Source organism: Natator depressus, chromosome 10 (assembly GCF_965152275.1).
Source record: "Natator depressus isolate rNatDep1 chromosome 10, rNatDep2.hap1, whole genome shotgun sequence".
Taxonomy (NCBI): domain Eukaryota; kingdom Metazoa; phylum Chordata; order Testudines; family Cheloniidae; genus Natator; species Natator depressus.
Genome location: NC_134243.1, coordinates 46126758 through 46269046, shown reverse-complemented (window position 1 = coordinate 46269046; position 142289 = coordinate 46126758). Strand labels below are relative to the sequence as shown.

The window sequence follows — 142289 nt, the reverse complement described above, 5'->3', positions numbered from 1 at the left end:
TGGCTGGGAGACGTGTCTGCAGGACACTGGGAGAAGGAGACCCAGGCACCCCGAACAGACGTCCCAACCCCACATGCATTTCCCTCTGCGCGAGGTGCTCCCGATCGGCCACCCCCAGCGCCTGCAGCCCTTACAACCAGAGCCTCTTGTAACCATCGGCCAGGCCACACACAAGCATTCTTGTGCGCAGAGCCCCAGGAAATACACACACACACACGCTGCTGAGACCGACCCAGCCCCAATAGGTGTGAGCACCAGGAAGTGCAGAAACGGAGTCACCAAAGCACGTGCAGATCTCCCGGCTTCAGCTTTCACTACTGACCCTGCCCTTACACAAGACACCGCCCCTCACTTCGCCCCCCAGGACTTCCTCTGCCCTGTGTTCCACACACTGCCCACTATACCCAGCGTGAGCTGGTCTGCGACAGCCATTTGATGCAGACACTATCACCACTATATCAGCTCCTCTGGATTTAAGCCCTCATTAATTGCTCTGGCTAACTGGCCTGAGCGCCCTCTACTGGTGAATGAGAGTATAATCCACCTGCACGCTACCCCCATATACCCAAAGGAACACAGCTAGGTGCAAGTCCCATACGAGAGTGGACTTGTATTTGGCAGCTATGAGTTAAGCAAGCCTAGGATGAGGCCACTGGACTGGTGACCCATGAAATGGGAGGTAGCAGGCATGAGGGGCAGCATCACAGGGGCATTTTCCCCCACACACTTGGAACATTAGGGGGATAAGGGCTCAAAAATCCCACATGCCTTCTCTCTTCTGGCTGGTGGGAAGCCTTTATAGCTGCAAAAAAACCTTCCAAATGTGACCCGATGCTGCATTTGTCTTCCTTAGTCTGCAGACAGATAGCTCCAGTGCCTCTGTAGATGCTCATAGCTCTCCGAAGCAGCCACAGAACAAAGTTAACAAGATTCTGGTCAGTTTCTCTGCTGTTACTCAGAGCCCTAGCAGTGAAACTGACAGAAACCAGGTCAATTTCCCTCTGCTGCTGGGAAAGCCATGAACCCAGGTACTGATGCTGTTGCATCTTTTTGCTGGCTCTCTCTCTGGTACAGCAGCTTTAGCCCTCTGGTTTGCAGGTCTCCAGTAAGTTTTTCAAGCCCTGTGTTAGGCAGCACTCAAATCATCAGTCCAGCCTTGCTCCAGATCCACCGTCCTGCTGCCCATGGCCACCAAAATGCAGCACAGGATCTGAGTGGCAATCGGTAAGACAGGTCTTGTTCCTAGTTCTGCCCCTTCCTCTGGATACTCACGGCATCAGACTGAGTTTGGTTCCGGCTTTCACTCCTTCCCTTTTCTGAACGTAGTTGGCAGGGATGATCCCCTCACGGCCCACCTTGTTTTTGGCTTTGTACCAGTTGGGATCCTGGGAAGGGAAAGCAGAAGGGAGCAGAGCCCCCCGTGTGTCTATGCCACCCACAATACTATCCCCTTCTCTCCCACTGAGCAATGCACTGCCATAGAGACACTTACATCTACACAGTGCCTTTTATCTTGGGGAATCCTAAAGACATTATGCATGCAGCCACCTCTGAGCTGTCACATGGCAGTTGTTTAACAGCTCACAGTAACACTACACAACAGTTTAGCTCGGGCACTGAAGACGACAAGAGTCCATTTACATTTGCAGAACGTAATCCCCGGGGCTGGAATCCGATCAAGGCAACAGGGTTAACAAGCCTGTCCTTTTGCAAAACAGAAAGAAAAAAAATGCTCTGGCACCTCGAATGAGCTGCAGTGTTTAGTGCGTCAGCTTTTCACCCCATCTGTAGCAAGGCACTGCTAATAGCCCAGCATCTCTTTGCACTCCAAGGCCCTGGCTTCCCACTGATGCAGGAAGAGATGTGCCTCCGCTCCGACTGAATGCCTGCGTCACTGCCTGCAGGACCTCTGGTTTTCCCGGAGGTCCCCCACCCAAGCACTCACCCAGCCCAACCCTGTTTAGCCGATGAGACAAGACCAGAGAAGGCCTGGGCCTACACAACAAACCAACCCACGCTGCCTGCTCACTACGTGCTCTAGCTCATGGCCAGACTGCCATCCCGCCACCCTGTAGCTCTGAGCTTGGGAACACTTGAAATGCGACAGCGGCACGGCTGCACTTCAGCGTACACGCAGCCTACACCGACGGGAGGGGGACGAAAGCCACCTCCCTGAGAGGCAGCAGCGAGGCCAGTGGAAGAGTTCGTCCCTCGACATAGCGCTGTCTGCACTGGGGGTTAGGTCGGCTTCACTACGTCGTTTGGGGCACGGATTTTTCAGAGTGACGTCGCTGGGTCGACCTAACTTTTTAGCGTAGATCGGACATCTGCCTGCAAGGGACATGCTGGCCATGCCATAGCTCCACCGTATGACTATAGAGGCCCAGCTCGGGGGCAGCAGACACTGGTCAGCCCCACCTTCCCTCATGAAAAAGGCCCCATCAGATTTATCACCTGACTGCCATTAACTGCAGACCAACCCCCTGGTCTCCAGGTGTCACTGCTCAGACCCTGCCCATGGTAGGTCTAAATGAGACACCCCGGCCATCTCTTGGGCATCTTATGGGTCGCAGCATTGTCCATGCACACAGAGTCACTCCTGGCAGAGTCTCACTTTAAACCCACGTGACTGCCTCCCTGGGACCCGCCTGAGCAACTTACATTTTGGAGAGGTTTAAATAACGATCACATTAATTACAAAGGCAGCCGGGTTTCCTGTCTCTTCTGCTCCCCTGGGGAGAGAATCCAGGCAGGGCTCCTGCATAATGAGCATACCCCAGTGGGTACTGGCGGCATCGCATCTCTCTGCAGTGGGCCCCCCTCTGACCCCAAAGCCAGCAAGGGGGTCTCCCTGTTTTTCAATCTGTAGATCACTTTCTGATCAAATTAAATCACCCTCCTTCCCCCACCTCCTACTATTTGGGTTCCCAAAACTTTCTGTCCAGCAACCCACACCCCTCTTCTGGGTGTCTGATGGCAGGGTGGCTATTCCACCCCTCCTTCCTGGACCGCAAGCCGAGAACCAGCGCTGTGAGGGCACTCCAAAATGGGATGCAGAGATGCAATCCCTCCAGCTGCCTTAGGGGTTGCCCCAGGGAGGGCAGGGAATTGCCAGCACCCCTGAAGCGAAGGGCGGGGTGGGTTACCTTGGTGACGGCAACGATGGTGAGCACGTCCCCTTTACTGAACGGAAGGTCCTGCTCGGCGGTGCCTTGGAAGTTATACTTGGCGATACATTCCGTACCGGACGGCCAAACGGCCTGCAAGAGGGACAGAAAAACAGGGCCTCAGATGCTGACTGTACTCGGCTCCCGCCACCAGAAGGAGCCAAACCTCAGATTCCACCCCCGGGGGTGGAAAGTCACACATGTGGGATCCCATGTGCCCAGTGAGTGTGCAAGAAATGCTAGCGGAGGGATGGGGGTTATGGGCTGGGTATACGTGCTGGTTAATACATGCAGCCACCCTTAGCTGTGGGCTGACCCTGGCCCCATCGTTTGGCTTGAGAACTCCCAAGGGCCCTCGGCTACTGGCCAGGAGGTTTCATTAGCAAAGCCTTTCAGAGCCAGGGGAGGTGCCATGGCTGAGCGGCCTCTGGTCTCCAGAGCCTCATGTGGAACTCAGGGCTTCTGCCCCATGGAGGGCACAAAAGGAAGGGGGAAAAGTCCTGATTTAACCCTTCGGCTCCTGAGGCTGGGAGGACAGAATACACCATGCTAGTGCCCTTGGGGGTGTGCAGGCATATTGGTGCCAAGCGATTTACACTGGGTTCCAGAAACCAGTGAGCGCTGCAGAAAGGAGTGGCCTGCACCTGACCCCCAGACATGGGCCCCGCCAGCCAAAACAGGGCTCCAGCCTTTGCCTGTCTCTCCTCCCACCCCACACAGGCCTCAAGCAACTCTGGCCTTTCCCTGTCCCCAACCCCCACCAAAGCACTGGTGGCTCTGGCTGTTACCTGCATTCCTGACATTGTCTCAGGCGGGTCTGGGGATCAAATCTCACAGGAGGGACACGTCACTTGGCATGAGATCTAGAGAAGTGAATGAGAGAGGATGTGCTGAGAACGAGCTATGTCACGCACCTAGCCCCATGGGCAGCTCCAGAGGCCCCCGCCCACCCCAGGAATATCCATCTTATTCTTCAACACACAAAGCAGGGCTTGAAAAATGTTGCCAGACACCTACTACCCTGAGGCAAGGCGGGAGCGGCATCCCCAGGGAGGTTGCAGAGCAACACCCTGGTGGAGAAGGCCAGTCCCCACCCTCCGGCTGTGGGGAAGGTGGTGTCTACACTCCCTGCATGGGGAGCTCCTTGTTTGGATCAGTCTCTGCCCAGTGGGTGCCTGATGAATTCAAAGGCCTGACCCTCCGGCTCCTGGGTTATTAGAAGGAAGGATCTTGTACTCTCTCCCTTCCCCCAGCCATCTCACACCCATAGCCCTGACTGCTGTACGCACAGAAGCTTTCTGCTGTCCTACCCTGACACTGCCTCCTGCACGCTCTGTGGGGATAGCTATTCTGCCCTTGTTTCATGAGTCCTTCCCCTAGAGACAGCTCTAGGGCCTGTCTCTGCACCTATGAGCTGCAGCAGAGTGAACCTGACACAATTCTTCCAGGCTTCCCCCAGGGATGGGACAGCAGTCCTGAAACTGACCAGGCACGTCAATTACATGCTTCTGCCTCTTGCTGGAAGGGCAGGGCTGCATCAGGACAGATTCTGACCCTGGCAAAGATCAAGAAGGGCTGGTTAAGTTCGTTAGGAACGGTGGCTTAGCTCTGCCTCCCTCTTTTCCACACATGCCAGGAAAGCACCTTGCTCACCGCCAGGGAGCAGGTGAACGGATTTCCCAAACAGCCTCTCCCACTGCGGTGACACTGGGGGGGGAAGCAAGGGCAGAAGCCGTAGCTTCATGCAGGCGGCTGAAGTCTCGGAAGCCAGCCGCTAGCATCAAGCCCTCCCCTCACCCAGTCTCCGTGCTGTCGGTGGCAGGAGATGCGATGCTGTGAGTACCCCAGGGCACCAATGTAATTTGACAGAACAAACAGGAAGCGGTTGGGGTAGGCGGATGAGGCTGCTGAGCGCCATTCAGAAATGCAGAGGCCCACTCTGCACCCAAGCAAGCTGCGACTGCTGGGAAGAAGCCTCCCTTGTGTGCTAGCTGTGACACAAACCGGGTTCTTTGGCGCACAAGCTGCCTGGTGGAGGTTTCTCCCCACTCTTTGGGATGCTGCGGGGGGACAGACAGGGTGGGGATCATGCACGTTTCACTGCCCCTCCCCCCGATCTAGGTCTCAGCCAGGCCAGGGAGGGGAGGGGAGGGGAGGGGAAGGGCGCGTGTCTGTGGGAATTAGCCCTGTCCCCTGGCTCAGCCTTTCAGACCATTGCTGGCCTGATGGAGCTCTGGGAAGGGGCATGGCATGGCCTGTCTCAGCCCAGCTCTGCTGCAGCAACTCTGTCTGGTGGGGGGAGGATCCAAACCTGAGTGAGGATTTTGGTTTCATCCACTTTCAGCTGCTGCAGGTCTGGGGGAAAAGGGACGTGGTTTCAGTCCCTGACCTCCCTGGCTATCCATTGGGGGGTGGGGCCAAGATCAGCATAGGCAGTAGAGGGTCTCAGCTCAGCTTAACCCACTTCCCACTCAGCTCTTGGGCCAATGAGATGAACAACTGTCCCCATCTGGCGGGGAGGAAGGAATACGGCCTCCACCTGCTCCCCACAATAGTGCTCCAGTAGGTCACTGTGCCAGAGCCTCGATACAGCAATGATGGGCACGTTAAGAGTGGCAATGGATGCCAGGTATGTTGGCAGGGCAGAGCCCAAGATGGCAGGAGCTGACCTATAAAACAGGATAGTGTTCTCCAACTTTCCATGGGGGTGGGGGGTGTAAAGGAAGGAGATGGGAGAAAACAGTTTAATTTGAGGGTAGATATTGTATCTGAGTTTGGCTGGCTACAGATCCACTTCACTGGTTAGACTGGAAGCCCATGAACTCGGACTAAGGGCTGAAAGATTCCTCCCCCCGACCCCCCAGAGAGATTCCTCCCCCAAAGCTGGGCAAAACTAACTGATCCAAGTGTACCCAGCTCCCGCACTAGGAGCGGGCTACAGAGCACACTTTAAGGCAGGTCAGGAAGGGGAAGGACCCCCCCCCCCCCCCACAAGGGGACACCACTTACACACTCATAAGAGATCAGAAAGTAGCAAAACACATTTTTAACCAATCCAGATACATCAATTAAATTCCAAAGCATCCAAACAGTCTATGAACTGCCATCTCCAGCTGACAGGTTCCTAGTCACTGAACCATAGATATGAAGGCTAAAGGGATTACTGAGATCCTCACTTTTCTGCACGGCACAGGCCAGAGAACCTCGCCTAGCAATTTCTGCACCAAGCCCATAACTTCAGCACTTCTGGAGGAGCCAACAACCCAATTCACAGCCCTCCCCTCTATGGATGGCGGTGATCAGCATTCCCAGTTTGTGCATGGAGGGGATGTCTGCATTGTACCCACGGCACTCAAGCCCCTGCTTGACCATCCCACTCTGCATTTACAGTTGCTGGACCCAGGTCTCACAGCCATGCTAATGCGTCCGTATTGCACTACACTGACCTTCTGACTCGCATCTGCAGCTTGACCTGCCTCCACATGGCAAAATGACAGGGCTTGGGCAGGACTTGAGCTTGCCCCCCCCCCCCCCCCCCGGCGGGTCCTAGGACCCACGTGCTGAGTGCTTGCAGACCCGAGTCAGAAAGATGTGTGTGTGGACAGTGGGAAGGGGGTTTGGGCTCAAACCAGAGTCTCGGGGCGTGGCTACGCTGGAAACTTCAAAGCGCCGTTGCGGGAACGCTCCCGCGGCAGCGCTTTGAAGTGCGAGTGTGGTCGCCCGCGAGCGCTGGGAGACAGCTCTCCCAGCGCTCCTGGTACTCCACCCTCCACAAGCCAGCAATCACACCCCTGAGCCAGCAAGTTAGAGCGCTACAAAATGTAAGTGCAGACAAGCCCTCAGCCTTGGTTTACAATGCAGTGTAGACAATCCCTTAAAGTAACAAGGTCACTCCTATGGGAAAACCACGCTGGGGGAACTTTTTAGTGACGTTGCCCGCAGTGGTGCACCTTGGGAGGTATTTTTGCAGGTAGCTGGGTGTAAACAGCAGTTCGTTCTACTGTTTCGAGTGCAGCACAGCACACACAGCCCCATCTCCTGCTTCCTGGCAGCAACGGATCCCTGGATTCCCCCAGAGTAGTGGTTCTCAACCCGTGGCCCGCTTGCGGCCCAATCAGCACACAGCTGCGGCCCACGTGACATCCTCAGGGCCATACAGGTAGCATTGTTATGCAGCCCACAGTGGTAAATAGATTGAGAACCACTGCCCCAGAGGATACACCCCCCCCCCCTTACAATTACCAAGTGTAGCCAATCCTCTGTGCTACAACTGATGCTGCTGATTAGCAACAACCAGCCACCATGTGGGCTTGGATCCTTCAGAAGCTAAAGGCTGGCTCTTCCTTCCCAGGGAGGAGGGATAAAGCTGGCTGTGTGTCCCCCCTTCTCCCTGTTCCTGGCTCGGGGAAAGTTATTACAGCAGGGAAGGGCAATCCCCACCTCAGTTATGTCCAAGGAGTTGGGGTTGTTGGCGCAGTATCTAAGCCCCAGTACAAGTCTTCCTGCTGTTTGCCAATTCCATCACTTCTTGGGTGTGTGGGTGGCTGAGTGATGACCAGTTATGTAGCATTAAAGCATCATCCAGGCATCAAATCATCCTGCGAGGCAAGGAGGTATCAGCCCCACTGTTCACCAGGGGGAACTGAGGCACAGAGCGGGAGCCCTGCTCGAGTCAGTGGCAGAGTCGGGATCAGAACTCGGAAGCTCCCAGTTCCTTACCCAATCCACGAGGTCACAAAACCCCCTGGCCCACATCACACGCCAATCAACGGAGCTGGACTCCAAGCACAGCCCCTCATGCACTGTCAGCAGCGCCAACCAGGAAACTGCTCGCACGCACACGCACCACACACACTAATGCTATCCACTAGCTAAAGGCTCAGCTGACACAGGTACCTGTGCGGGCAAGAGGCATAGGCAGCTACTGAAAGGTGTGTAACTGGAGACCAGACAGGAGAACATTTCTCGGCAGGCCCTGCTCCAGAACGGCAGGAGGTTGGTTGAGAATCATCAGACTGGGACAGGGAGGGCTTCCATTAGAATGAAGGAAACTGAGGGCATAGGCAGCCTTGGGGGGCTGAGAGCCACCTTCGGTTCATGGGGGCTTTGTTGCCAGCCTGTTCTGTTTTTCCTCAGCATTTGCAGAGGATGTGCTGTTCTAAGCAATCACTCCCCCAGTTCACCAATTCACAGAGCCACAGATGGCACCTGTTAGGCGACCCCCTTCCATTCCATTGCCAATTGTTCACACTGCAGCTGTACCTAGGGACTCCCTGATTGAGATCAGCGCCCCACGGTGCCAGGCACCGTATGGACACACAGGAAGAGACACATAGAAAGGGGAAGTGGCCTGCACACACCCGTCAGTGGCAGAGCCCTGGTCTCCCAAGCAACAGACCAGTGCCTCATCCACGGGATCAGTGCAAGATAGAACCCAGGAGTCCTAACTCCCAAATCCCATCTCCCACCCCACTGGTGCTCTAACCACTAGATCCCACTTCCCTCATGGAGCCAGGAACAGAACCCAGGACCATGCTGCCTTCACGAAATATCAGGTAGGTTTCCTGGGCTCCCTTTTTCACCATGCCTGCCTACCAGGGATGTACATCTATACTAATATCTCTGTCCTGTATGTCCCAAACTCCCCCGTCCTGCCCAACTGACGGATGCTGTAAGCCAGCCTGGGTGGGGTTGCCATTTGGCTTAAAAAAAATAAAGGAGACATTTGCTTTGGAAACGCAGTGCCTGCTTCTGGACGCTCCCCCGACATACACTTTGTTTTATGATGCCCCGAATGGTGTTCCTGTTTACAGATCAGCCCCTTTGGGGAGCACTGAGGCTCGGCAAAAGCATCAGTGATCCCGGTGAAAGCCAGAGAGAGGAATACTGTAAGTTGCTGCACCCTTGGTGACAAGTGCGATTCCATAAGCTTTGCAGAGCAACATCTCTACAGAGGTGCAGCTGGAGTCCACTACCAGCCAGCAAAGGATGGGAAAAGGAAAGAAGAGAAGACTTGAAACACCCTATTGTTCTGGTCAGATGCTCATTCATTCCAACACCAAGTGGAAAAGAGAGGGGAATGATGGTCCAGTGGTTAGAACACTAGCCTAGGAGACCTAGGTTCAAGTCAGTGCTCTGCCACAGACTTCTTGGGTGACCTTGGGAAAATCGCTTAGTCTCTATCCGTCAGTTCCCCATCTGCTCAATGGCCCACAGGGATGTTGCGAAAACAAACATGTTAAAGATCAGGATGGGCTCAGATAAGCATTAAAACAAAGAGCGTAGCAGGGCTTTCGATTCAATGCCTTGGGCTCCAGTCACCCAGGCCAGTTCTCCATCCCAAGAGGAAGCACAAGTCTGGTTGAATTCAGTTTCACCAGTCCAGGCCTTCACACTCACCACAGTTTGTCTGATATCTAAGCAAGAGTAGGACAGGGCACTTCTCATACCTTAACCGGGGATCTTCACCTAAGAAAAGTCTGGCTAATGAATATTTCATTTATTAAAGCTTTTCTAAAACCCCAGAGATCACATTTCTTTTTAACTCACGACCAGCCACTGGAAAAGTTCACTGTCCTCAAACCACATGTGCTGATTCCAACACTATTTTTAGTCCTAACAGGTCACCATTGTTAAATGTATCTATCTGTACGTTGCTAGCAGCTTGATTAACAGATCTAGATGCGATGGTGCGAGGTACTGTACAAACTTATCACAAGAGACAGTCCCTGCCCAAAGAGCTCACAGTGCAAACAGACATCACAGACACACGGCTGGAGAAAAGCACTATCCTCGTTTTCCAGATGGGGCTCTGAAGCACAGAGAGAGGACGATTCTGAGGGCTGAAAACCTGGGCATTATCTTAATTTATTAAAGCTTTATTACATGCTGACGAGTGACTGTGATAATGCCCTTTTGTGATTCAAGGGTTGTTTTCTCTCTAACCGCACAGCTCGGTTCCTTCTAAGTGCCAGCCCCACACAGTTAACTTGGGTCAGGCTGGCATCTTCCATGCTCACGCGTCGCCAAGGATCCAGATTCTACAACTGGCATTTAGTGAACAATGTTGCAGCCGATGCAACAGAATCCAGAATTCTGCAACAGAAGAGAATTCTGGAGCCAGCATAGAACCCAGCTCCCTCTCCCACTGCTGTGTCCGCTCTATGCTTGGCACAAACATCATTCGTCACTCAAGTCAGCAGAGGGTGATTCTGAGTTCACCCAGAAAGCAGATCTGGAGAGTGACAAATAAAGGGAGACAATTCTACTGTTAAAATCACGTCCTTCTGGCTGCCATCTTGCTTCGCCAACTCACACTTCAAGGCTGGCATCATTTTGGCAGCTAGTATCTTGTGACCACTTGAGCTGGAGATTGGAATTTAATACCATTTGAAAGCTATGAATCCCAGCTGCTTTCAGATGACATAAAATACCAATTTCTAGTGCTACTTGTTCCCTAGATAACAGTTCCCAAATTCAAGCTGGAATTAAACTGGTGGAGAGATAACAGACAAGAAGATAACCCAGGGTTTGTCTACATTACCCGCAGGATCGAGGGGCAGTGATCAAGCCAGCAGGGCTCGATTTATCGCATCTAGTCTAGACGCGATAAATCGACCGCCGAACGCTCTCCCGTGGACTGTGGTACTCCACGGGAGTGGGAGGCGCAGGCGGAGTCGACGGGGGAGCGTCAGCTGAAGACGCCGCGGTGAGTAGATCTAAGTACGTCAACTTCAGCTACATTATTGACGTAGCTGAAGTTGCGTAACTTAGATCAATTCCCGCCCCCCCCCCGCAGCGTAGACCAGGCCCCAGAGACCATTTAAGATCTCGTGTCTTACAGTATTACAAGGGCTGTACCACTGAAAAGATATGAATCCCAGATCTTCAATGCTGTATGTCATTTGTTTCCAGCACGGGAGGGTGGGAGGATTCACAAGGTATCAGAGCTTGAACTGTCACTGGTCCCTCAGAAGTAGCAGTGCTATTTGAAACCAGTCCAGGACTTTTCATAACAAGTCCCAGAACTCCGAGCCCCACCACTGTAATCCCGGCTAGAACTGATAAGTAGAAATCTTTTCGTTATTAACACGACACAAACCAAACCAAAATAAAAACAGGAGTTTACTCAGTTCCTACAATGTCTGCAAAGATGGAGATCATCCCTCCTTCCTCCCATCCTTTGTCTTGTCTATTTAGATTGCAAGCTCATCAAGGCAAGGACTGTCTCTTACTAGGTGTCTGTACAGCACCCAGCCTAGGTAGGGCACCGATCTCATTCCAGCCTTGAGGTGCTACAGTGCTAATAAGTTATCATCATCAACCCAAACCCTGCAGCACACAGCTAGTCCACAGAACCGGGAAGCGTGAAACTGACCAGCTGGATGTCGGTACTTGGAATGACTCAAGGGCAAAGACTAAAGGAGCTAAGTGATGAACTGCTCAGTAAATGTTTTAAACCCTTCCGTTTAAGCCATCTCCGGTGTTGCCGGGGCCAGAGCACATTAGGGTTTTTAAATACGATTTTACACCTGGCAGCGACACTTTACGAACATTTCTGAGCCTTTTACTTTCCGTTCAGATGCCGCCAACGGCTCTGCTTTAACCTTTAATGACTCAGGCTAATGCTGAGGGGCCAGATCCACAGCTGCTGCAAATGGGGAGCTACGGTGATGTACACACGCTGAGAATACAGCCCGCGGTGTTTAACACTCTGGGGGCTAAGCCACTTCCAGTTTGGGGGCAGCCGCTGGAGGACGCTGAACTGGGGCGGAAGGACTGACAGAGCCCCATCTGCCCATGCTCTTGGCGTGACTGCTTCCATCTGGCCATGGACTAGCAGGGTGGGAAGTGGCTTCTACGGGGAGCAGCACCCAGAGCACAGAGGAAGCAGCCTCTGCTGGCAGCAGAGCAGAGACAGACAAGGAAGACAAGCATAATGTAGGTGGTGGAGTGAGGCAGTGGGCTTCAGCCTCTGCAGGCAAGCGTGTTTAACAGAGGTGTCAAAGGGGAAGCAGACTCACAGATGGCGTGGAAGCAGGGCAGCGGGGTTTGTAAAGATCACAGGGGAAGGCAACCCAAATACACACAGTTCAAGGGTTCATGCTACAGCCTGCTGAAGTGAAAGCTGGCAGGGGGCCTCTGGCAGCATGGGGACATGGATCTCTTCTGGCCATGGGAGCTGGGGCCTGCAGAAAGGTCTCTTGGCAGAGAGCAGGGGCGTGTTTTCCCATCACTTGGTGGGGGTGGAAAAGCGCACACACGAGCCTGCGTGCTCCCACGCCAGCATCACTGCGGCGGACACAGGCAGTTCAAGCAGCATGCGGGAGGCCAGTGTTTCAACAAGCTCAGGGGGTTGGATCCGTTTCTCCTCCTCCTCCATTTGTTGCAAAGAAGGCGGCAACGAGGCAGAGAATAATGCCGCCCGCTCTTGCGGAGCGCTCGTGCCTCCGTAGATCGCAGAGCGCCTCACAGACGAGGTCAGCGTCATTTGGCACATGGGGGCATGGGGCGCTGAAGCGACTTGCCTGAGGTCGCCCAGCAGGCCAGTGGCAGAGCCAGAAACAGAACCCAGGTCTCCCGAGTCCCAGTCCAGCTCTCTCCTCACCAGGCCACACTGCCTGTACTGCTCACTCAACAGAGGGCTTGAACCCAGCAGCCTGAGAGTGAGTCTCATGCTCGACTGACAGAGCCAGTCAGGTGGAAAGTGAAATAGGCCAACAAAGCCCAGGCAGAAGTCTCTTCCGAGTTCTACCCACATAGTCTTACTCCACCCTCACGTGCAAGGGGTGCTCTGTTCCAGCTGGGGGAACCCCCGGCACTCTATCTGTTGGCACATTTCCCTTCCCTCCCCGAGAGTGGCACGTTATTGGTATTTCCCTCCCTCACAGCTTCAGCTGGAGCATGAAGGTTGCCTGAGAGTTTCCATTATAACCCCCCTTTCTCAGTCACTCTTAACTAACCCAAATTCTAATCTTTTGGGCTGAAATTTTCCAGGCCTGGTCTCTGACTGAGGGGGAATGGTCTTGAGAAATTTGAGTCAAAACCTATCTGGCTTTTGTGAGATCTAGGCATAGGTGACAACTCCAAGAGTCGTCCAGAAAAAAATTAGCGGGTGCTTAGCATCATCTGCAGCCAGCTCCCGCCTTGCCTCCCGCCTGCGGCCCTGCTGATCAACTCCTCCCCCTCCCTCCCAGCGCCTCCTGCACACCACAGAACAGCTGTCAGCGGTGTGCAGGAGGTGCTGGGAGGGAGAGGAAAGAGCAGGGACGGGGTGCACTCAGGGGAGGGAAGAGGCAGGGAGGGGGTGGTGGGGGTGGGAAGAGGCGGGGCAGGGGTGGGGGCTTGGATGAAGGGGGGAGTGGGGGCAGGGCCTGCGGTGAAGGAAGTTGGCACCTATGGATCTAGATGAGCTGGGCTGGGGATGGTGGGAGACACTAGTTTTCCCACAATAAAGAAATGATCATCAGCTTTATAGGGCAGAGACTGTTTTTTTGTTCTGTGATGTACAGCGCCTAGCACAACAGGGGTCTGGGTCCATGTCTGGGGCTCCTGGGTGCTGCAGGAACACAAATAATAAATTCTAATAAACGATGGCAGCTCTGTCTATCCAGCCCTACGCATATGCTCAGGGAGCGACTGCTGTAACCGACGTGGCTCAAGGCTTTGTGGCCCTGACTCTCCACTCCTTGGATCCGCAGCGGATGCCCTCATGGCAGGAGAGCTCCGTCACAGTGGGGGGGCTCTATCCTGGGAAGCAGCAACTACGATTTGGGGGTCGTGGTGGATAATCGGCTGAAATGAGCTCCCAGTGCGACACTATGACCAAAAGGGCAACTGCAATCCTGGGATGTGTAAACAGAGAATCTCGGGAAGCAATAGGGAGGTTATTTTACCTCTTGTAAACTTGTAAACTGTGGTGTGACCGCTGCTGGGATACTCTGTCCGGGTCTGGTGCCCACAATTCAAGAAGTGATAAATTGGAGAGGGGGTCAGAGAAGAGCCATGGGAACGATGAAAGGATTAGAAAACCTGCCTCACAGTGATAGACTCAAGGAGCTCAATCGGTTTAGCTTAACAAAGAGGTTAAGGGGTGACTTCGTTACAGTCTAAGTATCTACATGGGGAACTAATATTTAAACAAAGGGCTCTTCCATCTAGCAGAGAAAGGTCTAACACGACCCCATGGCTGGAAGCTGAAGCTAGACAAATTCAGACTAGAAATAAGGTGTATGTTTTTAACAGTGAGAGTCATTAACCATTGGAACAACTTGCCAAGGGTCACGGTGGATTTTCCATCACTGACCATTTTTAAATCAAGACTGGCTGTTCTGCTAAAACCCTGCTCTCGGGATTATTGTGGGGCAGGTCTCTGGCCTGTGCTGTACAGGTCAGAGTAGATGGTTCCTTCTGGCCTTGGAATCCGTGACTATGAATCTTGCTGTGTCTCAGCTAACCAGCACCCTCCTCCCTCTTCAAACCTCCTTATCCTGGAGTGAGCGGGGCTCCACTGTTGTGAGAGGCCAGTGCAGGATTTCAGTGTAATTGGAAAGGGCTCCCCAGGGCACGGCAGTTAGTGCTGAAGTGCAGGGGAGAGATGTTAATGACAGCAGCATATGGGCCGTTAGAACAAAGGGAGGCAACCACGCCACTCCCTGGGGAAGGGCTCAGTGAGGGGAGAGGTAACGCACCACCCCCATGGAGAGGGGCTGAGGCAGGATCTGGACCCCTTTCCATGGCTACTGGGGACTAGAGCTAGGATCTCCCTTTGCCCTGGGGCTGCAGCAAGCCACTTGTAAACAGGCAGCTGGGGGTGGGGTGGGGCTGGACAGGGGATTGGAAACTCATGCCCCCAGTCCAGCCACATTAACGTTACCCTCCCATCACTATGTAGCACACCCCACTGCCTGCAGCATGGGAGAACCCTCCCTCACAATCAGCTCAGTCCAGTCCCAAACCCACACAGGCCTGGCAGGTCCCCTCACATGTCAGGGCAGACACTCACCCCCAGCAGACCAGAGCTCACGCTGCCCGGCTGGAGGGAGCCATCAGCTGCTGCATGGGGAAAATGAGAGACTACCCCCTGCTGGTAGCAGCCAGAACTACAGCCTCCATCTTACACCTTGATTCCACCATTGTCCACTCAGCACAATGGGGAGAAACAGCCACCGCCTTCCAAAAAGAACAGGAGGACTTGTGGCACCTTACAGACTAACAAATTTATTTGAGCATAAGCTTTCGTGAGCTACAGCTCACTTCATCGGATGCATTCAGTGGAAAATACAGTGGGGAGATTTATATACACAGAGAACATGAAACAATGGGTGTTACCATACACACTGTAACCAGAGTGATCACTTAAGATGAGCTAATACCAGCGGGGGGGAGGGGGGGAAACCTTTTGTAGTGATAATCAAGGTGGGCCCTTTCCAGCAGTTGACAAGAACGTCTGAGGAACAGTTCGGGGCTGGGGGGGGGGGGGGGGAATAAACATGGGGAAATAGTTTTACTTTGTGTAATGACCCATCCATTCCCAGTTTCTATTCAAGCCTAAGTTAATTGTATCCAGTTTGCAAATTAATTCCAATTCAGCAGTCTCTCCTTGGAGTCTGTTTTTGAAGTTTTTTTGTTGAAGAATTGCCACTTTTAGGTCTCTAATCGAGTGACCAGAGAGATTGAAGTGTTCTCCGACTGGTTTTTGAATGTTCTAATTCTTGACGTCTGATTTGTGTCCATTTATTCTTTTACATAGAGACTGTCCAGTTAGACCAATGTACATGGCAGAGGGGCATTGCTGGCACATGATGGCATATATCACATTGGTAGATGTGCAGGTGAACGAGCCTCTGATACTGTGGCTGATGTGATTAGGCCCTATGATGGTGTCCCCTGAATAGATAGGTGGACACAGTTGGCACCTCCTTCCACTATCCTGCCTGAACCAAGGCAACTCAAGAACTAAACCTGGAAACAGAACCTGCCACCGATCAGGGCAGCTTCGGTGGTTCCCCCCGCTCCCAGCTATTAACCCTAGCCTATCTAGCCCCGAGCCATGCTAGAGAGATCGCGCCCTGCTGGCACCTGGAATTCTTTGAGCTCTGCGATCACTTTGTCCAATGGTATCGTTCTCCACCCACTGCCTCTCCACTGTCACAGACTGGTGTACGGGCGCGTGTGCATGGAGAAGCAGCAGGTTTCAGAGTAGCAGCCATGTTAGTCTGTATTCACAAAAAGAAAAGGAGTATTTGTGGCACCTTAGAGACTAACAAATTTATTTGAGCATAAGCTTTCGTGAGCTACAGCTCAATTCATCGCTACGGAAGAGAAGAAAGGACAGACCAGAGCGGAAAGGGTTTTCCCTCGCAAGCCCCAAGAGCAAGGATGGCCCAGCAACTTGGCCTGGGGCGAGTGCGCTGGCCAGGTGACCATCAGAAACCACAGCAATGGGCTGAGATTATACTGGGGTGTGTACGTGGGTGGGGGAAGAATGGGGATCTCTCAGAGAGATTCCTTCACACAGAACTCTGGGAAACTCAGCAGGTGCGGGAACAGCCACGCAAACCGATTGGTTCCTGTAAGGATCCTTGTCCCAGCCCCTTACACTCTGACTCCATGCCCTGGGAAGCCCACCTGCCCCCTCAGCCTCCCAGACACCCCTATACGGACCCTTCCACGGCAAAGCCCAGCACACAGCAGAATCCCGAGACTCCAGTTTGCTGGGTGTCAACTGTGCAGGGGTTGAAACCAAACAAGTTGGGGGGCCAGCCGGCTCGGGATCCCTTCTCCCACCCCCAGAGATCTGTGCACATGAGAGATGCTACAGGCCTCACACCCTTAGAGCTCCAGGGTAAATGGCCCTCGGACCCAACCTTACCTAGAAACGCACCCTGTAGCCTGGCTGGGGGAGGCCAAGGGGACGGTGACGTCAGCTATGCTCTGGCAAGCCTGAGGCCAGCTCCTGCCAAATACAGCTGGAGAAAAATCCGCTCCTCGTAATAGAAGAAACAGCTGCAGAAACTGGAGGGGGGTGGGAGGGGGGTGGGCTGATCCATCAGGGGAGGAGGCCACTCCCTATAACCCCTCCCCCCAAAGCCTACTGGGGAGAGGAGGGTGAATCCATAAAGCATAACTCCCTTAGGCAAGAATTTTCCAGTCTCCTGAGCCCCCCACCACACTGACTGCCACCACTGCACCAAAGAGATGCCCCATAGATTCAATAACCAAAGCTCACAACACCCCAGGAAGGGGGTGGGCTTCACAGATCAATGCCATTACTCCCACCCCCATCTTCCAGACAGGGAAACTGAGTCACGCCTTGCCAGACTGACATCCTCTGCGTGACCAGTCGCACAACTGGAAATAGAATCCAGGTGCCCCAACTCCTAGCTCCCAAATGCAAAGCAATACCATGGGCCAGTCCCCTTTATGATGCCTAGAGGCAGCCTCACGGGGGTCCCCCCAGCTCCGCTGCTTCATTTTTAACCTCAGACTACCTAGTCCTGGTGGCCCTCCTCTCTTGGTCCTGGGGGACCCCGGCGGCAAGCACAGAGCCACCAGTAGTTTGAAATCCCCTAGATCACTGGGGGATCTCCTGAGACGGGGACAGGGAGAGCTACTGGCCCCCCATCACTGCCGCATCTGAGCGCCTCAGATCTTTGACGCGTTTCCCCTCACACAGCCCTGGGAGGCAGGGCACTTCTAGTCCCCCCCATCGTACAGATGGGGAGCTGAACCGCAGGGAGCCAGTACGCTGGCTCACCTTGAACTCCCACACTGGCTGCTGGGGCAACTTCCCCTTCCCTCCTCTGCTTGGGCATATCCCATGGCGCCTGCCCTCCTTCTGCATCTCTGAACCCAGAAGGTAGATCAAGCTTACCCTGCCGCTGGCTGAAAGCCACCTGACCAGAAGGCACAACAGACTTGCCAGCTGCTTCTTCCCATCCCACCCACGACACCTGTCCCTCTGCCCCCAGTGGCTATACTTAGTGTCTCTGCAGCACGTGTGCTGCTCATCGAGGGGAGGTCCCCGGCACAGCGGAGCTAGAACCTGCTATAAATAAGCATGGTGCTAGCAGGCATCTGCTTCATCCCCCAGACAGCTGGGAGGAGAGCTCCCCACTGCGGCAGGTGCATCGGCCCAGGGGCTGGACGCCAGGTGCTACTGACAATCAAACAGCAGAGCAATTGGCATCTCGAGCGCGTGGAGCCACCGAGCTTCCCGAGTGAAACGGTACGCACATGGAAATGCGGCTTCGTGCCTGGGAGACGAGGTGACTGCGGTTCGCAATGCCATGGACAGCAACAGATGGGGCACCACCTTAGGCTAAATCAGCTCCTGGGCTGGACACCGGCTTGCTGTATTCGACTGCACTGAGCCAATGCACAGCTAAGGAAGAGGGGCCGCTGGGCCAGGAGATTAAAAAGTCTATGCTACCCAGCATGCACCAGACAGGGACTCCTCACCATGTGGGATTTCTCCCTAAGCCAGAGTGAGCGGGCAGCCCTTCAGGGGGTCCTGATTCTGCATGGCGGCATCGGCTGAGAGAGGCCCCGCACTGGGATAAGTCCCCTGCTGCGTGGGACTCGTAACAATCCTCGCTTTGTTCTTGCCGTCTTGACCCCCTGGAGATGCATGATGTCATTGGCCAAAGCATCAAATGAGCCTTTCTCGCCCAGGCCCATATGCTCAGGGCGGGCGAAGCGTGGGTGCCGAGCAGCAGACTATTGATTTAACACAGCCAAGGGCCCTGGAGCAGGGAGGAACGGAAGACAGACCCTCTCTGAAATCTCATTCCCAGGCTACAAAGGGCACAGAAATTAAGAGTTTTAAGGATCTACTTTAATATGAATCCTGCTAATTAACGACATACGCACACACCCCTCTTGCCGTTTCATATTTTTGAAGCACTTAGAGGCAGTGCCTTTGAAATTCTTGGCTCCAGGATTCACGCCAACTCCCACAGCTGGCCACAGCATGCCAGGAACTTTGCCACAAAGAAGGGCAGCAGGCAGGCGGCCTGCCTGGCTTGAGGGCTGGGCCTAATTTGCAAGTGCAAACAGAGGAGTTTTAAGCAAAAAAAACCAAAACCCTCAACATTTGCTTGTGCTCCTATCTTCCTGGAGAGAAGACCAGGGATCAGCCTTTAGAACCAGGTGCAAAACACTCTGGGGCATTCTCACAGCCACGGCTAGGAACAGCAACAAGCAGGACTGAAGGCAGAGGAGAAGGTGGAGAGACAGTGTGGACCAGTGATTAGGGCACTGGACCGTGCGTCAGGGGTGGTGGGTTCTAAACCCAGCTCTGGCTTGCTGGTGAGTCACTCCTTTCTGAATGCATCCGATGAAGTGAGCTGTAGCTCACGAAAGCTTATGCTCAAATAAATTGGTTAGTCTCTACGGTGCCACAAGTACTCCTTTTCTTTTTACTCCTTTCTGTGCGTCTCCTGCCCCCTCACCCTTTGTCTGGGGACACTGACACACAATACGCTGCAGCTGCATTGCTGTAGCATTTCAGCATAGACACTACCTATGCCAAAGGAAGGGGTTCTCCCATCATCATAGGTAATCCAGCTCCCTGAGAGGTGGTAATTAGGTCTCTATAGCTCGGGGTGCAGATTTTTCACACCCCCGAGATGTGTAGCTATGCTGAGGTAAATTCCTAGTGTAGACTAGCCCTCGGCCTTGTCTAGATTGTAAACTTTTTGGGCCGGGGATTCTCTCTCATTATATACATTGCCTAACATGATGGGGCCCTGACCTCAGATGGGGCTCCTGGAATACACCTAACAACGGGGTTGTGGCAGGAGAAAGGAACAGGGGAAGGAGAGGGACGAATATCGAAAACCCCTCGGTGGCAGCGGGGCTGGAGGAATATTAGACCGCTGGCCTTTCTGGGTTTTGAACTCTGCCACACTTAGATACCCTAGTGAGGGGGCAACCTACAAACCCGGCAAGAGAGTGTGTGTGTCCCCCTGGGCCTTGCCTGCACTAAATACAGCTCTGAAAGCCTAGACAAAACCTGGTCTTTAGACAAACACCTGTCAGGGCTGGTCTAGGTCCACTCAGTCCTGCCTCAGTGCAGGGGGCTGGACTAGATGACCTCTGGAGGTCCCTCCCAGCTGTACATTCCTATGAGTCAGAGTCTGTGGTCATCAGCTTCAGTGCACCCATCCAGCAAAGCACCTCTGGATGGCCACTAGCCACGGTTCGCCTCCAGGGGGCAACAAACCCATCACCATAAAGGAGATGTCACTATCCAGAGAAAGGCGGTGAGGAGAAGGACCCACCTGGGCCCAGAGAAAGAGAACCAGCAGCACCCAGGGAGCAGCCAGATGGAAGCCAGCTACTGAGCACTACTATCAGAGGGGAAGAGGAAGCTTCCAGACAAATAAGGCAGAGGGGCACTCACTGTAGCCTCAGGCGTCACTTCCCCTCGGTGAGTCAGTTTCCCCCATCTATAAAACAGAGACGACTCTGCAAGCTGCTTTGAGACCTAGGGTGAAGAGTGCTATGCGGGTGCCATGCAGAGCTATATTCCGAACTGGACCCCCAGCTTTACGGTACCCCCATTGCATCAATCATCCCAACAGGTGTCTTGTTACAGGCTAGAACAACTCTGTGCAGTGCCAAGACCACTCAAAACCTGGCTCCTTTCCCTAGTGCGTTACATGCACACAGCATACCTCGCAGGTTGTGATCCTGGAACACACATGCCCAAGGGGCAGGACTGAGACAGGTGCTTTAACAGCACTTTGCCCTCCTGCCCCCCTTCATCAGCAGCTCTCCAAACACTGTCACAGATACTCACTACGGGTTTTTGCGCTTGGGAATATCGACCAGCTCTAGGAGAAGAACTGTCTGTGAGCAGAGAAATTATTCCAGAATAGTGTGTCTACCCAGGAAGTTAGTTCTCTACAGCTAGAAAGTTAATGACACTGACCTTTCACATGCCAGACTAGAGGATCATAATGGTCTCTTCTGGCCTTAATCCATGGATAGTTATTCTAGTACATGTAAATCAGTCAGTTTCCCTCTGTAGACAAGCCCTAGTTCTCACAGCAGCCTGGGGACGTGGGTAGATAGCCTCAGTTTCCCTGTTTGTAAAATGAAGGGTGCTAAGAGATTTGCCCATGGTCACACAGCGAGTGGGTATCAAAGCTGGAAATAGAATCCAGGAGTCCTGGCTCCTCTGTCTCTGCATTAGCCGGACAACACCCCCTTCTCCGTCGTTTGGCTTGAATTAAATGGAGTTTTTTGAATAAAAGAGCTGAGAATTTAAAGATGGTTTTTATTGGGAACTAAAGTGGAGACGGATGGGGAAACATGGATTCAGACAGCCCTGCCTGGGTGTCACATGCTCACGTGGCTCAAGGTGCCCACACCAGACTGACATGGAGAGCAGAGAGGTGTCAGGCTCTTGGGCAGCGTAGGGAATGGGGTGTGGAATTACCCCGGGGTTAAATACAAGCTAATGCCCTCTTCCTGGATTCTGGTGACCTCAGTGGGGCAAAGCTCAGGTCACACATCTTTCCATGGAATGGCAGGATAACCCCAGGCTACAGAGGGGACAGGACACGACAACCCCAACTGCCCCAGAAATGCAGACACCCCCGTTCCCTTCATGCCACCTGCTGCGGGACACTCCCCGCCCCCCGATTGCTCTGGCAGCCAGCGAGGTGGGGAACAAAGGGCAGCGGCTGCACAAAAATAGAAAAGTCTTTATTAATTTATAGGGCAGATTTAGGGCAGTTTGAAGCCTCCATGCAGCAGCTCCTCCTCACGGCCCTGACAACAGCTGGTCTTGAGGACTAAAAATACTAGGGAAAGGGGAACTGAGACAAGAGTTGTGTGTTGGGGGTCGGGGGGGCTGCACCGCAGGGAGGAAGAGCCTGGAGCCAAGATGCAGGCGTGTTACATAAGAGCCCGGTGCCCAGCAGAGACACTGCTTCATTGCTCGCCCTGCTCCCATGCAAGCACCCCGCAGGGCCAAGACGGGGCCCCCTCATGGCAAGGCACCCCGGAGCCAGCTGCACCCAGACACAGTTTCTTCCTGCTCTGGCACCCCGCCGCACCGAGATGCAAACCCATCCCGCACACCACCTCCCACGCTGCGTCACAGCACGGCACCCAGGAACTGGCAGTGCCAAGAGGCGGCTCCGTCACCCCGGCAACCGCAGCACGCGGACCCGGCGGCATCATCTGTGCGGCAGCTCAGCGCGCTCCCCAGGACTGCAGCCTTCCGATCCGGCCGCACCGCCTGCTAGGAACATAGGAGCAAGCACAGCGCGGAGACGCCAGCCCGGCGCAGGAGCAGCATGGGAGGGAGAGGCCTGGAGGTGGTGGCCAGGCTCCAGCAGGGAGAGATGGAGCAGCAAGAAGTGTGGCGGGGGGCACGCTCTCCCTCCCTTCCCAGTGCCTCCTCTGCGGCAGGCGGCCCAGGCTGGCCCGGCCCATCAGACGCTGCTCAGGTGAAACAACCCCTCCCCATTCCAGTGGCTGTTCTAAGGCTGTGGGCATGTCTCGGAGCCGGCCTGGGGGAAGGGCTGTGTACACAACTCCGGACTGAGAACCAGGCGCCACAAGGCTTCCCAAGGGGGACCAGATTCTCAATGGTGGGTCGATCCCCAGGAAACGCTCCTGCCCTCCTAGTACCAGTTTGGAGCCTGCAATTTACTGCCATAACACTCAAGAGCTGGTGCAGCATCAAAGCACTTAAATTAACCAGCCTTTCCCCAACTTTGCAGTGCCCCTATGTGTGTGTGTGTGTGGGGGGGGGGGGCAAAGTGTAATTATCCCCACTCTACAGGCATGGAAACCAACACACAGAGGGAGAAGCGAAACCTCCTCAAGGCCCCAGGATCCTCGCACCCAATGCTGTTCTCTCACCATTGTTCAACACTGCCCTTCTGGTGAACAGCCATTTTGGCCATTTCCAATGTGCCTCCTGCCTTGGTCTCCAAGTGCCGAACGCAGGCAGCGTGGTCCGCCCACACCCCACGAGCTGGAAGGCTCCAGCCCAGCTGCCGCCGCCAGACTCTGGGCGCATTTTGTGCTGACGGGACCATTTTCACCCAGCGCTCTCCTCTGGAGATACAAATCGCGCCCGCCAGCCCTTAGCTGCTCACAGAGTCCGCGTTCAGAGCCGGGGCAAGGAGCCAGGCAGCAGCTTCACACCCACTCCCCCAGCCAAGCTCTCATCCCAGCCACACGTCTCTGCCACGGTTTAATGCATCAGCCAGCAGCTCTGCCCCTCCCCCACTCCACGGCTATCCTGGGCAGCCTGGTGTGCTAACCTGGGCTCGTTTAGCCCCAAGGTTGGATTTTTTTCTGGGGGTGGGAGGGAGGTAGAAAGGGGGGAGAGGAAATGGGAGAGGCTGAAATTTCTGCAGCTGAGCAGTGAAGTTCTCAAGCTCCTCACCTCCCCAGAGCAGGGCAGGCTCTTCTCAGACACCAGTTCCCAGCGGATCTCTCCCCCCCTAAGGCCTGGAACCCCCAAGAGACAGCAGGTTTGGGAGTCTGGAGAGGGAGGGCAGGGGGGCGTCAATGTGGGGGCACAACCCTGGTCTTGGCATGTGGAGGAGTCACCGCTCACAGCCCTTCGCACAGGTGAGACAATTTCCCTCCATCCCAAGCCCTCTATGCATTTCTCCTCTCCCCAGCAGTGAGGAGCAGGCTCAAAGCTACATGCTACCGACCCACAGCAACTGATGCTACCTGAGGCAAGCTTTCCCTGCCGTGCGATGGAGGAAGCAGGGAGCTCAGAGTCTGGGGGAGAGCAAGCAGGTTTCTGAAGGGAAACAGAGCACAGGGAAGGCGGCAAAGACCTCTTAGTGGTGGGTGTCCAAAAGAAATCCAGGAACAGAAGCAGCAGCAGATGTGAAGAGGAAAGAGATCACCTGGAGGAAGGAAGGTCACAGTTGCTGGGTGGGATGGGAAGGTCTAATGCTGAGGCCCAATGAAGCTTGTCAGACAAAATGGCAGAGTCAAGCATGATGTGACAGCCTGACTGGGGGAATGTGGGGGAGCCATTAATCACAGCTGGGAGGGATCACGACCTGACCCGAAGAGGAGGAGAAATTGCGCTTAACTAGCCAGGGAGAGGCAGGCAGAGGATGCGCAGTTCACAGGCACCTCCAGCTGGAGTCTCATGGATCTGGAGAGCCCATGACACGAGCGGCCAAAGGGCTCCTGAGCCAAAAGGCCCATGGAACACATGCCCCAAAGCAAGGAAAGAGCACAGCAGGAAACCCGACTGCTTCCTGGAGGGAGAATGGCAAGGGACGCGATGGGGACTGGGGGGGATTTATCAGAGAAGATTAAAAGAGCTGAACGTCTTAGCTGCATGCTGCAGCTAAGTGTGTGTGTGTGTGGGGGGGGGAATCATTTAGTGGGCTACGTTGGGTGTTACTTAGGTGCAATGGGATGGAATTTGTTGACTCTTGGGGCGGGGACGACTTGCTAGCTGCTGTGATGTGGAAGCCCCATTGCTTGGGACTTCAAGCCCAGAACATACCCGGAGGGGGACGATCCCACACTGGCCCAGAGACATGGTCTGGCTGATCTGATGTCTCTTCTCTATAGGAAAGTCATGAGGATTTCAGCCCCCTTTCCCCATGCAGGCACAGTATAGCTGCTGCTAATCCTCTGGGAGATTTCCCAAGCATTGCTCGGAAGGCTTTGCTTCTACCCTCCTTCCTTTCCAGTCTCTCGGTATGGGCCAATATCAGCACAGAGAGACCAACAGGACCATTAACCCACCGCTAACCTCCTCCTGAGGCTGGGGTCATTGCGAGGGATCTGCTGCATCTGGAAGGCAAGCAGGCAGCTCTGGGGACTCGCTGGAGCCACCAGCTGCTAGGTGTAGAAGCAGATAGACAAAGGAGCCATTTGCCCCTCCCGCTGGCTGGTGGCTAGGCAGTTACGCTACAACCAGGCAAAGGATGGGACAGTGGGAAACGCCCAAGGATGACGGAGCAGGTCTCGGTCCCTTTCCAGACTGATCTGCGTGGTTGGGGACAGGATTGGAAGAAAGGAAGATCTCATACAAGATAGAAAGAGAACATAAAAATACTTCATTGAGCAACGAGTGCCTGGGAAACCAGACACCGCCTGGGAGGGGCCATACCTCAGCCAGATCAGGAGACCCATTGCGCTCGGTGCTGTACAGACATACAGGAAGAAATACCCTTGCTTCAAAGAATTTGCAAGCTAAGGCCCCCCATCCTACAATCAGGTCCAGGCCTCGCACCCGGGCAGAGCTCCAGTGAACTCAATGGGGCTCTGCAGAGGGCTCACCTCGGGGATCTGTGCACAGGTGCATGGCCTACGCTTGTCAATATAATGTATAAACCCCGAGGCCATGTTTACACAAAAAGGTGCATTAGTTAACCTGCGTTAAAACCTCACCATAGATGGGCAAGTTGTAGTTTTAACACATTAGCTAGTCAAGGAAAACCTTAGGCTCCCCTCTAGCACTGGCCGCTAACTGCTAACAAGTGCTAAAATACAGATCGTCCTGTCTACACTGCTAGCAAACACATGTTAAAAAATCCACCATTTTTCCTAATGCAGACAAGCCCTAAGACTTGAAGAACCCGGAGGCTGCGAGTTTGGCAGGAATCTCTGTCACTTAATGAGTCTAGAGGAAATTCCCTCTGCACTTCAGCAAGTGGGAGAAGACAGAGACTCAGAAGAGGTTGTTTTTAGTGTGTATTTAAATCTCTCTCCCCGCCCACAAAAAATAAAAATAAAAAAAAAAGAGAGCCACTGTCAGAGACAATCTGTGCCTGCCAATGGGGAGGTGGGGGGCAGAGAGAGGGCAGCCGGCTTCAGCAGTGTTACGGAGCATGCTCAATCTGTGTGAGCATGCTCAGTCCAAGCCAAGCAGCAAATTGGTGTGTGGGGGGGAGAACACGTGACCCTGCATGCCCCCCTCCCCATGCATCACCTCTGGCCACTGGCACCGTATAAATGGGAAATATTGCTTTTCTTTGCAGCCTGTGGACAGGATTTTTCAACTTGAATTCACGGACTAAAAGCCCTTTGTTAACAAAGGGGTAAAGTTGCCCTATCACAGCATCCAGCTCAAACTTCAGAAAACAAGGAAAGGAAGAGTTACGCTACACGCCCACACAACCTTACCTCTGCCCCACTGGAGCTGGCAGTGCCACTGGGAATTATTTGCATGCACTGCAGCTGCGACGGCTACGTTAGGTGTAGCTAGACTGCGTGACGGAGGAATTAGCTGGAGCAGCTTGGAAGAGCTGTGGCAGTGATCTGAAGGGCTGTGCCCCTCTAGGGGCAGGTGAAAACCCCTCTCCCTGACACCTGTGTGCGTGATCATGGAGATGCACCTGTACCTTGAGAAATGCAGAGGGCCTCTTTTCAGCACTGTGCTCTGGAGTAGGTTGAAGGCTGCAGAGTGCAGTGGTTTGAGGAAGTCACTGCAGGCTTGGTAACTTAACAGGGTGCTAACTGAGTGACAGCTGTAGATAAACAGGGAGCACAAATGGTCTACCTTTTCCTATGTATTGAAAGCAAGCAGTGACAGAAGAGCAGTGAATGTGACACTCAGAGCGTCCTGCCATTAGGGTACTACCAGCCAGTTAGTAATATAAATGATTGCCAGTTACTATCTTTGTACACAGACATATCGGTCCCAAGATACTAGAGAGACAAAGTGGGGGAGGCAGTATCTTTTATTGGGCCAACTTCTGTGGGTGGACGTGACAAGCTTTCGAGCCACACAGACCTACTGTTCTGGGAGAGAGCAACAGGGTGTGGAAATCTGCGGAATCAGACAGAAGTGAATTTCTGCCCTTCCGGCTCACTGGTGCCGTTTACATTAACGATAGCTGAACTCATCTCGTACTCCTAACGTCAATCATTTTCCTGAAGTTTCGTCTACGTCTTCCACCTGTTTAACTTTCAGTTAGTTTAAAACCAGATTTTAGTTAAACCAGCCCCCAAACTCTATTGTAAACACTTAACTTTAACTGGACTTGTGCCGCGTTACATCAATAAGGAATCCATTTAACCTAAATCGATATATGCCAGGTTTAAATCAGAGTGTCCCCAAAGGTCTTGCACTGGTTTAAAATTAACTGGTTTAAAACCTTGCCTTTAATTAAACTGGTGCAACTATAGGCAGGGTCTTACTTGCCTCTATACTTCAAACACGGGTGTAAAGGAAATTAACTGCCCCAAAACTGCAGTCGACTCAGATCTACACACTACTTTGGAAATATGCAGATTGCAGCCAGCTGTTCTCCAAAAAATGCTATTTAAGGAGTTAAAAAAAATAACCCACAGAAAATCTAAATATAAGTCACTGGAGTTTCTCTATTTAAGTGTATCCCTGCAGCTATAGCAACCCAAACATTACAACACTATGAGATGCAGGAAGGAAAATTGACCAGTCTAGCGTCCCCACCCAAGCAGCAGCATGAATGCAAAAACCACCACATTATCACCAGTGCAAACACTAAGGGCTCGTCTATGGTCTGGTCTACACCTAAAACTTAGGCTGATCTAGCTACATCGCTCAGGGCTGTGAAAAATTTAAAGCCCTGTGCAACCTAGTTACGTCGACCTAACCCCCGTGTCTGTAGACGCAGCTAGGTTGATGGAGGAATTCTTCCGTTGACCGAGCTATCACTCACTTCTTCGATAGCTGGATTAACTGCATTGATGGAGAAACCCTTCCGTCGATGGAGGAGCTGTGCTGCTGTATTACAGACAAGCCCTCAACTTAAAATGTTTCACGACAACAGCAATGTCAGTAAAGGGTATGGGGTTTTGCCAACAGAGCAATGCCAGTAAAAGCCCCACTGTAGAGACAGTTATACTGGGATCAAAGCACTTTTGCTGATCTAGTTTATTTCACTCACCGAACTGGTAAAAGCTACACTAGCAAAAGCACCGATATGCTGCTACAACTGCAATGTTTAAAACTTATCACCAATTTATAAAAACACCACCACCACCACACCCGAGTCAACAAAGCTATGCTGGCAAAACCCCCAGAGCAGACGCAGCTACGCCAACAGAAGAGCGTTTGTGGCATAGTTAATGTCATTTGGAGAGGTGGGGTTAGAAACTCCCGCGGCATATGCTGCGTCTATCCCAGGGGCCATACTGGCACAGGCTGCAGGGCAGACCTGGCCTGCGTCTACACTGGGAAGGTTTGCCCCGTATAGTTATACGTGCAGAACTCAAGTGTAGACAAGGCCTTTGAGTCAGAGTCTGAGGACAGAAGGGAACAGCAGACGGATTCTATCTCACCTGTCTATCACAGGCCACCAACACCAGACCCAGCACCTGCACACAAAACCCAACAACAGAAACTAGACCAACAGGAGACTAGACCAGGGGTCAGCAACCTATGGCACATGTGCCAAAGACGGCACGCGAGCCGATTTTTAATGGCACGCTGCTGCGTGCCGGGTCCCAGCCACCGGCCCCGCTCAGCCCGCTGCCAAACCCAGGCTGGGCAGTCGGCTGAGCGGGGCCAGCGGCCGGGACCCCGGCAGGCAGCAGCGTGCCATTAAAAATCCTGCCCTCCCCGGCCCGCTCTTCTCCGCCCCCCTCACTGTGGGGGCAGTGTGAAGAAGCTTGGTCCTGCCGGCTGCTGCTGCAGGGCAGGCAAGCTCCCCCTCCCCCGCCTCTTCCCCCAGCATGCTGGGTTCCTGCCCCTCCTCCTCTCCATCCCTGCTGCGGAGCCCCAGCACACTCACTGCTCCAGGGTGGAGGCGGAGAAGAGGGGTGGAATCAGGGCATATCCCCTCCAGCCCCCTGCCGTGAGCCACTCTGGGCAGGGGGCTGGGAGCACCCCCATGACCCTAGCCCACACCCCCAGTCCTCTGCCCTGACCCCTACATGCCCCAGCCCTGACCCCTGCACCCTCCACACACACTCCCAGACCTCTGCCCTGACCCCTACACCCCCCTTCACACACCCCCAGCCCTGTGCCCTGACCCCTGCACTCTCCTCACAGACCTCCAGACCTGTGCCCTGATCCCTGCACCCCCCACAGCACCCCCCACACATACCCAGCCCCCACACATCCCATGCCCTGACTCCTGCACCCCCTCACATGCCCCCAGCCCTCTGCCCTGACTCCTGCACCCCCCACATATACCCAGCCCCCCACACCCCATGCCCTGACTCCTGCACCCCCCACATTCCCACCCCCACCCTGAGCACCAAACGGGAGCTCCTGCACACACACCCCACATTCCCACCTGCACCCCTCGCACCAAATGGGAGCTGCCCAGGTAAGCACTCCACACCCAAACCTCCTGCCCCAACCCTGAGCCCCCCTCCCTCACTCTAGCTCCTGGCCAGACCCTACACCACAACCCCCAGCCTGCCCCTTCACCCCCAGCCCTGTGCTCAGTGCACTCGCACCCTCAGCTCAGTGCAAAGAGAGAGAGAGGGGAAGAGAATGGGCTAGAACCAGGGAGAAGGTAGGTACCCGCTCTATGTGGGCAAGGCCAGGATCCCAGACCAGCAGCGGGCTAAGCGAGGCCGGCAGCCAGGACCCTGGCTGGCAGGAGCCAGCGGATGGAACCCCAGACTGGCAGTGGGCTGAGTGGCAGCGGGCTGAGATGCTCAGCGCACTGCAGGTCTGGGGTCTCGGCTGCCGGCCCCGCTCAGCCTGCTGCCGGCCTAGGTGAACGGAACCCCAGGCTGGCAGCGGGCTGGCGGCGTAAGATCAGCATTTTAATTTAAATGAAGCTTCTTAAACATTTTGAAAACCTTGTTTACTTTACATACGACAATAGTTTAGTTATATAATATAGAGACTTATAGCGAGAGACCTTCTAAAAAACGTTAAAATGCATTACTGGCACGCGAAACCTTGAATTAAAGTGAATAAATGAAGACTTGGCACACCACTTCTGAAAGGTTGCTGACCCCTGGACTAGACTATTATGTACCACAGGCAGAGGGTAGGAGGGATCCGGGTACACCAGTCCCCGCAATGGCAATGATTATGTTAGAGACACTCAGATAATTCTGGCAAGTGACTAGCACACACATGCTGCAGAAAAAGGCAAAAATCCCCCTGTCACTGCCATTCTGGCCCCCGGAGGGGGAAGGGGGGGGGGAGATTCTCCAGTTTTAATCACTGCAGACATCAGGAGCACTTGAAAATAGGAATTACCCCACAGGGTCCCTAGAACTACCCCTGGGGCCTGCCCGCAGCAAGAGGGTCACACAGTTCGACTTCCCTCTTATTATTTGCACTGCAGCAGCACCTACCAGCCCCAGCCATGGATCGGGATCGCATGGCACTAGGCACTGTCCAAATACAGAACAAAAAGTCCCTACGCCAAAGAGTTTACAATCTCTGAGGTTTTGTTCTTTCCATTACCAGTGCTTAAATGTTGCTGCCATTTAAATGCTCCCCCATCAGGTGTAGGCATTAACACCCGTAGTAGGAGCTGTATGCCCTCGACAACTGCAGGGGTTGGGCACTCAGCACCTTGCAGGATAAGGCCCTGCAGTGAGTGAAGAAAGAAGAACACAGAGCATGCACGTCTTTTGCTGCTCATGTTTGGAGACAGTCTTCTACACGGCCATCTCACCAAGCAACGGTTACAACAGCCAGCTTTAGGGGAGACCAGCTCTTCGGCTAACAGATCCACAAACATTTGGGTGGCATTTACAGAAAGATTCATTCTGTCAGAAGCAGGGAAAAAAAAAAATGCAAAACATTTGGAATTTCTCCCCTCCCCATATCCAGGACATTCCAACCACCAGGCTCCTCGGCAGGTTTTCAGAATAGCTGCGCAGTGTTTGATTGCATAGCATCTTCTCTACTGCGCTCATTCAGCTCCCATAAGCCCTTGCATCTGCAGTATCTGAGATCATGGCATGGAGCAGGCCAAGAACTGTCACTATTAAACGGGCCAGTCCCATGACTTTTAAACTGTGCTCATGGACAGCAAGGTGATGGTGTAAAACCAGCATCTTTACTGAACAGGTCTGCTCCTTGTCCGTATTCAAGGTTACATCCAGTTACTGCTGTGCCCAGAGTAATTTTTAACAGCAAGCTGGACTGTCGACAAGCTTCTGTCTGCAGCATCTTTCTAACTAGAGACAGTGCACAAGCTATAAAGATCACAACTTGAATTTGCAAGTTAAAAAAAAAAGTTTGTCTAACTGCAAGCCCTGCAAACTCAACCTGAGACCTCAAACTGAGCAAGCTTAATCTAAAATCACGTAGGCACGATCACTGCGGAAGCCCACGGTGCCTTTTGCACAGAGCAGAACGGCTCTTTGAATGCAAACATCTACGTTGAGTTTACAAATCTGACCACACAGGCATCAGGAAATGAAAAGTTAAGTCTCCCATAACAGCACTAACCTCACCCACGCTGCAAGTACTAAATATATTCAGGGTGTCCTGTTTGCAAGGGTTTCCCCCGGAATTTTAGGCTAATTATGGCTCATTTTTATGAGTTAAAAAAAGCTGTTAATCAACAATTTTTTTAAAAGTTGGTTTCTTTAAAAGATTCCAAATCTGTCACTCAGCCCCCTCTGAAGACATGAATTCCCCGAGATGATCTCCTGGTGAAGGTGATTACAGGAGCATTACTATGGCTTGGTCTACACTACGGGGTTAGGCTGATGTAAGGCATCTTACATTGACTTAATTATGTCAAAAGAAAAGGAGGACTTGTGGCACCTTAGAGACTAACCAACTTATTTGAGCATAAGCTTTCGTGAGCTACAGCGCACTTCATCGGATAATTATGTCAGCGTCTACACCAGAATGCTGCTTCTGCCAAAGTAAATGGCCTGCTACGCTGACATAACAACTCCGCCTGCACTTATGTCGGTGTAGTAAGGGCGATGCTGTGGTTGTGTAGAGTCTGTGTTACTTACATGGCTGTCATTCTTGTCAGTTTCACAGCTGCCTCTGGCTCAGAGCAGCAGGTGGGGCTCACAGCTGGAGCTGTGAAACTGACAGGAATGTTAATTTCACTACTGGTAGGCTACCTGATGGGGAAATGTAGCTGGGGCTGGGCTCACAGCTATCCCTCCCAGCTGTCAGCTAGGCACTGGGCTCACCCCCACCCCGGGATCAGAGCCCAAGCTCAAGAACTTACACAGAATAGAATCAGGTCACGAGTGTGTCGGAGTCTCCTCAAACACAAAATAAAAGGCTAGCCAAACCACCAAGCCACCAGCCCCACCACAAAAAAACAAAACCAAAAAACAACAATTTGTCCACACAGCAAAAAGATTGGAGATGTTGGGTATTTGACAAAAACCTTCTCTTATTTTTTTGGCTGCGGGCGGGGAGGTATCCCTGTTTTACCATCAGAGTGAAAATCCTGGCTTGGGCTTTTCAAAAGCAATCAGCAATTTTTGGGTGCGCCGCTTCGGACACCTTGAAGAGGCCCGATTTTCAGGAAGCACTGAGCAGCTGTGGTCTGAAGTTCAAATTAGAAACCAGGCACAGAGTTTGGAAAGGGAGAGTGATTAACCAGCGGAACTGACTCCCAAGGAAAGTGGTGGATTCTTTCTCTCTTGATGCCTTCAGATCAAGACTGAATGCCTTTCCACCAGATAGGCTTCAGCCAAACACAAGGTATTAGGTTCAATAGGGGGTGAAATTCGATAGCATGTTTTAGGCCAGATGAGGTGATCTAATGGTCCCTTCTGGCCTAGTAATCTATGAAATTATAAATCTATGAAAATCAGGCTCTCAAAATCACTGGTCACAGTGGGGACAATCTCGACCTCTGCACCCATTAAAGCAATACCCTTAAGATGAGAGTTTCAAAAGCGCTTGGCGCTGTGGGTTAACGGTGGGTTTACCACAGACTTCAACGGGAGCACAGTCTGGCCAGGCTCGAGCACCTCTGAGAATCTAGTAATCTAACATTCACAGAGCACACATGGCTACAAGAACGTTCACTTTTGTACAGGTGCTCGAGTGTGGAAGCGTAATTCATCACAGACTATGCTTTGGGCATTTAATTTCCTTGTATTTTGTTGCAACTGAAAGGACAAGCAGAAAAAACCCTGTGATAACTGCAGGAACCCGATGCTGTGGGATTGTGTCTCACCCATCACTGCAGCTTTCAAAGCACTCTGCTCCTTAGAAAGGCGCACAAACCCTCACTGTGACTCACATCAAAAACAGGGAAGCAGAATACAAATCTAAAAGCTTAACTATTGCCAAAACTTTGCTATACCCACTCCACATTCAGGTTTAGACCTAGGCACGCAAACATCACTAGCCTTTCATGGCAGTGGTTTTTAAACTTTTTTCTGGAGACCCAGCTGAAGAAAATTGTTGATGCCCATGACTCAACGGAGCTGGGGATGAGGGGTTCAGGGTAAGGGAGGGGGCTCAGTGCTGGGGAAGAGAGTTGGGGTGCAGGGGTGAGGGCTGCAAGGTGGGGCCAGGAATGAGTGGTTCAGGGTGTGGGAGGGGGCTCTGGGCTAGGTCAGGGGTGTGGGAGGGGGTCAGGGCTCTGGGCTGGGGATGAGTGGTTTGGGGTGCAGGAGCGGGCTCTAGGTTTCGGGGGGGCTGAGGACTGGGCTGTGGGAGGGGGGGTCAGGGCTCTGGGCTGGGGGAGCGGGCTCTGCGGTGGGGCCAGGGATGAGGGGGTCGGGGTGCAGGAAGGGGCTCTGGGTTTGGGGGAGCTCAGGGCTGGGGGATGGGATAAGGGCATGGGGTTGGGGCGTGGGCTTACCTCCGGCGGCTCCCAGTCAGCAGCACAGCGGGAGTGCTAAGGCAGGCTTCCCACCTGTCCTGGCACCACGGACCGCGCTGTGCCCCGGAAGCAGCCAGCAGGTGCGGCTCCTAGGCGGAGGCGCGCAAGTGGCTCCGCACAGCTCTTGCCCGCAGGCACCACCCCCACCCCAGCTCCCATTGGCTGGGAACCGGCCAATGGGAGTGTGGAGCTGGTGCTCAGGGTGGGGGCAGTGCCTACGAGCTGGACCTGCTGTTGGCTGCTTCCGGGTAGGGATTACTAGTTTTACTACTAGTTTTTACTGGCCAGCTGCCAGGATCCCTGAGTGCTGAGCAAGGCAACCCAGTGCCTTCCATTCCGCGACTCAGTACTGGGTTGCGACCCAAACTTTGAGAGCCACTGTCTTAGGGTATGTCTACATTGCAATTAGACACCCACGGCTGGCCCGGGCCAGCTGACTCTGGCTAAGGGGCTAGGGCTAAGGGGCTGTTTAATTGCAGTGTAGCCATTTCAGCTCAGTCTGCAGCCCAAGCTCTGGGACCTTCCCATCCGAGCCTGAACTTCTGCACTGCAATTAAACAGCCCTTAGCCCAAGCCCCAGTAGCCTGAGTCAGTCGTCACACGCCAGTCACAGGTTTAATTGCAGGTTTAAAGACCCTTTGTAGGATATGCCAAGGGACTGTATTTCCCTTCCTTGCCCCACTCCTGCCGCTTTGAAGGCTGTAGCAGATGAGTGCACTGAAAACAGCTAGGATAGCTGGAAGTAACACAATCTGCCCAGATCCCCCGAGATTCTGAGTGCTTTCAACTTTTGGATCTAATCTAATTTACTCCACTATTTTCTGACATCCCTTCCCCCCAAAGCAGACTCTCTTCTCATCCCACTCACTGTGATCCACAAAGCAGCAGCTGTTTATAGCTACTGCTAGGAAAAGGATAACCTATGCAGGATGGGGGGGGGGGGTGGAAATGGACACAGAGGGCAGAGTAGTTGGATTACCAGCTTGATTAAAATTGAGACTAGCAACCCTGCAGCCCTTCTGCCCAAGCTGTGAGCTAAGCAGGATCAGAGACCAAAATGCTGCTGGAAGTGCTACTGATGATTTGTAGATATGGTCCTGCTTTCTGAATAAGCACAGAAGCCAGAACACTAGGGGGGTGCTGTGCTGTGGGAGGTAATATCTTCTGAAGACTTAAATCTGCACTTCCTTTTGACTGTTAAGATCCCAGAGCACTTTGTAGAAGAGTTCATCCATTTTGCCTGCTTAAAATTCCCATTACTGAGGAAGAGGAGGAGGAAGTAAAAATGTTTTCAACAGAAACCCCCAGTGCTGCATGCTTTTGTTGGTGCAAAACGACAGCTGCATGACAGTGGCAGGTGATGTCGTACAGGGTCTTCAGATCGATCCTCTGGAATGAAAGTTATTACTGACAGCAAGTGAGACCTCCTCCCAGCCCATCCTGATTCCCATCAGGTCTCTCTGCTCTAGTCTCAACGCAGGTTTGGGGGGGGGGGGGCCTACAGATGGAGCAGGCTCAGAATGATCCAATGGCCATCTTCTGTTGTGCGTGGGGGGGGGGGGGGGGTGGAGAAGAGAAACCCTGGAAGAAGCTGCTGCCAGCGGATCAGGGCTCAGCTAATTTGGGTGAACAGGGGGCATTAACTTGATCTGTGCTTTCTTAATAACGGGACCCTAAAAGATAACAGAGGGATTTGGTGCGGGCAGGACAAAGAATGCAGTTAAAACACCTGCACAAATTCAAGGCAAGTAGCCTTAACCAACATCATCTTGTGACTAAGGCACTGGACTAGGTGTTGGGAGATCTGGCTTTGTTTCCTGCTCTGTCACATCCCTAGGCAAGTCACTTAGCCCTGGTCTACACTAGGAGTTGAGGTCGAATTTAGCAGTGTTAAATCGATTTAACCCTGCACCCGTCCACACGACAAAGCCCTTTTTTTCGACTTAAAGGGCTCTTAAAATCGATTTCCTTACTCCACCCCCGACAAAGGGATTAGCGCTGAAATCGGTCTTCCCGGGTCAAATCTGGGGTACCGTGGACGCAATTAGACGGTATCGGCCTCTGGGAGCTATCCCAGAGTGCTCCATTGTGATCGTTCTGGACAGCACTCTCAACTCAGATGCACTGGCCAGGTAGACAGGAAAAGGCCCGCGAACTTTTGAATTTCATTTCCTGTTTGGCCAGCGTGTCACGCTGCAGATGAGTGCAGAGCTCATCAGCAGAGGTGACCATGATGGAGTCCCAGAATCGCAAAAGAGCTCCAGGATGGACCGAATGGGAGGTACGGGATCTGATCGCTGTATGGGGAGAGGAATCCGTGCTATCAGAACTCCGTTCCAGTTTTCAAAATGCCAAAACATTTGTCAAAATCTCCCAGGAAGGACTGAGGCCATAACAGGGACCCAAAGCAGTGCCGCGTGAAACTTAAGGAGCTGAGGCAAGCCTACCAGAAAACCAGAGAGGCAAACGGCCGCTCCGGGTCAGAGCCCAAAACATGCCGCTTCTATGATGAGCTGCATGCCATTTTAGGGGGTTCAGCCACCACTAACCCAACCATGTTGTTTGACTCCTTCAATGGAGATGGAGGCAACACGGAAGCAGGTTTTGGGGACAAGGAAGATGATGATGATGAGGTTGTAGATAGCTCACAGCAAGCAAGCAGAGAAACCAGTTTTCCCAACAGCCAGGAACTGTTTCTCACCCTGGACCTAGAGCCAGTACCCCCGGAACCCACCCAAGGCTGCCTCCCGGACCCGCCAGGCAGAGAAGGGACCTCTGGTGAGTGTACCTTTTTAAATAGAATACACGGTTTAAAAGCAAGCGTGTTTAATGATTAATTTGTCCTGGCATTCGCGGCCAGTACAGCTACTGGAAAAGTCTGTTAATGTGTCTGGAGATGGAGTGGAAATCCTCCAGGGACCTCTCCATAAAGCTCTCCTGGATGTACTCCCAAAGCCTTTGCAAAAGGTTTCTGGGGAGGGCAGCCTTATTCCGTCCACCATGGTAGGACACTTTGCCACGCCAGACCAGTAGCACGTAGTCGGGAATCATTGCAGAACAAAGCATTGCCGTGTATGTTTGCTGGCATTCAAACAACATCCGTTCTTTATCTCTCTGTGTTATCCTCAGGAAAGTGATATCATTCATGGTCACCTGGTTGAAACAGGGTGCTTTTCTTAAGGGGACATTCCTGCTGGGCTGTTTGCCTGTGGCTGAACAGAAATGTTCCCTGCTGTTAGCCACAGGGAGGGGGAAGGGGCTAGCCACGGGGTGGCAGGAGGCAGAATGCGACCTTGTAACGAAAGCACATGTGCTATGTATGTAATGTTAACAGCAAGGTTTACCGTGAAAGAATGTACCCATTGTTCTATAAAATGTGGCTTTTTAAATACCACTGTCCCTTTTTTTTTCTCCACCAGCTATATGTGTTTCAAGGATCACAGGATCTTCTCCTTCCCAGAGGCTAGCGAAGATTAGAAGGCGAAAAAAAACGCACTCGCGATGAAATGTTCTCTGAGCTCATGCTGTCCTCCCACACTGACAGAGCACAGACGAATGCGTGGAGGCAGACAATGTCAGAGTGCAGGAAAGCACAAAATGACCGGGAGGAGAGGTGGTGGGCTGAAGAGAGTAAGTGGCGGGCTGAAGAGAGGACTGAAGCTGAAAGGTGGCGGCAGCATGATGAGAGGAGACAGGATTCAATGCTGTGGCTGTTGGAGGATCAAATTAATATGCTCCAGTGTATGGCTGAGCTGCAGGAAAGGCAGCAGGAGCACAGACCGCCGCTACAGCCCCTGTGTAACCAACCGCCCTCCTCCCCAAGTTCCATAGCCTCCGGCCACCAGCCACTCCACCCCAGAGGATTGCCCAAGCAACAGAAGGCTGGCATTCAATAAGTTTTAAACTTTTAAAGTGCTGTGTGGCCTTGTCCTTCCCTCCTCCACCACCCCTCCTGGTGCTTCCCTCCACCACCCCTCCTGGGCTACCTTGGCAGTTATCCCCTTATTTGTGTGATGAATTAATAAAGAATGCATGAACGTGAAGCAACAATGACTTTATTGCCTCTGCAAGCGGTGATCGAAGGGAGGAGGGGAGGGTGGTTAGCTTACAGGAAAGTAGAGTGAACCCGGGGGGGGGGGGGTTTTCAATCAAGGAGAAACAAACAGAACTTTCACACTGTAGCCTAGCCAGTCATGAATCTGGTTTTCAAAGCTTCTCTGATGTGCACCGCACCCTCCTGTGCTCTTCTAATCACCCTGGTGTCTGGCTGCACGTAACCAGCAGCCAGGCGATTTGCCTCAACCTCCCACCCCGCCATAAACATCTCCCCCTTACTCTCATAGATATTGTGGAGCGCACAGCAAGCAGTAATAACAGTGGGAATACTGGTTTCGCTGAGGTCTAACCGAGTCAGTAAACTGCGTCAGCGCGCTTTTAAACATCCAAATGCACATTCTACCACCATTCTGCACTTGCTCAGCCTGTAGTTGAACAGCTCCTGACTACTGTCCAGGCTGCCTGTGTATGGCTTCATGAGCTATGGCATTAAGGGGTAGGCTGGGTCCACAAGGATAATTATAAGCATTTCAACATCCCCAACAGTTATTTTCTGGTCTGGGAATAAAGTCCCTTCCTGCAGCTTTTGAAACAGACCAGAGTTCCTGAAGATGCGAGCATCATGTACCTTTCCCGGCCATCCCACGTTGATGATGGTGAAATGTCCCTTGTGATCCACCAGTGCTTGCAGCACTATTGAAAAGTACCCCTTGCGGTTTATGTACTCGCCGGGTTGGTGCTCCAGTGCCAAGATAGGGATATGGGTTCCGTCTATGGCCCCACCACAGTTAGGGAATCCCATTGCAGCAAAGCCATTCACTATGACCTGCCCATTTCCCAGGGTCACTACCCTTGATATCAGCAGATCTTTGACTGCGTTGGCTACTTGCATCACAGCAGCCCCAACAGTAGATTTGCTCCAAATTGATTCCCGACTGACCGGTAGCTGTCTGGCGTTGCAAGCTTCCACAGGGCTATTGCTACTCGCTTCTCAACTGTGAGGGCTGCTCTCATCTTGGTATTCTTGGGCCTCAGGGCAGGAGAAAGCAAGTCACAAAGTTCCATGAAAGTGCCCTTACGCTTGCGAAAGTTTCGCAGCCACTGGGAATTGTCCCAGACCTGCAACACTATGCGATCCCACCAGTCTGTGCTGGTTTCCCGGGCCCAGAATCGGCGTTCCACCACATGAACCTGCCCCATTAGCACCATGATGCCCACGTTGCCAGGGCCCGTGCTTTGAGAGAAATCTGTGTCCATGTCCTCATCACTCTCGTCACCGTGCTGATGTCGCCTACTCGCCCCATTTCACTTTGCCAGGTTCTGGTGATGCATATACTGCTGGATAATGCGCACGGTGTTTAATGTGCTCCTAATTGCCAAAGTGATCTGAGCGGGCTCCATGCTTGCCATGGTATGGCGTCTGCACAGAAAAAAGGCGCGGAACGATTGTCCACCATTGCTCTGACGGAGGGAGGGGCAACTGATGACATGGCTCACAGGGAATTAAAATCAACAAAGGGGGTGGCTTTACATCAAGGAGAAACAAAAACAACTGTCACACAGAATGGCCCCCTCAAGGATTGAACTCAAAACCCTGGGTTTAGCAGGCCAATGCTCAACCCACTGAGCTATCCCTCCCCCTGGTATTTCAGGCAGGACTGAATCACCATTAAACTTTTAAAGGTGCTCCGACAGACCTCAGCGAAACGATTGTCGGCCATTGATTTCACAGAGGGAGGGAGGGAGGGAGTAAATGAATACAAAACAAATCTGGTGTATTTCTTGTTTTGATCCACTCCATCTACCTTTTACATCTTTGGCTGGCAGCAGACGGTGCAATAGGACTGCTAGCCATCCTCATCTCCTGCCTGCTCGCCAGAAGACGGTGCAATAGGACTGCTGGCAGGGATAAAGAGAATGACCTGGTCGAGTCACTCCTATTTTAGTCCCTGCGCCCATGTCTGCCCAGGTGCTCCTGACCGACCTTACCGAGGCGGCCAGGAGTACCTCGGACACGATGACGATGGCTATCAGGCCTATAGCACCATCTGCTGCCACAAGGCAATGGGTTGCTGCTGCTGTGTAGCAATGCAGTACCGCGTCTGCCAGCACTCAGGAGACGTACGGTGACAGTGAGCTGAGCGGGCTCCATGCTTGCCGTGGTATGGCGTCTGAACAGGAAACTCAGGAAAAAAGGCGCGAAACGATTGTCTGCCGTTGCTTTTATGGAGGGAGAGAGGGAGGGCCTGACGACATGTACCCAGAACCATCCGTGACAATGTTTTTGCCCCATTAGGCATTGGGATCTCAACCCAGAATTCCAATGGGCAGCGGAGACTGCGGGAACTGTGGGATAGCTACCCACAGTGCAACACTCCGGAAGTCGATGCTAGCCTCGGTATTGTGGAAGCACTCCGCCGAGTTAATGCACTTAATGCACTTAGAGCATTTTGTGTGGGGACACACAGAATCGACTAAATAAAAACGATTTCTAAAAAACTGACTTCTATAAATTCGACCTAATTTTGTAGTGTAGACATACCCTTACTTTCTCTCTGCACCACTCCCTTTCTCCCACCCTTTGTCTGTCTTGTCTATTCAGACCGTAAGCTCACTGGGGCAAGGACGTGCTGCAGGTCTGGACAGCACCCTGTACAATGAGGCCCTGACCTCAGCTGGAGCTTTCAGGCATTACCCTACCTACTGCAGATAAACAACAGGGTGGAAAAAATTTAACTCACTTGATTTATTTATTTTTAAATCATTGATCTGAGTCAGGTCGAGGCCTTGTAAAACCAGTTTGAAAATCTGTGTCACCGCAATTATTTTACTGCAAATTTATAATGAACTCACTGATAAATGCTTTATTTTTATATTTTTTTACCACCACTACTGTTAGGGTATCTTAACTGAATTTTACAAAAGCAGCTTAGGTGGCATGTGGACCTTCGGCTGGGGGAGCCTAGCCATCAGCCCCTTCCCTTCCGTCCGAAGTCCCACCCCCTTCTGTACCCGCCCCCCACTTCACACCCCCCCCAGAGCCCAGAGCTCCCCCAACCGCAGCCACTGGCTCCCGCCCCAGGCTAGTGCCCCAGCCCTGGAGCACCCCCAGCCCCTGAGCGCCAGGAGGGCAGACAGCGCAGTTCGAACCAGGGCCATCCCCAGGGAAACTGGACTCACTGGAGCCGCGCCAAGCAGGGGGGAGGGGAACCTGGGGGTGGAGTGTGGGCGGGGCCACACCTGGCTGTTTGGGGAGACATAGCCTCCCCCAGCCTACGATACCCGCCACCCATGAAAAGCAATATAATTATGTTACTGACATGACCCCCACTACCATAGTAAGTGAACACCTCTCAACCTAACGTATTTATCCTCACACACCCCTGGTCAGCAGGCCAGTGCTATTGCCCCCCATTATACAGATGTGGGAAACTGAGGCACGGGCAGATTGAGGGTATGTCTATATTGCAAGTGAAGGTGTGGACTGCAGCCAGGTAGGCACATCTGTGCTAGCTTTCATCTAGCTAGCACCAGTGACAACAGTAGTGACAATGTGGCAGCCTGGGCTAGAAATCATAGCACATACCCCTTGTCCCCAGTGGGTTTGTGCTCTGAGCATGCTCACTTGTGCTACAAGCATACCTTCACTTGCAGTGTAGACATATCCTAAGGGATTCAGGCCCAATTTCTTAACAAGGGAGGATGATTAACCACTGCAACAGACTACTCAGGGAAGGTGGATTCTCCAGCTCTAGAGGTCTCCAAATCCAGACTGGATGCTTTACTGGAAGAGACAGTTTAGCCAAACACAAGTTACTGGGCTCAGTTCAGGGGTATCAGGGTGAATTCTCTGGCCTGTGTGTTATACAGAGGTCAGAGTAGATCTAATGGTCCCTCTGGCCTTAATCTCTATGAATCTGAGTCACTCAGTTTGTGGGGTAGCAGGGAATAGAACCTGGGTCTTCCCAACAAAATCTTGACAGTAAAGGCCCTGATCCTGTGAACACTTCAGCCTTTAGTCATGTGAATTATCCCACTGATTTCAAAGGGAATACGCGGGTGCTTAAAATAAAGCATGTGTATAAACACTGGAAGCATTAGGGGCTAAAACTGTATTTGTATTAACAGCCTCTCACAGCAACATAAAATCTTTGTCATTTTCAAAACAAAATTGAGCTATTTAGACTTTCCGTTGGCACAGTTCCTGGGAACTTTTTTATACACACAGGCTGAAATTTCAAAACCAAGAGCCTGAAGTTAGGATGTTATGCTCATATTTAGGTTACCTATGTGCTTATGAAAATGCCACCTTATGTAGCGTGTAGGAACAAGAGGCCCATTGACTTCAGACCGCAAACCCTACTGGAGGAGCACAGTGCAATCAGAGCATTTCACCTTTCGCGGCTTGGGGAAATTCAGTGTCTCAGAAGATGATCTTGGTTACAAATATAGCACGGGATATTTGCTTCTCCATTTTGTGCTTGCATTTATGTAGTTCTCACACTAAGGTGGCTAATGAGGCTCTTTTTCAGCACAGTTGAGCATGTAAAGTGTGAAACTTCATAGTAGAAAGAAAAACCTATGTGAAATCAAAAATCCCCACCCGTGGTTAGGAAACTAATTAAAGAATCAAATACAAAACATCCCCTGCAGCCATTTAAGACTATAAAATGGGAAGAAAGCAAAGGCCTAGCAAGATATACATTTCAAAAAATCTGATTAAAAAAAAATCAAATCACATTTTTTTCAAGAAATCACTTTAAAAAAATTTAAATATCATCAATTATTTGTACCCACCCTGATCAACAGCAGCACCACCTTACCGCAGAGTGGGGACTGTCACTTTTAGAGCTAGGTAAATACCAGCTAATATACTGGTGCATGATCAAGTCTCTCTCACCGTTGCCACAAGAACTCTAAACCTGGCTTCTTATTCACACCACAAGTTACTCCTTTGCTTGGGCTACGAGTGTCGCTAGCTTGCTCCCCCCTAAAGGCTGAGGTGTTTGTAGAGGTGTTACAAAAAGGGTTCAGCAGCTTTTTTTTATTTTAAACTACTAATTTACATCAGTTGTGCTTGCATTCCCCTTTGCATTTGCTTTCCATTATCATGGCTGGGACTGAGTTTTACAAGCACAAATCCTTGAAGAAAGTGAATTTTAAGCTCACCTGCTCGGAGGCAACTGTAAAAATCACATTCTGTCCAGCATTTACATCAGAAGCCTGATTATAAGAATTACGCGGCCAGTGACTGATCAAGAACTATACAGCTCAAATAGCAAGCCAGAGAATCAACGAAATTCATTACACATTTGGAATCTTTTCTAATACCAGTGAGAAAAATCATGACCTGCTCATTGATATTCTGTGAACGGAATAGGTGGCAAAACTGAATAAGCTCCTCATTATGAATTATTTGCTCGATTCAAGCTATTTTAACACATCATAACTCTCCTCACATGTGCCCCTCACAGTGCCGGCTCCCAAAGCGCTTTACACTTGGGATCACCTCATCCATAGTGAAATGCAGCCACCTCAGAAGGAATTACGGATGCTGTTTATAAGGACACACTAGCACCGAGTGAACAGTTCAAGAGAAGGGGGGAATACAGTGTCCAACAAAATGGGGAATTTTAGCAGGCAGAGTTTAATTACCCATTTTCTTACAGAAGTGCCATAGGAACTCTTAGGGTATGTCTACATTGCAAAAACAAATAAACCCCCATGCTCTGAGTGTCCCTAGCCTCTGCTGCCAGAAGCTGGGTGTGGACGACAGGGGATGGATCATCAGATGATAGCCTGTTCTGTTCATTCCCTCTGAAGCACCTGGCATTGGCCACTGTCGGAAGACAGGCTACTGGGCTAGATGGACCTTTGGTCTAACCCAGTATGGCCGTTCTTCTGTTCTAACCCCAGGGCAGTGAGATTCAGAATCCAGGTCTACAGACTCAGGCTTAGGGGCTCATTGCAGCAATGTAGACATTTCGGCTCAAACGGGAGCTCGACCTCTGAGACCCGCCCCCGCTTCCTGGGATTCAGAGCCCAAGCGGGAACATCTACCCTGCTATTTTTAGCCCTGGGGCAGGGACCCAAGCCTGGAGACCTAGGATCTGAGCAAGACTTGCTGCACTGGGGATTTTGGGAGGTTTTTCTGCAGTGAAGACAGCCTTGATGGGCAGAACGTGGCTTTTCTGGCTCATCTCTAAGATGGTGCCTCTAGCTGCACATCACCCCCTGACAAAAATGCTAGGGAACTGCTTCTATACGGACAAAGAAAAGAGAGCCACCCGACTGACTGACTGCAGCAGCTCTGTTTTCCACCAATGTCTCCCCTGCAAGCAGCCCCCATAAATGATCCCATTTAGCTTAAAAGCACTGATGTGATCACAACTTGGCTGCAGGCAGATGCACCTTCCGCTGTGTCTCCAGCAGTTCTCTTTTCTTTTCTCTTCCAATTTTTATAACTGTTCTTCTTTCCTCCCTGCATTTATTTTCAGGATGCACTGTGGCTCTTATCATTACTTAGCAATTTCATTTTCAACCCTGCGGCTCAGAATTTCAGGAGGGCAAAAGAGGGAAACAGAAATTTAACCCTAAGATCAGAAAAGGTCGCAGCTCTGGGAGGGGTTAAATTGAAAGATCAGCCAACCATCAGCACCCTCTAAGAAAACTGAAGCCTCCCCAAGACACTGGAGCACAGACAGAATTCATAGAATAAAGGATCAGAGAGGGAAAGAGAATCCAGTTCAGTTCCACCACCGCTCTACAAGGTATATGTCCCAGACAGACCTGCAACCATGGTTCTGAATTCCCCTGCTGCTAATGCGGCAGTGCCACTTGCAAGCAACATGGCACCCACTCTCCGCACCGAATCCCCATGCGGTACTGCCGGTAAAACCCCCCAGTAAAATTAGACGTAACCCATTCTGCACTGAAGCTGTGAGAGCCACTTCCCCAAATGTAGAAATTGCAGTAAAAAAGCCATGACTGGCTCAACCGCTCCTGTCTAGTGCGGTTGTGTCAGCTTTGGATTAAATTTCCCCCATATATCTGGCCCTACTATTCTTGGGCCTGCCTCAGTGGGAGAGTCCAGAGCCGTGGATTCCGTCTGTGCTCATGTTGGAAACTCCTCTCCACTGAAACACAGCTCTGCTGGATTCAAAGGAGGGGAACTCAACCTACAAGGCACTGCTGCAGAAGGAAGCAAAAATATAGCCAGGGCATGAAGAGGAAGTTATTGACCTTTTATCTTGCTGTGCCAAGGCTCAGCGCCCAGTTGCCTTCTCTCACCCACCCTGGGAGAACATGACAGGTATTTCGATCCCAGAGGGAACAGTCCTGTCATAAATCTGTTGCATCCTGGCATTGGGGAGCAATTCACTCTATAGCAAAGCAAACGAATTATCTGCCAGGCAGCTCAGCAGCCTAAAAAGGTTCCTTAAAACTCATTGGAAGTGGATTCCCTGCTAGCGAAAGGTTGACAGCCCTGGAGGGCAAGTCCCAAGAACAGGTGCAGCATGGAGATTGGCAGAGCAAGCATCCCCCCCAAACCATTCCCTGCCTATATCCCTCACAGTCCTGACCTGTAGAGGGGAGCTCGGTCTCCATAGCCCATTCAAGTTCTTGGCCTGTATGAGACAGCTAGGCAGGAGGCCAGTTGTGACCTGGACACCATAGCTGGCTTTGATAGAGAGACAAGACACATCTCTTGCACATGGGTGGCAATCAGGTTTAGAGTGGGAAGCTAGCGCCATCCTTAACATGGAGAGATGATCCATCTCCATGACAAAGGGGATTCTATTTAGAGGCTGAAGGACAGTGGTTAGCACCTGTGATTGTCCCTAGCTCCTTTGCTGTCTGCTCTCACCAGATGGAGCCTAGGCAGTCGTGGAGCCAATAGGAACTGGACTTCAACTCACCAAGTATCCCCACAGCCTCTCTAGCGGATCGGAACTGCCAGCTGGTAATCGATGCTGGCAGGACTGCCAAACGGTATTCTCTGTACTGCACGATGGGCCCAATCCAAGGCCCAGTTAACAGAAAGCCCCCCAGTGATTTCAATGGGCATTGGATAAGGCCCTCTGAGAGCAGAAGGAAACGTGGGACTCCCATCAACACGGTTGAACTGAACAGAACTAGCTGCTCTTCCAGACTTGAAGCATCCCCCAGGGGCACCCAAATTCAACCCAACTTGCTTTGGGAGCTAAATCCCTCAGCACTGCACCCCAGCACCTTCCCCTCTTTAGGGCCCGCTCACCCATGTGGGAGAACCCAATAGGATCACCAGGTAGCAGACCGGGGCATTTTTCCTGGCAGCAATTTGAAACTGACAGGACTCAAGGAACCCTTGTCAGTTTCACACCCTCACTCCCCTTCTCCCCCAACCCCACCCCAGCAGCTCCCCTAGAAGAGCAAGAAGGCAGAAGAGCACAGACCCAATCGCACAGTACAGTCATTTGGACATAAAGAAGAGAGAGAGACACAGGGAAGTTGAGGATGGGGGGAGAGAGGATGAGCAAAAACAGCTACTGGTGATAGAACTGGTAGCTGGAGGGAAAACGCCCTTCAAAAATACAACCACCAGCAATTATTTTGGAGTCTCTATGCCCCCATTAGGAAAGGGGATCTGTCAGACCAAAGGGGAAGGGGGAAAAAAAAACAACAACCCAAAGAACAAAACCAACAGACACTGTCAAGATGAAAAAAAGGCAGCAGGCAGCATGAGCTAATGCACAGAGCACTGGACTGGAACTCAGGACACCTGGCTCTTATGCCTGGCTCTGCAACTGATTTGCTGTTTGGACACTGGGCAAGTCACTTCCCCTCTCTGTGTCTGTTTCCTCACCCGTCCTTTGTTTTGTCTATATAGGGTGCACGATCACTGGGAAAGGGACTGTTTCTCACTGTGCATCTGTACAGCAACGGGCACAATAGAGGCCCAACCACTACTGTAGTATGAATATAATAAACCATTTAAAAAACTAACCCTTCCTTTTAATTCTGCACCACAACCCAAGATTATTAAGATGGAATATTCAAGGAGGATTTGATTTAAATCAGTAGTCAGGAAGACTCGATTTAATCATGGATTTCTACATAAAAGTGCATTCTTGTTGGTTGTTTTAACCTTTATACATATTCTTCACAACTCAGAGATCGATGTAGGTTTCATTTTTAGAAGATACACACTACACATTTTTAAAGTGATTTATTTTGAAAACTTTTCAGATTAGTTTTACAGCTATATCAGAAAAGGAATGATTGTTTGGTTATTTCATTTACCAAAGGTAATTGAAGCAGATATTTATGAACTCATTGGGAGGTAAACTATCTTCAATTCAACAGGTTAATCATTAATATTTGGAGGATTTTCTTGCCATGCTATATTAGGAGGAGATCACCACCAGACAGACGTTTAAATTGTTTTATTTAACTAAAACAACAATGTTCTGTATTCTGGATTTTTTTTCTTCAACAGCAAACACAGAATATTTTAACAAAACAAGCATATGAATTTTTTAATTCAGTTAAACATTTAAGTTTTTTAAAATCAGATTTGTTTTTGTTAAAATTGTTTTTAACTAAAATAGGTAAAAATATATTTTTTTAAAAACAAAAATTAAATTGACTAAGTCAGCCAGGTCAACATGAGAAACTTAAAATATTGGCTTCTGCAGCCAACTCTGTCGTCTTCACCTTCGTTTTCCTGTTTTTTCATAATCTGGAAAAGAAAAACAAGCTTTCCTGCTTTTTCAGGTCCCAAACGATTTCTCAATTTGGAATGAATTAGTCCAAAGGAAGAAAATATTCTTTCTACACTGGCAGAAGAAGCTACTGCTGTTAAAAGTGAGATTGTCACTTCAACAGTCTCTGAATTCAAGCGCTTAAGTGACTTCCACCAGTTCACTGGTGTGACTTTCTTTAAAACATCATCAGCAAACATATATTTTGTGAATGGTTCTTATTCCCAAACTGGGTCTCTTTTATGGCCTGCTGCCATTATAGATTTTCCCTTCTAGTGAGAAAATGGTATGGTAGATCTCAAATCAATGAAGGCTACACTCAGAAAGACCTCAAGACTTCTGAAATATGCTGCTCAAACAGTTTCACTTTTGTTTCTACGACCTGTCACTCCCTTCTCACATTCATCTCCAGACTTCTTCTCCTTGTCCAGATCTATTCCACCCCCAACAATCTTCTAGCCATTGAACTTTTTGAAACTTTGCACTTTTAGAGAGAGGTAAGGGACTGACTCTGTGTACACGAATTTTCAGAGGGACAACAGGGTTGAGGTCTGTTTTTTCTCACCTCTCTATATTATTTATTTATTTATTTAAAAAACATTTTTGCTGTTAACCAGCATGTTATCTCTGGAGACCCAAATCCACAGTTTGAGAACTGCAAAACTAAGCATCTCTGATGGTATCTTCTAGGCTGAGCACTGCGTCCCATTGGGTAGATAGAAAGAGTAACCTAAATAATCTACACAGAAGCCCCTGGAACCCCATAAGATTGGGTCCCTAATCCATGAACTATTGGAACTAATTTACAAAACTTTTCTTAAACATTACATGAATATATGGTCTCATACTACAGAATTAGAATTTATAATCCCTATTCCATAATGAGATATCTTTGAGCTATAATGTATCTATCTTTAGATTGTTTTTTTTCCTCAAAAAGCATTTTATCAAAAAAATCCAATTTAAATAAAAAAATCAATTTTTTTAAATCATTGATTTTTATCCACTCTGGGAATATTTCAGCTTTAACTTTTCACCTTTGGTGTTATTTGTTTACTGCTTGCGGTGGCTTGGAGACAGAGTAGGGCCGTGCCTATTTCACTGCCGGGTTCTCACACATTGGCTCAACACTGTCTACTCAAATCTGGCCCAAAGCTTTGATCTTTGTCCTCTGCAGAGTTTGCACCGCAAACAGTGCCGAGCTGAGAACCTGACTATAAACAAGGGTGAAACTGATGGCACTGATTGGCTTTCTCAAGGTTGCCCGCTGTCCCTTTCCATTCCTTAGTTTCCCCACCTGTAAAATAATGATACTGACCTCCTTTGCAAAGTGCTTTGAAAGTGGCTGATTAAAAGTGCTGTATCAGAGCAAGGCATTATTATGTGTTGTCCAACCATTGGGAAATGCAAACAAACTGCACAGAGTGCAACACTCACCGAGTTCTAAAAGTGTTGGCCGTTTTAATAGTCTCAAGAGCCTTCAATAACACAGGAAATATGGTTATTTCTATTATTTTTATTAATATTTGGAGAGGCATGAAGACTTCCTGCCAGGGTAGATTTTACTACTCTCCTCTCCCCCACTTTAAACCAAACCGTTCTAAAGCCTAAACTCAGTAGACAGTGCTCTGTAACGTCTTGGGTCCCGATTCTCTTCCCACTTACACCGGTATAAAGCAGAAACGGCACCACTGAAGTCAGTGAATTGCACGGGTGTAACAGAGGAGGACGAGGCCCATGGTGTAAGACCAGCACACCGCTGACACCAGGACGCTCCATAGACCAGTCACACCAGCTGCATCAGGAATTTATTGTGCATGTCCCAGGCCATCCTTTGCCCTCCCCTACACCTTATCAAGGTTCTTATACCACACCCACGACTGGGATCTGCACATCTCCACCTTCAATTTTGTCTCAAACATTAGCAGCAGCTTTGCTTACATTTCCAGACTTTTCAGAGTTCTCACTGCACAGTCACGATTTAGAATTATGTGACATTCATGCAGACAACACAAGCCTCCTTTGGATCGGTAAAGGTGGCTTTAAGCCACCTTTCTGCCACCTCGATTCTGGGCTGCTGTGCGGGCCCAGCTAGCCCCAGCCTCCCCATAGTTGCCTATGGATTGCATTTCAGCCCAGAGTCCCCAGAGCACTTAGTACAATGGGACATCCCCTATGCTGGGGCGGCAGAGAGCTGCTTACATCAGGTCTACGCTGCTCCAATGCTAAGGGAATTCTGCCCTGGCATGCCCTTATATGTCACTGCAGCAGCATGCCAAGGTTGGGGCATGGCCCCAAATCAGCCCCGCCATACACACATCTGGACAACTTGGAGATCACATTGGGGGGTTCGGAGAAGTAGAGGGAAGAGTTGACTGAATTTAGATCACAGCCCGAGACAGTCATTTGTAACCCAGGTGTTTCTAGATCCTTGGCTAGTCCTAGGTGCCCAGGTAGCAGCTGCGGCCAAGAGCACATTTCCCACTTGCATCAAGGTGCAACCTCTTCTCTCCAATGCAGGGACCTTGCCACCATGACCTACGTCTACGCCACCTCAAGATTCGATTGCCGCTAGGTACGCTACATGGGCCTGCATGCTGAGGCCACCCTAACTCTGTGGCAAGCGCACGGTGCCACTGCAGCCCTCTCGAGAGAGGCTGCATGTCAGGACCACATTACCGCAGCGCTCCGGGAGCCGCACTGCCTGCCACCGGACGTCCATGTGGAACTCAAGGCAGTGGCACTAAGCTATAAACCTCCGAACAATTTGGCACCTGTGAGATTTCCTCTCTCCACATGCCATGCGGCAGAGTGCAACAGACTGAGCCGGAGCACCAAGCTGGCAGGACATTCCAAGAGTGGATCCTCAATCCACCCCATCCCCCAAGCCTAGTGCTGCCCTTTCTCCAGCATACGCAGCCTCTTCCCCACCTCCCCAGTTCTGAGCTACTTGCCCCAGCACCAAGGGATCTCCCTCGGGTGGCAGTCGGCTAGGTAGGCATTACAATCGCAGCCTCGCCAGGCTTACACCTCGAGAATGGTGTGGCTGGTAGAATTTATGGGGCCTCCCGAGCAAGCGGGCTGCCCCGGTGAAACGCCATCAGCGGCTCCTTAACGCATCGCCCTGTCGCCGGGTGAAGGAATAGAGCCAAGGCTGTAAGGCCAGGAGCGTTTGGTCTCCATTCAGTGCTGAGTCTCTGCAGCATGGGGCCCAGCCAGCAGCTCAACAAGCGTCAATTATTTATGAATTTTAAAGGTGAGAAAGGGAGAGGAAGAGAGAGAGTGTGTGTGTGTGTGTGCGCGCGTGCGTGTGCCGGGGTGGGGGAGGGGACCCACAAGACCAGAGCAGAAGCAGAGAAGCATCTTTCCTTACATAACAGAAGAGGAGCAAAGAATCAGTGAAACGGTGGCTGGGGCTTTGCTTACAGACACCCTCGCCCGCCCGCCCAGCCCCTTCTCGCTTATCCTCTCATCTCATCTCATGCGGTTCTTCCAGCCAGATGGGGGAGGGGACCCAAAAGGTGAAGAGGAGCACAGTGCCTGCTGCAAGGGGAAATCCTGCAACAGCAGCCAAGGCTGCAGCAGAGGAGACAGCAATCGCGTTCTCCTCAGTACATCAGCTTGTGCGCTTGGCAGTTGGAGGCTATCAATTCCAAGCCCCACCGCAAGGACAGTGAGCATGGAGGAAGGGGGAGTGGGGGGGGGGGGGAAGGAGAACGGCGCATTCAGATTTCAAACCCAATTAGCAACTTCGCTGCACACAGAAGGGAATTTGCTCCAACCAGAAACGGCGCAGCCTTTACCGAATCCACGGCCCCCTGTTTGTAGAGACCTCCATTCAAGCTGATCCCCTGATTCCAGCGGAGGACAAAGTGCCAGCTTCTTCCGTGTCAAGATGGATGGGGAAAGGTGGCATTGCTTCTCGCAGAACTCTGTCCAATCACTGAAATTACAGCTAGATGAATCCTGGGGAATTATCTACAATCTACCCCCTTTGGCTGAAACAGGGTTATACCCTACAATCTTTTGTCCAGCAATCTGTGCTACCTTAAAAGAGAGTCTACTTCTAAGTGTCCCATTTAACAGGAGCTTCCTCCCAGCTCCACTGGGAGACTATTCCACAGCCAGATACAAGGCTTGGAACAGTCAGTAGAGATCTGTTAGCCAAAAAACCCACAGGCCAGTGAAGAACATGAAGGGCAGCACTGCCAAGAAGTCCTAGGGTGATAAATCCAGTCCTCCAGCACCATCAGTCACTCCCAACTGCTCAGAAGGGGGAAAGTGCTGGGATTCTTATTCAGGTGCGGTCCATGGACCCTGTTCAGCAGTGGATAAAACAGGAGAGGGCGCCAAGGAGAAGGGAGTGATGCTTACCCAAGCCAGGGGGAGAGAACAGCGGATGCTTTGAACAGAGGAGGCGGAGCTATGCTCTCTCCCATTTACTTAACCCATTACACAGGAACCCATCTATTGTATCGGCCTCTGGCTAATGGGAGTCAGATACATTTGATGTTCCCCCTGCCCAGGGCTCCTGGAATTAAGGAGCTCTCTCTCCCCCTTAGGCTACAGCCTCCTGGCACTTTGAATGGAGGGTTATCTGCTGCTCTATCCCTTGGCTGCTGCGAGGGGAGTGGTTCGCTCCTCTACTCATCTTCCAGTACCCAATTCTGAGTCCTCCCCCTTCACAAATCGCTCCCGCGCCTGCCTCTGCTGCTGCACACAGGCTTTCCCCATGAATCAGCAACGTGAAATTGACCTGACTGTCGACTGTGGCTTTCACCACCTCTCACAAGGCCCTGAATAGCAAGGGGTAAAACTGACCAGAGTCTTGTCCATTTCAGACTGCCACTGGGCAAAGCTAGGTGCAGCAGCAGATGCACGAGAGCTGTCTTCCTGAGTCTACAGACAGACAACATCGTATTGTCTCACATTTGGAAGATCCTTCCTAAGAGAAAGAAACTTTTTTCTTTGAATGAACTTTTAAATTGCCGTAGGAAGTGATGGCTAGCCCCCTCTCCCCCCACATCTAGATAATGCATCCTACTTATCATGGACCATTGAGTTTGTCCACCCTGGAATCAACAGACTTCAGCATCAGAAACTCTTCCTAACAGTCAACCTAAATTTCCCCTTTCTTAAAGAGAGACTTAACTCTTAATAAAAATAAAAACCAACCAAGGAATCACATCCGCTCTGAAAGATTTTTATCTACCTCTGTTACAGAAACCACCTACAATTACCATAACTGAAAGATCAGAGTGAAAAATATGTTTTCCCTTGATCTCGTCAATGGATTGGCTGTGTGCACTTAACAGCACTTTGGGTATATAGCCAGTTTCAATGCTTCTCTCCTATTTAATCAGCTTGGGAGGGCCTTTCACAAACCAACTAGTGTGAGAAGAAACATTTTAAAAAATGTTATTGTAAAACCACAAAAATCTGCACTCAGGGACAGGTGGAGGACCTGAAACATCTGAAACTTGGTTTTAGGTCCTCCTTGTACTGTTCGGATGTTTGCACCAGCGTAACATGACCAGTGTGGATGCCCCTACACCTTAATCTAGAAGCACACTGGAATAAATTGCACCTGCATAGCCACATTTTTCACTCTGTCTCTACATTAGGGCTTAGCACCAGTTTAACCCCACAAACCCAGGGCATAATGCCCTAAGCTACCCTCCATGTACCACTCCAATTCCTCCACCTCGGATATTTGTAGGTGGTCGTCATGTCCCCCGTTCTTTAGGACTGGTTTACACACAGTTTGCGTGCTAGTTTAACAACATGGATTAACCCCTAGTGTGCGCACTCTTAAGTCAGTTTCAAAGCTGAAGTGTCATTGGTTTAGCGTAAATTCATTATTTAGTTAAGTGAAAGCACAAATGGTAGGACACAGACCAACCCTGAGGTTTAGAACTTAAAAAAAAAACAAACACAAAGCTACAAAAGCCAGGACACAGAACTGAAACTGCACCTTTAACTCACCCTGGGAATTGCAGCTCATACATGATCTCTAGCTCTGCCAAACACTATCCCAATCCGCAATACAACAGAGGCAGATCGCAGCAGGAGTGGCTCTGTTTTATACAGTTAGCTAACCCATCAAGTTCCAAACAGGTTTTTTGTTTAATTTTCCTTTATTTCCAGCTTAACGCTTAACAGTAACCAGGACTCCTGTGTGCTAGGCCAGCAAGTCAACCTCCCAAAGCGGGAGCACGGTATGCCTGACAGTTGACACAGGTTAGAAAAGCATCCACCATCTCCCACCGTTTAAACTACATTTTTCCAGCGAAGCTTCCTACCATCAGCGAACTGCCCAAGAGTCAGTAACTGTAGAAGCGCTAGTATAGACAAGGCATCCGCTGGAGTTTTACCCACCTACACCTGCTCTGACTAGTTCTAGGCAAAATGCTCCTGTAATTAGACAATGGTGGCCAGTTGCAGCCAGGTCTCTGCTAGTGCTCCCAGCACTGCTATAGGTTGGGGGAGCTGAACCAGTGGGAAACTTCTGAGGGAAAGGCCAGAATAGACACGGCCTCCGACCATACACAAACCATTCTTGTGCAATGATTGCACAGGGAAGCACGCCCCATGAAATGAATAGGATTCATACGCAGACTCCAATTCAGCCCTGGGGTAAGCGGGTGCCGCTCTGTCCAAGTCAGACACTGAATTAGCAGCCACCGAAGGCCTCTATTCATCTGCAGAATGGGCAGCAATGCAAGCTTCCCCTGTGCAACCCCACCAACATGCCTTCCAGCTGCTTCTTTAGGGGTGTGATCCGGCTCCGTGGCCCATTTGATCTTTCACTGTTTAGGGTCCATCTATTCTGCAATATAAGCCCCTGCTCACATTCAGGATCAAGCTCAAACCCCCCTTCTGTCTACAGGCATTTCTGTCTGATTCAGGTCTGGGTCCCAGGACCTTGAAGGGGTGGAGGGTTTGAGCTTGAGTCCTGGGGCAGCTTGGGTTCATACTCGATCATTTTGCAGTGTGGACGCAGCTCAAGCCCAGCCCCCGCACCCCAGACTCAGGTCCTGAGAACCCGCCAACACTATGCCACAATCCCATGGGACAGTGTCCTTTGTCCTTTCTATCCCAAGACTGGCCAATCAACATCCAGGAAAGAGAAGCAACATCCTCCCCCCGCCGTTCAAGTACGGCTGCTCGGTGTTTAACCCAACAAAGGGGGCAGCAGCGAGCGATTTTGCACCTGCCCCTCGGAATTGGACTCACGCCATCTAGTCCTTTCTCTCTCTTTCAGCTGCTCAACAATTTTACAGATCAAGGGTCTTCTTTTTTAAATTCAGGGAAAAGAACAGCCAATGGCAAAACTGATCTTAATTATATTCAATTAGTTCCTTCAGCATCCTATCCCGTTACACACTTGAGAGCTATGAACACTTGCAGAAAGGTTCTATAGCACTCAAAGGCTTTGAACAGGTGGGCCACAGATGTACTATACAACCACAGGAGGCCTGTGGTTGTGATCCTGCAATCGGAGCTGCATGGACACACACATGCATCTGAGCGGGGTCCTGCTGACTTCTGTAGGATCCCCGATTCCTGTCCTGAGTGGGGTCTGCACAGGTGGAAGGATCCACTCACGTGGATCCAACTGCAGGACTGGGACCATCGCAAGATGCCTAAGAGACAACAAAGAGATTATTGAATCAAAACAAGTAACCCTGCACTGGGGTCAAAAATCCATATACCAAAGCTCCATCCCAATATAATTTGAATGAGCCAAGACATAAGCCTTCCACAAACAGAGTTAATGATGGAAAAATGTGACAAGAGGAACATGCCGAATCTAAACACTGGTTCCACTGAGTCTGGTATCCTGCCTGCAGCATACAACATGCTTCTGGGGAGCCCCTCTTGAGGAACACAGCTACAAGTGCAACTGTGTATATGTGTGGAGCAAGGAAAAATTCCTTCCTGACCCCTGAAGTAACCAGTTTATGCCCTGGAGCATGAGATTTGATTCCTGTTCTATTACCAGGCAGAACTCCCAATGATAAATGGCCAGACAACTATCCAGACTGGTTTGAATCCCAACCACGCCATTTGGCTTTTTGATCTCCCACTGACAGCCTCGAATTCCATTGGCCGACTTCACTGTGCGAGGAAACAGTTCCTTTTATGTATTCTCAATTCACTTGGCCATCACTCTCAGCGCCCCTTGTACCCATTTTGTAATGTGATATTAAAGTTTTCACCGGCCCCTTCATAACCTTAAATACCTTAATCAAGTCTGCCCTCCACTCACCACCAATGCAAGTTAAATAACACTAGATATTTGAAGAAATCTCATCATACCTCGAGTCCCATGAAACCTATGCTCAGAGCATCAACAAAGGCAGCACTGCTGTGCTCGCCCATCAGGGTGACATACAATAATGGCTGTTAGGGGATTGCTCTGCGATGGGAGAGAGTAATAACACAGACCCGCTGCTTGTCCTCCAGACAGACCGCTCAGTTTGCAACAATATGACTCGCTTATTGTTCTGGGGGCAGAGAGGGGGGCGAAAAAAACCCCAAACTCTCCGCATTCAATACCTTTGTTGGTTTCCACCATGTGGCTCTGAAAGGCTAAGACTGGCGAGCGCTGTAGCACTGCTGTCTACAAGGAAATGGACATTAGGTGACAGCAGCAGCCTACCATTCATACTGAGTCAACATGTATTTCAACAGAGCCAGGAGTTCTAGGGCCCTTAATCCTTGGACTTAGAGAAACCTCAGTGAATGGAATCAAACCAGCCTAGGGGTCCCGGATCCCCATCCACAGCCCTGAGCACATGAATCTTGGGTTAGAATGAGCTCTGCATATGCAACCCCATTCTCTGGGCTCCCAGGCTCACCATAGGAAGGAAGAAACGGTCAGTGTGGGGAGGAGAGAGTCCCCATTGTCTCAGCTGCTGTCATCTCGGGCACTGCCAGAATGGCTGTGAGAACCGAGCGCGCGATTGTCGCCCTGAGCAGCTACAGACAGGGATGGGCGGCCGTGGAAGGGTCAAGGTTTTATCCAGCGAATCTCTCCCTTCCCACCCGTGCAGTTAGAAGCCTCCTAGGGCTGCAGAGGAAACTTGCAGTTTGACCCTCCATTTGTTTGGGAGGGAGGAGTAAACTGGTAATCCAACCATTCAAATCCACTTCAGCCACAAGCTGCCAGCCACAACAGATTTCCAAACCCAATGTACTGGGGTAACAAATGGATACATCTTATTCATGCGGAAAGCACCTATGCAAACACACCTTGGTCTGATTATGGGAAGAAAGGAGATTTTATTTTGGGAAGGAGGGGAAGAGATCACAGGCCTAGTCCAAATGGGAGAGTGACTGAAGCCCTCCAAAGATACACATTCAATCTGAAAAGTCATTTCTCTCCCTACCTCCCCATTCCGCAATGGGTGACAAACTGGGTCTAGGTGCCACAGCGGGTACTGCCCCAGGCAGATCACTCCAGGGGGCATGGCCAGGAAATCGTCCATCTGGCCTGCACAGGGGTTACAGGCCTCCTGCAAAGTCCCTGATGGCTCACTATATGGCTGGGCTGGAGTCAGACGACAGGACTACAATCACATCTGAGCATGGGGTGCACCCTGAGTGACAAGAGCTCCCAGGATTATTCAGACCCACCAGAGGAATGGAAGCTGGGGGAAACTATGATCCTGGGGTACATCCACCTCGGTGCAGCCTGGGGGACTGTGGAACAGCGAGGGGGAGGGTGCAGCCTCGGTCCCTGTAGTAACCACTCCCATCCCTTCCCAAAGTGTGAGAGTGGTGGGGGTCTCGGGTACTCACCTCTCTGCAGGCTCCGAGCTGCCTCCGGCTCCGCTTCCCCGTCGGGGAGCCGGCTTCTCAGCGTGGGGCTCAGCCAGCTGCCGGATATTCCATGCGGCGGGGGTGTTCCCCGGGCGCTGCTGGGCCGGGGACGGAGGTGAGGGGAAGCGGGAGAGGTACAAAGGGGTGGGGTCGGGGTGGGTGTTCGGATAGCAGTGGGGCCGGGGGAAAGAGGGATCGGGGAGAGGGGGTGGGGAAGAGAAAACAATGTAGCAGCGGCCGACAGGAGGATTCCAATTTCGAACGCTGCCGGCTTCCTTGGAACGCGTCGAGCGTTCGATCCCGGAACGCCGCAGCTCTGGGGATTCGGAGAGCGCCGGGAGCAGCGCAGAGGGGCACGGGAAGGAGGCGGTTCAGCCCCCTACCGGCCTGGAGGGAGCGGGGAGGCCCTGCGCGATCCCGGGGGAGGGAGGCGGTGCGGTCGGTGCGGGGCTCGCTCTCTCCCCCACCCCGCTCCCTCTCGGACTCAGTTGGACGGGAGCTCGCAGGGCCTGGTGAAAGGAAACGGAGCCCGGTCCCGGATTCGTCCGCCTCGAGCACCGCGCCTGCGCCGCCGGGGCTCGCCCAGCTCCTCGGCGAGGCGTGGGCAAGGACGGTGCGCCGCCTGCTGGGCATCCCGGCGCATTGATTCGGGGTGGTGTTAGGGAGGAAGGGGACTTACACATGGGACCGGGACCGGGACCGGGCGGGAGGGAGAGGCGGGAGATAACTGAGTTAGCAAATAGGAGAGGGCAACAGGTTTGAGACTCCTAACTGGTGGTGGATGGAGTGGTCATGTTTGTCCTGCAGGCTGCGAAAAACTTGCTGAGTGGCCTGATGCTTGTGCGGGGCATGGTGACATGATGCTAAGTCACGTTTGCACTGGGCTTACACGACCCCACATTGACTCTGGATGCATTTAATATTTCCCCAGGTACATCCAAATTCATCTCGGAGGGTCCAAACGTGCCCGTCGCTGTGGTATCTAGGCACCTTATACACACGTTTTAAACCACATTGGGTCCATCTGAAAGGACTGTATTCTTTGTGGGTGATGCTGCTTCTTGAAGTGTGGTGTTCTCCTTTTGTCTCCACGTGGGAGATCAGCTATTCTACAGCCGTTGTCAGCGACAGGCGGCTTGCCCAGAGGGCGTGTCCTAATGGTGGCTCACACTGATCTTTGGTGGTTGGGAATGCCACAGTCCGACTCCAAGGCCTTCATTCTGGACTCCTTCAACTGCAGCACCTCTGCTGACCACAGCTGTCACAGGGGAACAGCAAGAGACAGGCTCCCCATAACTTTTTTAGGGCTTTGAAGATTAATACCACGTCCTAGAGGCCAATACGGGGAACTGGCGAGGGAGCCAATACGGAGTTCGGAGCGCTGGTGTGATGTGCTTTCCTCAATCTAGTGCAGTCCTGCAAAGCCGACCATGGTTGCTGGATTTACTGATGCTTCTGCCCAGCCTGGATGGTGACAAAGACATGGATCAGAGTGGCTAGGTCTGAGACTGGGAGGAAGAAATGCAGTCTTTTAGCTAACCGAAGGTGGAAACAGGCATTTCTGGCTACACCTGCTATTTGAGCGTCAAGGATTCTTTTTTATTATTATTATTATTATTTTATTTTATTATTATTTATTATTACTGTAGCCACTGGAATGGGAGCCGCATTGTGCTAAGCTCTCTCCAAAAATAGCAAAACAGAGTCCAAGCTCCAAAGAGCTTAATAAACAGACCAGGGAGGGAAGGGGAGGGTACTAGTAATCTATGAGTACCTTAGCTACCAGGTGTTTGTACCACAATGGGGCCCTGTTCTTGACTGGGGACTCTAGGTGCTACTGCAAATACAAATAATAATAGGATATTATTGTGCACCACCTTGGCAATCAGGTCAGTCAGAGAGTAAATACCTACCTCCACATTAGATGTCATAGCTGCTTCTATTTCCTCAAAGAACTTCTCCCTTTCTACCAGTATCATTTCTGTTTTCCCTACACTGAGCCTGAGCCAGCTCCACTTCTCACCCACAAACTTCCCTCACTCAGGCAGTGTGATGTCTGAGAAACATCACTGTCCGCAGCTGATGCACATGCTACAGGGCTGGATGTCATCCGTGTATGGTTGGCAGAGGAGCCTACTGGCATTTCCATAACACCTTTCACCTTCAAAGCACTGTACTAGCATGGACTCATGCGTGATCCCTGGGGTTGCCACATCATGTCGTGATATAGTGTCTCAATGCATTGCACCATCCCATAATACATTTCAGGGCACTTTAAAAGGTTTCTAAGCCCAACTTGAAGGTCATGGGACTGCCACCTCAAAATCAGGAGAATCTCCTCAACATCAGGACAGTCCAACAGACAACCTTGGCTCTCAACCCCAGAGACCCTCCATAAGAAGCCACAAAATCCAAAGAGCTACATACACATTTAATCCAATTTCCCAGAGAGTCATTTGATTCTGAAAAGCGCAAAGCCTGAAGCCGTCCCATCTTGTGCTGCATGCTCTCATAAGCAACGTAGGATCAGGCCAGGTCAGCATTTGGGATGTGAAACTCCCAATAAAAAGCCAAGATGCTGCACACAGTGGTGCTGGCAATTCAGTCATGGGGAACCCATCCCTTTGATTCAGTACTGAACAAAAGCCCCAGCCTGGTGCTAACGGGCATTGTGCTTTGAGAGGCTTCATGTTTTGATGAGATATAAAACTGAGCTTTGGACCCCATGTAATCAGTAAGGTCCCACAGAGCCCTTTGTAAAATTAGACCTGTTATCCCGTTTGTCCTGGCCAAGCTGCACCTCAGATAAGTACATTGTGACACCCTAAATCATCTACAGAGTCAATGCAGGAAAGTAAACGGATTTGTCGCTTCTTGTCCTAAATTGCAACATACTGTTGCTGTGTGCTATGGAACATGAAATAACATGTGCATTGTTGGCAGATTGGTTTTTAAATTGCTTTGGACACATGCTGGGTTAAAGGCATTGTATATGTATAAAATGATTATTATGTACAGAATTGTTGTACTGATGTGATCAGAAATAAACATGGTGTGGCTGCAACCTGGGAATTTAGATGAAATGGTTAAAGAAAATAACCTAGATTTGTCATAAGGTCAGGTTAAAAATGATGAACCGAGCACTGGAATAAATTGCCTAGGGAGATTGTGACCAGATTTTAAGAGCAGTTTAGACAAACACCTGTTGGGGATGGTCTAGATCAGGGGTTCTGAGCCCCCCTCCCCCAGCGTGCTATAAAAACTCCATGGCCCACCTGTGCCACAACAATTGTTCCGCATAGTCAGTAGATTAAAAGCCAGGGCTGGGGTTAGTGGGTAGCAAGCAGGGCAACTGCCCAAGCACAAGGCCACAGGGGTCCCCGGCCCCCGCAAAGCAAAGATGCTCAGGCTTTGGCTTCAGCCCCACATGGCAGGGGTTGGGCTTGGGCTTTCTGCCCTGAACCCCAGCAACTCTAACACCAGCCCTGCTCTCTGGTTTATTTTGGTGGACCCCTGAAACCTCCTCACGGACCCCCTTGAGGCCTCGGATCCCTGCTTGAGAACCAATGGTCTACTCTAGATAATACTTAGTCCTGCCATGAGTGCAGGGGACTGGACTAGATGACCTCTCGAGGTCCCTTCCAGTCCTACAATTCTATGATTTACACTGAGGACCCTTTACACTCTGCTTTTGATTTGTGTTTGTACAGCGCAAGCACTGTGGAGTCCTGGACCAAGACTAGGGCTCCTACGTGCTACCACAATAGTAATAATAATACTGGCAGAATAAAGAATCTAAAGTGGAAGTAAATTACAGTTCAGTGAGAATCTGGCCCAATTAGCCCAGTCCTGGGCTCGGATATGAACACACGGTCTTCCAAGGGAGTGACACACGTTTGTCTCGGGTATATCAGAAGACAGGATTGGGGCCGCAGCGCCTCAAAGCAGTACAAGAACTCGCTGTTTGGGGTCTTACCATAGACCACTTGCTGGAAGGTCCACGAAGAGCTGGCTAGTCACATGATGCTGGCTTCACCTCTTTGTTTCCAGCTGCTGTGTTGCATTACCAGGAGCACTTGTACATTAACTACCTTCTTAATGTTACATGTTCATCGCTGTAGTGGCCACCATGTGTTATGTAACCATGAGTAGGAAAGGAAGTGGTCTGTGCAACTGGGAAGGGGGTGGGGGAAGGGGGGGTTCGTCCGATTGGGGATGAGCAGGTGTGTGATCTGTGTGCTAGTGAATGGGAAGGGAGGTGTTCGGTTCGGGGCAACACTATGAAACAATTTGAGGGCTTCTCCTTTCTGCCTGACGCAGAAATTATTGGGTGAGGTTCCCTGGCCTGCGTTATGCAGTTCAGGCTAGATTATTGTAATGGTCCCTTCTGGCCTCAGAGTCTCTGAGCTATACAACTGTCTGGAAACAAATTGTTTCCGGTCTTCCCCGCATCAACTCAGACCCACTCAACAGAACTAGCATTTCAGCTAATCCACGCTGGCGTCATTGGGGCTTCTTGCTCCTTGGGCAAGCAGGGGAGGAGGGAGAGGTGCTGCAAAGTCCAAGGGCTGGGGAAGGGAACACCTCCTGCCACTCACTAGTGACCTCCCCTGGCCAATGAAGACGTTCCATTAATGGGCTCTGAGGAAGTTCTATCTGATCCATCACATATAGGAGGATGGAGGCGATGATGACTTGTTTTGTGGGGCTGTTTGACAGTGAGAGGTTCTGATGGCTCCAGACAGGAGGTGGAGACCCTCATCCTGTAGCAGTTAGTTTCTAGCTATTATTATTACAGTATTTATTATTAATTATTATTATTATTATTAATTATTATTATATCTCTAGTGTGCATTACAGTAGCTCCTGGAGACCCCAATTAGGATCAAATCACTGTGCTAGGTGCCCTACCAACATACAATCATACAATCCCTGCTGCAAAGAGTGGTCAGTATAAATAGAGACAAGGTACAACAGGGTGGTGTAGAATGCAAGGGACGACAACAAAGGTAACTAAGAGGAACCATTGTTGGTTGCATATGCTATAAGCTAAGGGCCAAATTGTAAAGCCCTGATTCATCCTGCTGAGCAGTTGCTCTCTCAAGCAGGCCCACTGAAGTCAGAGGATTACTCACATTAGTAAGTGCTCGCCAGTGTGAGTACAGACTCCACAAGCTGGAACTAAGCGTTTAACTAGAAGCTTCATTGGTTTGGTTCTTTTAAATAAGCGAACAAGGGATATTGATGAGTCACGAACAATCCAATCCAAGGCCTGCGCCGGCTCCCATTAAAGACAATGGGAGTCAGATCAGGCCTTGATTGAATAGGCAAACACATTCCAGACTTCCTGGATGTGGCATAATTAGGACATATTGAGGCACCAGTCAGTTGACTCTGTTTCCCAAGATGTATTATCAGGGAGTGGCGAAGGGCAACAGAAATATCAGCAACCTGCTGCTCATCCTGCAACCGGCAACAGCACACAGCAGCCAAAAGAAGAAGTAAAACCAGTACATGAGTCTATATATATACTTACACATGCATGCGCATACATGGGCGGAATTGTGATTCGGTGATTGGGTGATCAGTCAGTCAGGCTTTCGTCAGTGCTAGAGCAAAGAGAAGCTGAAATAACTCCAGCGGAAATGAAAACTACAAGCTTCTGGTTTTTACTCTGTAACCATTGTCTTCCTCTGTGGTAGGTGTTCACGCCCTTCACAGAAGGAAACAGCCAGAAATGCTGTCTCCGCTGTCACTGAACAAAATGTTTATGAATTGTCCACTCCCTGACACTCCCCCAAAGGCCCCGTTCTCCATTTGAACGACCCCTGCATTGTGTGGGTTGTGACAATGTGATTTGGAGGCAGATGACAAAGCAAAAGCGCACCGAGATCATTTAATAGACGAGACAATGGGACTTCCACACCTCCAGCGGGGACAAAGTCTTACACAGGACAGGCACTGTAGAACAGCAGGTGCAGTTAAGCATTACAGGGATTGAAAATGGCACTGATCCGAGGTTTAGGGATTGTTGTATTAAATCCTGGACCATAGCTCAACAGCAGTCTTGGTCCAAGGCAGGGCTGGATAAAGACATAAGCTCTATAACCTGGTGTCTAGGGCACCAGCTCCTGGAATCATGTGATAGTCAGAATTTTAGCTTTCATTCCAAATAAGAGGACGTGTCTAGCCATCATGGTTTTGAAGAAAAGCTCAAAAACACCTGAGTGTCACTGATGCAGCAGTATCTGCCTGAGTATTCAGATAGCCTCAAACAATAGCTCTGAGAAGGGTGAGCTGTCCTGTGCATCTCAGTAGGCTGTTACCTCCCATATTAACTGCTGGGGGCCCCACCAACAGCCCCGCCCATCAGAGGACTCTGTGGCAGGAGCTGAGGAGTGCAGCAGGTCCAATCGTCTAAGCAGAGAGAGCCCAATTGCTAGGATAAGTACTGGGTCTTTCCTACTCCATCCCCTCTCACCTGGCCGCTACCACACCTGCCTCACTGGGTGGAGAGGGGACTCTTGATTCTTCCCAGGGCAGAGGGTCCCTGCTGCCAACCTTCCACCTCCCAGACTCCTGAGATTTGAAAGAGAAAGCAAAACAGGAGACACTACTGACAAGGATCTTCAGCTTTCTCCTTTCCTCCCTGGGCCTCTCCAGGACCCAGTGCTTCTCCCCTCCCATTTGACCTGTACACACCATGAACTGGGACAGGAACAATGTGGTGGAACTGACAAGGGTCCAGCTGGATCTTCTCCCCACCCCGCAGCTTCCCTTAAGGAGCCAGGCCAGTCCCGGTTCCATCTCAGGAACAAAAAGAGAGCAAGAGAAGAAACCTGTTAGGTGAAAAGCACAAAGGAAACAACCAGGCAACAAGATATTCAGTCGTCAAAAGCAGTGCAGTCAAAAGCACACCAGCGTCTTCCCTCCCTGAGCTAGCATATGTCACAGACTACCAGCCCAGAGTTGACCTGGCAGTGGCTGCAGGACAGGACAGTCACCCCCACATCACAACATTTGCAACATGAGGGTGAGGGCATAGCACAGCATGATCCCCACCCTCCTGCAGCCTTCATGCCTCCTCATGCAGGGTGGATCCATTCAAAGCCGGTGACGGAACAAGCCCAAAACATGGACAGGTGCAAATAGACATTATGGCCCCCAGGCGTTATAGAGGCCAATAGGGTGGGAACATGGGCTAGATGTAACTCCCCATAGGGCCTGCCACATTTGCAGGGAATGTGATGGCCGGCCTGGATGCTCTGGTTCCTTTGCAGCTTGTGCTTGATCAGTCCTAGCGGGGCAACTGGGAACAGTGCCATTCTAGAGACCAGATGAGACAGGAAAGGCCATTTGCATTCCAAGTTTTGTTGCTGATCACTTTCAAATGGAACCACAATGGCCCAGGGAAGATAAACTGAGAAAGTGGGGGCAAGAATCTGTAACTGACGTCGCATTCTGTGGCATGATTGAAGTTTCATGGTCCAGATTCTGAGCTGTCAATTATTATTATCATTACGATTTATTATTTGTATTGTGGTAGAACCTCAGAGCCCCAGTCACAGACCAGTACCCCATTGTGCCAGGCAGTGTACAGAACAAACAGACAGTCCCTGGCCCAAAGAACTTACAACCTAAGTATAAGACAAGCAACAGATGGAGACAGGCAGACAGAAGGGGGAGTACAAGGAAACAATGAGACAGTATGATAGGCAGTAGTCTCAGCACATCAGCAGCTTAAACACTGTCAAGTTTCTTGTAGGCACTGGCGTTATGGCAAAGGAGGGATTTGGAGGAAGACAATGCATGACGGGCAGCAGGAGAGAAAGTGATAGAGATGGAGGGGCTAGGGGAGGGATGCCAAGAGAGGGGAGACACACACAAAGTGGCAAGCTAGGGAAATGATCCTTGCAGCAGCATGCTGACTGCTTTTGTCAAGGCCAGAGAACAGGATGTTGCAGGAACTGAGACATGCGATGGTAAGCACCTGGACGGGAGTTTTAGCTGTACTTATGGGAAGACCACAAGGTCGTATCTTAGAGATGCTATGCAGAAAAAATCGACAAGATGCAGGCACCTCCTGGTTGTGAGGATTGAGAGAAAGGGCCAAGTTGAGGATGACACCCAGCTTAAGGAGGTAAGTGGCAGGCAGGGTGGTGATGTTGTCTACATTAGTGATCGAGAAAGAAGGAAGAGGGGAGAAGTTGGGGGGAAAGATTCGGAGCTCTGTTTTGGTTGTGTTTGAGCTAAGCTGATGGCTCAACCTCCATGAAAAGTCAGAGAGACAGGTTGAGATTTTTGTTGGGACCGAAGAAGGCAGGTCTGGAGTAAAGAAGTAGATCTGGGAGTTGTCAGCATGGATATGATAGCTGAATGTGTGTTTGCAGATGAGATTACAAGGTGTCGAGATGCCCAGTGGCTGCTCTAATTTACACTAACTTTGACTGACCCTTTATGGATTATTTCACCTGCCCAGGATGGCTGAAATTTTGAGCCCTGCATACCCACACCCTGCCCTAGCAAGATCCACCCTCCTTCCTTCCCTTGGGCAGAACCTCATCGTGCCCCTACACCGGAGAACAGCATAGAACCCTTATATTGTCTATATGCTGACTTGAGAAATGCCCTGCACTGGGGGGGGGGGGTGAAATTCCACAATGGCAGTTATAGGTTTAAAAAGAAGCAGGAATCCTGAAAAGGAACTGGGCAAGAACCATGCTGCAAACACAAATATTTTGCAGCTCATGAGGCCTGGAAACATTTTTTGCAGGCTCAGTAAAAATACTTGCAGGATGTCCGTTGTTCTGAGCACTGGGTTTGGACAAGCAATCAGAAATCAATTCCTTTACCTCCAGCTCTGTCAACAATGTACAATGAAAAGAACCATCTGGATCATTTTAGACTTAAGAACTCATTCACCCACATGCACCAGTCATCACCTGACCAGCTAAAGGCTGGACTTTCCAGGGTGTCTCTAGCTGGTTATTACATGATTGATAAAGACCTTTGGATAGCTAATGGGTGCTTAGAAATCAGCTCTTCCTCAGAAGGAAATGGGACAGCAGTGCCACCTGAAGTTAAGTTGAGAATTGCAGTCTCTAAGGTGCCACAAGTCCTCCTTTTCTTTTTGCGGATACAGACTAACACCGCTGCTACTCTGAAACCTGATCTCTGCTCTGGTATCCTGCCTCCAAGGCTGCATTACATCCCAGAAAGAAGGGACAGTGGCTGTGTGTGACAGCCAGCCTGCTGTGCCAGGCCGCTCTCTGATCACTCTCTGGTACGGAACACTCTCCAAAAACCCGTGGTGGGGAGGAGGGGCGGGAACATAAGCAGGAGAATTCTGCTGGAGCGGTTTGAGCTAGGGAGTGGAAAGCAGGGATCCCAGGAGTTAGGGGTCGGGGGGAACAGCACTGATCAGGGTATCACATGAACTATCCTCTCTCTTTCTTTTAGAACTGTGGCTCTGATTAAGAGGTTGGTAAAACCAGAACCTCAAATCCCAGCCCGCTTCAAACTTCAGGGATGCAGGATTCACATGCCAGGATCCAAATCTGTCCCTACAGTTTTGGCTCCAAATCCAGAAAGGCCCTATTTTCCCTGTGAAGAGGGTGGGATTTTCAAAGGGGCCTAGCACTGGCCGAACTCTGCCAACCGTCTCTGGGGGTTTCACCGTTGACACAGCAGAAGCAGAGTTTGAAAAAACAGGGTTATTGATCTTCAGGAGAGCCCAACGGGAGTGAAGTGAGAGGCTCCCACCCACGCTTCTCATGGCTCTGTGAAGCTGCTCTCCTGGTCCCTGCCCCGGTTTAAATTTCACATGCCTACCTCAGAGTTGCCTAGAGCTGACGAGACCCAGCTTTAGCCCACAGACATGCAGCGGTTTGATGGAGCTACTACACCAGTTTACACCAGCTCAGATCTGGCCCCAGACAGCATTCCTGCCACCTGTGCTGCATCCAGTGCTGAAACTGAACCCCCCCCCACACACACACCGCTCAGCCATCTGTTCCCCCCACCCTCCTTCACACCTCACATGCCCCTGTCTGACATATGAACCTGGCACAGGCTTTGAGGTTTGTTTTTTAAGACCTGCATTGATTCCAAGATTCAAAGTCCCAGGGCTCCTGGGCACCCAATCCTGCTTTGACTGACAGCCATTGACTGCAACTGGAGCAGGGTTTAGGGTTTACAAACAGCGCTTTCCCTCAGCACGGACACAAGGTCCCCAGAGTCCTGGGTTACCTGCCTTAGCTATCTCATTCTTGGGGGCTGCGGCTGCATGGGGTCACAAAGACGTATTGGGGGGCATGATCTCCTCCCATGCTTTATGGCTGGATGGGATAAGGAATTTTATGGAAGGGAAGTCTTGTAACTTTTTTCTGATGTCATCTGAGTGCATGGTATAGAAACAGTTGAGAACCACTGATTCATAACCATCTCTTACTGGCATTTATCCTATGTCCAAATTTCTCTAATCTGGGAAAGCATCCCGAGGCTCCTGGCTTAGATTTCTCACTCATGAGATGAGTTTCATTTGTCTCAATCTAAAGACTCCAATGGTGTTCCTTTGGTGGAGTGATATCTTTCATCCTACAAAATCCTTGGGGATGAATGAACTGGCTTGTGACTAGGGACGGAGGAGGTCCTTTTGCCTAATTTCAAAGCCAAGCAGATACCATGGGCATGTAGGTTTGATTTGATCACAAACTTTATCAGGCTCACATCCTACTTAGGCTAGACAATGAGAAAAAGCGAAGGGAGGAAAAAACAGAGCCAAGAGTGGGCAGAGTGAGAAGCAAATATGGGGAAGGGGGTGGGGTGGGGGTGGAAGGTGCAGAGCAAGGGCAAGAGAAAAATACCAATGACTCAACCAATGCAGCCCCTCTGTTGCAGGCATCACTCCTATGCATTGGGTGGCAGAATGTGTCCTAAATAGACAGCACAGGTTACTCCTTAGCTAGCAAAACAAGTTAGTTGGGTTTTTAAATGGAATCACCCTTTAAAGATCCCTGGGTTTAAGTTACAGGGGAAGGGTTCATGAACTCAACACAGCTATGCCAAAGCCAGCAGCGCAGGTCAACAAGCACTTCCTCCGATGCCAAGAGCTTTCCCGTTGCTCTTTGTAAGGTTTATGACCTTGAAATAGCTTCAGGTGTAAACTCCACTTATGTCACAATCAGCCTCCAGAAGGGGAGAGACTAGGGCCAGCGTCTGATATACTGGTGTAACTGGCATCAGAAGCTGGCCCATAAAAGCTCAGGGGTCAGATCCTCAATTGGTGTAAATTGGCATCACACCATTGAAGTTTATGGAGTGAAGCTGAGTTACACCTGCTGTCAATCTGGCCTGTGGATCGAAGATCGTTCAGTCGATCTCCCTTCCAGCACAGGATTCTTCTCAATGTTTTGTTCAGACCTATTTTAAATTCCTCCAGAGAGGAAACTTCCCCCACTTCTTTTAGGAGACTGATGCTTAGAGGTGACGGTGGGGTGGCAGCTGGCAAGGCATTCTCCATGAGGGCCCCAGGGGCTCTGGAATTCCCTCCCGTCCCTAGTCCAAAATAGCCCAGACTGGCCAAGGGCAGGGCCCATTTGATTCAGCTGGCCTTTGCAGAGAGACAGGGGATGGAGGCTGGGCCACGGAGGTGTTGGTTTTTGATTGCGTGCCCCTGGCTGGTGGAAGGAGTGAGCTGATGTTTGCCATCCTGGTCTCCTAGTTTCAAATGATGGGCAAGGTGCTCCAAGCTGAGCTTGGGAGTTTTGTACACCCCCCCCCACCCCCCGCATGCCCAGACGGGTGGAATTCCACCAACTCCAGGGGAGTGTGGCCTGATTTACACCCCTGGGAAAGGAGAACCAGGCTCTTCATAGTCCATTCCTCTCCATAGCGCCATGTCCAATGCCTGTGCTGGGTAAATAAACAGGGCCTGACTCCCAGTTCCCCAAAGACCCCTTTACACTGCTCTGGCAAGAGGCCCTAAAGGGGGTGAAAAGGTGCTACCCTTCCTCCCTCAGTGCTCTTCTCTACTCCCACTCTACTGGCTTTGGCCCCGTGTTAACTGTACATGCCCTGTTGGGGCCCATAACCTCTGGGCAGTTCCCTGTTTAGCTGCCCATCACCGGTCTCCCGCACGGGGAGAGGGTTAGGTTGTAGCAAGATCCAGGCACGACTTCGGAGAGCTCCTGGAGATTAAACAAGATCTGGGCTGGGCTGGCAGAAGAAGGATGCTCCAGGGAGAGCTGGCGGCCCTGGGCAAGAAGCTGCGGGCGCTGGGCAGGTCTTGGTGGGAAGGGACGCAGCCTTTGGCACCAGGAGAGGGGGCTCTCGGCCAGGACACAAAAGGCGAGGGCGAAGCGGCGAGCGGAGGGAAGGGGCAGGGATCTGGGGAGGGGCTGAACTCTGTCTTCGGGCCAGGGAGCCTCGCTGCAGGGCGGCGGAGTCAGAGGGGTAGATCGAGGAGGAGAGAGCGGAGCTGCGGGCACCCTGCGCAGGGACGGGGAGCCGCGTCTGGGCGCCGGGCTGCCGGGCAGGGGAGCCCGGCCCGGGGGAGCAGCGGGGGAGGCCGAGCTGTCCCAGAGCCGCCAGCCCCTTGCGGGGTCCCGCATGGCCCGGCTCTGAGGGGCTGCGCTCGGGAGGAGCCCGGACGGGACGGGAGTCCAGGGCGATGCTGCGCCTGCTGGAAGCCGAGCTGCTCTTCGCTTCCCTGCTCTCCGGACCCTTCCCGCCGCTCTCCGGGGATCAGAAGAGGTGAGATGCGGGGCGCTTGGGGGCTGCGGGGCGAGGGCCGCGCGCAGAGGCAAGCCCTGGGCTCCCGCCGGGGAGGAGGGCGCCCAGGAGGAGATCGGGGGCGCAGTGCGGGAGCCGCCCGCCCCACGGCAGCCGAGCCTGCTCCCTGCTCCGCCTGGCGACCGCCCCCGCAGGTCTGCGCTCGGGCCCGGCGTGGGAAGCTCGAACGGCTCCTTCCCGTAAGCAGCGCGACGGGCCGGGCGCCGCACTCTGCCACTAGCCGGCACCCCAGCCTTTCCCCTCCGCCGGCTCCCGGCGCCCAGCAGCCCGCCCTTGGCGAGCCCCGCGGGACTCTGCCTGCACAGGTCTCTGACGCCTGGCGCTTGCCACTTGTCCTCAGAGCCACTGAGCTCCTGGAGCTGAGCCAGCACCTGCTATTCCAGTCCCGGAGGCCCCCCCCCAGCTCTGCCAGTGCCCCCATCCTCACCTGCAGCCCCCCCCGCTATTCCAGTCCCGGAGCGCCCCCCCCCCAGCTCTGCCAATGCCCCCATCCTCACCTGCAGCCCCCCCCCCCGCTATTCCAGTCCCGGAGCGCTCCCCCCAGCTCTGCCAATGCCCCCATCCTCACCTGCAGCCCCCCACCCCTCTATTCCAGTCCCGGAGCGCCCCCCCCCACAGCTCTGCCAGTGCCCCCATCCTCACCTGCAGCCCCCCCCCGCTATTCCAGTCCCGGAGCGCGCCCCCCCATCTCTGCCAGTGCCCCCATCCTCATCTGCAGCCCCCCCCCCCGCTATTCCAGTCCCGGAGCGCCCCCCCAGCTCTGCCAGTGCCCCCATCCTCACCTGCAGCCCCCTCGCACTATTCCAGTCCTGGGCTCCCCCCAGTTCTGCCAGTGCCCCCATCCTCACCTGCATCCCCCCCCCGCTAGTCCAGTTCCAGACTCCCCCCCAGTTCTGCCAGTGCCCCCATCCCCACCTGCAGCCCCCCCCCCGCTATTCCAGTCCCACCTCCCCAGCTCTGCCAGTGCCCCCATCCTCACCTGCAACCCCTCTGCTATTCCAGGCCTGGGCCATATTGCAGCTCTTTCACTGTAGGTCAATCCTTTGTGTGTTTTTGTTTAAAGGTGCATTTCGTGCTGGGCTGACAATAGCCCTGTAGATGACAGTCCTCTGTGGATTTGTCTGCAGGGCAGGCACAGCATGGGTCCTGGCAGCAAGAGCTTCCCCACCTCTTGGGTGAGGAAAGAAGAAGGAGTTCAATCTCCATGGTGCATTCAACCCCTAGCCTCTCTTCTGGGAGGGCCACCAAGGGCTTGCCAATTAGCGTTAATTGCATTTGGCAGTTGTGCCCAAGGAACTGGACCCATTTCACACAAGCCACCGAGCAGCCCTCAGCTGGTAAATGACTTTCAGCGCTCGCAACCTGGGCCAGCGCTGAACTAATGATCTGGCAGTGAAGGGATCCATTCCCTGTTACTAATCCCCAGACCCCCTCTGCAGCTCAGTCTGGCCTGACAGCATGAGAGTGCAGCACGGACTGAAAATCGTGCCAAGGTGTGTGGTTGCTCTGTAATGTGGACAAATGGGGGACTGGAATAAACTGAGCTCAGTGTGGCCCCATTGTGTTAAGGGCTGTACAGACATGTCTGAAGACAGCCCTTGCCCCAAAGAGTTTATAATCAAAACCTACTGCAGCCTCCAGTGTCTGGATTACCACATGTCTTTGCCCATCCGGTGGAGGAAGAATCCCGGGGCCATGTGGTTCTTGTCCCCCTGAAGGCATGCTTGGAACAGGCTTCGCACACAGACACCTTTACTTACCCCTTCAGCATTTGTAACTGAGGTCAGGGAGCTGAGTTCCAGCCTGGTTTAAGAAGGACTAACTCTATTGACCCCACTGACACTGCAGCTGCTTCCATCAGGTCTGAATCTGACCCCGTGGGAATTCTGAGGGAGGAGGACTTCAGGTTTGGGCTTTGATTCTCTTCTCACTTACAGGGGGGTAAATCAGGCATAACTCCCTTACAGTCAGTGGGACTACACCAGTGTCAACCTGGGGATAAGAGTCAGGCCCCAGATCAGGCCCTTCTGTTTTGTTAACATGTTCGGTGCTGCAGAACGAGAGAGAGAGAGAAAGATCTGACTCACCTTCAAGACAGACAGACAGCCTGTCTGAGCAGAATGATTTATAGCTAAGGACATAAGCACCAAAGTATTTTCTAAGGGCCAGATCCTCCGCTGGCGTAAATGGGCACGCTCGCTCTGTTGACGTCAGTGGAACTATGCCAATGTTCAGCAGCTGAGGCGCCGACCTTAAATCCCCTCCCGCACGTTTTGTGGAGCCTCCAAGTAAATTGTTTTTCCTGGTGTTGCACAATGGACTAACTGGAAGCAACGACACATCACCTTATGCCTGTCAAAAAAAAATCTGCAAAAGATGTTTCAGATACGCCAGTTGTGTTGATGGGGCCAGTGCTGCCAAAGCTCCTACCCACAGCCGCAGGACAGCTTCCTCTCCTCCCCCTGACACAGGAGCACTCCGCCTTACCCAGCTCCCAAACCACCACACGGCATGAGTCTGTGTGGTTTTCCAGGCCATTAGACCGCCCCCCCCCCCCCCAGGGTTGTTACTGCTGCAGCTGGCTCAGATGTTACCAAGGAGTCCAGCCAAAGAGTCTACCAGTTGCCTGGGAGGGGGAATTTAGTGACTTTCATAATAGAAGGACGAAATGGGTTGGATGGAGTTTAGAGAGCGTTTCCGGGAGGTCCCTGTGCGCTGCGGAGGAAGTATCATCGCAATGGAGTGACGCCAGGGATGACTCTGGGCCAGTGCAGCATTGCCAACTCTCGCAATATTGGATGGTTTGTTTAAAGCCCTGCTTCCCCAAGTCATGTGATCAGGTGAGAATCTCAGCTTTCTTTTTTAAAAAAGTAAGCTTGTAGCCCAGAAAAGTTTGGAAACGTGACTTGAGGGCACCCCCAGGCTGAGAAACCAGAAGGCAGATATAAAGAGCCCCACTTTTATTACTTCAAAAAATACACTTATGACATTTAAGCCTCTCATGAATTTTGGGGGACTGACTCCTGCTTGTTTAATATTTGGGCCTGGCAACACCACCAGTGTATCTGCTACACACACAGCTGCACACACTCACAAAGACACACACACTCACACTCAGATTGTACAGCCTCCTGCTCTCTCTCACACACACACACACACACACACACACACAGCCACCTTGAAACTCATGAGCGCTCAAAGTCTTTCCCGACCTGCTCTTAGACACAATCCATACACAGGGGAATCAAAACTCCCCCATGCCCTGGGGGTTAGGTTTCTTTAACAAAAAAACTGACAAGATAACATAAAGAACAACTACCACTTCACTTCCCCGGAGCAGCAGCCAGTTGCTGCTCCAGGCTTAGTGCTGGCGGCCCATAGCAATAATTCACTTTCATTGTTTACTAGCCAGTGTAGCAACATCTCCATGGTCTGGTGATCACTAGCTATAACAAGCATGATGTTAGCTAGAGCTCGCTTACTATCAAAGGCAGGCATGTGGCTAGATCACCAGACAAAGCAGGTATGATACTACCTAGGGCTAGAAGATCACTAAGCACTGAAGGGGTGCCATTAGCTAGGGCTAGAAGGCTCTAGCTAAGGCTAGAAGGTTCTGGCTTGAGCGCTAGAATGTAACTTCCCAGCCCGAGCATGTTGCTAGCAGATCATGGCTATGGGTAAAGGTAAGATTATGTCACGGAGGTCACAGATTCCGTGACTTTCAGAGACTCCATGACATTTTCCCCCAGCCCTGGGGTGGAGGGCCAGAGCTGTCAGCTAGCAGGGGCTCTGGAGTTCTGAGCTGCTGTGGGCAGTGGGGGGACCCCAGAGCTCCCAGCCCCTGCAGGCCCCACAGCCCCCGCAGCTCCGAGCTGCCATGGGGGGACCCCGGAGCTCCGAACCACCGTGGGTGGTGGGGGGACACTGGAACTCCCAGCCTCTGTGGGGACTCCAGCAACTCCCAAGCTTCCTGGGTGGCAGGTGCTGGACCACCCACACGCTTCTACAGTGGGGCTTGGGCTCCCATCCCCCCACCACTTGGGCTTCAGTCCTTCCACCGTCAGCCCCATTTTGTCATAGTTATTTTTAGTAAAAATGACAGGGACAGGTCACACGCTTCCATGAATTTTTGTTTATTGCTCATGACCTGTCCCTGACTTTTGCTAAAAATAACCTTGACAAAACCTTAACCTTAACTATGGGCTAAAAGCAAGGTAAAGGCAGGCATGCCACTGGCTAGGAGCCCTGGCCAAGAGCAGCATATTGTTATAAACTGGGTGAAACCTAATCATGGGTTGGGTTAAAAGCTCATTGAGGTTGGTAGGTATGAACTCATCTTTCTGTTAACATAACTGTAAACATAAATGCCACCTAAGACAAAAGGTGTGTGTGAAGCCATCCAGGCGCTTCTGGGCTGAGTATTGTTTGGGGTAGGTTTGTATGGGTGTGCAAGAGAACACACTGAAACTGAGGACAGAGCCAAGAACAGAGAGGGAAAAAACAAGAAAGCCTAGGGCCTGGTCTGCACTACAGAGATGGGTCACCATAAGGCAGCTTACGTCAACTTAACGCTGCAAGTGTCTACAACATTTCTCCCGCCGATGTAAGATGCCCAGTACACCCACCTAATCGCTCCACCTCCGCGAGAGGCATAGCGCTTAAGTCGACGCAGTCAGGGCGACGCAGTGTCCGTGTACACACTGCACGGCTCACATCGCCTGTTGCTGCCTTTTGCCTCATGTGGGGCTGAGAGCTCAGGCTGTCAAAGGCAGCAACAGGCGATGTGAGCATAGAGTTGACAGCCCGAGCCGCCCTGCCACCAGGGCTGACAGCCGGATTCCCGCCAAGCCGGGGCTGGCAGCTCAGTGGCAGGGCTCCAGCTGTCAGCCCAGCAGGGGGAGCTCCAGCTGTCAGCCCCGGCGGGGGTCTCCGGGCAGTCAGTGCCCCGCAATGCCCCACACTGTCAGTTAAATCGGTGGAAGCGCTCCTGGTGGGGACATGCACCACCAACAGAGGGGGCATAGTGTGGACATAAATCACGGCAGTAATTACTGTGGTGGCTGTACATTGACCTAACTTAGGTCGACCTCTCTTTGTAGTGTAGACAAGACCTCAGTGTGGCCTCTGAGTATAGTTTGACCCTGGAAAAAGCTGGAGATTTGAGAGAAATGCATCAAAGAAAATACCAGGCTCCATCAAGTCCTACTTCCCACAGGAACATCCCCAGGGCATGAAAATTTGACTCGCTTCTCAGGTCACAAGTATCCAAGGGCACTTGCCTGTGATGTGGTCTGTTTGGAGGGACGGTTAATTCTGACAAATACAACCTTAAGGCCCTCATGTCACTCCAGACCCGAGACCAGTAAGCAAAAACCACCAGACCATGTCTACTGGTCTGACACGTGCCTATGACACTCAGGTGGGATGGGCTGAGATGGCTTTAGGAACCAAGGCAGTCCTGCAATCTGATCTGGAAGGAACAAACTAGACTTAAACTCTTCCTTCATCTTTCCTGCAGCAAATCTTGTCCCGAGAATAAAATCCTGACCATGGAATACTCCTGCACAGGAGCAGGTGGGACGCCAGCCACATGCTTACGGTAAGTCATGTGCCTATTTGGAAGCTCAGGGTGGGAAAGAGGAGGCATGTGTAGCACCCCTAGGATTTTGAAATTGGGGGGCATCTAGAAGACTTTGTCTTTCCTATAATGAGGATAAACAAACAGGTCACAGCTCTCAGGATAGATTTACTGTGTCTAACGGTTAAATCCGGAGAAGCAGGAGCCAGGATGCCTGGGTTCTATTTCTGGTTCTTCCACTCTCGTACCAAGGGCAAGTCCCTTCTGCTCTCTATGCCTCAGTTCCCATAGCTGTACAATGGGGATAATAACTACACCACAGGGGGTCTGATCCTGCATTGCTTGCACAATCACAACGCCCAGGAGGAGCCCCAGCTGGTGTAAATCAGCGATGCTCCAAGGACTCCGGTAGAGCTATGCAGGGAGTCCAGCCCAACGACCGTGGAGAGTGTGAATGTGTGAGGAATGCAGGAGCGGGCCTGAGGGTGTTCCGGGGCTTAATGAGTTAATATTTGTAAAGTGCTTTGAGACTCACAAATAAAAGACCCCCTAAACACTCACAGTATTAGTGCTATTACCCAGAGCTTCTCCAGTGAAATCCTCCCGGAACTCTTCCACAGGCAGGGCTTTGTGCACTGAGGTGCCGTGTGTGATCTATAGCTCTACTGAGATCACGAATCCTGTACCAGAAAAAGGAGGTCTGAAGTATCCAAACCCAAACCATGTGTCTCTCCGAGGCAGCCCAGCTGAGCACCAGATGTGGCCAGCTTCCCTCAGACCGGCATCATCTTCAGTCGAAAACGGTCTGAGGAGAGCGGGGCTTGGCAGGCTTCAGTCATTGCAAAGGCATTTTTTAAATGCACACTCCAGCATTTTTTGTGCATCGCCAAGGGAATTCTTGAGCCTTTGGAGACTGGAGAAATAGAGCAGCGTGGAGTTTTGGGAGAGAGCTGAATAGACCCAGCCACTCGCTGAAAGAGAGATCGCAGACGCACATGGCAACTCTGTGCCCGTTGCGGTGAACCCTTGGGTCTCTCTTTGGCTATGTCCACACTTATGGTGGCGTGTCGAGTACCATCGTGCCGCAGTGAAAGGCGGGCTGCATCCCCACTTGTCACTGCAGCGTGTGACTACGCATCGCAGTGAAAGGCTCTGGCAGGGGTGGGAGGCAGCGGGACACTGCACTGCTAAACACAGCAGTGTAGACGGGAGTCGCTGCTTGGGTGTGCAGAGAGCCATGTAGGGTATGTACCCTGGGGGATTCAGGCGTGTAGGGCGCTCAATCTGCCTAAGCTAGGGGTGGGCAAACTTTCTGGCCCGAGGGCCGCATCGGGGTTCTGAAATTGTATGGAGGGCCAGGTAGGGAAGGCTGTGCCTCCCCAAACAGCCTGGACCCCGCCCCTCCCACTTCCCGCCCCCTGACTGCCCCCCTCAGAACCCCGGACCCATCCAACTCCCCCTGCTGCTTGTCCCCTGACTGCCCCCTCCCGGGACCCCCTGCCCCTAACTGCCCCCCCCAGGACCCCACCCCCTAACCAATCCCCCCTGCTCCCTGTCCCCGACTGCCCTGACCCCTGTCCACACCCTTTCCCCCTGACAGGCCCCCCCGGGACTCCCACGCCTATCCAACCCCCCCCCCGTTCCCCATCCCCTGACCGCCTCCCCCAGAACCTCCCCCACCTCCAACTGCCCCCTGCTCCCTGTCCCCTGACTGCCCCCTGGACCTCCTGCCCCTTATCCAACAATCCTGCTCCCCGCCCCCTTACCATGCCACTCAGAGCAGCAGGACTGGCAGCTGCACCAGCCGGCCGGAGCCAGCCATGCCACCGCACTGCCCAGCAGGAGCTCGCAGCCCCGCCGCGCAGAGCGCTGGTGACACAGCGAGCTGAGGCTGCGGGGGAGGGAGGACAGCAGTGGAGGGGCCAGGGGCTAGCCTCCCTGGCCGGGAGCTCAAGGGCCGGGCAGGACGATCCCGTGGGCCAGATGTGGCCCGTGGGCTGTAGTTTGCTGACCTCTGGCCTAAGCCGTGCCACACCATCTACACGCTATATACACCCATGCTAGCTGGGTGTGCAGTGTCTGTACTCTACACACCGCCGTAGACGTACCTTTTGATCCAGCAGATTTGTAGTCACGTAGCCCCTGCAATACGCTAGGTGCTATCCACACACACACACATAGAGACAGTATATTTTCAAAGGCATCTGAGTGGTTTAGGAGCCTAAGTCCCATTTCAAAAGTGACAGTGCCAGATTTTAAAAGGTATTTAGGTGCCTAACTCCCACGGAAATCAATGAAGTTAGGAGCTTAAATACCCTTGAGGATCTGGGCTTCAGTACTCTGAGTCTTACTGAAAGTCAGCCACGCTCTGGGCTTGTCTACACTTATACGCTGCAGTAGTGCCTCAGTATAGACGCAATCTACACTGACGGGAAGGATACTGCCACCAGCATAGGTAATCCACCTCCCCGTGGTTGCCAGGTCGATGGAAGAATTCGTCCATTGACCTAGTGCTGCCTACACACGAGGTTAGGTCGTCTTAACTACGCTGCTGTGGATTTTTCATTAGTTCGACCTAATTTTCTGGTGTAGACCAGGCCTTAGGCTCTTAAATCACGTGTGTAAAAGGGCCTTGGCCGCTCAGTCACGCAGGGCTGATCTGCACCGGGAACTGACATCAGCACAGCTACATCTCTCAGGGGTGTAAAAAGCCGCAACGCCGAGTGATGTAGTTAAGCTGATGTAACCAAGAATTCTTCCATTGACCTAGCTACTGCCTCTCGGGGGGGTGTGAATTAACTACAGCAGAGGTTCTCAAACTGTGGGTCAGGACCCCAAAGTGGGTCACGATCCCATTTTAATGGGGTCACCAGGGCTGGTGTTTAGACTTGCTGGGGCCCAGGGCCAAAGCCCAAGCCCTGCCACTTGGGGCCAAAGCCCGAGCCACACTGCCCGGGGCTGAAGCCCAAAGGCTTCATCCCTGGGGAGTAGGGCTTCGGTTTTGGCTTCAGCCCTTGGCAGCAGAGTTCAGGTTACAGGCCCCCCGCCTGGGGCCAAAGCCCTTGGGCTTGGGCATTGGCCCCCTCTCTCAGGGTGGCTGGGCTCCGGTGGGCTCAGGCTTCAGTCCCCCTTCCTGGGGTCATGTCGTCATTTCTGTCGTCAGAAGGGGCTCGCGGTGCAATGAAGTTTGAGAATCCCTGAACTACAGTGACAGGAGAACCCCTCCCCTCGCTGCAGTGAGTGTCAACACTGAAACATTACAGCGGTGCAGTGGCAGCCATGAAGATGTTACCCCTTGCTTTAGTTAAACTGCAAGTTATTGGGCTCAGTGCAGGAATCACTAGGTCAATTTCTATACTCTGTGCTGTGTAGGTCAGAGAACATATCCAAACAGTCCCTTCCGGCCTTACAAAAAATTGTATAAATCCATATCCGAGGCTGCGTTAGGGAAGGGGATAGCAGATACAGTCAAAATAGGTAGATTTCAGATCAATAAATGAAACCAATAACTACCATCCCCAAGTAGCCCTGTGCCAAAATCGGTAATATTATCCAGAGGAAGAAGCAGCATGTTTGGGACACCCCACAATGGTGGGTGGGGCAAAGGAGAGGGGGAGGAGTCAAAGAGGACCCCAAGGCCTGAGTGTTGGGGGCTGGGGGTGTGATCAGTAAGGACAGGGGGAGCGGGGAAGGTTAGGGAGGGAAGCTGGGGAGATCAGTTTCAGTCTCAGCGAGAGGGCGAGATGCGGATTGGCTGGAGAGAGGCAGGTCAGGAGAGGGGAGGTAGAGTTCTGAGTCACTGACATAAAGATAGTGGCTGAAGCCATGTCAGTGGATGAGATCCCCCAGAGGCAAGGGGTCAAGAGAGAAGAGGAGGACAGACCCTTGCCGGACACCCAGGCTGAGGGAGGAGAAGAGCCACTGAAGGAAGGGGAGGTAAGAGGAGAGTGGGGTGAGGAGAGAAGCACAAACAGTGAGTGATTATGTGGAGAGGTTCGGATGCCTGTTGTAACTAACTAGCCCCCTGGCAGGAGGAGAGGCTGAGAAGTTACTATTGCAAAGCACAAGGGTGTGCAAACTCCCCCGCCCGCGGAGCTGGAGTGGGGTAGAGTTGCCTTTCCCAAGCCAGTGTTCTGATCTGGGAGGGCAGCCCCCGGACCGGACCGGACCGTGTCTTGCTACCTGCTCTGTTGGGCAGACCCTCAAGGCTTCTGCACGCTGTCACCAGGGCTGGAGCGGAAATTGGAAGCACACGGGCTGGCTGAACCTTTGCCCAAGCTGCCTGCTGAGTCAGCGATGATTACAGGACTGGCTGGGAGCAGGGCCAAATACCTTGCAGTGCCCTGCCCAGCTGAGCTTCCCCTGAACTCTTTCATTACTGCAGCAGCTGGGCTCCAGCATTTTAATTAGTGAAACTGTGCAGAGAAGCAGAGGGGGAGCGAGGGTGGGGGGGTTATTCCATCGGGCATTTGCTGCTCCTCTCAGCATGGGCTTCCTAGCCACAGGCAGGTCTGGGCTTGGCTGGGGTTCCCCCCGAACGCTAACTCGGGGGAAGCTGAATCAGCACTGTCTATGCCCCCCCAGCTGACATGCATCACATATTCTCGCAGTCCCCTCTTCAGCTCCAGCTTGACTGGCCTCAGCAGCCGCAATGCTGCAATCTGGAAGAGCTGCTGGGCCAGGTCCTTGGGACCAGCCCTGCAGTACCTGGTGTAGCTGGGAGCGAGCGGCTGGAGAGGGATCTTTCTGCCAGTCCAGTCCCAACTCAGGACAGCCTCACGGCTGGTTCAAGGTGAGCTCATGCAGTGACTGCATTGCACACAGCAGCTCAGGCCTTTGTCCTTCTACCTCAGCCACACCCCGGTGCTGCGGTGGGCAGGAGGGGTAGCACAGAGCTGGCTATACTGGCTCTTGCCCACACAGAGGTTTCCCCTGTGCCAGGAAAATCTCCAGTAATTGGCGAAACAGGCCTGGAGGCTGCTTTGTGCCACCAGACTGGTGCCAAGCTGGCTCAGTGGGGACCAAGATCTGGTCTTCCGCTAGGGCCTGATCCTGAGAAGAGCTAAGCATCCACATCTCCCATTGCCATGTCCCCAGGTCAGACCTTTTCTTCTGAGCCTCCCCACTTTGCGCCACCAGTAGCTCCCAGCCCTGCCTTAGAGAGACTATTCCTCTCCTTGAGCCAGAGGGCACTTCAGCCTCCTCGTTCAAACAAGCGTTGACTGTCGCCAGCTCTGAGTGATGGGAGGCCTTGGTCCAGAGGGTTTATCCAGGAGTCTCTTCACAGCTGGATTGCGCATGTAGCTGAGAAGGGCGTCCGGCGAAGGGTGAGCTCTGCCTGACGCTATACCCAAAAGTAAGGCTTTGAGCATCCTCCCCTTCAGTCCTGGGAAAAAGTGGGGCGGGGATTGGAATCCTGCCCAAATGCAGCCGACGTGCACTACCTACAGATGCACGAGAGTTTCCATAGTCATGGTGGTCTCTGTGCCCAGCTGGAGTGACTTCTTCGCTCCTCCTGGCGCTGAGTCAGCTGACCCCAGCCCAGATCTCAGTACATCACCCAAAGGAGGAGGAGGAGGAGTAGGGAGATTGTGGCAGAGGGCAACTTACCTAGGCACCGTGCAGCCTCAGCATCAGTACAGTCTTAATGAGATTGGACCTTGCCGTGCGATTACAGAATGGGTGGAGGAGGGGGATGCAATGGATCTACCCTCCCTAGTTTGGTATGACATTGTGTGATGATATCCTAGGCAAGACTGTCCCAGACGAAAGCTTCCAGAGCCAACACTGAGGTAGTCACAGCGTGAGCTCCTTGTGATGCTTCCGTCCCAGAGGACAATGTCTGAAAATGAGCCATCCCAATTCTAGGCGGAAAGTACAGCTCCAGGGAGGGGGAAGTACCGAATGACTGAGTCCAAAGGCAGAAAGTTATGGTTGGCTGGTGATCTGGGCTGGCTTGCACTGGAAAATTAGCTTGGTCCAGTGTCATCACTCAGGGGTGGGAAAAACCCTAAGGGCTTGGCTACACTTGCGAGTTAGAGCACATTAAAGCAGCCCCAGGTGCCCTGGCTCACTACCTGTCCACACTGGCAAGGCACGTAGAGCGCTCTGATTCCACGGCTAGAGCGCTCCTGGTACTCCACCTCGGCAAGTGGAATAACGTTTGATGAGCCTTGGCTGCAATGCCCGGGCGTCAGTGTGAATGACGTGTTGCATTACTGCACACTGATCAGCCTCCGGAAATGTCCCATAATCCCTTAAGTCAAGTGGACACTCTTCTAATTGTTTTGTAATCGCTGCACGAATGTGGAAATGCCCTTTCAAAGCTCCATTTCTGACAGCCAGCTGCTTATCTGCTCCGAGACAAAGCAACCATTACTGTGGCATGCTGTGTGTGAGAGAGAGAGGCGGGGGAGGAAGGGGGGTCTGCTGCTGTCTGAACTTACAAGACAGCATGCTGACATGCTCTCAGCCCCCCAAAACCCACTCTCTCTCCCCCCACATACACACAACACACTCCCTGTCACACTCCACCCTACCCCCCCATTTGAAAAGCAAGTTGCAGTCACTTGCATGCTGGGATAGCTGCCCATAATGCACTGCTCCCAATGCCGCTGCAAGTGCTGCAACTGTGCCAGTGTGCTTGCAGCTATCAGTGTGGCCAGACTGCAGCGCTTTCCCTACTGCGCTCTCCGAAGGCTGGTTTAAGAGCTCTACATCTGTAAGTGTAGCTATGCCCTAAGTCCCCGCGTAGACAGCACTAGGTTGACGGAAGAATTCTTCTTCCATCAGCCTAGCTACTGCCTCTCAGGGTGCGTCTACACTGAACTGCTACAGTGGGAAGTGGGAACTGCTGCAGCTGTAGCGTTTCAAGTGTAGATACGCTCTAGGTGTGGAGCAATGGGTGGGCTCTGGCATGCATTCGTGTCGGGTGCTGTTTCATTTAGCCTTCCAATGACCAACCTGGAGTGGGCAACTCGCTCTATTTGCAGCTGATTCTGAACAGGGGGTGGGGGGTAAACAGTGAAGGCCAAATTCCGTTCTCAGTGTGGACCCATGGTACTGGGGGTGGAGAAGAAAGGAGCTGGGAAGGCTGCTTAGAGCCCAGTTTTATGGGCCTCTCTGCCTGGTAGCGCACAGATGGGATCTGGAGAGAGGTCTGCTCCAGTCCTCTCTCCCCCGCCAGCCCGGAGGGGGCGCCATGGCTGCAGGACCCGACCTTGAGGGAAGGCTCCGTGTTCCCCTCGCTCTGGGAGCTGGGCAGTAGGTTTACACTGGAGCCTTCTCAGTGATGTCAATCAGGTTGCCCTCCAGGGTGACAACAGAATTCTTTTGCTTGGCAGAGAATGCAGAAGAATGATCCTGTGGTTAAGGTGCTAGATTTGGACTGAGGGTTCCTAGCTCAGCCACAAGACTCTCTGTGTGACTCTGGTTCCATTACTTAGCCTCACTGTGCCTCAGTTTCCCCAGATGTAAAGTGAGGATAATCATGCTGCCCTATCTTTGAAGTGTACTGTGAGGCTAATGGCGCAAACTTTCAGGAGGAGCCTAGAGTCTTTGGGGATGAGGGCTGTATCCTAGACAGACAGACAGGCCGATCAGGAGCTCACACCTTGCTATCTGGCTAAATGAGACCATGCTGTAATAGGGGGATTGGGTTTAGAGAGCGGAAAGGCTGTGGAAGGCCAGGGCGTATCAGCAGATAAATGCTGAGTGAAGTGCCCCTCTCTGGCCTGCACAGCTGCTCTCAGGAACTTGGCCTCTGTGTGGACAGCAGAACGCTGGAGTCCAGGTCTGCCGAGAGGAGGATCTTTGGGCAGGAACTGGGAAGAGCGACTGGGAGGGGCTAGGCCAGCGAGGCGAGATGCTCAGGGCCCAGGCTGTGGAGGCAAGAAGGGTTAAAGCCGTGCGTAGGCACTGGTGCCAGACCTCAAGGTGCATTGTGAGGCTGGGGGATGGGGGGACTGGAAGGTCATTTTAATTAAAGTGTCTCCACAGAGGGTTTGAGAAAACAAACCACAGGCTCCTCCCTGCCCCCGACTCTGCGGGAACCCGGCTTTTGCTTTTAATTGAATTACGCCGCAGACATCTCCCCTCTGCTGGGCTGGACCCTGCCTGGAGTGACACACCACGGCTCGGCAGCAGCAGCCCAGGCAGGGCAAGGACCCAGCCCAGCAGGAGACACAGAGAACTTAAAGCCAGAGCAGGGAGCAGTGCAGGGGGTTGGCATTGGGCAGTGGATCATTTCACCTACAGGTTGCTGGCACTAATCCAGACCAGGCTGATAGTGATAGCAGTGGGACCAGTCCAGGGTTCTTTGCTCGGGGTCCCCAGCCAAGGTTCATTTTGACCCTCTCACCTGCACCCTGGTTTTCATTCTGTGTCCCCCGGGAATTCGTTGATTTCTGTGATCTGTGGCCGTGTCCTTCCCCTAGTGGGCTCTGCACATCTGCCCAGAATTCAGATCGGCTGGCAACGCCACCACCAGCATAACCCTCACCCGGACAGAGCCTGCGCAGCTCAGCAGCTAGGGTGGTGTCTCTGGCACGGGTGCGGGATCGCTGCCTCCCCAGAGATGGGCATGGCCATTTCCGGCCCCTCTCCGCATTCGGCTACGTGGGCACATGAACCCGACCGTGTCGCAGACCCAGCTCCCGATGGGCTGCTGGGGGAGCCTCAGCCCTACGAGGCTCTCGCCTGCCCCATGGTACACCGGGGGAGGGAGAGCAGGGTGCCAAGGGGATGGGTGTATCAGAACAGGACCTCCTGCCTCTTCAACACAGCACAGGCTAAATCTCAGCAGCGTTTGCCGACCATCTCCCACCACAGACTCGGCCCTGAAGCTGCAACCCCTGCCCCGCCGGCTCCTTTGCCGAGATCTTTGCCGCTGACCCACCAACCAGCCGTCAGGGCGCTGGGCGGGGAGTCTTGGGTTCTGGTCCAGGCCCTGCCACTGGTCTGCCGGGTGACCTCGGTGAGTCACTTCCCCTCGCTGCAGCTCTTTCTTTTCCCCGCCTTTGTCAGTCTCGTTTATTTTGACTGGCAGCTCTTTGAGGCAGTGATCTCTCTGTCCAGCACCTCTCGGCACCACTGCAAGAGCAATCACAATGGTGCCCGCGCCGATGCGTTCTCTCCTGAATGGCATCTCATAGACTTTGAGATTTTAAGGCCAGAAGGGACCATCAGGATCATCTAGTCTGACCTCCCACCACGTCCCAGGCCACAGAGCCTCACCCACCCGCTCCTGAAGTAGGCCCCTAACCTCTGGCTGAGTGACTGAAGTCCTCAACTCATGATTTAAAGACTTCAAGTTAGAGAATCCACCATCTCCTCCATGCTACTGGTTGAGTGCGGCCGCTTCTGGGGTTCTACGAGGCTTCTCCCTTCCAGTGAACCTTTCCCCTGCAGGTCCCCAGTGCTCGCAGCTGTCTCAGATTTCATCAGCCCCCTTTGTCCCACCGTGCTTCATGCTATTGCCATGTGTAATGGCCCAGCGGAGGCAGAGGCCAGGAACGTCTCTAACAGCCCCCCACCCCACCCCTTGAGGGTTCAAGTGGCTTTACAAAACATATTTCAGCAAGATCCCTTTGCTTTCCCTGTAACAGTCCATGTCACTGCTGCAGCTCTGCGGCCCGGATGGTTTGCATGGAGCTTATGCCCTCATCAAACTCATCTCCGCCTGCCACTGCGCCCCAGGCCTGCAGCTAGATTAGCTTCCCTGTGTCCCTGAGATGAACTGCAGCTCTCACCCCTTTGCACTGACTGTCACTGGGGGCAGGGAAGACTGGGTTTGCAAGATGTTTGCAGCAGGAGTTGCACTAGGCACCTTCTGAGGACAGCAGCCAGGCCGCTGGTACATTGGTGACTTGGTCCCATGATTAGCCGATTGCAGTATCAGCAGGTTTGTTTGGAGTTTTTTGGGGGTAGGGCACAGGATCCAGTGCTAACTGGTTCCAGAGCCAGCAATTTAACTGGGCACCTTGCTAGTCTAACTGGTTTCTGCGCCAGCTGGTGGAGCTAGGCAAGGATCATCCCATGCTTCTGTTCAGCATTTTTAAAGTGCCCATCACCCTTGAATGGAGGCACATAGGGCCAAATTCATCCTGGCACTGGAGGGGCGCTCAGCACACAGACCAGGAGGGGTTGGGGGGGGGAAGGTGCTAAGGTGCCTCCCCTATACTGAAGTTGCTAGGGGGTCAGTTTGGCTCTGGCCCAAGTCAGACCAGCCCCAAAACCTGCCCTCACTTGTGTCTGGCCTCTAAGGACCATTGCAACAGCTGGGAATAGCCCAGTGCACAGGAATACGCTGGCCATGACCCCTCTCTCCTCCACCATGCCCTGGTACCAGAGACTCTTGTGGGGGTATGGCCTAGACCCCCCATGATATGGACTCTGCCGAGATTCCACCTATATAGGTGGAATTCCCCAGAGCAACAGATCCAACTGGTTTAAGGGCCCTGTCACAGGGTGGGCTGGACTCTTATCCCCCCTGCATGGGGATTCAATTGACTTTATTAACCAGATTCTCCCACCCTTGTTCTGTTCCCAGGGATGCATCTCCCCCTTCCCGTCTGGAGCGCTAAGCTGACATTGGCTGGTGTTCTCTGCTCTGCTTCCCTGCTCTCTCCCTAGAGGGCCGGGATCGCTCTGTCTCATCTCTGAGCCCCGGCTCCCCAGCAGTTCCCAGGCAGCAGCAGCTGCCTCTGTGCCAGTCTGTTCCCATGAGGTCACCGCTGCCCTGCTTCTAGCATCAGACAGATGAAACTTACATACCCCTGGGCTCACTCTCTCTCTCATTAGAAGCATCCACCCGCCGTGCAGATGTGGGATGATGGATGTACTTCCCACCCCCCCTGCCACTGAGTGCCCATTCCCTTTCACCCAGCCCACGGTGAAATAGACATCAGGAGAGAAATTGCACTGGGGGTGATGCTACTGCCTGTACCAGCAGCAAGGGAAACCGCCAAGCTGGGATTTTTTTAGCCTGCACATCAGCCCAGATGAATAAGGCCTACCAAAGTGGGTGGTGCAGAGGAAAGCAAAGCCCTGGAATTGTGTGTGGCAGGGGAAGGGGGGTATGGAGTGAAGATCTAAGATACTCCAGGACAAACCTTTGCTAGACTGAGCAGTGGTGGACTAAATAAGTGGGAGGGTTGCAATTGTTGTTGTTAGTCTCCAGCATCAAGGCCCCCCTCTCTCAGAGCCAGGTAGCCTAAATCTGACCTAACTCCCACTGGCTTTACAGCAGTGTGGTGCTATTGACTTCCCTGGAACCGAGCTTACATGCAGACGAGTGGGAGCAGAACGCAGCCCAGAGTTTGGCTGGCTGCAGACTCAGGCAGGCAGCACCACACCCCAAAAGGTTGTCTCTGCAAGCAGAGGGGCAGGAAACTTTGTTTTAAACTAAAGCTTAAATAATGGAGAGAAGGAGCCAAGTGAGAAGGTGGCTGACTGTCCTCCCTCCTCTAAAGCGGTAAATGGGGGGTATGGAGTGGGCAGCGGAGGGATGGGGGATCTAGGCTCTCAGCCCACATATCCTGGCCAGCTCTCCCTTTGTGCAGCCCTAGAGACCCAACCAGGCCCAGTAGCTAGACGGCCATTGCTCCCCAGCCGAGGGGCAGGGAGGCAGAACATACAGCAGGAGTAGTGTTGTTTCAGGCTCTGGGGGTGTTGCTCCCCCCAGCTCCTCCCCCTCCCACGCCTGGCTTAGTTTGCTTTAGATCTGAAAGCGTTTTACAAAGATGGGAGGTGTTAGCCCCTTTTAAAGACTGGGAAACTGAGGCACAGAGAGGGGAAGGGGGATTTTGCGTAAGGTTACAGAGTGAGTCAGTAGCAGAGCCAGGAATGGAGGAACCCAAAGGGCCTGGCTCTCAGGCCTGTGCTCTAACCTCTGGCACACACTGCCTCTGACTGCAATGGCCCCCCTTCTGTACACTACAAACTGTACTCCCACATGTCTCCTCTGCCCTCTGCTCTTTCACCAGCTGCTGTACGTCCTTTGTCACTCTAAGAGTCCCGCTTCAGCCCCCAGCAGTTCTAGGACCTGGCTAGGAGAGGAGAGGAGATCCAGTAACTTTACCAAGCATGGGGCAGAAGACTCATGGAGAGGTTAATTAAGCTTAGAAAGGAAAATGACGCACCGCAACAGGGGCAGATACGAGTGTAAAATAAGCAAACCAGAGCACAGGGCCCCCCCAGCACCCCACTCCAGCAAGAAAACGAACTGCTCAGATACAGCCCGAGGAAGAAGTTGGCAGCTCCAAGCCCAACTACCTTTCTCCAGGGAAATCCCACCTGGGAGCAGGAAAGTGATGGCTCTCCCTGGTGGGCAGCACAGGAAGCTAAACCCACTGCAGTCCCAGTCTCTCCCAGCAGGAGGTGCTGCAGGACAATGGTGCAGAGGTGAAATCAGGGGGACTCCAGTCCCAGTCTCTCCCAGCAGGAGGCGCTGCAGAGAATGGTATAGCAGCTAACCCAGCTATTCTCCTCTCAGCGGGAAAGGCTACATGAAACAGAGGCCAATGATCATGCACATCATGCTCGGACTCTGGTCTGGGGATTGCAATGCTGAAAACCAAGCGGGGAAAGGAGGGCAGGTGGGTGGAGAGCACTAATGCTAGAGAGCTGAATGCCGGGCAGCTCTCTGATGCCCCTGCTCTGATCTCCAACACCAGCTCCAGCCAGCCTGCCGCCCGTCCAAATCCCAGAGCAGGACACAGCGTAGAGCCCTGCAACCTGACCCAAAGGCAACAGGATCCAGCTACAAGTGTCGGAGCCACACCGGCTGGGACAACAACCAGACCCTTTCAAGGCTAGGCCAGCTCTCGTCCTCCTGCCCCTGGGGTCAGTGTGGCTGTGCCGACTCAGGTTTGGGGGGGAAGGGTCAAGGTGAGATGAGTCAAAACAATACAACAGAAGCATTTTGACTTTATCAAAATGTTTCGTGTTGATAAAGATCCAAATGAGAAACATTTCTACCTTATCGAAACAGCGTTTCATTAATTTCCCCTTGAAAATTTGCCCAAAATGAGACATTCCCAGGAAACGTTTTGATTTAGTCAAATCAGCTTTTGCCAGACAGGGACAGATGTTCCCACAGAAGCTTTTCGACTGGCTCTAGTCCTAGCGCTGGCTCCGTTCTCAGCTCGCTCTCTCCTGTGGCTGAACTCTTCCTCCGACGCTGAGAGCACAGTGAAAGCAGGCGGCCTCATTCCAAACCCTGCCGGCGTGCAGGCCATCAGGACGCCGCTCCACACAGGCATGTCTCGTGTTGACAGCCTGCCCTGGCTTTAATGAAAGCACCGAGGGCAGTGGACAGGTTTCCCTACTCAGCACATGGCTTCTGTAGACATCAACATTAAATTCAGCTAGAGCCTGGGGTACCATCCGCTCGTGCTTATTCCCTCCAGCCAACCCATTCTACCCCTGGGGGAGCAGTGCCCCATCAGTAAAAGGCCCAGTCTTCTGAGAAATTAGCTTCTTCAGAGCAGCATGCTTGTGGCAGGTTGGACTCCAGCTTCAACACCCTGCCAGGACTAGCTGGGAATCCATCTTTACTCTCCACAGTGCTCTGTTACACTCAGTGCCATTGTGTTCTTGTACGCCCGTCCCTTCTAGGGCTTGAGACATGGCTTTGGGAGACTAGGGGCTCAGTCTGCAGGGGAAGGTTTTTAACCTGTCAGTGAATCCCTTATTGCTGCCTAACAATCGACCGCTGAGTGCGTGGGAAGGGGAGTCGGACTCCTGGGTTCTTATTCTTGACTCTGCGACTGATCGCCTGCGTGACTATAGGCAGGTCACGTCACTGTTCCAGTCCTCGTTTCCTAGGGGCTGGGGTCATGGGATCAAAGCCGGAAGAGGCCCAGACTCACAGTGGGTCAACAGCCTTCCTTGGGAGCCTCACAATGCCAGAAGTAACGTAGAGGGTGGCCTCAGAGGAGACCCAGGTTTGGAGAAGTGCGCCGGGCAGGGCAGAGACAGAGCAGGGGAGGGGAAGGGAGAAAGACGGTAGATGTCCCGCTGGATCCTCCTCCATGCTGTTTTTATTAACTAGAGTGCAGCAGAGCTGAAGGGGACAGCAGGCATCAGAGGTGGCTTCCAGCATGCTCCATTTCCTGGTTCCAGCACAATTGCCAGGGGTCAGGCGGGTGGCTTGAAAGAAAGGGCAGTGCTTTGGGCACCTGGCTGATCCCGCCTCCTGCGCCCCTTCAACAAGGCCTCTGCTGAGGCCAGTCAGCCGATTCCACCCTCCTGGTTTTGATTCAAACCCAGAGATTGGGTTCTTTTCTGCCATAAAGTAGCTCCAGGAGACACCGTGGTGGTACTGCCCCCTTGTGGTACAGTGTGCGACTGCCGCCCCCGTTGGGGGCACAAAGGGGAGGGAACAATCAGTCCAGCTTTGAATACATTTGGAAAGGTCCAGAAAAAAAAAGTCCTGTACCGGGGCTCATCAGAAACAGCTGTGGTGCCGGTAGCCAACCAAGTGACTCGATTTCATCCTCAGGCTCCAGCATCAGCAAAAGTTGAGGCTGGAGAAAGATGAAGGCACAGGGGACGAGTGAGCCCAATGCTGTAGAGCGCTTCAGGGCCGAAGCTGTTCTCTAGCTACTAGAGAGGTAGCATGCTCCAGTGGATAATGCACTGGACTGGGACTCAGGAGAACTGGGTTCTAATTCCAGCTCTGGCACTGCCCTGCTGTGTGACCTTGTCCCCTTGGTCTGGCTTGTCTATTTGGATTGTAGGTTCTTTGTGTCTCAGTGCCTAGCACAATGGGTCCCTGATTTTAGCTGCTGGGGTACAAATAATAAACAACATAAGGAATTCTAGGTTATAATCTCACAGAAATGCAAATGATAGAATCAGGCCCAAATCCTAAAGTCCTCATTTCAGGCTTGTAAATTGCAGGGCCTGAATAAGGTCCTCAGCATTCAGCCAAGACCGCTAATGCATGGCCCTGAGTCACTCCTTTCATTGGTGCATCTCCATTGATTTCAGCAGAGCGACCCTGGCCTCACGCTGGAGCAATGCAGTGAGGAATCTGGCCCTGCTTGTTTCTGCGATGTCTCCCAATTGCTTGTGACAGAAGCTAACTGCTTTTGGGCAGATGTGTGTTCGTCGCTCATTCGTTCTCGAGCTGGCAAGTGGTCCACAATGCAGCCTCCAGCGCTCACATGGTGCATTTTCAAACAAGCCCCTCTGCATTTTCCCCCAGGCTGCCCCTCACGTGCAGGAGGACCTCCTCATAAAGCCACCTCGGCCTCCTCCCGGGCTCTCCTCTGCCACAAGGCCTACAAGAAACTACTGGTGTTCAGAGGCCTGGAGACCAAGAATATCCCAGTGTTCCCTTGTGCTCACCCGTCTGTCTGTATCCATCTGTTGTCTCCTGTCTTGTACTTAGATTGGCAGCTCCTGTCTGTTTGTTCTGTGCCTGTACAGCTCCTAGCACAATGTGGCCTTGGGCCATGACTAGGGCTCCTAGGTGATACAATTAAATAAATAATTGTCTGATTCTCGCTCTCTCTCCCCCAGGAGGAAGTGCTGTGAGGGCTATAGGTTTGTGATGGGCCAGTGTATCCCGGAAAGTAAGTATAAAAAGGAGCTCTCTCCCATCCTGCTCACTCTGTCCACACTTATTCTCAGGTGGCACTAAAGCCACGGATCATGTCACCTGTGAGTGGATCGTCTAGTCAGATAAATGCCAGGATGATGCCATCCGCCTGGAAAGGCTCTGGGAGACTTTGCTGCAAAATTTGGGCAGCCTTCTCCACTGCCTGCTCCAAGGGCGAAAGCTCTTGAGATGTTGGCTCATGACAGGGCTGCTTCTTGCACCACGTGATGGCAGTTCTCTGTTTTCACACATCACACCTTCAGCACCCAGCATATGGTATTTCAGCAGACGAGGCTTTCTGCATTCTGCTCTGTGTTGGGTGGGAAAGGGTCCATTGCTTTCATTCTGGAGGTGGGTCCAGGTCACAAAGTTCTGATCCAGATCTTCCCCAGAGTTCCGGGATGTTTGGAACCACGGTTTGCTCCAGGCTCATTTCCAGTCTCTGTTGAATGTGGGCCCCTCCAGCTTCTCTGCAGAGTCCAGCGCATGATGGGTCTGGAGTCTGCACTCTCGCTAGACACCTGGGGTGCTGCTAGACAGAGGGTGGAGTGGGTCCATTACGGGATGGGGCAGGTCTGACACAGTTAGGTTGGGAGGCTTGGGAGAGGAATTGGGTCACCTGCCAGTTACAGCTGGGGAGAGGGTTTGGCAGCTGGGAGAGGGAGGTGGGGAGGATGCCTGGTGGAAGGGAGAGATTGGGTTGAGGATGCTAGTTACTGGGGAGTGCCCAGCCATGAATTACGTACGCGTGCAGAGGACATATGGGGCCGGATCCTCCACTGGTGTAAATCTACATCTTTACAGGGAAGTCAGAGCCAGGCTGAAGATTTGTCCCAGGGCAAGGCACTGTGATGTGTGGGGGGGGGTCACCCTTAGTTGCAAGGCTGCGGTCCAACCCACCCTGCTTGACACCCAGGGTGAGGCGCATGGGAGGGGTGGTCCGTATAGCAGCGCACAACTCCATCTGCCCCTCTTTGCAGGCGTGGATGTGTGCGCCGACTTCCCGTGTGAGCAGCAGTGCACGGACAACTTTGGTCGCGTCCTGTGCACGTGCTTCCCTGGCTATCGCTTCGACAGAGAGCGCCACAAGACTCACCTGCACCCTTACTGCCTCGGTGAGTGCCCCCAAGGGTACCCGCCCTTGGCCTGGGCTGGTGGCAATGGCCTTGCTCCGGAATAGCTCATGTGTCATAAATGGACACATGCGGCATCTTTCAGTGGCCTGGGGTCGGTTGGAGGACTCTGTTGCAGGAGAGGCTGCTGCAGATAACAGCCATCCCTAGGCTCCAGCATCCAATGTAGGCGCCTAGGGGAAGGTTCCCAGAGACCCATCGCAGGGTTGCCATCCCCAAGGGATGTGTGTATCTCCTGTCCTGGGCTGTAGGATGATAGGAATCTCCCTTCTGCTGCGTCCGTTCCCCTGGCAAGGCCTCCGTGGCCCCTGGCGCTCCCCTGGCTGACGTTTCTCTGTGTTCAACCCCAGACATCGATGAGTGTGTGGAAAGCGGAGGTGCCGTCTGCGACCAGCTGTGTACGAACACCCCAGGCAGCTACCGGTGCCATTGCCAGCGTGGCTATTACATAGCGTCTGACGGGACAACCTGTCTGAAATCCAGCAACGGTGAGTCCGTGGACCAGGAGAAGGATCATGTCCTAGCACTGTCCGACCCTGGGGCCACGCTCAGCCCTGGCTCAAGCAGATGTAGCTCCACTGACCCGTGGCTGCAGGTCCACACCCCCACCCATTCCTGCTGCTGACTGGCCCAGGTGCGTCATTCTCTTCCAGGTACCACAGTGGTCAAGTCGGAGACCCTGATGGGCACCAGGTCCTGCTCCGTCACCTGCGAGGAGTTCACCAGCATGAAACAGACAGTCTCCCAGCTGAGACAGAAGGTGGGACAACAACCCCTGAGCCTCTCCTGGTCACACACAGCTGGCAGCGCTCCGACAGAAGCTGTCTGGGGCAAACCTGCAGAAGCAGCCCTCAACGGGACCCTGGGGCTGTCACCCCGCCACCGAGTCTCACCAAGTCAGAGCTGAAAAGAAATAGGTAGTCCAGGAAGTGGTTGCCCCGATCATACAGGCGTGCTCAGTCAGACCCGGGCCGGAAATGGATCCAAGGGCCGCATTCAGACCTGTGCGAAGTGGGCACAAGTCCATGGAAGTCAGAGCGGTTGCATCCACTTGTACCTGTGGTGAATACGGCCCACACGGCTTTTTTTAAAGGATGTGCTGGGAGGGGTGCCTCTCTGGCCACTCCCATTAGGAGAGGGGCATGCAGGGGGCAGGACCTTCTCCCCAGAGGTCCTCCCTCTCTTGGCTAATCTGCATACCCTTTGCAGCAGGTTCCCATTCCCTCCTAAACCTGCTAGGCATAGGCCATGGAGCCAAGGGGACCACCCGGGCCATGGCCCGACCACTATTTGGCTGGACCAGACCTGAGCAGCTCTCTGACCCCGTGTGCCAGGTTGCAGTGCCGCTCACGCAGATTTGGAAGGGGTGGGTCTAGGTGCTCATGGGCCAGAGGTCAGGCTGCTGGGGAGGCTGTGAGAGGAAGAGGAGGGTCAGGTGTGTGGGGGGACAAATCTAGGCCCCCCCTGACTTTCAGTGATGCTCTCCAGCCCCTGCCACTGGGAATCACTCTGTTGACACTCTGTCCCTGGGGCATGAGGCTGCAGAAGTTGCGTGACCCTCCCTCCTTACAGGGCTTGTCTGCACTTCTTTTCCTTCCCCTCCCCAGCTGCTGCTTCCCGTCTTGGATAACAAGAGTAGGAAGTCCTGGATGAGGATTAACCGCAAACCAGCAGACTCCTCACACCGTCCTCCTGCCCTAGGGCCCCCAGGTCCCCCGGGGCCTCCAGGTACATCTTGGGATGCTGGAGATTGCTGGGGTGGGAGACCCTGGATGCCTGTGAGGATCTGACCCAGCACTGCTTTTCATTAGACCAAGCAAGAATCCTGTTTGTCAGAGGGAAGCGACAGGGCCGGGTTGGTGCAATCAGCCCACTAGTGCAGGAGTAACACCTACAGTGGGCAAGCAATGGACACTCTACGTCCCATGGCACCTTTGCCAAGAGCTGGGCTGGGGTTACCCTCTTGGCCGGGCTAATTTCTCAAGCCTGGATCCCCACTACCCTGGAAATACCAGGCTGCATTAGCTCTCTGGGCTTGGCATGGGATGATACACATCTTCTGTGGCTAAAGCCACGGCTCGCCCCTTTCCTGGGGAGACTAGCAGGGCCTAGGGCAGTATAGATGGTGCAGTGGAAGACACTGACCTTAATGCTCCAAGGATGATAGTGGAGGCCCATGCAGAGCTAATCCTAGGGGGATAATGCTGCCCCCCATCAGAGTGTTACATCCTGCTCCCCTAAATTCACCCTGTGGGTGGGGAAGTTCTTTATCCTCTCCCTAAAAACGGCAGCGTCACTTGGGCAGGAGGACTGCTTCATTCCACCCCAGAGGTGGCTGCATTTCAGCAGTAAATTATCGCCTCCCAATACTTTGGCACATTTCAGGATGGAAGGTGGCTTAGGCTGCGTCTACACCACAGGTGCTGCAGCTGTGCTGTTGCACTGTAGATGCTTCCTACAGTGACAGGAGGAGTTTTCCCATTGGTGTAGGTCAGTGGATCTCAACCAGGGGTACGTGTACCCTTGGGGGTGCGCAGAGGTCTTCCAGGGGGTCCATCAACTCACCTAGAGATTTGCCTAGTTTTATAGCAGGCTACATAACAAGCACTAGAGAAGTCAGTACAAACTAAAATTTCCTACAGACAATGGATTGTTTACACTGCTCTAAATAGAATACACTGAAAAGTAAGGACAATATTTATAGTCCCATGGATTTAGTTTAGAATTATATGGTAAAAATGAGAAAGGAAGCAATTTGTCAGTGATAGTGTGGCTGTGACACTTTTGCATTTTTAGGTCTGATTTTGTAAGTAAGTTGGTTTTAAGTGAGGTGAAACTTGGGGGTACGCAAGACAAATCAGACTCCTGAAAGGAGTACGGACAGTAGTCTGGAAAGGTTGAGAGCCACTGGTGTAGGTGATCCACCTCTCTGAGAGGTGATAACTAGCTGCATCTACACTAGGGGTTAGGTCAGCTTAATTACGTTGCTCCGGGGGTGTGGATTTTTCACACCCCAAGTGACATAGCTGGCTTGATCTACATTTTAAGTGTACACCAGGCCTTAGCTGCCACCTATCATGTGGCAGCCTTTTTAGGTGGCCTCTCTAGCCAGCAGGAGCACTTCCCTGAGTGCTGCCTGTTTGGCAGGTAACCTAGTGGTGGTTGGGGACAGTGGGGGTTAGACACACCTCTCTTAACAAGAAATGGGCAAACCAGCCCAGACTGCCTCAAACCTGCAACCTTCAGTTACCAGCCTTCTTGTCCTGGCTGCCCCCACATGGGGAGGGCAGCAGGCCTGGCACTCTCTGTGGTGGGCACATAGCTCTAGGGCTTCCCAGGGAAGAGGCGGGTGGGGGTGCTGGGCTGACATCCAAGTTGGATACGAAGCGGAGATGGATCCAAGCAGAGATTTCCGCTCAGGATCTAGATTAGAAATGCTCCCTGATCTGGGAGCAGTGGGCTCTGGGGTTTGGGCTAGGCCCTCTGTAAAGATTGGATCCAAACCCTCTGGCCGGGGGTCCTGGGCCAGGGCCTTCTCTGGTATTAATGCTGTCAGTTGCTCTGCTTCTTTAAGACCCAGTTCAGAAATCAAACATCCTTTTCTATGTTAAGGTGACCCGGGAGCAACAGGGGAGAAAGGAAGTCCAGGGGCAGTTGGACCTCCAGGGCCTCCAGGAACCCCAGGGCCCCGTGGGGACATGGGGCCAATGGGACCGTATCCTGACTTTGCGCATATCAAAATCGGACAAAGGGGACCAGTGGTGAGTAGCAAAAGCCCCATTCGCTGGGTCATGCATCCTGGCCCCACCCCCAGAGCGCTGGAGTCCAGCCCACCATCCCCATCGGCCAATGGCTTCTTCCCCTGCCCACACCTGGCAAATGGACCAGTCCCACACACACAACCCAACCCTGCCCAGTCAGGTTCAGTGCCTTCCCCCTCTCCTGCAGAGACCCACTGCCCCCAGCACTTCCTGCCCCGCCCCTTCTCTCCAAGAGACCCACAGCCAGCAGCATTTCCCCGTCACCAGATCCACTTGCTGGACCTCCAACCAGCAGCATCCTTCCCCTGTCCACGCCACCAGAGCTGGCTCCCCGCCCACAGCTAGCAGGCACTCAGCCCCACCCAGTGCCACACATGCTCTCCACCCTCCAGATGCACTTGCTGTAGACCCAGAGTCGCAATGATCTTGTTTACTCCTGCACTAAGCTCTGTGTTTGTGCTTCTCCTAGGGCACTCCTGGGGCACCGGGAAGGAATGGCCAGAAGGTACCACGGCTTCCATTATTATCTGTATTGCCTTCGAGGCCCCCAGTGGGGCTCCATGGTGCTAGGTGCTGTACACATATACACAGTGGTTCCTACTGCAAAGAGGCTCTCCCGCAGTTCTGATTCCCAGTCTCGTGTCTCAGTTCCCAGTGAAAGTAACGTAATTCCTTTAGTGGCCCACAGCCAGGAGAAAATGAGTCTGATTCTCCAGTGCCTTGTCTCTCTGGCCATTATCTACACCAGGGCAAACCACTTCTGATCCATCTACACTAGGAAAATTAGGACCCAGGGTTCTCTGCTGGGGTCACACACCCCAGTGGTAGCAAACATGCACTTTTCTGACTGGTCCATTCTAGTCTCAAAACCAACTGCAGGGGGCATGACGCATGGGGGGCAAGTACACGCCCCCATTCTAGCTACAGCAAAACTTTCCGCACGAGCGGTGTTGTGGCCCCATTGCAACCTGAGTGGTTACATCTTGTCAACCTGCTGTTGCTTGTGCAGAACAGGTGAGGCGCTCCATCCCAGAAGTGGCTGCATTTCGGTGGTAGGTGAGCGATCCCTGTGTCTGTACAGTTTGTTAAAACCCTTTGGGAGTCTGCAGCATGCAAGGTGCTATAGGAATAGGTGTTGAGTTTGATTCACCTTTGCTCAGATGGCTTTATGTGTTTGAGGAGTGAGGGGGGGCCAACCTCTCTGCTTCCCCCTTGTGGCCCAGTTGGACATTACTCACCCTGTCAGAGTGTCTCTGACAGTCAGTCACTGCCTCTTGCAGGGTCCAGTGCAATGGGCGTCAGCCCTCCAGCTCAGCCATGTCTGAGTCCCAGCCCTTCTGGGTATCGAAGTCCCCAAATACAAGCAAGCTATGAGCTCGCAACAGGGTCATCTGAGGAGTCTTCATCAGGACCCCAGGCTTCTGCTCTGGGGCTGTCTTCAAACAGCCCCTCCTTTGGTCAACCCCCGGATCAGCCATCCCATCCACTGGGAGACTCAGCCAGGCTGCCAGCTGTCCCCGACTCCTGGCTGTAACCAGGCTTCTCATCCCAAGAGAGCAGAACTCTGATCTTCTGCATGCTCAGCCCCACGCTAAGCTGGGCCTTCTCCTTTGAACTCCCCTCTCCACACCTGACATTGGCTGCAGGTGTAGCAGGGTGGGGCTCATTGGAGCCACAGAACCTCATGAAACTCCTCCCAGCCAGAGTGGGGCCTGTATGCCCCAGCATGGAGGTCATTTTATTCTCAGTGAGTATGAAAATATCTTTGGTGCAAGTTGGTTTTGGGGGTGAACTCTAGCCAGCAACACAGCTTGTTCTGAGGACAAACAAGAGGCAAGAGTCTCAGCAGGTGGCAATCAGCCTGGTATAGGTCAGTGCACAGACACTAGGCCCCCTGACAACAGTTACATACAAAAGCACAGAATATCCCCTGGCAGCAGAATCCAGGAAAACATTAACTTCCCAGCCTGAGAAATCCCGCAGCAGCTTTATCCCCACCTGAAAGACCCTGCCTTCAGCGCCCTTGTCAAATAGATGGGTTTTGACAGTAATTTAAATCCCATCCCCCTGCTCTGCCACAGAAATCATTTTGCTGCTAGTCCCCGCTCTGACCTTTGCTTTCTGTTTTAGGGCGAACGAGGATACCCCGGTCCCCGAGGGCCACCGGTAAGAATGGAAAAACAATTAGCAGCACAGAGCATCAGGCAAAGCCAGGGTCAGAAACCTCAGCTTGGGCCCCAAGTCCCCACTGCCTTGCTCCTTGGGCAAGTGAGTGTGAAATTCAACAAGTCTGATTCATTAGCACTTGGTCCCCACTGTGTTTGGGTGTAAATGGCCGCACAAGGTTCAAGGCAGTGGAGCATCAGGCCCCAGGGGTCTGAGAAAGTATCTAAAGTTAGCCTGATTCTGGGTGTGTCTCACAAGTGTGTGCTCCCCTCCACACACACACACCTTCCCCACAATTCATCTATCTTATTTTAGTAGGCGTCAAGCCCAGACAACATGCTCTGCCCTGGACAAGACACAAAATAAAGACATTCCCTGCCCCAGTGGCTTACAATCCAATAGACACAATGGGAGAAGATGGGAAGCCTAGAGGAAGGAGTAATTTGTACACATATGGTCAGATCCCACTCTGGTGTAAACTGACACAGCACCATGGACATCAATGGGCCCTCCCCTGCTAGTATAAATCAGCATAGCTCCATTGACTTTAATGGTTAACAAAGACCCCTCTGACCAGGGAACTTTCTGTTCACGAGCAAGGCTGGGCCCACAGAATCCAACCAACTTGAGCCCACCCTTGTGCATTGTAGCGATGGTGCAATGCTACCTCACAAGAGCCTGTTCTCAGCAAATCCATCCCTGAGGTGAGGAGGTACCTAGCAGCACCCAGCCTTGCATTCCTGGCTCTGCTCCCTGGGAGCATGGAGAACGCCAGCCTCTCCTACATGCAACCAGCCCTTTCCTGCCACTCTCCTGCCTTCCCCGAACACAACCTCCATCAGGCTGGCATTGATCAGCTGGGACATGGCGTCATTGTATCATCGTGAGTCAGGGTCTGGGGTATGCTGAAACGAAACCCTGGACATCTCTATGTTTGGCCAGCATGGGAGCCTGGCCAGTCTGGTCTGAGCCACTGGGCCAGAGCTCTGCGCTCACAGCGAGCCTCTCTATTCTCTCCTCACAGGGCCCTCCGGGCTCCTTTGACTTCCTGCTCCTGATGATGGCCGACATCAGGAATGACATCCGTGAACTACAGGAGAAAGTGTTTGGCCAGCATCGGAGGATGGAGTTTGAGACGCCGTCTGCCGACAGCAGGGACTCTGAGGTGCATGAATGGGGATCCGGCCAGGAAGAGCTGCTGCGGGGGCCTAGACCCGCGCGCTCAGCCACATGACCAGGTGGCAGACACCTGCTCCCCTGCAGCTGGACGCAGGAATCGCCCGCACTCCAGAGACGTTGCTTGGACACAAGATGCTCCAGGGATGTTCTGTGGTTGCCGGACACTGCAGCTGATTCGTCCCCTCGGGCCAATTTGAGCCCCCATCACAGTCGCTGTCCAGAGCAGGGAGTCTATTTATTATGAGTGTTAAATGTTATATTTTTACACTAGAAAGAATGGAAAAGGGGTATTTTTATAAAGGTGCTTTTCTGTCTCTTTGAAGAAGATGGGACATTCTCTAGATGCAGGGAGGAAGCCCTGGATTTGCTTCTCCACACCAGCTCAGCCTCTGCCAGCAGTTTATATCCAGGGGAAATGTAGGGCAAATGAGCTGGAAGGAAGGAGTAAAACACTAAGGGCCTGATTCTCTTCTCACTCCAGTTTTACACCAGGGTCACTGTGTTGATTTCCCTGAGGTTGCTCCCGGTTTACGCTAGTGTGAGTGGAAAATCAGGTGTGGATAATCTCAGATCCCTGCTGATGTGTCCAAGGGAGAATTCTTTACTGGCTTCAGATCTGACCCTCTGTGTAACCCTGCTCCAGAAAGCTCAGTGTAACACCTACTCTGTATGATGCTCTGGCCCTCGCTCGTGATGGCAGATTGATGAGGCTGCTACGGCTGGGTCTTGTAGCTCAGACAACAGAAGCTTATGGTTTCAGATCCCCGCTGCCAATAACCCACATGGTAGAAAGAGAGAGACAGAACACTAAGGGCCATTAATAAAAGCTCACTGTGCATGCAGGGCCCTCCTCGCCTGGGGAGATGGTGTCACTCTTAGCCCTGGGCTTTCATCCTAAGGAACTGTGAGCCCAGGTTATGTCCAGAAATACCAAGGGCCAAATGCAGCTGTGAATCTAAGCTGCTGTCATTTTTGCACCTCTCCTCTTGTAAATGACACAAATCTGGTCTGGCATGCCTTTACCCTCACTTCTGACTTTGGTCTCTGTAACAGGAGAGACGGCAATGCAAATAACTGCAAACAGAGGAAAGTGAACAGGTTCCTTCTCCAGCTCTCTGGACCTGGGGAGAATGTCATCAGAACATGAGCAAGGGAATGAGCCCCCCATACTCTCTAATAAAGGCCCACTAATGGGTTGCAGTCTAAGCAAATTCAGGGGTTCCAGAGAACTCCATAGACAAAACTCTCCAGTAGGTGGCAGCTGGTGTTTTGAAATCCACCCTCAATTTTAGCACAGAGGCACTGGAGACATGAACGCCTGTAATTTCTGCATAAGCGAAACTCTTGTCAGGCTGCACTGGCTCCTACAGAGCAAAGGCATGTGAAGGAAACTGTAGTGCACTCATTATGTGCAAACAGGAGTCTAGGCTCCTACACAAACACACTGCTGCTCTAAGAGGGACGGAGGCTGCCTTAAGATGTGTTCTGCTAAGGATCTGTTATGCCTCTAACAGAGGAGTAGAGAAGCCAGTGGTGAGCTTGGCCGGAGAGTGAGGAGTGCGGTGGAGTAAGTGGCAAAAGCCCAACTCTCACACTACGTCTACACTGTTATTCTCAATAGCACCAAAAGGGCCCAAATGAGATCTGGGCTTCTTCATGCTAAGTGCTGCATAATCACAGAGATACAGCCTGTACCTTGAGAGCTTCCCAGCTGCAGAGAAATGCAACTGCGAGGGGAACCAAGGGGAGGGCGTGACTGTCCAACCATCACACAGCAGAGCTGGGACTGCAACCCACTTCTCCCGATGCCTAACGTGGTCTCCTATCCACTGGACTATGCTGCCTCCCAGTGGGATTTCATCCACTAGTGCACAGTAGCTGCAAAACCCTACCATAGACACTGTTTATACCAGTGCAGTGTGGCTGCAGGAGGGGATTGCACTGAGCCAGCTACGTTGGTGTAATTACACAGGGGGCTAAAAATCCTACTGCAGGCCTGGTTTTAGGGTACAGATGGAATTTCCTGGAAAGTTGAAAATAAATGCATTTAATAGGTTAGGAGTTTAAAATTGTGGGTCAGAGCTTCAGATGGTGTGAACAGAAGACAATGGAGCTCTGCTGATTCCTATGGCTCTGTCTATCCAAGGCTTAAATGGTCCTTATCCATCTTAATTTCTTTCCCTAGTTTTATCTATCCTCGATACTATTATGGCCCCCATTACTTCACAGTCTGTAATGTATTCATCCTAACAACACCCCATGAGGCTGGGCAGTGCTGTCACCCCTTCTGTACCACTGGGGAAACTGAAGCAGATGGGCTAAGGATGTGTCGTCACTGGAGCGTTAACTCAGGCTCTGACTCTGGCACTTAGGACGGAAGACTCCCATGCACTGCTACAGGCTGGGGACCGACTGGCTAAGCAGCAGTTCTGCAGAAAAGGACCTGGGGATTACAGTGGACGAGAAGCTGATATGAGTCAGCAGTGTGCCCTTGCTGCCAAGAAGGCTAACAGCATATTGGGCTGCATTAGTAGGAGCGTTGCCAGCAGATTGAGGGAAGTGATTATTCCCCTCTCTTCGGCACTGGTGAGGCCACACCTGGAGTATTGCATCCAGTTTTGGTCCCCCCACTACAGAAGGGATGTGGACAAATTGGAGCGAGTCCAGCGGAGGGCAATGGAAATGATTAGAGGTCTGGGGCACATGACTTACGAGGAGAGGCTGAGGGAACTGGGCTTATTTAGTCTGCAGAAGAGGAGAGTGGGGGGGAATTTGATAGCAGCCTTCTACTACCTGAAGGGGGGTTCCAAAGAGGATGGAGCTCGGCTATTCTCAGTGGTGGCAGATGATAGAACAAGGAGCAACGGTCTCAAGTTGCAGTGAGGGAGGTCTAGATTGGATATTAGGAAACACTATTTCACTAGGAGCGTGGTGAAGCACTGGAATGGGTTACCTAGGGAGGTGGTGGAATCTCCATCCTTCGCGGTTTTTAAGGCCCAGCCTGACAAAGCCCTGGCTGGGATGATTTAATTGGGGTTGGTCCTGCTTTGGGCAGGGGATTGGACTAGATGACCTCCTGAGGTCTCTTCCAACCCTAATATTTTATGATTCCCCCACCCCTCCTCGTGTTCACACACAAAACCCTCTCAGATGCATATGGTGGTGCTTTCAAGCCAGGCAAGCTGGCCCTGCTGTGAGTGTAGTCTGATGCCCTGGAGGGGGTGGGGGTGGGGGGTTGCTTTCACTGGGGTTGGCAACCCATGCACTTTGCAGCAAGGATGCAGGCTAACTCACCTGGAAACAGACAGTCCTCCAGTGCCTTCCCACAATCCCCCACACACATGCCTAGAAGGACCAGCAAGTTCTCCCATAATTCACTGGGAAAGAATCATAGAGCCAATCAGTTCACTGCAGTGCTAAGAACCATGGGATGTGCCCCCAGCAGGTTAGCATTGTGGACACAGTAATGCAGGCAGGCTAGGATAACCCAGGTGGTCAGACCTGGGTGTCAGTCACCTGGACTTAATCTGCAATGAATACCCTAAGTGACTTGCCCAAAGTCACAGAGGAAGCCTGTGGCGGGGCAGGGCATCGGAGCTAGGTCTTATCACTGGGCCATCTTCCGACCCCTAAGACTAGTAGGGGGAGGAGGATGGTAGTGTTAGAATAGGTGGGTTGGCCCTCTTTACAAATGGCTTGTCAAACCAGGAACTCAATGCTGATGTGAGTGAATGCTCATGTTTAGGCCAAAAATTATAAAGCACAAAGTTATGCATCATGGCTGTCTCCACTAGCACCATGGCAGCGAGTGAATTAAAATGTATTTGTCAGGTTCCAACATCTAGAACTGGATCGTTGAAGACTATTAGACTTGGGTCATTGATGTGAATGGGAGCAGGATTGGGCCCAAGGTGCCTGGCCAGGGGTGCATGCTGAAGAGCCCACAAAAGAGGAGGTCCCATACAGTGCATCCCTTAAAGTGTGCAGGTGCCTTTCATCTGAGGCCAATAGAAGCACTGTCCAGTCATTCTCTGAGCCAAACAGCACCTTGGGAATTACGAGAGCGCTAGTGCCCCCATGTTACAGATGGGGAAATCGAGGCACAGACTGGCTAAGGGACTTGCCCAAGGTCACCCAGCAAGTCAGAAGCAGAGCAGAGAGATTTCTTGCTTCCCGAGCCTCTGTTCGGTCCACTAGACCCTACCAGTTCTGCAAGGAGCTGGCGGAGACCTCTCAATGTGTGTCTTGTGAGCAGAGGGAGATGGGAATCCAAAGACAGAAGTCTAGCGCCCAACACCACTTCCTGTCCCTAGATCACTGGTCCCTAATGTGCCGTCTGCAAGAAATGGCAAGGGGATGTGTTATTGGCAGCTGGGCTCCAGAACCCTCCAGCTAGCTCCAGTCCACGAGCTAGGCCAGCTGCAAACACCTGTGTTGCCAGCAATCCGAGCCAGCCCTTCATTCGCACCAGGAGCAGTTGGTGCAGGTGGATTATGGCCCGTGCCCGGTACTTCTGGGTTCCTCCTCCCCAGCTGCTGGACCCTGGGTGGGGTGCATCACCTGTGAAGGGTGTGCAGTGGTGCCTCCTGGGAGACAAGAGGATTGTGGGCTGCAGCAGGGGCTGAAGCAGCTTTTGGGACACATTGGAGGAGTCTTGGGGGGACACCATGGAGGGGCCACAATCACCCCCTTGGCCTTTCTCCCCTCTCTCTCACTCCCACACCCTCCCACTTTCCCCAAGTCTGTCTCCTGTGACCTGAATGTCCTGCCATTGTCCCCCTCCCCTCTTGGGTACACTCCCTCCCAGAGGGATCCACCCAGCCCTGGGGCAAGGGGATTCTGCCATCAACTCCTCCAATGTAATTTACACCAGTGCAGGGGGTCATGAAGGGACAGCTGTGCTGAGAGGAAAGACAGGTTTGAGGCAGCTCCACCGAGCCTGCAGCTCTCCTCAGGCAGGCCTTTGTGTGCAGGAAGCTCTTATCTTTCTATCTGCCTTTCTTTCCTTCTTAACCTCAGGACAAACTCCATCCGCACGCTCTCTCTGATTAACATGGCACTTCATTGTACTTCCAATTACTTGGTGTATCCAATCAAACCACCGCCTCCTCTCCAGAGAGCAAGGGATGATAACACGGAATGGGGTGTTGGCTTTGGACCATGAAGAAATGTTAATTATTGCTAAGCACACAACAAATAACCCAGTGACCAGATGCATGAGAGGAGCTCAGTGGAACAACGGAGCTGAAATTAATGAATGGCACCTTTCATGCCATCTACAATATCCCACCTACATGCCTCAGCAGCAGCTAAACTCAACAAGAAACATGTCTCAATGCAAGAAACTAGAGTCACAAAATTTGGATCTTCATCCAGATTTCAAACGTTTCAAAGCTCAGGGACAACTTGGATGTGGGGTTTTGGTCTGCCACAAATACAAATAGGAGCCAATCATAACATTTGAATCTGGATTCGGGTTTAGATTCTAGTTCCCCTCTATTTCCCCCCCCCCCCCCCCCTCCACACAGTCACAATGAACCAGATCCTTGGGCGGTATAAACTGATGTAGCTCCATTGACTTCAGCCCTGATTGACATCAGCTGAAGATCTGGCCCAATACTGGAGTGTTGAGAACCAGGTCTCTGATTCAATCCCATCTCACTCCAAGCAGTTAGAGAAAGATAGATATATCCAGCACTCTGGAAACACCAGACCACCTCTGTCTTAGAAAATGAAGACTCACCAGATTTTGGTTTATTTACTTAGCACTAACTTTCCTCTTCCATATGTTTTATAAACATTAAAGAGTTCATCTACACGTGCCTACAGGAGGAAATGATACCTGACTATAGACTAAAGATTCCACCCGGAAAGAAGTGGGGTATCCTCTAGCAAACACCTGGGAGTAGCAGGCTGCCCCATGCATGCTGTCAGTGTGCCGAGGGGAGAAATCTCTAGCTGGCGTTGAATGAGCTGAGAACGCAGCCTCTGAGCGTATTACACATAACAGCTATTTAGTGGTTTCATACCTTCAGCCAAGCACAACTTGGGCTGAGCCGGTCAGATCAGAGAAGAACTAGCCCCAGCTTTCGCTCCCTATGTTTGACCAAACCCTGAGGACTGTAAAAAGTTTGGTAAACTTTTCACGTTTTTTCCTCCATGCCTCTTGACTTTTAGGTTTCAGCTGGGAATGGACAAGCAAACGCTGACCTAGCATGAAGGAGTCTGTGCTCATGATATTTCCAGTCTGAGGCCATGACATTGGATCTCTCCTGGGTGCAGAGAACCTGATCTCATGGGGTTTTAGTCACTGATGATACATCCACAGAAAGAGCATCCCTGGCTACTGCAGCCATGCGAGTGGCTGACAAATGGAGAATATCCCCATGTATCTCATTGTCCTCCTGTTCTCTGCACCTGCAAGCTCTGTTTTAGACCATGCAGCCTGTCTTCAGGACACACAGCTTCCACTTTCCTGGGTCTGACCTCGGAGCATTCAGCATCCTCTGCCCCTCCGCACGCTTCCCACAGCAAGTCTGCTCAGGCGGGGCTCCTGGGGAAGCCAGAGGGTCCTGCCCCCCAACTTCGCAGTCAGACGTGCCTCTCAGCCAGCCAGTAAAACAGAGGTTTATTAGACAACAGGAACATGGTCTAAAACAGAGCTTGTAGGTGCAGAGAACAGGACCCCTCAGCTGGGTCCATTCTGGGGGACAGTGAGCCAGACAACCACGTCTGCACTTCACTCCATGTCCTAGCCAGCCCCAAACTGAAACTCCCTCCAGCCCCTCCTCCTCTGGGCTTTGTCCCTTTCCCAGGCCAGGAGGTCACCTGATTCCTTTGTTCTCCAACCCTTTAGCTCTCACCTTGCAGGGGGGAAGGGCCAGGCCATCAGTTGCCAGGAAACAGGGTGTTGGCCATTCTGTGTCCAGACCCCTGCACACACCTGCCCTCTAGGGCTCTGCAACAATCATACACCCTTATCCCACCACCTAGATACTTAAGAACTGCATAGGGGAAACTGAGGCACCCCTACAATATTCAGAGGAAACATTAAGAACAGTCCCACTTTGTCACAGTGACGTTGTGGCAAACACTGGGGCTGGTTGTTATTCAGATTGGCCATCCCTCACTCCTCTCAGCAGGCACCGCAGAGCCACGGTTATTCAGAGGTCTCGCTGCCCTCTGAACTTTTGCACTTCTGAACTCCAGCTCTGAGCCCCTTAATGGGGCAAGGCCTGAAGCTGCTCTTGGGTATTCCAACCTGTGCCAATAAAATCTCTGACATGCTGGAATTGTGCATCCTTTCTGCTAGGGCACCCCCTCCCGCCCACGCGCAGCACTGCAGGGGACTTTGCCTCTCTCACTCCCTCTGGTGGTCACTTTGGAAACTGTGCTCACTCCCAGTAGGTGAATTCCCTGATTCCTTCTCTGGGTCTTCTGTGGCTTGTACCTCCCACCAAGACAGCCATCAATTCAGTCCCGTTCCAGAGGTCAGCTCTAAATAGTTCCTTCGCCCCTCCTGGGCTTGACTTCAGTTCCCTTACCCTTGTAGGCCCCTAGTTCAGGACTTTTCTCCGTCAGCAAGACCTGTCTCCTCCACAATCGCCCCCTTCCCAACTGAATTCCCTCAGTCTGCTTATATGGCTTAGCTCTGCCTCTTCTATACGGGAGGCAACTAGTTACCCCCCCACCCTTGCCCCCCAGGAGCATAGCATAACTAATTGGGTCCTTTCCCTTGCCTTGCAGGTGAAGGAGTTTAAGCCTCATCCCACATGCCCTTCCTCAGGGTAACTCTGCTATCTGAAGAATGTGATATTCAGTCTGGTAATGAGTTTTCAGCCAAGATTCAAAATCAATATGAGCCCAGCAGAGGAAGTGGAGCTCTTGGATAAACCTATGGAACTCACTGCTGCAAGATGTTTTCAAGGAAAATAGCTGACTAACATTTAAAAGAACTAGACATTTTGTTGGATAAGAGTTATAGGATCTGCAGTTATAGAATCCAAGGTTTCATTTGCAAGGGCTCTCTCCACCTTCATAGAAATGTAGGGCTAGAAGAGACCTCAAGATGACATCTAGTCCATCCCAACATGCTGAAGCAGGACCAAATATACCTATACCAGCCCTGGCAGGTATTTGTCCGATCTGTTCTTAAAAACCTGCAGTGACAGGGATTCCAAAACCTCCCTTAGAAGCCTGTTCCAGAGCTTAGCCATCCTTAAGGTAAGAAAGTTTTTCCTAACATCTAACCTAACTCTCCCTTGCTGCAGATTAAGCAGATTACTTCCTGTCCTACCTTCAGTGGACATGGAGAACAATTGATCACTGGCCTCTTTATAACAGCCCTGAACATATTTGAAGACTGAGCAGGTCTTCTCTCAGTCTTGTTTACTCAGAGTCTACACTACAAAGATAGTCAGTAACTACACCACTCACCCCATCCGATGTAGTTAAGTCGACACCTCTTCTGTCGACTAGCTACCACCTCTCGGAGGGGTGGATTTACCACAGTGACAGAAGAACCCCTTCCATCCCTGTAGCATCTCTAGCATATCTAATGTATCTATGCCTGTATCTGTATTTTCCACTTCATGTATCTGAAGAAGTAGGGTTGTTTTTTTTACCCACAAAAGCTTATGCTCAAATAAATCTGCTCGTCTTTAAGGTGCCACCAGACTTTGTTGTTTTTGTAGCATCTCTAGTGTAGACAAAGCCTAAATTTACCCTCTGTTTTAAATCTTCCTCACAGGCCAGGTTTTCTAAAACATTCATCCTATTTGTTGCTTTTCTCTGGACTCTCCAATTTGTCCCCATCTTTCCTAACACGTGGCACCCAGAATTGGACACAGTACTCCAGCTGAGGGCTCCCCAGTGCTAAGCAGAGCAGGACAGTTACCGCCTGTGTCTGACATAGGACACTCCTGTTCCTACACCTGTGGTGGGGCACTCTACTCACCGCAGGTGCGGTGCCTCCTCCTGGCCATTCTGGGAAATAGCTCCCAGGTCAATGCCCCTTCCTGCAGTTGCATGCCATCACTCCGTCTCTCTCTCTCTCTGATCTGCAGGCTCTGTCTCACTCCAGGAGTTGCTACAGCCTCTTCATGACTTGGCCCTCCAGCCCCCTCCTTCAAAGTCTTTGTCACTCCACAGTGACCCAGTCAGTCTTCCCATTCACTGCCCCACCCGTGCCACTTCCCCAGTGGTAGATAGGGGAGCCTGGGCCTGCCTGCTACTCTGGGGTCCAGCCCAGGGACCCTACAACATGAAGCCAAGGTCAGTTCAGTCCTCAACCTTGCTGCTTCCTCCCTGGGCTATGTCCTACCCCAGCACTCCCTGCTCTCTGGGGTCTGCTGCCCTTTCTACTTCCTCTGGAGCACCATGGGCTACTCTTCTCTCTAGCCCCCAAACCCACCTCCCTTCTCCCAGGGAGTGACTGCAGCCTAGCCCTACTGCCTCACAGCTCCCTGGCTTTATAGAAGCCCCGCCCCACCTGTTTCTGCACAGGTGAGCTTCCCCTAATTAGGGCTTTCCTCTCAGCCTTCAGCCGAAGAGGTTAATTGGCCCATCTGGCCTCCATTAATCCCTTCAGGGCAAGTGTGGGGCGGACACCCCATCACAACACCCAATGATATTAACCTTTTTCACAACTGCATCACATTGTTGGCTCATATTCGGTTTATGACCCACTATAACCCCCAGATCCATTTCAAGTAGTACAGTACTACTGCCTAGCCCGATAAGAAGCTTAGTCCTGAAAATGCTTCTCAGCTCTGCCCAGCAGACATGTAAAGGCACATCATCCCCTCAAGGGCAGACTCATAGGTACATACCCAGCAGAATGGACTGTATGGTCCAGCTCCCGGCCTGGGTGCTTGGCCCCTGTGTCTGGATTGCTACCTCCCATGGGCTGGATTTTTCATTTGAACACCCTTTAATGTTAGTAGTATCACACCTCGGGACCCTATCTTAGATCAGGGCCTCATTGTGCTAGGTGTTGTACAGAGTTACGGTGACAGACAGTCCCTGCCCCAAACACCTCACAACTGGCATAGACAAGACAGACAAAAGAAATACAATTATGCCTGGTTTACAGACAGGGAGCTGAGGTACTGAGAGACGTAGTCACTTGCCCAGGGTCACAAAGGAATGCGTGGCAGAGCCATTAATTTAACCTACATCTCCTGAGTCCCAGTCCAGTGCCGTAACCTGACTGTGGGTGCATGTGTGTGAGAGAGTTTATTATTTATATTGCAGGATTCCATCATGGACCCATTGTGCTAGGTGCTGGCCAAACCCAGAACAAAAAGGCAGTCCCTGCCCCAAAGAGTTTATGTTGTCTGACTGTCAGGGACCAGGACGTGGGCCATCTGACCTAGTGGTTAGAGCTGGAGCCTGTCCTAGTGGTTATAACCAGGAACGGTGACTGGGAGTCAGAGCCAAAGATCAAAGCTAGAGTCAGGACCTAGGAGAGAGCTGGTGCCAGGAGCCAGGCAAGGGCAAAGGGCCACAGGAGACTGGAGTGGAACAGGAACAAGCTGGAGCAGGGCAGGGAACAAGGCAGGGGCAGGAGAGATTGCAGCCGGGAGCATAAGCATTGAGCAGCTGGTGACCTGCTGCTGAGCTTACACACAGACCTGTTGGCTCCTTGCAGCCAATGGGGTAAGTCTGCCACAGCCCAGCTGGGCTCATTCACCAGCCCCAGGCTGAGCTGCAGGAGGGCTCCAGCCCATAGTACCTGACACTGTTGAGCTTCTATCCACTTCCCTCCTTGAGCAGGAGCATCTGGGAGGGAAATGGGGAGAAGCTGGCAAGAATAAGCTATGCCTGCTTCGTTCCTGCCCCTCCCAGCCAGGTGAGCAGCTCAGGCAAGGAGGGCTCCATTTCAGCACGTAGAGGAGCGTGAGAATGACATTGCGTGCCTGGGAGACAAAGGTGGCATGCCCAGCATTTCCGCCCAGTCCCGCCGCACTTCCTCCCCAGGGGCTGGTTAGAAATCAAAGCAGGAAAAAAAAAAAAGGGTGGGGAAAGATTAAGAAAGCTGCTGCTCTGCTTGCAACACCCTGGGAGTAGCGTTTGCCACACACAGCCCTCTGCGTGCAAGCGGTGAATAAACAGCCAGGCCATCAGACCACACAGGGGTGGAAAAGGATGACAGCCTGGGCAAAGGGTGACAGGAGAAGCTGCCCTTCAGGCTCTCCCACGGCCTCTGCCCTGTCTGGCCCCCAGCTGCAGCTGCCCCCACTGGGCCTACTCTGTAGATGTATTGTCACAGGCATCGGACTGGGACTCTGAGGGTCTGTCTACACTGCACACTGGTCCCGGGTTCTGACGTAGGTTTGAGCCCAACCCCAGAGTCTGTCCACACACAAATCAGCCTGTCTCGGATCAGCAAACGCTCAGGATCCGGGTCTTATGGCTCTGCTGGTGGGGGGCCCGGAACCTGAGTCGGTGATTCAGGGCCAAACCCTGTCGCTCTGCAGCATGGATGCAGCTCAAGCCACACACCTGGGTCAGAAGTTCTGCGCAGTATGGATGTGTTAGTACAGCTGTGAGACCCAGGTTTTCAGTGTAATGTGGTTGCTCAAGTGGAGGCTTGGAAAATCGAGTCCACTAGCCCGGGTCCCCCAGCCCCGGGTTTATAATGTGGTGTAGGCGTATCCAGAGGGGCTGGTTCTCTGCTGCCTTGTGCATTTGCACAGGTGCAGTGCGCGTGTTGGCGGTGATCGTGATTGTTTATTTGTATTACCGTAGTGTCTGGGAGCCCCAGTCATGGCCCAGGGCCCCATTGTGCCAGGCGCTGTACAAACACAGTCCCTGCCCAAAGAGCTTACAATTGTTACCAGTCTGACTCACTTTGCATTGCAGCAAATAACCACACCTGGTGCAGGGCAATGGAGAATCCAGCCCAGGAAATATGGGGTCAGTTCTCAGCTCTCCAACAGATTTCCTGTGTGACCTTCAGCCAGCCACTTAGTCCCTCTGGGCCTCTATTCCCACCCTGTAAAATGTGGATAAGCATGGTCCCTTTGTCTTGCCTACTTAGACTCTAAGCTTGTTGGGGCAGGGACTGTCTGGTACTATGTATCTGTTCAGTGCCTAGTGCAATGGGGTCTGATTGCAGTTGGGGGTCTCAGCACACTTAGGCCCAGCTCCTCAAAGGTATTTCGGCTCCTATTGATTTCAATGGAAGTAAGGAGTCTACACAACTTTGAGGAGCTGGCCCTAAAGTAATACAAATCATTGATAAGACCTGTGGCCTTTGCTCTCCAGGGCTGTGAAGCCAACACCCTGCACCGGCAGGACATTCACAGGAAGCATTTGTAAAGGGGTTTTTTACTTGCTGGGTGACCGTGGGCAAGCCGTGTCACCTCTGTGTGCCTCAGTTCCTCCTCTGTGAGAACACAGCGACATAGGAATCGCCACAGCAAATCAGACCAGTGGTCCAGCTAGTCCTGTATCCTGCCAGGGACAGACCAGGCCTTGTAGATCTTCATGTGGCTCCTCTTTGGCTCAGGAAGAGATTCAGGAGCTTCCATGGCACTGTCCTCCTCCTTGAGCCCCTCGTAGGGGACGGTCTGGACTTCGCAGTGGCCAGCACCAGATGCTCCACAAAACTCCCTAATTGACAACTATGGAATGATCTGCCCATAGGAGAAGTTTCTTCCTGACCCCCATCACTCAATGGTTCCCTGATTCCCGGAAGTATGAGGGTTTATATCCCTTCTAATTAAAAAAAATTGAATTACTTTTTAACCTATCTAGTTACACTTGGGATGTTCTCATTATCCATATAAACATCGAATCTTGTGGCAATGAGTTCCACAGGCTAATTGCAGGTTGTGTCAAAAAGAAGGCATGCTGAATCCTGCCCTGCTCCAAGGGGGAGGCGGGTTTAGTTTGTGGGGAGGAGGGGTGTTATGAGGGTTCTGAGACAGAGTGTTGCCCTGTTAAGAGAACTTGGAGACATTCCTATTGAATTGAATGATGATGCTCTATCAGCCAATTCATTTTAAAGGCCGTAATAAAAGCAATCAGCCTTGGAGAGATAAGGGCTCCTCCACCTTATCACAATGCCAGTTCCAGTAAAGAAATAATAGATCTGGCAAGGTACACCGGGGATTATGGACGGAAAGGTTTAATGAGGAAGATCACTAGGAAAAGACAAAGCCAGAGGGAGGGCATCTCTTATCTAGGAACAGTGACTGAGGCTTTCATGAGAACAATCAATGGATTTGTTTCTCTCAAGTCCCTGACTGAGAAGGTGGCAAAGGGCTAAAATCCTGGACTAGAACAACCAGAGAGCATCCTGGGAAATGGAAATCCTCTTTCTAGCTCTGTGTACTAATCCATCAGAAGCTGTTCTCTGCTGGGCTGGTGGAGAGAGTGTGGGCCTTGACTGGGCCAGTATTAATTACAGTCATGTCTAGAAACCCACTCACAGATCAAGGTCCAAGTGTGCGAGACGGTGTACAGACAAGCAGCAAAGAAGACAGGCCCTGCCCCCAAAGCGCCAACAGTCGTAGACAGGTTACAACAGGTGAATGAAGCAAATGAATGGGGTAGCCAGGGCAAGCTGGAAGGGGGAGGTAGCACCAAAGCAAAGTCACAACCCTCCCATACAGCAGGAGTAAAGGGGTGTAAATGAAAATGTCCCATGGAGCAGAAGGGAGTCTGGAATCAGACCAAGGTCTGTCCAGTTGTCTTGGCAGGTAACACATCCTCACTCTGCCCTACCTCCTTCATTCCCACCTAGGCTTTGCTCCCACCACCAGGAAGCGTCGATCCTTCCTGACCCCCAAACTTTCATTTCCCAGCCACGTTGTTTGAGAGACAGTGGGTCTAGCACACTGGGAGGTGAAGGACTCCTGAGTCAGGCTTGTAAAGGAAGATTCATGCTGGAAGCAAATTGTAAAGAACTGGTGCGAAGCTCAGGCGGGTTCGTAACACTTACCGCTGTGAGCTGGGGGAGAATTTGCTTACTTATTGGTAGCACCCACAAGCAAAGCTGGGTGCTGCAAAGACCACAGCTAGTTCATGATTTTATCATTTACCACCCAGGCAGAGGGCCAGATTCTCTAAAGTGATCGGCACCCACCCTGGGGCAGATTGACAGTGTGGCTCAATTCCAATTGAGACAGCAACGTAAGTATCCCTAGACTGGCTATGGATAATAATGCTCCTTATAAAGTGCTACGCCTAGAGATGTATATAGCAGAAAATAAAGCTGCATTATTAACTAATCATACAAAACTCATCCTTATGCTATCGAACGAGTGGCGTTATTGAATGCAGGGCACCTGTGAGTCATCAAACTATTTTATTCTGTTCTAGATCGGTTCTTATGCCGCGTTCATCACTGCAGCGTTTAAGGAGCTTCCCATCGTGCAAGGTTCAGTAGCTTCCCATAAGCCACATGAATGAGATCTGTTCTACACACCATTCCGTACCACTATCACTATGTCTGTTTGGGGTGTGATTATTTTAACTGATATAGTTATACCAGTGTAACCCCTAGTGTGGACACAGTTATACCAGTATAACGTGCCGTATAGATTTCCCCTTCTCATTCAGGAGTAGCGATACCGGCATATGTACCTTATCACCAGTATAACTGCATCCACACTAGGAGGTTGTACTGCTTTAAGTACAAGTCCTAGCACCACTCAGGGCATGGCTACACTGGAAACTTCAAAGCGCTCCCGTGGGAACGCTCCCGTGGCAGCGCTTTGAGGTGCGAGTGTAGTCACTTGCACGCACTGGGAGAGAGCTCTCCCAGTGCTCCTGGTAATCCACCTCCACAAGGGGATCAGCTCCCAGCGCTCGGAGCCTGTTTACACTCACGCTTTAAAGCGCTCTGACTTGCTGCGCTCAGGGGGGTGATTTTTCACACCCCTGAACCAGCAAGTTAGAGCACTATAAAATGTAAGTATGGCCAAGCCCTCAGTTACCTGTCTCAGCAGGCATTGGAGCCAATGTAAAACCTGGAAAGGACTCCTTAGGAAATGGCTCTTTTTCAGATTTTACAAAATCCTGGGCTCAGGTATCTGGAGAGAACCTTCCTGGGGTGTTTTAAGCCTGGTCTTGAGAACTGTGCTGGCATCTGTAGAACCAAAAGCCGTCAGTGTCGCACCTCTTACAATCAGCACAGCAATCACCAGGGTGGCTGCATGGCCTGACCTCTGAGGGCTAGCCCATGTGCATAGCGACAGGAGAATCGGGCTGCTGGGATGAGGGCTGAGTTCTGATGGATCCCTTACCGCAGAGGATCCAGACACTGGTGAGATCCCAGGGGCATGTTTGGAAAGTACAGCAGCACTTCCAAGCAGAAGCCTGCATACTCTCTGACGTTACAGGCCTTTGTAGCTAGGGCTGGTCTATACACCTTGAAAAGGAGCCGCCCCCGAATCCCTCCAGCAAACCAGTGAGTGTTTATAGTCTAAGGGCCAAGGGGAGTTAAGCACCATAATACCTTTAAAATACCTTTGAAATCTGGCCCTTAGTGTACCCCACACATCCCTGGGACCCTAACACCCTAAATCTGGCCCTAAGTGTACCCCACACAGCACTGGGCCCATTAACAAGCCTGCTGGAAACTGTATTGAAGCAAGGGCTGTGTGATTGGATGGGTCCGAGACAGCAATGAGTCGGGGCAGAAGAGCAGAGGGTAATGCAGCATTTGCTGGACTAGCTAGGGCACCTCACTTAGGAGAAAGACCAAGGGCGTAGGAGTGAGCAGAAGACAAGAGTCCATCCAAGGGGAAAGGAGAAGAGGGAAGAGGAGGGGAGCAGTGCGCTCAGCTAGAGGGAGGAGTCTTGGGCAGGGCAAGGCGGTGGGATAGTGTTTTGGTGTCTCCAAACTCCATTTAGCCTTGATCACGGTGTTATTTGTGGTGGCCCAGAAGTACAAGCCACATGGAAAGTCTGCCTAATTACTTCTCTGCTCCCCATCACCGTAGTATCTGAGCACCTAGACGCTGGATCTGCAATGCCCTGGAGAGGCCCCAGGCCCACCATATGCATGTGAATTCCCAGTTCCACACTGCAAACTCCATAGCACAGCTGGGCTCAGGTTCAGTCACCAACCAAAGCACCCGGCTCCTAATTTCAGAGCCTGTTTCTTGTCTGGGTGGTGGGCCCAGTGGAGTTCCAGCTTGGGACGGAGTGGTCTTCACAATGGGACAGAGCGGTAGAAGGCGGGGTCTAGCTCAAGGACTGATGGGCGTAAGGGGGTTACACTGGCTCTCATGCAATCCGCGTCGTTGGAGACTGAACTTGTCTCTGGGTCAGGGGCTCACCTTCTTGTCCCAGTGAGGCTCATTGTTCACTCACACACTAACCCCACCAGTGGGCAGAGAACAACCTGGGAATGAGTCTAACCAGGAGAGAGGAGTCATGGTTCAGGACTCATGCAACACACTCCAGTCCAGAGACCAACACCCTGTATCACATCTCCCCACTCATAGCCACACGCCCTAGCAGTTAGAGCCAGCGAGGGCTCCTTTCACATCCTTCCTTCCATCACTCAACATGCATTGCACAGACAGCTTCCTCGAACAAAGAGAAATGAAGCAACAGGGTACGGGGAGGAAGAGTGGAAGCCAATAGCCTAGGACACTAAGGAGACTCCAGACACAGAAGGAAGAATTTACACACACACACACACCCGCCTGCTCAGCATCCCGCAAACCTAGCCTGACCCAAGAGAGGGAAATGCTTCATGCCTGGCAAAATCAAAGCCTGGGTGCAGCCTCTGTGGCCTCGTTTACACTACCCGGGGTAGACTGGGCAGTTAAAATAAATGCACAGCTCCCACCATTGCTACCATCAGTGGAGCTACCCCAGTGCCAGAGCAGAGCTGGGGATGTTAATAAAGATGTCAACACAGACAAGTTTGAAAGGGAGGAACCCTAAAAAGACCCAGGATTCTTCTTCAGCCCGTGCCACCAATTGGTGGGGCAACATCGCAACACAAACTCCTCCAGCACGCTGCAGCTGATCCCGCCCATGCATGGGGGTCAGCTCAGTAGGCCACATTGCTTCACTGAGCCCATTCAGAGACTGGGCTTAACCATGCAGTGATGCAGCCTTAACCGTGCAGCATGAAAAAAAAAAAGGACCCCCTGTAACTAAACATAGTCTTTCAGTTCCCCTGTTGGGTCCCTATCTGGCTGCAAGGTGCTGACTGCCCCCCAGCTCCCAGGGATCTGAGGTCACTCAACGCCTCTCAGGAGGCACTAAGGAACAGACCCCATAAGAAACAGAATTTCCTCTGGCTACAGTGCAGAAGCCCCCAACATGGGGGCAAAGAAGACCAAGGTGTGTTGGGATAAAAGGCCTTGTTTGCTGGAGTCAGCGTGCGACTTCACTTCATCTGCCTGGCTTGGGTCAGATGCCTTCACTGAACCCAGTGATGGTTGCATTTGCTGATAAGGGAGCCCAAGGCATTATCCTTCCAGCCTCTGGCCGAGAGACACAAGCGCAGATAAGGAAGCAGCTGTGTTCTTTGGTGGGAATGAGCATTTTATTGCTGCAGGCGAGATAAGCAAAGCAGGGTATGAATTTATGCTGCTGAAGTGAAACTACCCCTCATTGACAAAAGACCTCTCAGACGCAGGCTTATCAGAAGCTGCCATTTACCCCGCCATGAGATCACTGCTGTTGTCCTTCACACAAAGGTGCACAGAGCCGAGGCCAAGAAGATAAGTTTCTCAGCAGAGGATGCGATTGGGGTTAGACACCAAGAGCTAATCTAGTGCCAACACACCAGGGACTGAACCAGGGACCTCCAAAGCAAAGTATGAGCTACTACATCTTGGGCTAAAATTCCACAGCTGCCTACCTGGGGGCTGTAACAGACTCATATGCTCTGCAGATCAGCACAGAGGGAAACCTGTAACACACACTCACCTGTGGGTTACACTAGCATCGAGAAAGAGAGGGAGAATGGACATGGCCTAGTTGTAAGCAGGTTTAAGATACTTCCCATCCACATTTTGCCCCGCAAAAGGTCCATATCTCCCTTGGGCTCCATAGCTAATGGCAGGGGGACATGTATGGAGCTTAAAGGGTCAGAACCTCTGCTGGTGTGAATCACCATCGCTCCATTAACTGCAAGGAAGTTCCAGTAAGGCACAGCATGAGAGAGCCTGAGAACCCCTGAGCCACGGGTTGTGATTCTGTCCCCAGCTAACATGCAGGAACAGCCACCGCAGACGCTCAGCAGCTGCAATCAATTGCAGCTCCTGCAGGCAGGTGCCTTCAGAAATCTCCCTCTAGACAGAGCTATGGCCACAAAGCATAAATAATCAAACACCGATCAACAGGCTGGAGCTCATGCTAATACCACAGCATTGGGGCTGCTAGTCCTAGACACACTTTACTTTATGAAAACACAGTATAAACTGGCCTAGTACAATATCTGGAACCTTTCTGTGGTTCGGTGGAGAGCTCCTTCATCTATTGTAACCTAATATGCCCCAAGCTCTTTTAATAGCTGTTACTCTATAGCCAGAGGACCAAATTCTGTTCTCATTTACACCCATGCAACCCCAATTAACTTAATGAAGACGACAAGGAAGACTTGGGGCATGGATACAATTAATTTAGGCCCCAATTCAGCAGTGCATTTAAGCATGTGCTTAAGTCTAATTGAAATCAGTGGGACTTAAACAGAAGCTTCAATGTGTTGCTGAATTGGGCCTTAATGCAGCAGAACAGGGTTGGGAATACTCATTTTCTTCTTCATTCTGTTTTGGTTGAACAAGTCAAACATAATTCACATTTGCATTCCCAGCATCTAAACCCTGCTAAGTCCTGGGAATGCACAATGCAGTCTGAACTGTTTTATCTCTGCAAATTTCAATTATCCCCAATAAAGCCTTATTATATTTATGAGGCTGCAGTCGCTCCCTCTAGTGGTCAGATGACAATTCCAGTGTTTTGGTTTTTTAAAGCCGTGTGGTGGATAAAGTTTCTGCCTTGGGACTGAAAACTCCAGGTTCAAATTAGGATGGGGGTTCATTTTCATGGAAACCGTCCTGTGTTAATATTATTTTGTCCTCCATGTGCTGTGGATAAATAAATACTTGCCGCTCAGTTATTTTTCTAAACAAAACAGGCGTATCTGATCAAAAATATTTAATATGGATAGAAAGCCAAGCCTGAAAAAGGAAAGGCCAGCATACTTCGGAGTTCCTTTTGTAGTAGGAAGAGAGCATGAGACATAAGCCTTTGTATCAGAGGCCTGGTATGAGGCAGGACTTGCTCACAGAATCTGGCAAGAACAGGGCTGATATTGCAGAAATACACATTCCTAAAAAGTGCTAGTCACAGAACAGTCACGCAAACACATCCTGATATCAAGTGACACCAGAACATCCCAGTATCAAGGATGGTACAAAAACATTCCCCAAGGATAACAGGAACACACTGACCCCTCCTAAAAGATAAGGTCAGGATAACAGTATGTAATAGAGATGTTTTGGTTGAACCAACATGTACAAGGTGATAACTAGCCAGGGGGCAGTGGGGGCAGTGACTAACTATGTCAGAGGCAGTAAGTAACTTGTTTGTATCAAGGTATAAAGATGTATCTCAGAGGGAGTATCTTTGCCCAGCCGAGGGAGGAATGGAAAGTCCCGTCATTCACTGAGCTGGTCCATTGTCATGGGCACGCATGTCTTAGTATCCTTGTAGAGTCTACTGGGTGCTATTACCATATTTTGTCGACAATAAACCTGGCTGGCGCCTTCGTACCTTAACGGATCTTGTGGTCATTGGGTGGTTCACTCGAGGTCTGCTGTGCTGTCTGTCTGCACAGAGCTGGGGCAGCACACAGGGAGAACACATACACACAGCCGAACATCTAACCACACCTTTCACTGCAATGGCTAAGCTAGAAGGCAGTTTTTCTGAGTAAGTAGCCACTTAAGCTAATACCAGCTAACCCAAAAAAAATACATCCTTCAGCAAAATGCTGGTCCTCCATAATTGATCTTGAACTATGAAGCCAGAGCAAGGGTGGTGGTATGGCCTAGAGCAGGGGTTGGCAAACATTTTGGCCTGAGGGCCACATCAGGTTTCTGAAATTGTATGGAGGGCCGGGTAGGGAAGGCTGTGCCTCCCCAAACAGTCAGGCATGGCCCACCCCCTGCCCCCATCCGACCCCCCCACTTCTCGCCCCCTGACGGCCCCCCCCCGGGACTCCTGCCCCATCCAACCCCCCCGTTCCCTGATGGCCCCCTGCCCCATCCAACCACCCCTTCTCCCTGACCGCCCCTGGACCCCTTGCCCCTAACTGCCCCCACCCCATTCAACCCCCCCCACCTGACTGCCCCCCCGAGACCCTTGCCCCATCCATCCCCCCTGCTCCCTGTCCCCTGACTGCCCTCTGCCACCCCATCCAACTCCTCCTCTCCTTCCTGACTGCCCCCCCAGGACCTCTGCCCCATTCAACCCCCATTCCCTGCCTTCTGACCGCCCTGACCCCTATCCACACCCCTGTCCACCCCCCAAACTCCCCTGCCCTCTATCCAACCCCCCCTCCCCACCCCGCTCCCTGCTCCCTTACCACGCTGCCTGGAGCACCGGTGGCTGGCAGTGTGGCTGCACCAGGACAGGCAGCTGCGCAGCGCAGCACAGAGCACTGGGCATTGTGCCGCGCGGCGGCGTGGCTGTGGGAGTGGGGGGACAGCCTCCTGGGCCAGGAGCTCAGGGGCCGGGCAGGACGGTCCCACAGCCCAGATGTGGCCTGCGGGTTGTAGTTTGCCCACCTCTGGCCTAGAGCATAGGGCACCAGACTAGGAGTCGGGAGACCTGCATTTTATTCCTGGCTCTGCTACTGACCTGCTGTGCGTCCTTGAGCAAGTCACTTTCCCTCGCTGTGTCTGCATTTGTCATTTAGCGTGCCAGTGCTTCAGGACAGGGACTGCGGGTGAGATTTTTAGAGGCGTGTAGGCACATAAAGAACCAGATGGCTGCCTTGTAGGACTCTCAAAAGTGCATAGGTGACTAACTCCCACAGGCAGCTATGCACCTCAATGCTTTTGAAAATCCCAGTCAGTGCCTGTGTGCATCTGTTGGCACCAAGATGGCTTTAAAAATCTGGCCCTGTCTCTAATGTGTGTACAGCACCTGGCACAAAGGTGCCCCAGTCTAGGGTTTCTGAGTGTAACTGGAACACAAACAATCATAGTAATCTCTTGCACTAAAGTGCACCGGTGGAGCTGACTCTACCAGCAGGCAGAATGAGAGAGGATCTGTGCCTGCAGATAGTGTATGTGTGTGGGGGGAAGGGGGGCAGAGTGAGGGCAGCCAGCTTCAGTAGTGTTATTGAACATGCTCAGTTCATGTGAGCATGCTCACTACAAGCCAAGCTGCAAATCGGGGGGGGGGGGGAGGGGCACAGGACCCCCTCCCCCCACCCCCCAACGTGTTGCCTCTGAGAGCTGAGGTCTCATAGACTCATAGATAGTAAGGTCAGAAGGGACCATTATGATCATCTAGTCTGGCCTCCGGTGTGCAGGATGGAGAAATAATGCAAGGCTGGGGACTGAAGGCCCAATCAGGCACTCACAGGGACATCTATAAATGCAACTGCAGAGGCATTAGAGGGGCATCCCGCACTTCATTGCTAGAAGGCCACATTGTAGCTTGGATGTTTTTCATTGCATTTTATATATTTATGAAAAACACTTTTGTTATAACCCATGCATGCAAAGACCCTGATCCCCTTCTCATGCCACCATTGACTGCAGGTACTCTTGACTTGTACTGGTGTAAGCAAGATCTGCAGCTCAAGAATGTGCCCGCCTCGTGAAGATGATCCACCAGCTTTATTGCCAGAACAAAGAACTGAACACGTATTGCATTTAACACGTCAAACAAATCTAACTGCTTTCCTAATGCCAGTCGTCATCGGGAACAATTGCTGGGTGTTACATGATTGCATATGGGAAGAGAGTTCATCCACGCAACTCCAAAGGGGAGAGGAGGTGGTTGATGCGAAATTGGTGGGGCTAAGGGAAAAGTGTTGTCCAGGACTGTGATTAGAAGGGGAGGTGTTCAGGAGACTGTGTGCTGTCAGCCCTGCTTTATGGTTCAGGCATTCGGAATACATATTCTAGGCACATCACGAGCTTGAACATGACGCAGGGATTTCCCTACACGCCCTCTGGGGGGCTGGGGGGGGGTGTACACCCCTCCTGAATTTCCCCAACACCCGCCCCTCCCCCCAGTTTCGTGAACTAGTTACATGCAGTGTTGCCAATTTAGTGATTGTTTGGAAATTTGAATTGAAATTGAAACATTAATACACACTTTAAAAGCATATACAGTGTGGGATAAAATACGTGTATCTGAAAGAGTATAATAGATTTGAAAAGTATGAACATAGACTAGCTTCCTTGTACCACTGTTTATGACAATGTCAGTGCATTCATGTCGGTGATGTTGGCCAACCTAATAATTTCAAATTATGATTTGTAAGCAAAGTCTAAATGAGCTCTCCCTGACAGCTAGTGATGAGCTGGGGGCTAGGGGGGAAAGGCTTCAGGACCAGATTGTATTTACATTCACACCTAATCTACCTAGGTATCCAGCAAACAGAGCTGTGTTACCCAAGTGATAGATTTTGGCTGGGGTTGGGTTACAAATCACTTGAATGCACAGGGAGGGGGGAGGTTATTAAATGTTATTTTTATTGTACGAGTAAAGGGCAGTAGAACTGTACTTAGCCTGTGCTGATTGAGGGCATCCACAGAGAGAGGTTGGGGACAGGTGTTTTGCTTGATGGTCTGCCTGAGTCACAAGTACTGTTTGATCTGCCCCTCTCCACTGTTTAAAGACAGAGCTGATTAGGATCCATAGATAGTCTTTGTTCTGTTAAGTGACCACTACAGCTGAAATCACTGATAATGACCTGCTGTGGGACAGTGTTTCTGTGGAAGAGACGGCCCAGTCTGTGCTAGCAGCAGGGTTCCCCCACTGAGAACTCAGCTGAAATCACTGAGAGCTGGTGGAACCTCAAGAGACCAACTCGCAGAGGTCACAGTGGCAGATGGCAGCAGAAGGTGATGGCCCAGGGCCATTGGCAACAGAGAGATGGAGCAAACGGTAGCACAACGAACAACAGTGGCCAGAGCAAACAGTGAGCAGCTGGAGGAACGAGCAAGGTGCCTTCTTGCCCCCCACCTGGGAGATGAACTCATGCGAAAGCACCTCTGAGTCTCCACTGACCAAGGACAATACCGGTGAGTGTTAATGAGGCTGTTAAGAATGTTGGAGACACAACACAGTTCATGTGAACAAACATGGCCGTGGCATCGTACTTTCTATTTAAGCAAGAGATACCACACACTACAAACTGGAGGCCAATGTTAAGTGCATTGTCACTTGTTCATCCTGAAGTTGAACACTGGTTCCGAACAAGACCAGCAAATGCTCACTATCTTTCTGCAAGAAACTCAACTGACTGGCTAGACGCATGTGGTGCAACAGTGAAAGACTCAGCAGCTGAAAAAGGGAAGAACTCTCCCACCACATTCAAAAAATGTGCATACATGGCTGATGAATACACCAATGCAAATGGGCATCAAGTATTAGGTCATTGTGTACGTTATCTTGATGTCAGTGGTAGGCCAGTGGATGCATTTCTAGATGTTCAAGTTATAGAAGACAGAATGGCTGCATCTGTGACAACCCACATCTTAGAAGAGTTAAATGCTTGTCAGTTGGACCCCAAACAGATGGCTGCTTGTGCATTTGATGGAGCTGCAAACTTCTCTGGAAGACATGGTGGAGCACAAGCTTTGCTCAGCGAAAAGTGTAACCCTAATCTCTCCTATACACACTGCAGAGGCCATCTACTCCAACTAGCGCTAGTATGAGCTGCAGACTCTTCAAAAGACATTAAAAAAGCTATACATTTAATGTCTTCATTACATTTTTTTCAGCAAGAGTCCAAAAACACTGAATATCTTGGAAAATATACAAGATACACTGGGACTGAAGTTCAAATTAGTCCAACCTGGGAAAACCCTCTGACTTTCTCATGAGTGTTCCTTGGCTGCTGTCTTAAAATTGCTCCAGCCATTATTACTGGCTTTGGAAAGTATCTACCAAGATGGGATGGATCTAAGTAGTGAGGCTGGTGAATTACTTTTGCTACTATTCAGAGAAGACTATTGCCATTCTCTCTCTCGCAAGTCTACTGTTGAAACCACTTGGGTCATTAAACGATGCCATCCAGGCATCTGCTACAACAGTAGTAGATCTTTGTCCAGAAATAGAAGCTACATTTGGATCAATCAGTGAGCTATCCATTGAAAAAGTACTGGAAGAAGCAAAGACTTCAGTCAAGAAGTTGACTAATGAAGGCATATTATATTTATAAATAAATTTGTTAGTCTCTAAGGTGCCACAAGTACTCCTTTTCTTTTTGGCATTTATATTGAATCCTTAAGTGAAGGGGACAAGAAGTGTTTGTTAAGACAACTGAAAAAGCACACAGACTTGATTCTTAAAAATCTACAACAGCGACTTCTAGAGTCTACTCAACCTCTACGTAGCTTTTAGAGATCCCTGTCTTATAAAACACTGACAGACTCACGGTCTGACCCCTCATCAGCCCTGACCCCTCCCCCCCACCCCCATAAATTCGAACACCCCGCCCTAATTTCAATTCCTGGGGAAAACACTGAGCATGAGATGCCTGCATAAGATTCTGAAAATGAAGTGGGAAGACAAAATACCACACAGAGGTGCTGAAGCATGCAGGACTGACATATTTAGAAACTACTATCAAGAAGAGGAGGTTGCAATGGCTCGGTCATGTCAGGAGAATGGGAGGACAGGAGACCATATCCCCAAGAATATTTTGTACAGCGAGATTCGGCATTGCTCTAAAAAGCAGGATACCACGACGTGCAAAAATGATGTGAAGTCATTCAACTTCAATGTAGACAGCTGGGAGGAGCGTGCAGAAGCCCGTCCAATCTGGAGGGATCATCTGGCACTGATTGCAGCAGAACATGAAGTGGCTTTGAGCCAGAGGATGGAAGCAGAGCGAGAAAGAAGAAAGCAGTGTGCTGTAATCTTGGACTCCAACTCAGACAACACCTGGAGCTTTGAAATTTGTACCAAGCTGTGTTCCTCTCGAATTGGGTTTGTCAGCCATAAGCGGATTCATCAGACACCTAATTAGACCTCTTACCAGTTTGGCAGGGATGGTTGCCAATGATGTTCAGGAGACAATCTCTTGAATAAGAGGGGGCCCGTGCAAAGGAAAAGTTTGAAATTCCTAGTGACAATAAAGTTTGCTGGATTCCAGCAGCTGGGGAGATGCTCACCGGGACTCTGCTCTCAAATGCAACTTCCAGTTGGGCAGTGTGGCCTAATGGATAGAGCACTGGACTGGGCCTCAAAAGACTTGGGTTTGCTTCCCAGTTGGGTGATCTTGGGCCAGTCACTATCCATCTCTCCATGCCTCAGTTTCCTCATCTATAAATTTATGCTGATCTCATTTGCAAAGTGCTTTGGGATCTATGGATGATGCGAGCTAGGGCTGACTATTATTTGCTTTCACTTGTTCAGAGATGCAATATCATTTCGTCCTCACTTTCTTCTGATGGCATCCACAGCATTTCAAAGGTTCTTTGGAACCTGCAGTGGGGTCACGTGACCTTTTTAGCATACGAGAGACATGGGTCTGAGCAACAGTTACTTGCTAACATCAAAAGGTTCATCTACCATGTCATGCTTTCTCCCAGAATGAAGTATTAATCAGCCTAGTTAACATTCCCCACCCCTAAGGCACTTCTGCATTCCCTTACTTAATTGTTAGTGTTCAAATCTTGCCAATTACCACAAATTCTAACCTCCTCTTGCTATTTGCTTACATCCAATATGACTTACAAGCCATCGCTGTCGTGTTTCTCTTTTCATGGGCTGTCTTACAACACAGAGTTCATTCATCGAAGCTGCCTCAGTTTCTGGGGCTCTTTGGAGGAAATCAAACAGGTCCAAGAAACCAGAAAGCTAATCCATGTAAACAAAGTTGTTGTATTACCTATGTTCAGTTGGGAGTGAGATGCTGAACTCTTTTTTACCCTCCTTGACAAGCCTAGCCTTCTTCTACAATGTAATAGACAATACTGAACACAAGGGTTAGTTGTCAGTTGTCCTAGCTCCAATAAGGAGTTTATTTCAGCTGAGGATCTGCCTCCTAAGATGTCCATGGATCTTAATACTCTACCTGGATGAAGGTCATCATGACATTTGGGACAAGCTTAGGTTCCAGTTTAGCAAAGATCTTAAGCACATGTACAACTTTAAGCACATGGGTGGTCCCAACGGCTTCAACTTTTGGCTGTCTGTTATAAGGAGGCATTAAGGGAATACACCTTAGTAGCATTCAAAGAGGAATTCAGCAGAGAGCCCCAGCTATCATGCATCACCCCCAAAAGCAGTTACACCTGTGTGAACAAGCCAGGCTACCCTGGCATGTCTGTCATGATTATACAGGTGAGGGTGATGGAGCTAGTTAATGGACGGGCAAGACAAATCAATACAGATTAGTCAGATAGAAGCTATATTGGGTCCAATTTATCTTAGCATATGGCCCCTAAGGATGAAATTCAAATGGGATCTCCCCTTGCCCCCATCCAGTGTCCAGAGGTGACTCACTCTGAACTCTGGATTGGGAAGCGCTGCTTAACCTGGAAGTGCTCACACCTCTTGTGTTTCATTATCAGGCCATACAGAGGGGTCATGTCCACCTTCTGTCCATCAGAGACGCTGAACTCCAGCTGCTGCAGCAGGGTGGTCAGGAAGAGGAAGACCTCCCATCTGGCAATGGTCTCACCAAGGCAATTCCTCTTCCCCAGGCCAAAGATCAGTATCTTCTCCCCATCAGTCTTGTTTACTTCAGTCCCTCCGGCACGGAGAAAACGCTCTGGGTCAAACCTAGATGGTTCTTTCCAAAGCTTCCTAGAATAGCAAGAGCAAAGCTCCTGAAACTTCCGTTCTGCTGCTACCTGGAGAGGGAATGCTGGAGAGCAGGGAATTCAGCTTGGATGGGTGTCAGGAACAGCTTCAGAACCGGGCCTAGGACACATTGCCACCCATGCACCTTTATCACTCAAGAATGCCTTTTCCATTTAAAATAACCTTCAGAAGGCATTGGACCAAGTTAACCTCTGTTGTAAGGCCTTGATGTTACTGGTTGGCTTTTGCACTGAAGCCTGAGGGGTTAGATCCCTTATAAACATGTTTTTAATCCTCTCTGAAGTTAAAGTTAATGTTCTCATTATCCACTAATGTCTAATCCTTTTCTCAATCTTGCTAAGCCCTTGACCTCAGTAGCATCTTGTGGCAATGCATTCCACAGGTCAGTTGTGTGTTTCACAGATTATAAGGCCAGAAGGAACTGTTGTGGTCATCTAGTCTGATGTCCTTTACAACAAAGGCCCTAGAACTCCCCTGAATTCATTCTGGTTTGAACTAAAGTATATCTTACAGACAAACATCCCATCTTGATTTATAAATTGTCAGTGATGGAGAATCCACCACAACCCTTGGAAAATTGTTCAAATGATTAATTACCCTGGCCGTTCAAATTTGCACCTGACTTCTAGTTTGAATGCATCTAGTTTCAGCTTCCAGCCATTGGATCTTGTACTTTTGTCTGATAGATTGGAGAGCCCTCTATTATTACATTTCTGCTCCCCAGGTAGGTACTTACAGGCTGTGATCAAGTCCTCTGATCAGTTTTAAATTTGCTGCTTTCTGATGCTATTGAATATCCCCTTCCTCCTTTATTATGAGAGGGTAAATACAAGCACTCTGTACCAACCATTATTTTGTACGCTCTACCACGTCCCCTTCCTATTCAGCTGCCCTCTCAACTAAATAGACCCAGTTTTTTTAAGTCACTCTCCATATGCAAATTTTTCTAGACCTCTAACCTTTTCCATTAGCTGTTTCTGGACCCTTTCCATCCCTGCTCTGTCCTTTTGGAGATGGGGTGACCAGACCTGGACACAGTATTCCCAGGGAGAGGGTGTCATTGATGTACAGAAGAGCAGTATAATCATCCCAACATTTCTACATGGGGAAACTGACTGGAATAATTGTCATTAGTTATACCAAAATAGCTATAGGCCAGTAGTTATTCCATTATGCATGCTGGTAAATTTCTATATGTAGACAAGGTCTTGGTGTTTTTCCCGACCCCATTCCCTATGCACCCTGACATTCTGGTTGCCTTTTTCACCTCCGCTGCACACTGAGCAGAGATTTCCATTGAGCTGTCTGCAGTGACTTCCAGGTCTTTTTCCTGTCTCACAAGAGATTTCTCCCTGATCCTTTCATCAGCAAGGGCTAGGGTGCAAGTCAGGCCTACAGACCCAGCAGATTCCGGGGGAAGCTAGATGGGGACCAGGGCTATCTGTGTGATGTCTGTGGCCTCAGCAGCCCACCCAGTGCTCCTTGGCAGTCCAGTTCCAATGCCCCACCCACTCACCCCTCCCCTGCCTGGCCATCTCTGTGTCTTTCCACAGCAGAAATTCCCAGTCCTGTGGAGAATGGGGAAAGCACAGAAATCCAGCCAGTGCCACCTCATCTAGGTTTGGGTTTTTTGATACAATGGGGCAGGGAACATTCCTTCTTGTTTGCTTGGAAAGTGGCTAGTATATCATGGATGCCACCACACAAACACAGCACCATCCTGATCTGTTTGTCCAAGTGCCAAACAGTCGTACTGAAGGTACGTGGTAGTGCCATGTTCTATGTGACTAAATGGGGGCTGGTACATTGATCTGAATGGATTGCACACTGTTACCCTATCTGGACTCTGCATATACTTACTCATCGTGATTGACTTGCCATTGGTTGACAAAAACACAGAGGTCCTTCGGGATGTAGTAGCCATTCAGAACTGTGTCTTTCGTTGTGCTGAAGGACAAGAGTGAAATTCTTAAGTTTAAAAAGCTGCCTCTGTGTTCTCATATTAATCAATTCCTGGGCCTGTTTAAGTCAGAATTGGGCCCAGAGGAGATCATTTTCTTGAGCATTATTGTACTTTCTAAGGGCTGGGTTTTGCATCTCTCACACTGCGAGGACCATCAATGGAGCGACATGCTGAATAAAGGTACCACTCAGTGTGTTATGCCCCTACATCTCCACTGCATCCGTAGCACTTACCAGTGAGGAATGGTGAAGGGCAGGAAGGAGGAATGTCTGAACATCTCTAAGATAAAGGCTTCTGTGTAAGGCAGCATGGGCCGGTCTGAGAGTCTGGGTCTCCTCTCTCTGCCAATGGTCTGATCTACAGGTTATAAAGAGGAGGAAAAGGACGGTTGGAATCCAGCCTTCTAGAGAGAGGCATTTTAATTCCGTGACTGAAAACATACATTTACCTAATTCTTCCTGAATCTTCTTCTGAATGTCTGGATAAGTCACAAGATACATGAGGCTCCAGGACAAAGCTGTTGTCACAGTGTCAAACCCTAGACAGACAGAGAGGAAAGACAGATACTAGATGAAGACAAGTCAAAGGGAAAATACAAGCCCTGGGCTTTAGATTGTCATCAGATTTTCCTTGCTTGCACACCAGGTTTTGTCCAACTCAGAAAGGTGTGATAAGAAAATTCCTAGTTAAGGGTTTTTACACTTGCTCCACTCCGTGCTTAGTGATGCTGATTCGTCACTGTATTATTTCAGTTTTATACTGGTGAAACTTCAATGAAATCAATGGGGTTTCCCCAGTGTAATTTAGTGATGAGTCAGGACCAGTACTGGTGAATAGGGATACAAAACTGTCTCTTGGGAGCTTCATTTCCCTAGAGTGCTGTCTTCCTACAAACTCTTCCTCAAATAGTAGGAAGCCTCCTGGGGTCATTGCTGGTAGGCGTCAGGGTGAAAAAACGAATGTGATCTGTTTTCTGCTACTCAGAGCAGCTGGATGGAGTGTTCTTATGGGGGGAACAAAAAAAGGGCTAATATTTATCAGAGTTTATTGGGATGCAAAAATAGAAAGTGGTTTCCGATTTGAAAGCCTGAATTGGAATATTCTTACCGGCTCCGAAGAGGTCATTGACCAGGTTGATAATTTTTCTCTTCGGGAGCTGAATGTTGGCATTGGCTTCCTTTTTATTCTCCTGACTTTGCTCAATCAAGGAGTCAGTGATGTCTCGAATGTTGTCCTGAAAGAGGAAAGTCCAGAGGAAGATGTCATGAAATTCCAGATCACTAGGCAGGTAAACTGAGAGGTAATGAAGAGCAATCTACTACTGAAAGGATGCTGTGCTGGAAAGTCCAGTACTCCCATGTCACAGAAGTGCGAGTAAATTCCAGTCATGACAGGACAAGGAGGTCAGGAGAATATTTTCTTCCCCTACAGTCAGTAGGTGACATTTCACCAAGCCATAAAAATAAGGAGATGAGAATATACAGCTTGAAAGTGCAGGATGTCAGAATGATCCTCTTCTTGGAAAATACAAGACAAACGTGCTAAGCAAATTAACTCTCAATACGTGCCTAGGGAGAGAAACTTATTAATATAGAAACTAGGGTAATTTGGGTCCTAAGATGCTCCTATAATAGATAAGATGAAGATTCATTTGTAAAATTCCTAGAGATAATAAAATGCTATTTTGGCTAGGCAGGTTGGCAAAAAAGCAGCATAACATCCATTCACTGTGCACCTTTCCTGACTTTTATTTAGGTGGATGGTGGAGTGAACAGGCTAGTGTGGGGGTGCACATTGCCCTCTGTTGAATGACATCAGTACTGTTCAACAGTGTGTCATAGGTACTAGGCCCTGTGTTGCTAACAGCTAATGGATATTCTTTTTTAGCTCAGTTGGTAGGGACCTGTGCATTTGGACAAGGGTATAAATTCTATCCCAACCTTTCTACGAAGTTTTGAATGGCCATCATAGTAACACTGGTGAGTGCTTAGATTTGCTACAGGACAGCCTGCTGCAAGAGGAAAAGTAACGTGCAGAAGCTGAAGGGCGCAGCACAGAAGCTCATCTCAGGTGTGAGCGGATTCCCCCCTAGGCTCTTACCTTCTCAAAGCTCTCGTAATGCTCTTTGACAATGTCCTGCAGGAGCCTGAGGAACCTCGTGTTGAATTCCATAAATTTCTTCATGGTGCGGTTGGGGAGATACTGGAGCACTGGGATGAAATCCACTGGATTGCCGGAGGCAGCCACATCCCCAAATTCCTCCGTCACATTCACTATGCTGAGCAGCTCCTGGTTATCATGGTCGTAACGGTTGCCAAAGCACATGGCACAGATGACATTGGCCACAGAGACCACCACATACCGAAAGGGGTCGAACCTCTTCTTCTCTTCCATCAGTTGCAGCAACTTTCTTACTAGGTAGTCAGCTTCTTTGGAGACGTGCTCCTCGAGGAGGCAGGTGGACGAAGAGTTGGGGCTGGGCGAGACAGAGAAGGTCTTCAGGGCATTCTGGGTCAACTTCCTGCGAGCTCTCCACACCGCCCCTGAATCAGTGCTGAAGGTCAAGCTCTGGCCATCTGCAACATGGTGAAAGCTGTAGAGATCAGGGCGCCCCATGAAGTCCTCCCCTTGCTTCACCAGGGCTTGTTTGATGGTGTCCAAACCACTCAGCACCAGCACAGGTCTGGTGCCGATCCGTATCTGCATCACATCTCCATACTTTTGGCTCATCTGAGTCAAGGTCAGGTGTGGATTCCTCCCCAGCTCCAGCACGTTGCCTATCAGGGGGTAACCCCTTGGTCCTGGGAGCCTCTTCAGCCCCTTGGGGATCTGCTGCCGGAAGGATCTGATGACCATGAAGGTCAGACAGAAGACAGCAGAGGCAATAAGGATCTCGGTGACTGAGATAATGCCCTGACTTCCCAGCAGTGACATTGCAGCCTTCCTCTTCAAGGGACTAAGAAGCCTGAGAAAATTAAACAAAAGGAGGGTGTTGGGTATCTAACTTCCTCAGGCTGCTAAGGAAATGCTAGCCTTATGCCTCAAGTGGACCAGACTCCACACAGGGCCATGACACACTCAGGCCTCCTTGCATTAGAACTTTGGGGGATCCCTTCTTCATAAACCCTTCCTGTGGGTTGGCCATTAGCGGGCATCCAGCCCTTTGACCCTAGAGCCTCTTACCTGCTGGGATATTCCTCCTACACTAGTTCTAGTTCCAAGAGCACAGGACAGGAGTCAGGAGATCTGGGTCCAAATCCTGGTTCTGCCACAAACTTCCTGGGGAACCTTGGGCAAGTCACTTCATCCCATTGTGCCTCTGCTTCCCATTGGCAAAATGGGACTAATCATACTTATTAGCTCAGGGGTGTTGTGGAGCTAAATTTATTAACAAAATGTTTGTGATGCTCTTGGGGATCTGCAGGTGGAAAAAGCTCAAGAACTGCAGAGACTTGAGGTGCCAATTAACATTTCACTTTCGTCTTTGTGGAGTTGATTGGTTTACTGCAGCCCTGCCATGGAATGAAGAGAAATTGACAGGGCAGTTTGAAATACACAAGACCCATCAGCATTATCTGAACCCTGGGAGACATGGGGGAGGAATCTACTGCTCCATCATTATCGTCTCTGGCCACTGATTGTTAGGAATCGGGACATAGACAGTCTGGCCTAAGGGTCAGAGTCAGGAGCTGAGCCAATGATTAGAGAGGAGATTAGCAGGCAATGATCAGGTGCAGGACATAGGGGCAGGAACCAGAGATGAGGCAAGGAACAGGAGCAAGGCAGGAATTGGGAGCGAGGGCAGGAGCCAAGGACAAGACGGGAGTGGAGCAGGGTTGGATGCAGATTGCAGGAGAGAGGCAAGGAGCAGTGTCCAATGCAGATGCAACAAGGAGTCTGCAGAGATGCTCAGACAATCCAACCAGCTGAAGATGATTCGTGCCTCGTGATACTGGGGGGGCACAATGTAAAGTGAGGGGTCACATGAGGCCCCGGTGTCGCCTCAGGGAGGAAATTCCAGCCACACCTCCCTGGGCCACAGTGGCCATTCCTGCTGGCTCCTGGGGGGCTGGGGCCACAGGAGTGGGGAACATGTGTCTCTGGGCCTGGCTGGGGCCGGGAGACTCACAGCACTAGTGTCTCCCTGGAGCTTACGGACACCTCAGCAGGGGCGGTGCAGGGCACAGGCAATGCTCCTACCTCCAGCTGAGCAAAAACCAGGAAACCTGCTCTTAGCACCTTCCCCAGTGACCCCTGTGCCCATCCCAGGGACCACCATGCTCTCCTCATCCCACCAGAGTTATCTGCAGAGGGGCAAGAGGTTCTGTCCTTCTTCCACTGCACCTCCCACTGGCAAGTTTAGGGCTCACTCAGCCACTCTCCCAGGCAACTGGACCTGGGTGGGGAGTAGAAGGGATGGGCTGCTGCCGAGTCCACAGCTGGGTTCTTGCAGGCAGCCACCACACTGGACAGAGCAGTGACCCAGAGCCACCATCTTCAGCCAATGTGATAATCGACTCCATCCCACCCCTTCCACTCCCCGTCCGGGCCTGGCTGCCAGGAACAGGGGCCGAGTGTGCCAGGGGACAGGCACAGTGGGAAAAGGACAGAGCCCCTCTCCCCCAGCAGGCCGAGCAGAAATCTGAGGAGAGGGGGCAGGGACGACTTGACCTCACACACCCCACCACCCACATGTGTCGCCTATGCAGCCAGCTCACTGCCTGACTTAAGTAGTGGATGTGAGCCAATCAGGTGATCCAGGGAGTCCCTCTAGGACTTCCTGTGGGGCCCGACTTTGCAGGAGCAGTAAGGGGCTACTTTGTCTGTCTGTCTCCCATGGTGGCGATGCAGCAGTGTCTGCAACCCAGGGCCTAGGCCCTAGACCCTCCACAGCAGAACACTCAGATCCTTCCATTGATTGCCCTTAACAAGTTGGGGCAAGATCCTAAGCTGGGTTAAACCAGTTCAGCTTAATTGATTTAATGGAGTTGGCCCAGGATCTGGCCCCTAACATTTACCCACAGTGCTACAGGAGATACAACAGTTATTCCTTCAAGCCAGGGTGCCACTGTGAGGCAACTGGTGGCTTTGACAGTGCTGCACTTCTGAAATGCATCCCATGAAGTGAGCTGTAGCTCACGAAAGCTCATGCTCAAATAAATTGGTTAGTCTCTAAGGTGCCCCAAGTCCTCCTTTTCTTTTTGCGGATACAGACTAACAAGGCTGCTACTCTGAAACTTCTGAAACTGGAGATCCTGGGCTGGAGTCTCACTAACTGGTCTCTTTATCCTTCTCCCAGCTGGGAGAGGGACACCTGCTGGCTGAGTGAAAACCCAGAGCTCAGCTATGGACCCTAAGGTTGTATGCTGCCCCCTGTTCCTGTCGTATCTGAACGCCTTCCCCGTGAAGTCAGCAGCGATATCAAAGTTTCCAGTGGGTTTCATGGCGTCTCTGGCTCTTCTCTCTTTCCAGAGTAAAAACTCAGCTTGGGGTACGTTTTTTGTTTATATTTTTGGCAGGAGTTTGGAGGTAGAAGGGGATTTCAGTGTGCGGGCCCCTCAGGAGGGTGGAAAGGCATTTTCAAAGGGGAAAGTTTGCAGCATTTCCTAGAGGTAAGGCTAGGATTTTGTCCAGGATGTTTTTAGTAAAAGTCTGGGACAAGTCACTTGGGGAAGCCTTGCCCTGTCCCTGACTTTCCTAAAAACATCCCTGACAACATGGGGAAGGTCCAGCACCCTGTCCCCAGTGCAGCGGCTGGGAGCTGCGGGGACCCCATTGCCCAGTGGCTGGGAGGGGTCCCCCTGCCGCCCTGCGGGGCTGGGAGTTGCGGGGAGCCCCCTGCCCGTGCTGAGCAGCTGCGGGGTCCCTCTGCCACCGGAATCGCTGCTGCCCCACAACTGACCGGCCGCCGCTGTCCAGGGCGACCCCTAAGCTGCCCAGCTGCCATGGCTGGCACCCCTCCCAGCCTGCGGCGGCAGAGGGATCCCGGAACTGCTTAGCGGGGCGGAGGGGAGCTCCCCAGCAGCAGCTAGCAGCCCCCTGAAGCTCCCAGCCTCCCCCGCCGGAGGCAGAGGGACCCCGCAGCTGCTCAGAGCTGGCAGGGGGCTCCCCGCAGCTCCCAGCCCCGCAGGGCGGCAGGGGGGACCCCTCCCAGCCACTGGGCAATGGGGTCCCCGCAGCTCCCAGCCACTGCACGGGGGACAGGGTGCTGGACCCTCCCCCCATCCCATTTTGTGAGGGATGTTCTTAGTAAAGTCAGGGACAGGGCAGGGCTTCCCTGATTTTTGTTTATTTCAGTGACCTGGGGATGACTTTTACTAAAAACATCCCTGACAAAATCCTAGCCTTACCTATAGGTGATCAGACTCCGCTTTGCCTGGTCTTCCCTGGAAGTTTTGTTCCATAGCCAGATCCCCTCAACCTAATGAAGCTACCTCTGAACTCAAGGGCCTGCAAGGACTTGGTGTCGGGATCCTGGTGAAATCCACTGAGGAGATCTTGACAGAGAAGAGGAAACTGTACCTTGGTCTTACCTGGGAAGGAGGATCCGATAAAGAGGGAGAAGAGGAACCAAATCCACCTACTGCCTGACCTGATCTCCTGATGTGGCCAACAAGAGACACAGCTGAGATGAAGTATTTACACTGCCACTCATCAATATACACACTCTCTCTAGCTGGGAAAACACACCTCCTTTGATAACTAACAGTCCTCTAAGACGTGGTTTACAAACTTTTTTTCTGGCGACCCAGCTGAAGAAAATTGTTAATGCCTGCCACCCAAAGAGCTGGGGATGAGGGGTTTGGGAGGGGCAGAGGGTTGGGGTGAAGGCTGTGGGGTGGGGCCGGGAATGAGTGGTTCAGGGTGTGGGAGGGGGCTCTGGGCTGGGGCTGGGGTGTGGGAGGGGGTCAGGGCTCTGAGCTGGGGGTGCAAGCTCTGGGGTGGGGCCAGGGATGAGAGGTTTGGAGTGCAGGAAGGGGCTTCCGGGGCACAGCGCCGTGTCAGAACAGGTGGGAACTAGCCTGCCTTAGCCAGGCAGCATGGCCAATGGGACTTTTAACGGCCCAGTCGGTGGTGCTGACCAGCTGCTGAGACCCAGTGTCTTCCATTCCATTGAAAACTGAGCTGTAGCTCACGAAAGCTTATGCTCAAATAAATTGGTTAGTCTCTAAGGTGCCACAATTACTCCTTTTCTTATTCCGCTTCGGATACCATCACCCTACTGAAACCATTGCTCTGACCCAGCCCTTTTGCAGAGATAATAGAACCAATATCGAAGGTGGCCACTATACTGTTGAGTTCAAAGGGATCTTAATCCAAGTGTTTTCTGTGCCTAAATTGGGTGTCAGAGTAGCAGCCGTGTTAGTCTGTATCCGCAAAAAGAAAAGGAGGACTTGTGGCACCATAGAGACTAACAAATTTATAAATTATAACAAATTTATAAATTTGTTAGTCTCTAAGGTGCCACAAGTCCTCCTTTTCTTTTTTAAATCGGGTGTGTATTTCACTGTCGGAATTAATGCTAACGATTTATTATTTGCATTGCAGGAGCACCCAACAGCTGTCGTCAGGACCAGGGTCCCATTGCTCTAGTACAGAAAGACACAGGCCCTGCCCTAAAGAGTTGACGAGTTTGAAACAAGACGTAAATGTAACCAGATGAGGGAACTGGGGACAAAGCATTAGCAGAGCAATGAGAAGATCACACTGTGGCAGAGACCAGATAGTGCTTACCTGAGTCATAAACAAGGTGCATTGGTTGAAAAATGGAGGAGGGAAGGAAATTGCAAATCAAATCAAATCAAACAAATAAATCCAAGAAAATGTTCTCCGTTTTTGATCAACATTTTGAAGCCGTTGAAATTTTTCAGCAAGCTGATTTGTTTGATCTCTATAATCTCAGGGCTCCATGAATGTCAGTGACCCCGAGCCATCTAAAATTGGCTAGTTTCTTGAAGGTGGCCCAAGCTGAGAGGCTGAAGGAGGAAAGGATTGTGACTCAGTTCAGGGAAGGTGTTTTGTGCCTGGAAGGAATTGCAGAGATATTTGTGGGACGAGTGGAGAAATGTCTGGGTGACCGATGAGCCAAGCCCATGAAAACTGATGTTTTGTTGCGCAGCGTAGTGCATTGGACTGTATTGACTGATCTAGGATTGATTTCCTGCTGTCTAACTCAGGACTAAAAGTAAAACCTATTCTACCTCCCATATGGACAGATCCTGTCAACTCCATTATCAAATGATCTCCTTCCCATTGGTTTTGGATCATCCTCTAGAATTTAATACAAAATGAGATCTCTGCTAGAGAATTCTATGAGGGTGCAGTCCCAAAAACATATAGAAAAGCTCTCTCTGTTAAATTCTGTTGGTTTTTACAGGGATTTTTATTGAACTCTCTTAGATTGCTATAGAATCCTATTGGTTTCTTCCCTGCTAAATTCTATAGGGATTTGCATAAAGGCAGGTCTGCTGAGTTCTGAATAAGTTTTGTCTTGAAAGAGCCCCAGTTATTTAGGCTACTTGATGCATAATTACAACCTTCACATACGTTCTTTGAGCTGAACGGTTAGCGTTATTTGGACCCTTGTTATCAGAATACTGGCCAAGCTTTTCCAAAGTGACTAGTGGTTTTGGGTGGGCCCTGGTTTTGGGTGCCTCGGAGGGCTGGTTTTCAGAGAGTGGGTGCTCAGCACTTTCTGAACATCTGACCCCCTTTTAAGAAGTCTCAAACTGGGCTCCTGTAAAATGGAAGTCCCCAAAATTGCTTTGGAATACGTGGACCAGCGATGCACACATACAACACATCTGAGAGAGAGTCCGGCCCTGGACAGCCACTTCCCACCATCCCCCACAAGTATTTAAACTAACCCTTGTTTTTTAATATATTACAAAGATAAGGGCTGTGTGAAGCAGCCTACAGTACCTGTGTGTCCCAGAGGAGGGATGGTGCTTAGGTTGGAGTTGCCACCGGTGGCGAGAAGTTCTTTGGTGACGGCGTGAGGAGTCTCTCCCCAAGGTGTCTGGAACTCGCTCTTCTGGACAGTGAACTAGGTTCTCCCCCCAGGCAGGTTGAAGGATCACTTTCCGACAGCTTTCTATGCACCTCCCCTGAAACCTGATTGGTCAACCATCCTCCTATCGCACTGCAAAAGTATCCTCCAAGCCACCTGTTTTGGAACTCCAGGCTGACTAAGGGTGAGGGGCTAGCTCAGTGGTTTGAACATTAGCCTGTTAAACCCAAGGTTGTGAGTTCAATCCCTGAGGGGGCCGTTTAAGGATACAGGGCAAAAATCTATTGGACTAGATGATCTCCTGAGGTGTCCCTTCCAACCCTGGTATTCTATGATATAAAATAATCAACAGAGTCTCCTCCTTGTGCTGGACCTGATCCAGAACCCATCAAAGAAGTCAGCTGGACATCTTTCCATTGACTTTAGTGGGCAGTGGGACAGACCCTTAGTCTCCATGGCCAGCCTCCAGCTGACCAATGCATATTTCACTCTCAGCAGCAAAGGCTGGATGGCAGAGACTGTGGTCAAGAGGACCAGAACATGCTCTTGCCCAGCCTGGCAGTTCTTTTCAGTAAAGAACTTCATTAAAAGACCATCTTCTCTGGATGTGGTTTTGTGAACTGATTCATAAAGAGTTTGTTCTCTCCCAACACAACTCTAGTGTCTGTGGTGCTGGAGGGCAGAGTGAGCATGCGGGCGGGGGGTAGGCAGCGAGAGGGAGGTGAGGTCAGGATGGCAGAGACAGGGGGCAGGATGGTGCAGAGGGGTTTGTGGTCTGCAATCAGGACAGGAGATTGTTGCGTGTCAGGAGCCCATTCAGAGGCAGCCCTCCCCTGCCCCCGGCTCAGTATCAGGTTAAAGATTGCCCAGGTTTGCGTGAGAAGCCATTTGGCTGAATTTCACCACTGTTTCCCCTGCAGCCAAACAGAGTGAGTTTGGGAACAGAAGGGGTGGAGAGTTCAAGGGGGACTGGGAGGTGGGATAGGGAGCAGAGGCATTCGTTCCTCTGCAAGCACCTTTGACACATGGCAGGATGTGATTTGCGTGAGAAGGCAGCAGGGCCAGATAAGCAAGAGCTGCACTTTGGGAAAGTCCAGGGCAAGGTGTAACCAGAAGAAAGACCCTGACTCCTCCATGCCTCCCACACACTGAATGAAAACCCACTGCAGACACAGAAGCAGAAGAAGCCTACGTGACCTGTTCCTTATAGGAGAAAAAAATCCTCCAGAGCACAGGGGACGTGTGTTGACTTGGCAGCCTCCAGCTCCACTGAGGGGCAGGTTTTCAGCCCCAGTCTCTGGGCTGACTCGCCCACCCTGTCTGATATGGCTACACTGCTACAGCCCCCATATAAATGAGTAGCTGTAATGTGGAGACGGAGGGGGGAGATTTCCCTTGCCTGTTAGATATAAGATACTTGAAAACCCTGTCTGCAAAAACTAGCTTCCACTCCTGGGCTTCTAGAAATTGGTTGGGCCATGTGCTGTGTTTTGGGACGTGGAATCAGCTGGGGAAAGGCCAGCGGAGGGGAGAACAAATATTGATTTTATTTGATGGAGAACTTCAAGGAAATGCAGATGCAAGAGCTGCAGCCCGTGAGTCAGATTTCATGGGAGCGGCCTCTGGCTTTGAACGTCTCCATATTTTGGGTGCTCAGTTTAGGCCATCTTGCGATTGATGTTCAGAGGTAGAGTGTAAGGCAGTGGTCCCCAAACTATAGGGGGAACAGTAAGGGAGGCACAGTGGCACCCGGGACAGCCCGGACAGGGGATGGGGAATGGGGCCACCCAGCCCCGCTCTGCCCCCAGCTCCGCTCCTGGCCCCGACCACAGTCCTGCTCCCGGCCTTGGCTCCTGGCTTCTGGTCCCCAGACGCGGCTCCCAGTTCCTGGCTCCTGGTTCCCGGACGTGGCCCCACTCCCAGTTTCTGGCTCCTGACCGTGGCTTGAGCCCTGGCCCCAACTCCCCACCATGGCTCTGGTCCCAGCTCCCTTCTGCAGTTCCGAGAGACCCGGTAAGGGAGGTGCAGGAGCAAAAAAGCCTGGGGACCACTGGTGTAAATGGTTTGGGGCAGGGACTGTCTGTGTTTGTACAGCACCTAGCACAGGGGGGGTCAAAGTCCAGGACTGGGACCCTTAGGTGCTACCGCAATACAAATCATAACTAAATGCTGATCACCGGCAGCTCAAATTACTCCAATTAAGCTCCTTTGGGGGAAAATCTGACCCAAGATGTCTTACAAAATCAGACTGTTATTTAAGGTTTCTGCTTGGTTATATCTCACTGATTGAGCTTTTCCAAGTGGTACAGATCAGGCCCCACTCAGGTGCGCCCCCCCCATAGCAGACAGGTGTCCCGCAGGCACCCTGCCACAGTCCTTCCCCCCCACACACGCCCTCGAGGGTCCTGCCAAACACTCTTCTCTTACTCTCTCAGGCTGAGAATCTCACAGGTGAAAGTCCCCCATTGCAACTCAGAACACTGCGGGCTCTGCCACCGTGCATCACTTTGGACTCTTCTCCAGCCCCCAACATTCTTTCAAATGAAGGGCTCCTGTGCATACCCCTATATCCCCAACAAGAACTCAAAGGCAGCAGTAATGCAAATCACATCCACCCACCACGAGCCTAATTCAAGTCTCACGTCCCTCCTGGGTTCATCTCCCGACTCCTGGGACAACGGCCACATGACCGCTGTCCTGGGCCTTCACCCCGGCATTCCTAGAGATTGGCAGGAAATGCCCCCACTACTACTGTGCAGGCCCTTAGCTGCCTTCAGCATCTGTTCTCTCCCAGTTCTCTGCTCCTTTACTGGATAGTGGCACCCCCTGGCCCTTTCTCTGGCCTGAGTCTCCAACACCCAGGCCTCCCTACTCCTGGCCTGACTCTCCTTCTCCCTGGCTCCCAAGCCTCCTTATATATCTCCTGACCACAGGTGCTGCCCTGCCCCTAGTCAGGTCTAGCCAGGGCACCCCTTTGCAGTCAGGAACCCAAGTCGGTCTTTTGACATTTGCGCTTACCCTGGGAGGAAAGGAGTCTGAGTAACATGGAGGCCGAGGCTCCAACAGATGCTCTTCTACAGAGATCACAGGACTATAGTGGCTGGGTCATTACACATATTGAATCTATTTCCCCATGTTAAGTACCCTCACACCTTCTTGTCAACTGTCTAAATGGGCCATCTTGATTATCACTACAAAAGTTTTTTTCTCCTGCTGATAATAGCACATCTTAATAAATTAGCCTCTTACAGTTTGTATGGCAACTTCCACCTTCTCTGTATGTGTATATATATATCTTCTTACTATATGTTCCATTCTATGCATGCGATGAAGTGGGCTGTAGCCCATGAAAGCTGATGCACTAATAAATTTGTTAGTCTCTAAGGTGCCACAAGTCCTTCTGTTCTTTTCACAGGACTGTAGTCAGTGAAGGAAACAGAGCCCAAAGGCGAAGAATGATTTGGTGCCCGTAGGGGCTTAAGGGGTTGCTGCTCAAATGTGTGATGTTCATGCCAGGCCTCTGAGCAGCAGCACCTAAGTTAACAGGTAACCAGATCTGCAATAGGAATCAGAGCAGAATTGCCTGAGCAGCCAGTGTGAGGGCAGCTTTCACATGGCCCCTCTCTTGTCCATGTCAAGGGCAGAGAGGTGTGTGTGTGATGGGGTTTCCCGATTCCACACAGCGACTGAGGGAGGGAAGAAGCAGTGCTGGGCCCTTCAGCTGCTCCAAAGGGAAGAGCTGCTCCAAAGGGGGCTCTGACAATCAAGCAGGGAAGGAGAGTGGAGAGGCTGGTCGAAGGGAGGAAGCTGGTTTGTAGCTTCTGGGGACAAAGCAATCCCCAGGAGAGGGTCTGGACCATGGGTAAGACCCAACCAGGAGGGTAGGGGTCTGCCCCTTTTCCCCTCCCCCACTCCCTGCTGAGGGAGGATGTTGGGACATAGGAAGAGAGCTGGGGAATGCTCGTTTGACAGACTGAGTTGCTGGAAAGTCTAGCTGTGGAGATAGCAGGCTGTGGCCATTTCCCAGACTGAAGAGAGAGCAGGGAGGCAGGAAACAGCGCAGCTGATGGTCAGCTGCAGTGACCAAGGCACTCCAGGCCTCTCCCGCTTGGGTCCTGGGCTGAGACCCAGTGGAGAGAGAAGGGAGAGGGACCTACATCCCTTTCCATACAGGAGAACTCTGGAGCACTGGGAATTGATGGGCCAGGGCCTGCCCCCCAGGCCAGCTGGCCTCTGAGTGAAACCTACCACAGGGTGTCAAAACTTCTCAGAGACCCCAGTTCACTTTCTGCCCAGGCCCCAGCTCAGACTCAGGTTAACGATTGCCCAGGTTTGCATGAGAAGCCATTTGGCGGAGTTTCCCCACCTGCTCCCTGGCAAAGGGGGCAGTGAAGGGGAGGAGAAGCAGCAGGAGGTGAGCTGGAGAGATAGGGGAGGTGAAAGGGGCAGCACAGGGAGAGGGCAGAAGAGTTCATTCTTCCAACAACCCTGCCTGAAACATGGTAGGGCTGGCCAGTAGGTGAGAAGGGAGCAGGGACAGATTAGCAGCAGCTACCCAGAGGGGAG

At 51.7% G+C, this 142289-nt stretch overlaps 3 protein-coding genes across 4 annotated transcripts in view; 1 reads left to right on the top strand and 2 right to left on the bottom strand.

Moving 5' to 3' along the window:
- Window positions 1-58118, bottom strand: part of CSK (C-terminal Src kinase) — a 68903-nt gene extending 10785 nt beyond the window's left edge. Inside the window, exons 1-4 of the mRNA XM_074965994.1 lie at window positions 57511-58118; window positions 3956-4030; window positions 3147-3260; window positions 1273-1385 (exon numbers count right to left, since the gene is read on the bottom strand). Coding sequence (XP_074822095.1) covers window positions 1273-1385; window positions 3147-3260; window positions 3956-3970 — 242 coding nt within the window. The 5' untranslated portion in view covers window positions 3971-4030; window positions 57511-58118. The remainder of the gene's footprint in view (window positions 1-1272; window positions 1386-3146; window positions 3261-3955; window positions 4031-57510) is intronic.
- Window positions 58119-69962: 11844 nt separating this feature from the next.
- LOC141995126 (collagen and calcium-binding EGF domain-containing protein 1-like) lies at window positions 69963-102459 on the top strand. Of its 2 annotated transcripts, none has more exons than XM_074965996.1 (11): window positions 69963-70284; window positions 75842-75922; window positions 91430-91482; window positions 92489-92623; window positions 92992-93129; window positions 93295-93401; window positions 94249-94369; window positions 96254-96402; window positions 96872-96907; window positions 98533-98568; window positions 99593-102459. In XM_074965996.1, exons 1-11 carry the CDS (start codon window positions 70202-70204, stop codon window positions 99800-99802), a joined length of 1149 nt encoding a protein of 382 aa, XP_074822097.1. In that variant the 5' UTR covers window positions 69963-70201; the 3' UTR covers window positions 99803-102459. The 2 variants fall into 2 exon arrangements, with proteins under 2 accessions (XP_074822097.1, XP_074822096.1); XM_074965995.1 differs by having other exon boundaries at window positions 98533-98670.
- Window positions 102460-124480: 22021 nt separating this feature from the next.
- LOC141994486 (cytochrome P450 1A5-like) lies at window positions 124481-137766 on the bottom strand. Its single transcript, XM_074964723.1, has 7 exons — window positions 137636-137766; window positions 130814-131678; window positions 129821-129947; window positions 129162-129251; window positions 128947-129070; window positions 128611-128697; window positions 124481-126732 (listed from the first exon to the last, which is right to left on the bottom strand). The coding sequence occupies exons 2-7, from the start codon at window positions 131645-131647 to the stop codon at window positions 126426-126428; spliced, it is 1569 nt and encodes a 522-aa protein (XP_074820824.1). The 5' UTR covers window positions 131648-131678; window positions 137636-137766; the 3' UTR covers window positions 124481-126425.
- Window positions 137767-142289: the final 4523 nt, after the last annotated feature.

Coding starts and splice junctions, on each gene's coding strand:
- LOC141994486 (XM_074964723.1), bottom strand. CDS start 131,647: ATGTCACTGCTGGGAAGTCAGGGCATTATCTCAGTCACCGAGATCCTT. Junction 129,948..130,813: donor ATTACGAGAGCTTTGAGAAG/GTAAGAGCCTAG, acceptor TTCCTCTTTCAG/GACAACATTCGAGACATCAC. Junction 129,071..129,161: donor GAAGATTCAGGAAGAATTAG/GTAAATGTATGT, acceptor TATAACCTGTAG/ATCAGACCATTGGCAGAGAG.
- LOC141995126 (XM_074965995.1), top strand. CDS start 70,202: ATGCTGCGCCTGCTGGAAGCCGAGCTGCTCTTCGCTTCCCTGCTCTCC. Junction 92,624..92,991: donor CCTGCACCCTTACTGCCTCG/GTGAGTGCCCCC, acceptor GTTCAACCCCAG/ACATCGATGAGTGTGTGGAA. Junction 93,130..93,294: donor CTGTCTGAAATCCAGCAACG/GTGAGTCCGTGG, acceptor ATTCTCTTCCAG/GTACCACAGTGGTCAAGTCG.